Genomic DNA, 143,348 nt, shown 5'->3' with positions numbered 1-143,348 from the left:
CTCTCTCTATTGCTGAATGTGTCCGATTTCGGCAAGCATGCAGCCGCAGCTTTCATGATGCCGTATGTGTCATTTTGAAAGCGGCAGTTCAATTCGTGAAGTTGACAATCCAGCATTTGGTTCCACATTGCTCTCAAAACTTCATCAGAACGTACCTCGATTGATTTTCCCAAAGATGAATTCACAACTGAATCTTCCAGACAGCTTGGTCATTTTCGGTTTTGAGAAAAGGCTACATCCCAATTCTCAAGGCCACATTTCTCCATTAGTTCATCCGTTAACTTCCGCACCTGACTGAAGCTGTTTATTTCGTTGCTTCTTAAATCAGAGAAACTCTCTTTCAACCCCGCTATCACATCAGTGCAGTCAGTAATGGACAGAGTTGCGCTCTGCAATCCTTTAGCGGCAACGTCACTCATTTCAAACAATTTCCCAAAAGTTACTAATGAAAACAAGAACTTTTTCATTTGAATTTGTTGGAGAAGAGACTGAACCTCCATTTTTGTTTGTCCACCACAATCTTCAAATTCCTCTAACGCTTGAATAATTACATCATGAAGTATTAGTACTTTGCTCACCACACCAGACTTTCAACTCCAGAGAGTATCGACTGCCCGTTCATGCTCAAGGCACTGCTGCTTGGGACGTGGTTCTTTTTGAATCTCCAGAAACCAAGCGTGCCTGTAAGTCCCAGTCATAAAGGTGTGCAAGGACTTTGTGGTCTCAAACTCCATGGCAACATCTGCAGACGTTTTCGACACTATAGAAAGAACCAGGATAAGACAGTTTGAGGTACAATGGACATAAATTGCTCGCTGGAATTTGTGTTTCAAAATCATATGTAGTCCTCCTTTATTCACAGACATGACGGATGCCCCATCAAAACTGAAGCCAACACACAAATCGGGATCAAGTTCAAGCGTTTCCAAAACTTGAAATATTTTTTCTGAAATTCCATATGCGGACGTGTTCATTGTGTCCACAAATCCTACTGCTCGTTCTTTAATTACTCCACTGTGCAAGTATCTGACACACACTGCAATGAGCTCGTGTTTTGAAAAGTCTTTGCATTCATCCGCAATAATTGCATAGTAAGTGATCGGTGCCTCATGTAACTCCTGGCTGATTTTGCACAGAAGTAATGAAGCTGCAGCTTCTAAAAGTTCTTTTTGTATGTCAGGGCTCATCATAATAGTGTTTTTCAGAAGCATTTCAAGTCAGGGCTCATCATAATAGTGTTTTTCAGAAGCATTTCAAGTCAGGGCTCATCATAATAGTGTTTTTCAGAAGCATTTCAAGTCTACTTTGGATTTCTTCGTCATATTTACTGAGTAGTTTGAAAAGCTCCAGAAAGTTTCCTTTGTTTAAAGCTTCCTGATCCTCTCTGTGCCCATGTGAAGCTATTTGCTGTTTGGCACAGAACAGTACACTATCAAGCACCCCTTTAATATGCTCCCGATTTGTATCGATTAAGCACATATTCATTGCTTCTTTGTTTAACTGGTTAAGAATATTTCCATGGCCTGATAACTGACACTGTTTGTAGCTGACATATTTAGTGAATGCCATTGCATGTGCTTTACTAGTCTCATGTCTGGAGCAGGCCTGGTGCATATGCTTCCAATCACTAAATCCACTGTGACTGAACCAGTCTTCAGAACAAGTCACCAAAATGCCTACACATTTTACAAAACACTGCGTTTTTAGACACACTATATATTCCACCCACTGATGTTTCTCATACCAATGTGTCGCAACGCTTCGTTTTTTACCTCTGATAACAGAAGTGGGAAAAGACTGACGTTTCGGCTGAGTCGGTGGTTTGTTGATATTTGACAAATCGGAAGGCCATTTTGTAGTTTTAGTAGAAACAGCATTAGTTGCAGCTGTACTGGTCCCAGGCTCACTTTTAGTTTTACGGGTTACCGTTTCCTTTGCTGAATCAGATGAAGATGGAGAATTTGCAGATTTAGTGGAAAACGATGATACGTCGGTTGGTTTTGTGGATTCGCTTTCGGTCCGCCGTCTTTTTAAGAAATGAAAGAGACTAGTTTGTTTTGACATTTTGATTCTCTGGTTCAAGCATCACTTGCAGCTATACAGGGTAATAGAGCTGAATATTAAAACACTTTCTTTGAAGTACTTCCGGCAGATAAATTCCGGTCTCATACATCACTGTCAATCAAATATTTCTTGCCTATAGTTGGTTGTATAAGCAAAGATCCCACCCACACATTTCCTTACAGACATGGCTTTGTTTTTAATTGGCTCAAGTCTTTTCAAAAATTGCCTCTTTGCCCAATAGGATGCACCATTAAAAGAAATCCCGGTTGAACTTTGCATTTTTAATGCCATATTTTAGTAGGGGGCCCACCCAAGCCAACCTGTGCAGAATGTCAGCTGAATGTGCTTTTGGTAGATTGAAGGGATGCTGGTGTTGGTTACTCCCATGATTGGATCTCTCTGAGGAAAAATATCCCTATAGTTCCAGCTGCCCACTGTGTCCTATGTAATATCTGTGAGGCAAAGGGTTGCCGCTGGAGGTGAGGGCTATTAGAAGAGTTTAGCATGGAGCTATATGGCTGAGGGAGGCCTCGAAAGAGCTTTTTAACAGTGAGCCACAGTAATGCGGATTGTGCTCTACCTACCTGCCCCTGAAGTTTTGGGGCCTTTTAGGAATGACGTGGTGCTTTCTGTACATTTATGAAGATAACACTGTGTGTCTCTGACCCTATGAGTTCTGTCACACTGTACAATAACAAGTAATTGGGTGCTTTCAGTACCACTAGGCATTCTGCAGCATACGTTAAGAACATAAGAACGGCCATACTGGGCCAGACCAAAGGTCCATCAAGCTCAGTATCCTGTCCTCTGACAATGGACAACGGCAAGTGCCCCCAAAGGGAATGAACAGACAGGTTATCATCAAGTGAACCATCCCCTGTCACCCAATCCCAGCTTTTGGCAAACAGAGACTAGGGACACCATCCCTGCCCATCCTGGCTAATAGCCATTGATGGACCTATCTTCCATGAATCTATCTAGCTCCTTTTTGAACCCCGTTATAGTATTGGCCTTCACAACACCCTCTGGCAAGGAGTTCCAGAGGTTGACAGTGCGTTGTGTGAAAAATACTTTCTTGTGTTTGTTTTAAACCTGCTCCCTATTAATTTCATGTGGTTACCCCTTGGTTTTGTATTACGAGAAGGAGTAAATAACACTTCCTTATTTACTTTCTGTATACCACTCATGATTTTATAGACCTCTATCATATCCCCTCCTTAGTCGCCTCTTTTCCAAGCTGAAAAGTCCCAGTCTTATTAATCTCTCCTCATATCCCTAATCCATATCTCTAATCATTTTTGTTGCCCTTTTCTGAACCTTTTCCAATTCCAATATATCTTTTTTGAGATGGGGCGACCACATCTGCACGCAGTATTCAAGGTGTGGGCGTACGATGGATTTATATAGAGGCAATATGATATTTTCTGTCTTATTATCTATCCCTTTCTTGATGATTCCCAACATTCTGTTCACTTTTTTGACTGCCGCTGCACATTGAGTGGATGATTTTAGAGAACTATCCACAATGACTCCAAGATCTCTTTCTTGAGCGGTAACAGCTAATTTAGACCCCATCATTATATATGTATAGTTGGGATTATGTTTTCCAATGTGCATTACACAGATGCCTGGAAGCAAGGGATCAGTATTTTTAAAAACCATTCAGCAGAAAATGTAGGGCAGTTAGAACTTTATCATAACACTGCTCTTCCTCCTACGCCTTCTGTATACTGTGACAGACCCAGACCAGTGGGGTACAGGAGTCTGGTAGAGGGCAAATATACTGGTCACTGGATGAGTAGTTTTCTGTTCCCTGAGTGACCAGAGCAGGGGCTGCACCAGAGTAATCAGGAACCTGCTAGAACCAGTTAAGGCAAGCAGGCTAATTAGGACACCTGGAGCCAATTAGTCTGTATCCGCAAAAAGAACAGGAGTACTTGTGGCACCTTAGAGACTAACAAATTTATTAGAGCATAAGCTTTCGTGGACTACAGCCCACTTCTTCGGATGCATATCTCCTCAATATATGTTTGTATATATATATCCTCAATATATGTTCCACTCTATATGCATCCGAAGAAGTGGGCTGTAGTCCACGAAAGCTTATGCTCTAATAAATTTGTTAGTCTCTAAGGTGCCACAAGTACTCCTGTTCTTTTTGGGTTTTAAAAGGAGCTCACTTCAGTTTGTGGTAGGAGTGTGAGGAGCTGGGAGCAAGACGCGCAAGGAGCTGAGAGTGAGAGGGTGTGCTGCTGGAGGACTGAGGAGCACAAGCGTTATCAGACACCAGGAGGAAGGTCCTGTGGTGAGAATAAGGAAGGTGTTTGGAGGAGGCCCTGGGGAAGTAGCCCAGGGAGTTGTAGCTGTCATGCAGCAGTTACAGGAGGCACTATAGACAGCTGCAGTCCACAGGGCCCTGGGCCGGAACCCAGAGTAGAGGGCGGGCCTGGGTTCCCCCCAAACCTCCCAGTTGACCTGGACTGTGGGTTCTTCCAGAGGGGAAGGTCTCGGGGCTGTTCCCCAACCCACATGGTGAATCTCTGAGGCAGGAAAATCTGCCAATAAGCGCAGGACTCACCAAGATAGAGGAGGAACTTTGTCACAATATGTATAGTGATGCTACACTATTTTTGTAATGTTTGGTTTCTTACAAAAATGGCTGTTAGATAAACTGCTAAAAATATTATAAAATTTAGCCCAATAAAAGATTCATAGATTCATAGAGTCTAGGACTGGAAGGGACCTCGAGAGGTCATTGAGTCCAGTCCCCTGCCCTCATGGCAGGACCAAATACTGTCTAGACCATCCCTGATAGACATTTATCTAACCTACTCTTAAATATCTCCAGAGATGGAGATTCCACAACCCCCCTAGGCAATTTATTCCAGTGTTTAACCACCCTGACAGTTAGGAACTTTTTCCTAATGTCTAACCTAAACCTCCCTTGCTGCAGTTTAAGCCCATTGCTTCTTGTTCTATCCTTAGAGGCTAAGGTGAACAAGTTTTCTCCCTCCTCCTTATGACACCCTTTTAGATACCTGAAAACTGCTATCATGTCCCCTCTCAGTCTTCTCTTTTCCAAACTAAACAAACCCAATTCTTTCAGCCTTCCTTCATAGGTCATGTTCTCAAGACCTTTAATCATTCTTGTTGCTCTTCTCTGCACCCTCTCCAATTTCTCCACATCTTTCTTGAAATGCGGTGCCCAGAACTGGACACAATATTCCAGTTGAGGCCTAACCAGCGCAGAGTAGAGCAGAAGAATGACTTCTTGTGTCTTGCTCACAACACACCTGTTAATACATCCCAGAATCACGTTTGGTTTTTTGCAACAGCATCACACTGTTGACTCATATTTAGCTTGTGGTCAACTATAACCCCTAGATCCCTTTCTGCCATACTCCTTCCTAGACAGTCTCTTCCCATTCTGTATGTGTGAAACTGATTGTTCCTTCCTAAGTGGAGCACTTTGCATTTGTCTTTGTTAAACTTCATCCTGTTTACCTCGGACCATTTCTCCAATTTGTCCAGATCATTTTGAATTATGACCCTGTCCTCCAAAGCAGTTGCAATCCCTCCCAGTTTAGTATCATCTGCAAACTTAATAAGCGTACTTTCTATGCCAATATCTAAGTCGTTAATGAAGATATTGAACAGAGCCGGTCCCAAAACAGACCCCTGCGGAACCCAACTTGTTATGCCTTTCCAGCAGGATTGGGAACCATTAATAACAACTCTGATGGGGGGTTACTTTGTGGAACATTTTTTTTTAATTTGGAAAATATTTAATTTACACTCTGTTTAGTTTGATATATGAAGTATAATCATTACATAGGGTAGAGTATGCGGCCAGATCCCAAGATGCATTACACAGGGCTACTCTCTAGGCATGACCACTTGCTTCGTGCTTCTGTGGAGAAGTAGCTGAAGCCACATGCTATACTCAGGGTGGATTTGATTTAAATCACTAGTCAGGAAGACTCAATTTAATCATGGATTTCTACATAAAAGTGCATTCTTGTTGGTTGTTATAACTTTAATACATATCTTCACAAGTAGAGGAACTTCATTAAAATATTCCCAAACTGGGTCTCTTTTACAGCCTACTGCCATTATAGGTTTTCCCTTCTAGTGAGAGAGTGCTATGGTAGATCTCAAATCAATGAAGGCTACACTCCGAAAGACATCAAGACTTCTGGAATATGCTGCTCAAACAGTTTCACTTTTGTTTCTACTGCCTGTCCCTCCCTTCTCACATTTATCTCCATTCTTCTTCTCCTTGTCCAGATCTATTGCGCCCCCAACAGTCTTCTGTTCATTGAACTTTTTGAAACTTTGCACTTTTAGAGAGAGGTAAGGGATTGACTCTGTGTGCACAATTTTGAAGAGGGACAATAGGGTTGAGATGTGTTATTTCTCACTTCTATATATGTATTTATTTTAAAACATTTTGTAACAAGCATGTTATCTCTGGAGACACAAATCCACAGTTTGAGAACTGCAAAACTAAGTATCTCTGATGGAATCTTCTAGACTGAGCACGGAGTCCCATTGGGTAGATAGAAAGATTAACCTAGATAATCTATACAGAAGCCCCTGGAGCCCCATAAGATTGGGTAGGGTTACCATACGTCTGGATTTTCCCGGACATGTCCGGCTTTTTGGGCTCCAAATCCCCGTCTGGGGGGAAATCCCAAAAAGCCGGACATGTCCGGGAAAATCGGGACATGGGGGCTGGCGGTGCCGGGCCGGGGGCTCGGGGGCCGGCGGTCGGCTGGGCCGGGGGCTCGGGGGCCGGCGGTGCCGGGCCGGGGGCTCGGGGCCGGGGGCTCGGGAGCCGGCGGTCGGCGGGGCCGGGCCAGGGGCTCGGGGGCTCGGGGCCGGGGGCTCGGGAGCCGGCGGTCGGCGGGGCCGGGCCAGGGGCTCAGAAGCCGGCAGTCGGCCGGGCCAGGCCGGGGGCTCGGGGGCCGGCGGTGCCGGGCTGGGGGCTCGGGAGCCGGGCCAGCTGTCGGCGGGCTCGGCCGGGGGTGCTCAGCCAGAGGCCCGGGGGCCAGCGGTGCTGGGCGGGCCAGGGGGGGCTCGGCCGGGGGCCGGCAGTGCTGGGCGGGCTGACCCAGGCTGGAGACGCCGGGGGGGCCAGACTGGGCCACGTCTCCTCCCCCCACACCCCCCTTACCTGCTTCAGGCTTCCCGCAAATCAAATATTTGCGGGAAGCAGGGGAGGGGGCGGAGTTGGGGCGGGGACTTTGGGGAAGGGGCGGAGTTGGGGGCGGGGCTGGGGGCGGGGCCCCGTGGAGTGTCCTCCTTTTGGAAGCTTAAAATATGGTAACCCTAAGATTGGGTCCCTAATCCATGAACTATTAGAACTCCTTTACAAAACTTTTCTTAAACATTACATGAATATATTGTCTCATACTATAGAATTAGAATTTATAATCCGTATTCCATGATGAGATATCTTTGAGCTATAATGTAGCTTAATTAAAATTATCTTTAGATAAAATGTTTTTTTGAGGAAAAAAACTATCAAAAAAATCCGATTTAAATAAAAAAAAATCTGATTTTTTTTTTTTTTAAATCATTGCTTTTTATCCACCCTGGCTATACTTCATTGCTCGGGAGAGCAGATGGAAGGAATGTGTTGGGGTGGACAGTCAATGTCTTAAGGCCCAAACAGAGATGCCCCATGTGCTGTTCTTCCCAATCCACTGCCATAAAGGCAGATGGGAGACCACTCACTATATCACCATATTTCTTGGCAGGCAGACACAGGGCTGATGACTGGTAAAAAGCATCACACACATGATAAGTGTGCAGCACCTATCGCCTTCAAGCTGATTTTCAGTGGCACTCACACTGCCTGGGTCCTGGCCACCAGTCTGGGGGGCTCTGCATTTTAATTTAATTTTAAATGAAGCTTCTTAAACATTTTAAAAACCATATTTACTTTACATACAACAATAGTTTAGTTATATATTATAGACCTCTAGAAAAAGACCTTCTAAAAACATTAAAATGTATGACTGGCACGTGAAACCTTAAATCAGAGTGACTAAATGAAGACTCGGCACAGCACTTCTGAAAGGTTGCCGACCCCTGCTCTAATGCCTCGCACGAGAACGGATTTGGCTGAATCTCCAATGGGTGCCACCCCATCTGAGCATTCTGTGTGCAGGAGAGAGCCCAGTCATTCACCCGCAGTGTGAGCAGGGCCCGCGCTGCACAGAAATGAACACAGGAATTCTTATATTGGATTTCTTTAATTACTTTCTTAGTCGTTGATTCAGTGTAAGATTTCTAAGTTAGTTACTCCATTGTTCTCCTACTTTATGCTTAGTTCATCGCTCTCAGATGGCCTGATCATTGCAGCATTAACCCTCTTCACAGCTTCTTAAAAAAGAGAGAGAGAGAAAACAAAGCAATATTTTACAGCTGTTGGTGTTATGTTAAAAGGTAAAACGGGCAATTTTTTGAAGATTGCATGTAAGGGTACGTCTACACGGCAAACCAAAAACAAGGCAGCCAGTCTGAGCCTGAGTCAACTGACGTGGGCTCATGCAACAGGGCTAAAAATAGTAGTGTAGATGTTCCCACTTGGGCTGGTCTCAGAGTCCGGGCTCCAGACTGAGTGGGAACGCCTCGTCTGCTATTTTGAGCCCCGTAGCACAAGTCCCGCAGTTGACTCAGGCTCTGAGACTCGTTGCACAGTTTTGATTTGGTTTGGGGGGCTTATTTTTGCAGTGTAGACATACCTATTGATATCCGATATGCTTCATGGGTTTGCTCCTATCGGGGACTAGGCACTTCGGCTCTGTGACAGCTCTGTTGCAGCTGTGCTACTGTAGCATGTCTAGTGTCGACATAGGTAAGGCTTTGCAGCAGGATCAGGCCCTTCATTTAATCCCTGCTTCACCCAATCGCATCCTTTCATCTTTGTGTGGCTATTATTGTCTAAGTGAATGAAAATAGATTACCACAGAATAAACCGAATTAATTAGTCTGGAGTGACCCCCCCTGGAGGGCAAAAATTCATAGGGTTCTATGTTTTAAACAGGAGATGGTGGTTAAACCTTACCCAGCATTTTTCATTCTTTCTGTCCCCGGGCAGTAGCAGATGGAGTTTCCCAGTGCTAAATACTGATGCATTTTACATTCCTACTCAGCCTCAGGACGTTTTAGCTTGCCAAGTCCGAACTCAAACTGTGAATGCCGAGAGGACTGATGATAAATAGACATACTGAGCGGCAGACCTGATCGCTACACCTGCCTCAAAGGCACTCTGCCACAGAGGTCACACCTATGTGATTGTATAAACTATTCCATAGCCTGTGAGTGTCAACCCAGCGATGTGGGAGCTTGGATCAGAGAAGGCGAAGGGCCTGGTTCTGCTAGGTCTGCAAGGAAGGGCCTGATACTAAGCAAGTGATTGTGGTGCCATTAGCTTCACTGGGACTACTCATATGCTTAAAATCAGGCATGTGCATTAAGCACCTTCCTGAGTAGGGGTCTTAATGCTCAAATGTCCAAGCTAATGACAATTAGTATAAAAATACAGTTTTTAAAAGACCGCTGAGGGTCATTCTGTAGTTTATCAGTACTTACTGAGTACTGTACCTATGACATTCTATCTTACAGGACAATGTAACTCCTTCCTGTACTTACTGACCTACAAATGTTAAGGCATCGTGCAAAAGAATATTACATAGCTGACTCCTTTGGGGAGCTCACTCTGTGTGATAGCCTATCGTGTTTCTTCTTTGAATACAAGTGTCCAAAATTCCTGAGCTGTAAAGTTCATATTCCTTTCCACCAGCTGTCTCAGTGCTTGGGCTTCTTTCTTGGATTGTTCAAAGCTTGGTATCCACATCTCTTGCAGAGATGTCCAGCGTATGTTTGGAGAGGAGAACAAGAAAGCCTCAGGTTTCGGGCAACTCAGGTGGTTAACCTGTGCGTTCCATCTCCTGGGTGACAATCCCTGGCAATGGAGGAGAAACACAGGAAGGGTTTAATTAGACTCCAGGTCATGGATAGCTGCACTGATTAGTAGAAAGTATTCTACCCGCTCCCGAATTCTCTTTCTCAGTGAAAGAATATTTCACTGTTCCTTGCACCGTAGGAACACCCCTTTGTGAAGTTCATGCTCTGGACTGTATCCTGCCTGAGTGCTTTGATAGAATGGGCATAGCACATGCAGTGAAACCGAAAACTTCCCTACCCTGCCCTACAGGATGTACCTTAACAATGCCCTGGAGAGTGAAAGAGTAGGTTGGTCTCCCTGCCCATCCACATGAGGTGTTTGCAGTGATGTAGCCGTGTTGGGATATATGAGAGACAAGCCGGTTGGTCCTTTTATTGGACCAGCTTCTGTTGGTGGAAGAGAGATGCTTTCGAGCTTCCCAGAGCTTTTCTTCAGGACACTGTGTCAGCTCAAATGCTTGTCTCTTCCACCAACAGACGTTGGTCCAATAGAAGATATTACCACGTTGTCTCTCTCGTATCCATGAGAGTGGCAGTCATGGCACTGATTTTCGGAAGGGAGACATCTCTTCACTGGGAACGGGACTGAAACCAAATTAGTTTTCATATAGGCCACCAAAAAAAGGAATCCGATGGTAAAAGCTTCCAGATGAGACAGAATTGGGCTACACTGAACTGACAACCTAACTGCGAAGGGTTCCCTGTAGCTACCAATCCACTGAGTCATTTCAGCACCATATTCTAATCCCGGTTCTGGGGTCTGATCCTATGCTCATTGCAGTCATTCGCAAAGCTCCCACTGATTTCAATGGCTCAGGATCAGAGAATAATAGCCAGAAATTGATGATGTTCTCTTGACTTCGACAGAGCTGCGCTGATTTATACCAGCTAAGAGTCTGACTTTAAGAGTTTAGCAATTAATTGTTATCATTTCAATATATATATGCATTGTGTGATAGGAGCTATGAAGCAGGCACTGGTGAACTCAGCGGGCCTTTTGGTCCTGGAAGCCTCCTTGGTTAGGGAGACGTAGCAATGTGGGAACTAGGAGAATCTCAGCTTTCAGTTCTATAGTTACTCTCTCCTACACCTGCTTCCTACACTTGCATGGTTAAGCAAAAAAGAGGTTGTCTGACCAGAAATTTGCAGAGTAGGTTAAAGGCTCCATAGAACTGACAATCCTAGATAAGCTGAATGCTCAATAACTTGCATGGCAAAATTTTTACTCCCGTTTAACTAATGATCAACAGACAAGTAGCTGAAAACAACATGAGTATTCTTAGTCCCATTTTCCATAGGAGTACAGTTCATCTTCCTAAGAGTTTTCTGTTTCCCCTTGCTGGCTGATGAGAAAGCGCTACAGTTCAGACTGCCGCAGTAGAAAACAGCAGAGGAGATACAGAATTACAAGCCAGATTGTGTGATAATGTAAATGTAAGCAAAGTTCCTGATTTGGATAAACAGATGTAAAAATAATTCAATCCATATTGATAAATGACCCAGGGGAAAAAATTCAAAATAGATTTTGGGCACCTCCATTCTTGGTGCTTGAAATTGGACACCTAAACTGCTGTGGAATCTACAATCAGTGGCCACTTTTGAAAAGGTGGCTGCCCATCTTTACTGCATGATGATTGAGGCAGACATTAAATGAGTTTGTGGTTTTAGTTTAATTCCAGGTGTGCTGTGTCCCTATCAGAAAAATCCACCACAACTAGTAATCCCAGGAGAGAGGCCCAGGAGACAGAACTACTCTCTGACCCTAACAAGTGGCCCCTCATGTTTGTAACTGATGAACTTATGAGGCAGTGTTCTCTAATAAAGTGTATATCAGTCTGTGTATGTCAGCATGGCACCGGAGTTTTAGCCCTGCTGGAAGATCAGTCAGATTCTGTTTGCCAAAGCTAGCTATACTTCAAAGAAAACAACCCCAAACCCAATGAGAGTTGAGTACCTTTTCCTGCCTTCTGATGTTTTCCCACACCCTATTACACACCATGCACTCAAACACATCAATATAATTGTCCTGCGTGATATCCTGGACTCCCCATTTGCGTTCTTGGATAGCAGCGAGCAGTCGTTGATTGGAGATGGCCCCTTTCACTTTCCATTCTAGGTAGGCCTCGTACTCTTGATCATTTGTATCCAGTGCCTTGATGTAGTGCGCCAGCTCCCTGGGATGTGAAAATCTTGTTACAAGGATTGCACTCTTATTGCTAGGAAGCCAGTCTGTAATGCTGGGGGACCCATAGTACACTGGTACCACGCCCAACTTGAGGGGCCTCCAGAGCTTTTCAGTGATGTAATCCTCGCAAACTGCGTTTTCAAAAGCAAGAATGAATTTGTACTGAGCAAGTATTCTATAGAAGTTACCGTCGTCCATGGAGGCTGGGTTTTTGAGGTGCTGGGGAAGGTCTCTGTTATGCAAGCATTCACCATAGGCGTCCACCTGGATGTAGCTCATCAGCTCACGCACGTAGCTGTCCCGGTCTGAAGGAGGGTCGCAATCGGACTGCACATACACAAGCGGTGCAAGTCCTTTTCTCAAGCTATTCTTCTTTTGCAACGGAACCATGTATCTCAGAGACTTTATGACCTCTATGCCCTCCAGATACTGAGTAGTCAGCGGCAGATGGGAGTGGCGACTGAAGGTAGCTGTATGGTTGAACAAGGTGATGGTTGGTTTGTGGAAGAGCTTGTAGTTGTTTTTGGGCGACTCTTCATGGAAAAGGGCCCAGTCGTGATGGCGTTTACGAGGGAGGGGTAAGCTATCTATATTAAAGTCAGTACCTAGACAAACACAAATAATGTTACTAGCCATATCCTTAATATATTGAACTAGGAAAAAAAAATTTAAATCACTGTAAAAGGCCCTTGTAAATTACTTCAGGCCTAGCTGTGCCACTGTTACTCACAATGAATATGATTGTATGTGTAGTAAAGTTCTGTTGACTGCAAAAGGACTAGTCCTGTAGTAAGGTACTACTCACCATAAGTAAAGGTGGCACAACTGGCCTCTTAATATTTCCAGTAAACTCTGTAATGGAATAGCAGTGTTTTAGATTAGATACGCTGAAAAGGATTGTGTTAATTTTGCATTTTAGTGGACTTGTTGTTATCTTTAATTGTTGTAAGACACTTAGAAATAACAGGATTACTTTCTTCTGTGGAACGATGGGCCACAGAGTCGAAATAAAATTCCAGATACAATAGTCCTAATTATGAAACCAACAATTACAGCACAACAATAAACACTAGTGTGAGGATGTGGGTATCTGTACCACATGGTCTTGTATAACCAAGTTCTCAGATTATAGGCCTTGGAGCATACGAGTTACCATTAAGGTGAATCATGTGTGGTGGATCTGCAAAGCTGGGGACTTCAACTCCTATCCACCTCCTCCTCGCTGTACATCCCCTTCCCCTGGCCAGGTAAGGTCCTGAACAAGGATGTGGCAGGGCCCCGTTTGGGACTCAGAAGTGGGAGCCACTCAGTGGCAGGAAGCAGAAGAGACGCCTTGGGAACTGTTGACAGGGCCACAAATGGACAGGCTGTGACTGCTGGACATCATAGCGGGGTGCAGGTCTCTGTGGGGCTTTTGGAGGAGCAGCAGCAGCTGGGCAGGGAGCCAGTGCAATGAAGGACACTAACTGAGCCTGGCTTGGAAGCCTGCAGATGCTTATTTGCTTGAGTACAGACTGGACTGGAGAGGGCCCCCCAGGCACTAGGCCTGAAGCACCCTGCCTCTCAGTTGGACTGTCCACAGGGGCCCAAACAAGAACCACAATTGCTCACTTTGAACTGTATCTAAGCCTCTGTATCCAGGGTATCGGCAACCTTTCTCCTTTCCTGCCAGCCCTAGTAAAAACCTTTCCTTAGCCATGTGTCTGATTGGCTATTGGGTCCCACCAGGGCTAGCGCCTACAAGGCCTACCTGCTGAAGCACCTACTGTGCTTGCCTGCAAAATGTGGTACACCAGGCATGCTAGTGGCACCCCTATGGTTTGGGGTACACAGTAACCCCAATAATTACACATGCTTATTGGAGCTTGTGTCCATTTACCTTTAAAGTAACTGTACTTTCCCCAACCCCCAAGGATAAGAAAAAGTAGAAAGAACAGGAGTAGTTGTGGCACCTTAGAGACTAAATAAATTTGTTAAGGTGCCACAAGTACTCCTGTTCTTTTGCGGATACAGACTAACACGGCTGCTACTCTGAAAGAAAAAGTAAGACATTATTCCGAAAGCTTTAGTAACCAAATATCGAGGAGTTATCACAGATAAGAGAATTAATCCAGACAAATGGAAATTTGGGACAGATTCACTCAGACCACTCCAACAATGCAAAGTAGCCATAAACTTGGCCTTTCAACTGTCCCCTTCGACTGGATTTTTGGCTGCTTTGCATCACTAGAATGACCCAAAGCAGCCAGAGCATGGTGGTAAATCAGACGCTCTCGCTCCAGGACTTCTTGTGTGAAGTTCATTTGATAAGTCTGTGATTTGTGTTTTAGGATTAACTGCAAAGTGCTTAAAAAAATTATATTAGGACAACTCCTTATTGGTTGGGGACTACGGTATATATTTGATTGTAGTTTAAGTGCTAGCAGTTTGGAGATTATATTTTAATCATTATTCTCGATCGAGAGGCTCTGGCCATGAAACAACGTCCAGAGGTCATCAGGTGAAGCCAAAGTCTGACCATCTTTAGGAAACGCAGCAAGACCTGATTCTTTGAAAAAGACTTCCCATCATAAGAATGACACTCCCTTCAATCGAACCAGCTCCTACAGTGATAGGGGGCAGTATAAAATCCTAATACCAATAGTGCAAGAGCCATAAATGACAATGGATGGTATTCAGGGGAGCTAAAGCCTTCTGTATCCTCTTCTTTTTACATGTGATTCTGTGTGGTGACCATATGTTCCCACGATGAGGCATCATACTGCACATAGGAAAATGATCCTCGTTGTTTCTGTTTTCGCTGTGTTATTGCGATGTGAGCTGCTAGCATTGAATTATTAGAACAGTAGCTCATGAGGGCTATTTTATTTTTAAAACATGCTTTCAAGTGGTATTAGGAAGAGCTAAAGAGTAGAGGACAGTGAAATACCATAGACTTCTGAGTAACCTTGACTTCGCTGGCTTTTACATGTACACTTCCTCTTTGAGGAGGTGTCAAGAAAAACGGGACTATAAAGAGGATGTGAGAAAGCAGAGTGAGATGAGGGAATGGAAATGGGAGTGTAAAACTGACTAACTGAGAAGAGGAGAATTAGGCAAAGGGAAGCCTGTACTTGAGGTAAAAGCCCTGAAATGACTGATTCCAATAGCACACACTTAATCTTGGTCAAGCTGGTAGACAAAGAACTTTTAAGGATTAAAGAGATGATGACAGTACCTGCCACTGTGGGACAAAGAGGAATTCATAAGATTATGATGAGATGAAGGTGGAACAAGATGGAAAACGCTCATAATTATAGTCTCCAAAGTATTAATTAGGAAACCCGTAATACGTGGCAAAATGCAGAGGGGAATGGGGGATATGAAAAGGCTCTGCTCCTTTGAAGGCACCTTGCACACAGGGTCTCATCCCCCAGGGGTAGACAGGGCAGAACTCCCCTGGCTCTTAAGGTATGTCTACACTGCAGTCACCGGGTGCCATTTCAGCTCGTGTAGACATACCCGAGGTAGATTTCATCTAGCTAGCTCAGGTACCAGAGCAGTGAAGCTGCATGCCCAGCCTCTACTGAGCATGCACTGCCTGGCGTCTCAGCTCCAGTGCTCAAGCCAGCTGGATTAAAGCTAGTCTGGGTATGTCCACATCAGCTGCAATCCCACTCCATAACTGCCGTGTAGACGTACCCTTAGAATTCTCATGTCTGCGGCTTTGGTAGTGGGGACGCTACCCCCGCCAAGAGGTTCACTTCTAGCAGCCAGCGCCTTGGCTCCTGGCAGAACCTTCTGAGGGTTTGTCTCCACTGCAATCCGGGGTGTGACTGAAGCTAGAAGAGAGATACCTGAGCTAGCTTTACTTGCGCTAGTGTGGCTAAAAATAGCAATGTAAATGCAAAGCGCGAGTTTCAGCACATGTGGGACCCTACGTACATAGTCACATTACTAGCCCACGCTGGGGTCCATTCCTCCACAGCTATACCGCTGTTTTTGTCATTAAAGCTAGCCAGAATGGCTACCCTAGCTTCAATCACATCTCTGACTGCAGTGGAGACATACCCTTAGTTGGTTCCTAAATCCACAGGAAGCAGGAGCTCTCCCTGCAAATGTAAACGCGGTGATCCCAGTTTTTAAAAGGGAACTGCATGGAAACCCTCCCAAGGGCAGGAGTAAAATCCACTGTTGGGGCAACTCTCCACCTTTTGAACAGAATCCTGAGCTCTGAGGAGAGGAGTGGGCCTCTGTGACAGGTCAGCAGTGCCTCTTTCGAGACGTCACCCACACAGGATGCCTGGGAGAGTAAAGAGGGATGACTCGCCATAAACAAAAGCAAGTATTGCTAGTAAAGCAATTCCACCGAAAAGCACCTTCTTTCACTTTAAGGCACGAAATCTTCTGAATATCCACAGGCAAAAATTTCAGAGGCAGAGCAGGGACGCTCCTCCTTTGAGGATGCAATTCCCTGGCCGGTATCTAGAGCTGTGGTTCGCAACCTATTTACCATTGTGGGCCGCATCTGTATGGCCATGAGGATGTCACATGGGCCACAGCTCTGTGCTGACTGGGCTGCAAGCGGCCCGCAGGTTGAGATCTTGAGATACAAACACCCAGATTTCCACCCACAAGACAATGGCAGGTGTAAACTTCACAGTACTAAACTGCACCCTCCAAGAGATGGCTGCCCTTCTGAGAAGCTTATCCAGAATGTACAATAAAGGCAAGTTAATGCTAACATGAGAGCTTGCTTTATGCATTCCTTAACTTTCCTATGTTTAAATATGTGACAACCTTGCATTAACATAGGGTTTCTTTTCCGCATTTAATATAATAGGCGAGCTTGGAGTCTGGCTTGACTGGCCGTGATAGATCATTCCCTGCTATTTTAAAAACAAACCTTTTTGAATTTGCCTTTGCAAAAGGTTTCAAAATGTGCACTGTCGTCATGATTTAAAAAAAGGACTTGGAGGGTCTTTTTGCTAATATATTAATTCCAATTTAATTAAGTATATTTAATCATCTCCCCAAGCTTGGTCCAATGAGCCACTTGTATTTCTGTTAGAGCTGGGGGTGGCAAACAGAAGCACTGTCATAGGCCAGAAATATCACAGACTTTATAGTATACATGTGATGTAAGCTTTGGTTTCCTTTTATTTAAAATGGGTCAGTTTTTGATTCTTTTGCTAATTTTTTCTTCCCATTCATGCTTCAGCACAGCCTCCCTAATACACTAAACTGACCTACTTATCCTTTGGAATTTGGTGTAGTTTAGAGCTCTCCGAATGGAAGAGGTGGGAAGTTTGCAGTTAAATAAAGCTAACTGATTATCACAAGCCAGTTGTTTCCTGTGGTTCACATTTTGCAAAAAAAATAAAAAAAACAACCCAAAAACTACATGCGCCCCCCTGAGCTAATGAATCAAGGTACTGAACCCTGAAATAGTCTTCTAATATCAGATATTTTAGTTGACGGCAGCCTACAGTCAGAGAATAAAAAAATCTTCCTTGCACTAAATGCATAAAATGCAGTTTTTCTCTAAAAAGAAACTCTGTACAAATTGCAGCTTCTTAACTGATGCATTTTGAGTTATAGCTGCTTATATTAGTGACAAAAATGTTGTTTCTGCTTTTGACTGCAGAGCCAACACGGCTCAGAGAGAGAACTAGATTCTACTCTTTGGGCATCGTCAATGATAATTGTTTAGTGAGTTCCACTCACAGTCAACTCGCTACCCCTTTGGCATGGAAGGGAATGGCGTGGTATCACATAAGACAAATGGGCGAGGCTAGGAAAGAAACAACCTTGACTCTCAGATCTGGGGCTGAGTTTTCAGGACTGGCAGGGAGAAGAATGTCCATGTCACCTGTAAACCGAGCACATTTGATCTAGAAGTCAGCGAGAGACGATACACAAGTAATTCCACAACGCCATTTCACAGGATCACTTTTCAGAGTAGAACTGCACTTTAGGTGCAAGTGGAGATACTTGCCAGTGCACTTTGTCACCAGAGAGACTTTAACAACTTTTGCTGTGAAGGTTTACAGTTGCTCTGTACTTGATCTATAACAGAGAAATAGCAGGGGAATAACAGAGAAATAGTCACACATTGAAAATGACTCAATTCCTTACCATAGAAGAGGAAGGCTTTTGTCATGTGATTATGCTGGTAGGTCCTCTTGATAGTAAAGAAACAGACATCCTGTCCACACTGACCTAACCTCCCAGTCTCACCAGTCAGCGGGGACCACCAAAGCAGGATAGGGTATCTGTCCGCATCTAAAACTCTCCTGGTATTGCTGTAGAGTTCTTGTTTATTAAAAAACTGATATGCATGTTTCTGCTGCTCCTCCAGTTTTAATGAACCATCTTGTAAACTGGAGACTTTTATCTTCCTTTCAGACTTGCCCAGTTCAAGAACCACCTTTGGAGAAAAACACATACATCATAACTTGCATGGCCAGGGACACAGCGTTTGGCTAGCAGACGCTAATTTCCTTGTGGAAAGTTTGTCAGTGAAACGCAGCCATCTCTTGGGGAACGTTGGCAGCTGTTTACTAGCATTGAGCAGCAGTTCATGGCTGTTTTAGTATAGGAAGTGAAAAATACTATACCCGTTTGAAACTGTAAAGGGAATTTAAGTAGACAAAGTGAATTATTCAGCTTGAAGCTGGTGAGGGGCCCCAGTGGTTTATAATATACTTTCTGCTGTCTGTCTGGTAAAGACTTACAAAATGGAGGGTGGCCCATTTTTAAAACTAGCCCTGCCTGTTACAGGCGTGCTCTAGAAAAGGGAGGTGTCAGGAAACGGTGAAATTACAAGAGAAGAGGCAAGTAGATGGCGCTCAAGAATACACAAAATTGCCCCAGGGTTTTGTAGGATCACTAAACCCTTGTTCCGTTGCACTGTAAATGGTTCTTTGTGCACAGGGCGAAGGATGAGATTGCTTAATAGTTGGGGGCAAGGGGGAGGGTTACACTCTAATATCTATGATTATATAATTCAACTCCTGGCCAGACCAAATGAACCTGCTTAGCTTGTGAGAGCTATTGAGACTGCAGCCTAGAGGAGTCTGACTGCAAGCCAAGACTGACTTACATTAGCCATGGTTGCTGTCTATTAATAAAGGCCAGTCTGGTCTAAGCCAGCAGCAAATTAAGATACTGCCATGCTGGTTCAGCTGTGCCGGCTGCCATGGTGTGAGGCAGAACCACGTCCCACTGCTCTCCTCCCAGCTGCTCTGGGTGGAAGGAAGTGGGCACACAGCAGACTGAGAGAGATCCTGGAGGGCAGAGAGGAGGGTCTCAGACTTCAGGAGAAGAGGACCAGCAAAATGCAGGATGAAGAACAATTTTGGGGTGGGAAAGGGGAAATGAAGCCCCAGCTTTCTCCAGGGGAAGAGGAGGAACTGCCCTGAAGATACTGCAGGAGGAATGAGCCTGTTTTCTGCTGCCCAAAGATGCGCTAATTAAATATACTCTGCAATAGGTAAGATTATTTATATATCATGGGAAAAGATGAACATATTTATCTTTCATATCAGACTTTTTTGCTGGCCTGACGCTGTGCTTCCTACCACCATAAATGGCCATTGGGTCAGTACGGACTTGGAAGAAAGAGTCACCATCACCATTTGCGGCAGTGCCTAGGTTTCCCTGGTGGTCTACTGTCCCAGTACTTAACAGGTGGCCCCACCTATCTCATGGGAGATGACAAGCCCCGGGCTACTATGGAATGGCTGCAGGTCCAAACAGCCAGGATTTAGGAGTTTTGTGATACTATGCTTGAAGGTCAATGCATTGGAGGCAATGCTCCGGGAGACACCCAGCTCTGAGAACACTTTCTCAACTCTGTCAACTGTGTCAGGGCTTCCTGGCCCCAGTTTGAGGTCAGTAGCTGAGTCCAAACGTATTAATGATTTTAGACATCTTTAAACATGGATCAAAATGTCATTTCTCTGGAGGAGAAGGGCTACTGATGAATGCCTATAAATAATAATAATAAATTATTATTTAATTAAAAAATAATAATAAAAAAGTAGAAAGATCAGACTTTAAATGAATTGTGGCCTTTTGTCTTCATTTTTTATACAAGATGCCCTAATTATTAGTGTCATTGAAAGTTTTCTAAGCCCTTATTACCCACAGTGATTCTTTGCCCTTGGGTTTTGTCTTTTCTCCTTGTTTTGTAAGTAAGTTATTAATTCATTTATCTTTCCCCTCTAGCCCTGTGCTCTCAGTGAAGTACCCAACTAATAGAAATTATTTACACGGATTCTTCTGAAAGTGTTATTTATTAATGAAAATATTCAGGGCCTTTAATGGCATCTTTGTCCTGCCAGAATTGTGTACCAGTTGGAGTGCAACCACATACATCTCTTTTCCCTCCCTTCCCCGACTAGAACTCCTCAGCTACCCAATCTGAGGATTAACAGTACCTGGAGTGTAACAAGAAGAAAAAAGAAGGCCGTAAAGCAGAAGAAAGATGCCCAAAGTCTCTTCCTCCCAATTCTAATCATGCTGCGCTGCCGGGCACACAGAGTGCCAAGTGGTGGTCAAGGCCTGTTATCAGGGATACCAGCTCCTCCTGCAGCTTCAGTCATTCCTGCCGTGCCTTCCCATTCTGGCATTGTTTTTCTCAATGGCCACAGCTGCTCAGAAGGAGGCTCCATCAAGGACTGTATTCCAAGCTCAGTGTTTGGTTCAGTGTCTAGACAGGACTGTGTTCTTCTGTAGACATCAGACCAGCGTTTTGAACCAAAGATACCTTGGAGGTGGATGCACTAGCTACATCAAACACAGAGTGAAGGGGCAAATATTAGAAACCTATGTGCTGTAAACAAAAGTACAGTTAAAATTAGTACCAGGTGGAACATTGAGATGCACTTAGCTGATACCTTTACTACATACGTTTCAGATAGAAGCCAGGCCAGCTAAGCACACTAACAAACTAGACAGAGCCTGATTCTCCACTCATATGAACCTCATAGGCATTGACCTGTGTGCAAAATACCTGTAAAAACACCTATGTCACTGAGCGGAAGATTCTGATTTGCACTCACTGTACACAGGTGTAAATGACCAGAGCTTGACAATTTACCCAACATCTACGAGCCTGAGAACCAATAACAAGAGTGAGAAACACCTCTATCCGCCCCATCAGAAACCATTTCTTATTACTTGTCCTTGCTATCAAGACAGTGCCTAGAGACAGTCCCCTTGTGGACATCACCAGCTGGAGAGGATTAAAGCACCCACTAGGTTGCTCTACTCTGTGCCTGGCTGGCCTCAAACTGGCCCTAGAATCATGGAACTACGACTGGCTCCTTTGTGACTCCCCCTCTCAACGGTACCCCACGGAAGCGGGTTGCAGCAGCAGCAAATGTTGCCCAATGAGTTTGCCACCATGTTCTCCATCTGTGCAGCATAGGACTGAACTATTAGCATGCTGAGGTGGGAGGGTTTTACATGCCCTTTGCATAGTATAATTGGCTGCACACAATGGCGGGGGGGGGGGGGGGGTACGGGTGCTAGATCTCCTGCATGGTACCAGACTGAGCCAGAGGACATACATCTCTACCTTGGGATGAATGGGAAACTAGACGGTTTCAAAGCTCTTTGAGGCAAACTACATCAGGAGTTCAGCTGGGAGACCCTATCAACAGAAGTCTGTAGTGAAGATCAAGCCTTGGATATTTCATAGACTAAGATTAATATTTAAATGGTTCAATAATTTTATATTTGAGATATGAGACCAAAAGCAAAATGTCTTCAACCATATCTCTTTACAAGGGCCTCCCTCTGGAGTGCGCTAGACTTTTTGTACCTTTCTGCTTGTTAACAAAACACATTCAAATGAATTCCTCATTAATATTTTCATTGTGTACAACAGTTAATATTAATATAAAACATCCAAAACCACTACATTAAAAGCATATTCACATTACAAAGTTAAGCACTCAAAAGTTAGGAAATGCCAGAATTAAGGCTGCTTGTGCAAACTTAATTTAACCCCCTTACTTCCATGTATTTTATGAAACAGACTTTAATTACGTAATCACATACTATTTTTTCCACAGGACCCGGCCTCCTTCAGTGAATAGGTAGTTATTCAATAACTCTATTATCGTCATTCAATAGGTGGCCTTAAACCTTATTTACCACACACCATTCAAACCCAGCACTGAATACAGAATTATGAATTTCCACCCAAGTGGGGGGACTTTAACTACCTGATCAAGGCCTTTGACACAATGACTCGCTAGGGAAGAAAATAATTGCTGTTATTCACTTATTCCACAGTGGCCAGGATGATGGACTGTGCCGACTCATCAGATGCCTTTGTTGTCACCAACGGCACCAAACAAGGCTGCGTAATGGCTCCAGCCCACGCTTTTGTTTGCATTCCAGGACTTTGATGGAGGTGTACAGAGCCAGTTCAGATTGGATGGGGGCCTATTCAATCTACAGTGACTCAGGGCCCACACCAACAGGAGCAGTGCTAGGGGTGGCTTGCGGGGTTATAGTCACCCCAAAATTTGCCTTACCCCCTATAGCCACCCTTCCCCAATCAGGAAGGGCTCCCACCACCGGGCTGCTCATGCTTCCACAGGCTCTGCTCGCTCTCCCCTGCCATGCTGCTAGCACCACAGTTTTCAGTTCTCAAACTGGGGGGGCACAGAATGTATTCGGGATGGGGTGAGCTCTGAAGGCAGGGCAGAGAGCAGCGGCTGCTGGCCGGGCACCCGGCTCTGAAGGCAGCGCCGCCTAGCCACAGTGGAGCGGTAGAGGTGGCATGGTAAGACTGTCAGGTGGGTACCCTAACCACGGGGTTAAAAGTTATAAGGGTTTGTCATCACTGTGAACTTGCCTGAGGGACCCGATCCAGTAGGTGGCCCTGGTTTGTGAATCTCTCTGAGGCTTATATGGGAGCTAAGCACCCACACACCCACAAGGAGGCAGCAGTGCACACAGGACCGGCTCTAGGCACCAGCAAAGCAAGCACGCGCTTGGGGCAGCACAATTCCACGGGCGGTTTTCCTGCCATTTTTTTTTTTTTTTTTTTTTTTGCTTGGGCAGTTGCACTCTCGGACCTTGGGACGGCAAATTTTTTGCTTGGGGTGGCAAAAAACCTAGAGCCGGCCCTGAGCTCACATGCTCAGAGGCAGAAACGTAAGTGCCTAAGGAACTTTTCCTGCAAAAACTGTGGAGCTGAGCGAGGTTAGGCACCTATAGGATTTTAGCTGGAGTTGCTTGCATTGCATTGGTGCCCAAACCTGGGACGCGGATGCCTAACTCCTTTGGGGCATTCACACCTTTGTGCTTCGTCTCACGATAGGAAGATTGTCAAAAGAGCTGAGTTCCCATTTAGGTACCTAAATGAACCGGCCTTTTTTAAATGTGCTCAGTGCCTCTATTATCCTCAGTGGGAGTGCTGGCTGCCGAGTACTCCTGGAAATCTGGCACGGTGTTCCCTCGAGAAGGGAGGGGGAAAGCAGTGAAATACGCAATGCCAGGACTTCTAAAAATGGTTGCCTGAAGTTAGGCTCGTACGGGTGACTTGACGAGAGCTGGCAACACTGGATTTTTATTACATGCCTCGTGGATTTGACATTTATATTAAAACTGCAGCTCCTGATGTCACATGAATACATGCCAATCTCAGCTTCTGTTTCTAAAATCGTACATTTCAAATAATCTTTCTCGCTGCAGAGAAGAGTTTGAAAACATGAGTCCACTCTGAAAGCTGAGAAACCAGAAGACAAAGAACACAACATGTATTTTTTGTTTTTTTTAGGCCCGTCTCATGATTTCCGAATGCTCTGGGGTTGGCAATACTGCCGAGGCGCTCAGCACTTTTGAAAATCAAGCCACTTGTTCCAGGGCTGACTGCAGTGCTTGAAGTGCACAGGAAACAAAGTGCACAGATTCTACCCTCTGTTAGACTGGTGTAAATCCAGAATATCTACATCCAGAGCACAACAGAATTCAGTTCAGTGTCTTTAATACAATGCACCGTCTCTTTTCCTGCTTAGACCAAAACTAAGAATCTGATTGAGTAAAGAATTCCAGCCAGAAATGAGGCTAGCGGTGCTAATTTTGGAGGAGGGGGGTGACATTTCCTTTCTCCACAGAGTACTGCCATGTTGTGTCTGCCATCTGTGATGGTATTACAGGATCTTGTTCTGCCAGCATACTGAATCTGCAATGCCCAAAGTAAGTGCAGAACTTTCAAATAGTGGTAACAGTAAATATTTGTTTTATGGTAGCACCCCTAGTTGTTTTGAAAGCTTAGCTGGCCACCTATGACTATCAGGACTGTCCAATGAATTTCAAAATGGGTGGAGACGCTTGGGATTTGAGCCATGACTGGAATACATTACAAACTTTGAGTCTCCTTTGGAGCGAAACAGCCTCATTTAAATTCACACAAATGCATTTTGGAAACCTCGTCTATTCAAAATGCCAGATTTTACAGCCCAGCAATACACGGAGATTATTTGTTTTCCAACATCCAACTACATCTGTTTAAACAATCCAGTTCATAACAGCAATCAAAGGCTCTAGGGTTTGCTGACCCTGTTCTCCATCTCAGCCCTTTACGGGGTTGCAGGCAGCTCTTTGCATCTCTCTCAGCATCACTGCATCCTATGCTGTTAGATAACCAAGAAATCCACACCAGTGATGATTTTTTTTTCCTTACCTCAGGAAAACTGCTGCGCTCTTATGCCATTGTTGCTATGCGCTTTTTACTTTCAGTTTGTGCAGCTGTTCGAGATCAGGATAAAAACCTGGAGCTCAGATTATTTCTCTTAGCAAAATAAATATGCAGAGAATCCCTCTGAGAGGGGCCAGTTCCTGTTAATCCAGTTTCCAGAGTTTCACTAGTCCTATTGCAAAGCAGGGCCAGTCTTTTCTAGATCCCGAATGTTCTGCAAAGGAAAACTCAGGAGTCTAATAACATTAATTGTGCTATCATTTTTGTGAAGATTGCACTTCCTGGAAGTCCCGGACAAGGAGATCTCAGCAAAAATCTGTTCTCTTTGCTGACTTCTTTTTTTGATAACTGCAGTTATTTTAGCCAGTCCCAGTCTCCTAACAGGACTTAGATTCATGGTATTCTGCCACAGGAGGGTTGTTCAGTTGTAAAAAGAAATGCGTCATAAAAGTTTGGCGTGTGTGGTGAGCTCTGTGCTTCTCAGGCCAAGGGCAGGCTAAACTGGGCGAAGTCTGTGATCAGATGTGTCACTTGGAAATAAAGTTGACATGTCGAGTATAAAAATGGCAAGACCGATTCTCTCTTGCCTGGTGCATCTCTCTACTCCTGAGCAAAGGGAATGTAACGCAGGACCATTCCAAGCTGCGAGCACTCTGTGTAGGTGGAAGTGCTACACACAGGCAAAGAGAACTCAGGCTCTCGGGGACGAAGAAGCCTATGGAAGTTGCTTCCATTATTTGGATTAAAGATGTGCTTGTTTTTGAAAGCAGGTTACTTTGGCCTGAGTTGGGTTTCTTTTGTATAAATTAGAAAATCTCATGTTTTATGCCTGGAACATCAAAGGGGCAAGTGCATTGTGTTTGGGGGGGAATTAGAATGCCCTGCTCCCCCAGAATATAGGTGTCTTGTTCTGCACCTGATGGCTCAAGACGAGCCCAGCCTGTGTGTGATGTAATTAATCTTGTGGGGGAGCAGGGCCGGCTCTAGGCACCAGCAAAACAAGCTGGTGCTTGGGGCGGCACATTTTTAGGGGTGGCATGGCTGGTGCTAGAATGCCGCCCCTGCCGCCCCTAAAAATGTGCCACGGCCGCCCTAGCTCACCTCCACTGCTGGTGCCGCTCGCGCGCCATGGTGCGCAAAACAGCTGATTCGCTCACCACTGCTCGCCCTCCCTCCCAGGCTCTCAAACCTGGGAGGGAGGGCGAGATCCCGAGCGGCCGTGGCGCGCGAAACAGCTGATTCGCGCGTCGCTGCTCCCCCTCCCTCCCAGGTTTGAGAGCCTGGGAGGGAGGGAGGGAGGGGGAGACCCCGAGTGGCCACGGCGCGCGCGCCGCTTCTCCCCATCCCTCCCTCCCTCCTAAGCTTGAGAGCCTGGGGGGGAGGAGGCAGGGCTGGGGATTTGGGGAAAGGGCGGAGTTGAGGCGGGGCCGGGGGAGGGGGAAGAAAAAAACGGGGGGAGGGGAGCAGCCAAAATTGTTTTTGCTTGGGGAGGCAAAAATCCTAGAGCCGGCCCTGTGGGGGAGGGGGCTCAATGATGATGGGGAACTGAGAAACGGGTAGTAGTGGAAGGGCTATGGCAGAGGAGACTGGAATGGCAAAGCAGTTTAAAAGCGTGGAGAAGAGTTTGGGTGGGACTTCAGGGGGGCTGGTGGTGTTGGGGAGGTGGGAGGGATAGATGGGGAACGTGGATGGTTTGGGAAAGGAAGAAGGGGATGGAGAAAGGGGGGCAGGGAGGGAGACAGGATCACTAGAAGAAGGGAATGGAAGGGTATAAATGACAGCTTTCCCCAGCACAGGCATTTTTAAGGACTGGCTGTAGAACTGTATGAATAGACATGGACATTGTTGTAGTGCAGAGCATTGACTTAGGAAATCTAATGTTAATTGGATGGTGCATGCTCCCGACCCCACCTGGTTTTAGATAGAGCTTGTGGCGATATGGTCTAGCAAACAGTGCCAACATCATTTATAATGTTCCTGTCGGTCAACTACTGTGTGGCATAGAGCATGCAATAACCACAAGATAGATGTAGATTCTCAGATGGGGTCTAGTGACTAGAACACTGGACTAGGAGGCAGGAAGCCTATATTCTATTCCCAGCTCTGCCTCTGACCTGCTGTGTGGCCTTCGGCAATTCACTTCCCTTCTCTGTGCCTTTTTTTCCCCTTCTACCCTTTGTCTTATCTATTTTGACTGTATGCTCTCTGGGGCAGGGATTGTCTTGCTACATGTATGGGTAGTTCCTACCACAATGGAGCTCTGTCTTCTCTTGGAGCTTCAGGGTGCTGCTATTATGCACATAATAATTGCCACCAAACTACTGGGACATATTTTAGGAGTCTGAATAACATCAGCGCACCTCTCCGTTGTTTGTTCTCAGTCTGTGGTGCTACCTTCAGAACTTTAGCACGTGTCTGAAATATTTGATGTTTTTCTTAAGGGCCCAGCCCCTGGAGTCCTGTTATTAGCTGGAAATCTCAGCTTTCATGGTTTTTTAAGTAAGTTTCTAGCCTTCATGGTTGCAGAGACTGAAAATATGATCCGAGTGCACCCTAAATGGTCAGGAACCAGAAGACAAATAAAATGAACTCAAAAATCTCGTGATTTTTAAGTCTCTCGTGATTTTTGAATACGATGAGTAGTCAGGGTGCAGCAGACAGAATTAGAATTTAGGGGCTGATTCAAAGTCCACTGAAGTCAATGAAGGTCACATTGATTTCAAGGGCTTTAGATCAGGCCCTCATTCTGCAGCTAGATGGTCATGAGACGGTCAATGTTTTGCTTCTTAAATAACACCTCCCCATATTTCATAGTCTGACAACGTTCATTCTGGACCGAGTATCCCTTGTAGTTAATGCTGATAGCGATTTGGTGTCACACCATTATAGAGTCTGAAAAGAGAAAGTGGGTATGTGGGTGGTCCAGCTCTGCCATCCAGAGGAATTAAGCTGCTACTGCAGCCTCTCACCTGACCAGTTTGCACAAAATAAACATTTAGCAAGGATTGTATAGACAGGAGCAAATTATGCATTATATAAAACATGCTCAGCATCACAGGGGGTTAGTCCTGCCGAAAGCAGAATGATCAAGAAAGAATAAACATCATGGTTAGCGGCTGTATCCCTCAATTCCCAGTAAAAACCGGCAGTGGCAGATTCAAATTAATATGATAGATGAGGGTATAACTGAGTGGGAGGGGGTGATATTAAGAAAATGTGGTCCAAGCATCATGAAAAGCCTGACAACGTGGTGTATGAGGCTGTAGAATAATCTCCCCTGGGAAGTGGTGGAAACCCTTTTGCTTAGGACTTCTAAAACAGGAAACATACTGTCGGAAGCAATGGTATTGGCAGAGAGAGACTGGGTGATGTAATAATATTCTAATTTAATTTCTATGTCCACATCCATATTATCCTCCTTATATTTTTGGCTGCCTTTCCCTCAGTGTAGGATCTATTAATTTTATCTTCTTCACATCATTCGTTTTTAATCTTGAAATGTCCTTGCATGTGTCATCGTTCATAATCCCAAAGTGTCATCAGCCAGATCCGCAGCTGGTGTAAAGCACCATAGCTCAGGGTCTGGCCCAATAACATCAAAGTAAAACTATTTCCCCATGCTTATTCCCCTCCCCCCTCCCCAGTTCCTCATATCTTCTTGTCAATTGCTGGAAATGGGCCATTTTCATTACCACTACAAACAGTTCTTTTTCTCTTCTACTGATAATAGCCCACCTTAACTGATCACTCTCATTAGAGTGTGTATGGTAACACCCATTGTTTCATGTTCTCTGTGTATATATATATATATAACTTGGTACTGTATTTTCCACTGCATCCATCCGATGAAGTGGGCTGTAGCCCACGAAAGCTTATGCTCAAATACATTTGTTAGTCTCTAAGGTGCCACAAGTACTCCTGTTCTTTTTGCGGATACAGACTAACACGGCTGCTACGCTGAAACTTATTGTATGAGTCGATATCTCTATTTTTAGTTTGCTTTATATTTTCTTTATATTTCTCTGGTCAAGTTTTGTCTAAAAACCAAGAATTATTTTGCTTGTGCTCATTTCTCCCTGCCCAGCGTTTCTATGTGCTTTTGTATGCTTCCCCGTGGTTATGTGCCATTTCTCTTGACTGTGTCATGGAAATTGCATGATGGAAATTTTTCTCCATCCTTTGTATCGCTCTCTTCCAGCATATGTTACATTTTCTCTCTTGTTTTTCTGGAGTTCTTGTTTTATTATTTTATATGCTGCATTTTGTAACAATTATTTTAGCTATTTCGGGTTATCTGCTCTCCCATTTTGTATGCTGTTCTGTTTTCTTTGTGTGTCTATTCATAATCCGATAGTTCAGAACAGCCTTTCTTTACCTTACACTGGTTAGTCCCTTACTACATTATATTATTTGTATTTCAGTCATGCCTATAGGCACCTACTGAGATGAGCACTCCATTGTTCTATGCGCTGTACAAACCCAGTGTGAGAGAGAATCTATGGCCCAGAGCACTTGCAGTCTAAATAGACAAGACAGATGAAGAATGGGAGGGGAAACAAAGGCACAAAGAAGTAATCTGACCAAGGATGTGCATTAGTTCAGTGGCAGGCCTTGGAATGGAACCAAGGGCCCTGAGTCTCCATTGCGCTACGCCTTGTATTGTCATTTATAGCAGTGCAAAGTGAAGGAGCGTTTTACACCCACCTCACTTTGCACTGGTGTAAATGACCACACAAGGTGCATGGCAATGGAGAATCAGGCCCTGCAGTCCCTGGCTCCCAGTTTGGTACCCTATCCACCACACTATGCTTCGGCCTTCATATGGAATATACTTCAATGCATCTTCTCCCCAGTGCTCAAACATTTATCTCCCTTATGTAGGTTGAATTCACTATACAATAATATTTGGCATTTCTATAACACTTTTCACTTAGGGACTTCAAAACACTTTACACACATTAGAGTTCATCCTTTTAATCCCTTCTGAATGAAGTGTCCTACTCCACTGGTGCCGCAGCACAGACACACACAACCCTTGGCATGCTACGCACCCCAACAATTCACACACACTAGCCAGTGAAGACCACCAGTAAACAACCCCCAGACATCACAGCCCACCCCTGCCTGGACTACATTTAATGCCCAACACACCCACCTCCCCAGAACTCCACCCCACCATGCACCATAATCTGCCACCTAGTACCCCACCAATCCAGGGGCCTGGCTCCATCCCCACTATTAACATCACTGCTAAGCTGCTATGGAGCCTTGTTAGGAGGGACATGCTGCTGCTGGGAAGCTCCTAAGGCCTGGCTCCACCTCTGGAAATGATAGACTACAGGGGGTATGTGTGTGCTATACTGGCTGCCGTTGGGGTTTTGCTGTTGTTGGGGGTTACTTACTACCTCATCCCTGTCTTCCTGGCCCACTGAAACACTGCTGTCGTAATTACTTCCCTGACCAGGCTTCTGGTAGTGGGAGGGATTTTAAAAACACTTTCTCCTCAGGGAAAGCCACAATCTATCAACTTACATGCCCCCCATCACTGAAGTGGCCAGCAGTCACTAAGGAAGTTTTGCCATCACCACACCCCTGAGGCAGGGCAGTGTTATTATCCCCATGTTACAGATGGGGAACTGAGGCACAGACAGACTATGCAACTTTCCTAAAATCACACAAGAATTGAATGTGGGTCTCCACGTTGATCACAAGACCAGCATCCTTCCTCCCTAGGTAGTTGGGGCTCCCCTGCCATTGGGACACTGAGGAATGGCTTCTCTGAGACTGTATTGGAGGGCTGTTCCTCATGTATTTAATATGATTCTATTTCCTTTTCTGCATTGAAGCCTCTATTTTCTTGTGGTTGGTTACAAGAGCCCATGTTTTATATCTGCAAAAAGAACAGGAGTATTTGTGGCACCTTAGAGACTAACAAATTTATTAGAGCATAAGCTTTCGTGGACTACAGCCCACTTCTTCGGATGTAGTCCACGAAAGCTTATGTTCTAATAAATTTGTTAGTCTCTAAGGTGCCACAAGTACTCCTGTTCTTTTTGCAGATACAGACTAACACGGCTGCTACTCTGAAACCTGTCATGTTTTATATCTATATTATGTGGGCAATATTGGTTAGAAACCCAGGTAAGGTCAATCCTCAGAAGAGAGACCCTATTCAGTCCCCAAGAGAAACTATATCATTATAGGTGAGACAAGCCATTGACTTTAAGAGACCAGGCCTCAGTGTCTTGAGAATGTAAGAGAGCGCAACGAAGTTCCTGGTCTTGTACTTGCAGTACGTTATTCAGCCACTAGACGTTGCGGTGTGCTGTCTGGAATACGAGCTAGGAGGTGGTTCCTGGAGACCAAGCTGGGACTGGAGCTGCGTGGAAGCTTGTTCGTCTGTACGGGGCAGCCCCTTTCTTAGTAAACACCTGCGCTGTACGGAGGGCTACGATTCCACAGAGCGCGAGGGCGATATAGCCTGTTCTGCAGCCCTTCATACCGCTGGGAGCGGGTTCCAGGAGAATTCCTGTCGGGGGGAGGTGGGGGGCTCCCTGCTGACCTCATGGGCATGGCTACACTGCAATTCAAAACCTGGGCCTGGCCTCTGCCGGCTACCTGCGGCTCGGGGGGCTGCGGGGCTGCGCTGTGCCCGGGGGGCGCTGGGCTCCCGCCAGGGGCGAGCTCCCAGCCATCGAACAGCCCCGCAGCCAGGCCCTGGGGGGCTGCTGGGCGCAGGGGCGCTGTGCCCCGCCAGGCCTGGTGCCCCGGGGCTGTGAGCGCTGGGACAGGCCCAGCTGGAGCGAGCCCCGGGAGTCAGAGCCTGTGGCCCCGGCTGCACCTGTACCCCCGCCCCGGGAACCAGCCCGGCTACAGCCCCGCCGAGACTCTCTAGCCCCGGCCGCCTCTCTATGGTGTGCGGCGGGCGGGCAGCCGAGCCGCTCCGAGCTGTCCAGGGACCGGCTCCGCAGGGACGCAGCCGCCCAGTGCCCAAGCGGGACAGGCTCGAGCCCGCTGGAGGCTGGCCCCGCCCCCCGCTCTGTCTGGAGCCAATAGGCCGCGCGGGGGGGCGGGACCGGAAGGGCCGAGTCTCGTGGGCACCGCCGTAGGCCGCTGGAGGAGACTCTCTAGCTAGCCCCGCTCTCCTCTCTATGGTGTGCGGAGCTGTTCCCGGAAGCGTCCCTTCGCTCTCCCGGCTGGCGGCGATGGCGGAGGTGGAGGGCCCGGAGGCGCGGGACGGGGAGCCGGAGCTGGAGGACGGGGAGCCCCTGGAGCCGGGCGGCTACCTGCTGTACAGGTACCGGCCCCCCGCTCCCTTCCGCCAGGGATCGGAGCAGCCCCGCGGGGAGACCAACGCTGCGTGCCCGGGGGCAGAGACGCGTCTCCCGCCCGCCAGGGCCCGGGGGCTCCCCGCCGCAGCGTGGCGTCTCCGACGTGAGGGGCCGGGGGGTAGTGAGGGGATGTAGGGGTGGGAGGCAGTGGCGGGGGGCAGTGAGGAGGTGTAGGGGAGGGGGGCAGTGGGGGGGTGTAGGGGAGGGGGGCAGTGGGGGGGTGTAGGGGAGGGGGGCAGGGAGCAAGGAGGTGTAGGGCTGGGGAGTGAGGAGGTGTAGGGGCGGGGGGCAGTGAGGGTGTGATGGGGAGGGGGGTGAGGAGGTGTAGGGGAGCAGTAGGGGGGGTGTAGGGGAGGGGGTGAGGAGGTGTAGGGTGGGGGGGCGGGGGGATGTAGGGGAGGGGGCAGTGGGGGGATGTAGGGGAGGGGGTGAGGAGGTGTAGGGGAGGGGGGCAGTGGGGGGATGTAGGGGTGGGGAGTGAGGAGGTGTAGGGGCGGGGGGCAGTGAGGGTGTGATGGGGAGGGGGCGAGGAGGTGTAGGGGAGGGGGGCAGTGGGGGGGCGGGGGGATGTAGGGGAGGGGGGCGAGGAGGTGTAGGGGCGGGGGGCAGTGGGGGGGTGTAGGGGCGGGGCAAGGTGCTCACACCTCCTAGGCCGCTGGGTTGGGCTGGTGTGCCCGTGTCTCATTGCTGGGTGTCAGTGGAGACATCGTTCAAAATGGGGGCGGCCCAGCGCGGGGAGAGTCCCTATCAGAAAGGAAAGACACTGTAAGGGGGGGTGGGAGCAACAGAGCGCTTCCCAACTGGGACCTTGTTACATGTCACCAGATACGTATGCAAATGTACCTGCCAATGATTTGGGGTTCTGGGGTGGCTGGTAAAGTAACCCTCATTAGTCCAAACATTGAACTGTGTTGAGAGCACAGCATTTGAGTTTGTGCAATTTGTGGTCGAAACTAATGACAGAAATGAGCAAGGTCAATGGACCCGAAGAAGAGCTCTGTATAAGCTCCAAGTTTCACTCTCTCACCAACAGAAGTTGGTCAATAAAATATATTCCCTCACCCACCTTGCTTCTCCAAGATCAAGGAACATAGTTGCTCTCTAGGCTACATGACCAGCTAATATAACTTTTACCGTATCACTTACGTTTGTATCATGCAATTCTATGGCAAAGATAATGACCACCATGTAGAATGGTGCAACTGAAATACATGTGTTTTTTGGGGGTGGCTTTGGTAGTTTTTTCTAATAAAACATTGAAAAGAAAATGTAAATTTACAGGCACAGAAAAGAATGGGCTGACATCGAACCAGTACCTCAAAATGATGGGCCAAATCCTGTGGTTCAGATCATCTATAGTGAAAAATGTAAGGTTTTTTTGTTTGTTTGTTTGTTTTAAGATGTTAAGTATAATTAAACCTTGGTAAGGTGAGAACATCTGTGTAATATGTCAGTGGCACCACTGAAGCTAGACTTTAGTTTTCAATAATATGTTTTTGTGCTGGATGTCACTGCTAGTAACTATAAAAACATGAGTTGTCTTTACGGTTCCTGTAGTCATCTAGAAGTGAATTTTAAATGTTGGGAATTTAATATTAAAATAGTAAATACACCAGATAAAATTACCATGCACATTTGTTTTTTGAGAATTTATTTGTTGTAAACCAACTTGAGCCTAGAACAAAGCTTAGGTATTTCACTTTGTCATAATTACTGGGTATTGTTGAAACTAAAAAAACTGAAGTATGGAAATGGCCTTAATCCTGTCCGTTTTTAAAGGAACATTTCCATAAACTTGCATTTTTCTAGAGACTGGAGAATCTTGAGTTTCTCAAAGCTCCAAAGATAATGTTTGCCTGCTTTACAACCTTCACATCCTGGAGTGCCCACACTTTTAAAAACAAAAACAAAACCCTCCTGTGTCTTTTCAAATTTTCAGAAATGATCTTTTAAAAATTACAGAATGAAGTTTAAAAAGAATAAAGCAAGTATTAAAACTACTTGGTAGGCACCCACGTTCCAGGTAATGCAAGCAATTAGGATGGTGCGGCTAGGCCTAGAGGAAAATGCAGTAATGGATCTCAAGAATGTAGAGAAATAGCATGACTCCTAGTGCCCTCATGACTATTTTGGACAGAACTAGATGATCTGTTGAAAGATGTTTTAGGAGGTTTCTAGTCTGAGCGCTGGAAAGCATCCCACCAGAATGATTCTAGTGAATTGTGCTATTGGATCAGTATGCAGACTGTTAGGACCAAACACCTTTAGGGAATAGTATTTGACACACACAAAGTTGCATCAATGGGTTGCCAGTCTTAAATCCTCTATTCAGGATTTCTTCTAGTTGTTTTGGGTAATATGCTCTCCTCTATCCAGTCAGAGATGTCTATGATTACTTTCGGGCTGTTCTGCAGCGGGATGAAAGGAGTGAAAGAGCTTTTCAGCTAACGGGGGATGCCATTGAACTGAATGCTGCAAATTACACTGTGTGGTAAGTAATAGTCATTACCATTATCTGATTAGATTACCTGATTTCTCTTTCAACTGTCCTGGCAGTGTATTATTCAAAGTATGCCTGGCCTTGCTTGCTTTCTGGGAGGCTGAGGATTATTGGAAGCTGCAGCAAGCTCTTAAAGTAAGATTTTGATGCAGTATCGCTAATTCCTGGGAAATGCTATCTGATAGTCTAAACTTTCAAACAAGATGAGAACTAGCCATTAAAAACCACCACTGATTAAGGTGACATGACAAATCATATTGAAAGTGTCTCTCTGATGACACCTGTTCCTAGTGAAAAGATTGGAACCATTTCCTGCTTGTTTCAAAGGAAGTTCTTATAATATCTAAATATATTAGCTGCTAGTTTTTTTGTAGTAAATATTACTGTAGTAATTCTATAATCCCCTTTGTAATACCTGCCAGTTTAATTTTCAAGTAAATACTAAACTTGTAAGGCCTTCTGAATTCACAGAACTAGATTTCTAAACCAATAGGTACTGTCATAGAATATCAGAGTTGGAAGGGACCTCAGGAGGTCATCTAGTCCAACCCCCTGCTCAAAGCAGGGCCAATTCCCAACTAAATCATCCCAGCCAGTGATTTGTCAAGCCTGACCTTAAAAACCTCTAAGGATAGAGATTCCACCACCTCCCTAGGTAACCCATTCCAGTGCTTCACCACCCTCCTAGTGCAAAAGTTTTTCCTAATATGTCAAATACTTCCTTGTGTATTTTTCCTACTAATATGATTGCATTGATTTATACCAGTTATTTTGATATCAGGTAGACTATGTTCAGTGACATTGCAACAGGTGTGGGGTAGACAAGTCTTCAGTAGAAACTTAAAGTTGACAAGATCTTGGATATCAATATGTTTGTTTGTAACCTTACCTATTTTGGTTAATACCAACTACCCAATAATAAATACATCTTTCAGAATTAGTTGTGTTCTTAAAAATTGCTTTAATTCTTAAGGTACTTTTAACTGAATTTACTCCAGCTTTTTAAAAAAAAAAAAACCTCCTAAATGGTGTGTGTGTTTTATTTTTCTTTAGGCATTTCCGGAGAGTCCTCCTGCATTCATTGAAAAAGGACCTTAATGAGGAAATTAACTATATTACAGCTATCATTGAAGATCAGCCAAAGAATTACCAAGTCTGGTAAAATCTTTTTGATTTCTAGAGACAAACTGTCTTACCTTTGACCATCTCAGAAATGGACATGGCTGCCAGTTCTAAAAGTGTGGAGGTGAGGGTTCTCCCTTCCTCCTTGGATGGAGCCCATTTCAGAGGGGGTTAAACAGGACTGCCCCCAGGCAGAGGTCTCCATAACTCTCTACTCCAGTGCTATGAGTACTAAGTAATGTAGGTAGGCATGAGAAAAGCTTTAAAACTACCAAACTTATTCTGACACAACAAAAATTAAGCAATTACAAATGAAGAATTTTAGCTTTCAGCAGCTCTTGGGTGTTGCCTTTTTGTTGTAAAAATCCTCCCAAATGAAATACATAAAGAGGGATGACTGTGGTGTGTTTTTTTTTTTTTTTTTTTTTTTTTTTTTTTTTTTTTTTTTTTGAGAAATTATCAGTTTATAGGCCATTTTTCTCTGGGAAAGGCCATGGCTATGAATTCTAACAGGGAGTGGATGTATCTAGAAGTAGTGTATACAGAAATATGTCTGTCAAAGATACAGGTGGGTGATGTGATTGGAATAACAGAGACTTGGTGGGATAACTCACATGACTGGAGTACTGTCATGGATGGATATAAACTGTTCAGGAAGGACAGGCAGGGCAGAAAAGGGGGGGGAGTTGCATTGTATGTAAGAGAGGAGTATGACTGGTCAGAGCTCCGGTATGAAACTGCAAAAAAACCTGAGTCTCTGGATTAAGTTTAGAAGTGTGAGCAACAAGGGTGATATCGTGGTGGGAGTCTGCTATAGACCACCAGACCAGGGTGATGAGGTGGACAAGGCTTTCTTCTGGAAACTAGATCGCAGGCCCTGGTTCTCATGGGAAACTTTAATCACCCTGATATCTGCTGGGAGAGCCATACAGCGGTGCACAGACAATCCAGGAAGTTTTTGGGAAGTGTAGGGGACAATTTCCTGGTGCAAGTGCTGGAGGAACCAACTAGGGGCAGAGCTCTTCTAGACCTGCTGCTCACAAACTGGGAAGAATTAGTAGGGGAAGCAAAAGTGGATGGGAACCTGGGAGGCAGTGACCATGAGATGGTCGAGTTCAGGATCCTGACACAAGGAAGCAAAAAGAGCAGCAGAATACGGCCCTGGACTTCAGAAAAGCAGACTTTGACTCCCTCCAGGAACTGATGGGCAGGATTGCCTGGGGGGAATAACATGAGGGGGAAAGGAGTCCAGGAGAGCTGGCTGTATTTTAAAGAATCCTTATTGAGGTTGCAGGAAAAAAAATCCCGATGTGTAGAAAGAACAGTAAATATGGCAGGCGACCAGCTTGGCTTAACAGTGAAATCCATGCTGATCTTAAACGCAAAAAAGAAGCTTACAAGAAGTGGAAGATTGGACAAAATATTGCTCAGGCATGCAGGAGTGAAATCAAGAAGGCCAAATCACACATGGAGTTGCAGCTAGCAAGAGATGTTAAGAGTAACAAGAAGGGTTTCTTCAGGTATGTTAGCAATAAGAAGAAAGTCAAGGAAAGTGTGGGCCCCTTACTGAATGAGGGAGGCAACCTAGTGACAGAGGATGTGGAAAAAGCTAATGTACTCAATGATTTTTTTGCCTCTGTCTTCACAAACAAGGTCAGCTCCCAGACTGCTGCACTGGGCAGCACAGTATGGGAAGAAGGTGACCAGCCCTCTGTGGAGAAAGAAGTGGTTCGGTACTATTTAGAAAAACTGGACGAGCACAAGTCCATGGGGCCGGATGTGCTGCATCCAAGGGTGCTAAAGGAGTTGGCGGATGTGATTGCAGAGCCATTGGCCATTATCTTTGAAAACTCATGGCGATCGGGGGAGGTCCCCGATGACTGGAAAAAGGCTAATGTGCCCATCTTTAAAAAAGGGAAGGAGGAGGATCCGGGGAACTACAGTCCAGTCAGCCTCACCTCCGTCCCTGGAAAAATCATTGAGCAGGTCCTCAAGGAATCAATTCTGAAGCACTTAGAGGAGAGGAAAGTGATCAGGAACAGTCAGCATGGATTCACCAAGGGCAAGTCATGCCTGACTAACCTAATTGCCTTCTATGAGGAGATAACTGGCTCTGTGGATGTGGGGAAAGCAGGGGATGTTATTCCTTGACTTTAGCAAAGCTTTAGATACGGTCTCCCACAGTATTCTTGCCAGCAAGTTAAAGAAGTATGGGCTGGATGAATGGACTATAAAGGGGATAGAAAGCTGGCTAGATCGTCGGGCTAAACAGGTAGCGATCAATGGCTCCATGTCTAGTTGGCAGCCAGTTTCAAGCGGAGTGCCCCAAGGGTCGGTCCTGGAGCCGGTTTTGTTCAATATCTTCATTAATGATCTGGAGGATGGCGTGGACTGCACTCTCAGCAAGTTTGCAGATTACACTAAACTGGGAGGAAGTGGTAGATATGCTGGAGGGAAGGGATAGGATACAGAGGGACCTAGACAAATTAGAGGATTGGGCCAAAAGAAACCTGATGAGGTTCAACAAGGACAAGTGCAGAGTCCTGCACTTAGGACGGAAGAATCCCATTCACTGTTACAGACTAGGGACCGAATGGCTAGGAAGCAGTTCTGCAGAAAATGACGTAGGGGTTACAGTGGACGAGAAGCTGCATATGAGTCAACAGTGTGCCCTTGTTGCCAAGAAGGCTAATGGCATTTTGGGCTGTATAAGTAGGGGCCTTGCCAGCAGATCGAGGGACGTGATCATTCCCCTCTATTCGACATTGGTGAGGCCTCATCTGGAATACTGTGTCCAGTTTTGGGCCCCACACTACAAGAAGGATGTGGAAAAATTGGAAAGAGTCCAGTGGAGGGCAACAAAAATTATTAGGGGGCTGGAGCACATGACTTACGAGGAGAGGCTGAGGGAACTGGGATTGTTTAGTCTGCAGCAGAGAAGAATGAGGGGGGATTTGATAGCTGCTTTCAACTATCTGAAAGGGGGTTCCAAAGAGGATGGATCTAGACTGTTCTCAGTGGTAGCAGATGACAGAACAAGGAGTAATGGTCTCAAGTTGCAGTGGGGGAGGTTCAGGTTGAATATTAGGAAAAACTTTTTTACTAGGAGGGTTGTGAAGCACTGGAATGGGTTACAGAGGGAGGTGGTGGAATCTCCTTCCTTAGAGGTTTTTAAGGTCAGGCTTGACAAAGCCCTGGCTGGGATGATTTAGTTGGGAATTGGTCCTGCTTTGAACAGGGGGTTGGACTAGATGATCTCCTGAGGTCCCTTCCAACCCTGATATTCTATGATAAATTACATATCACAGCAGTTTCCAACCATGTAAAATAAACTTAGCTTACCACTACCTGGAAGCCTACAGAACCGTTATGTTGCTGGTCTGCAGATCTTCCAGTCTAGGACAGAGCCATTGTCAGCACATTGCAGAACAAACCAGGGGACAAGCTGGCTGACCGTCCCAGATGCTTTGAATGCTTCAGATACGCTGGCCTTCAGCTATTCTAGTCTCATGAGACTTTCTCTTCATCCAAGGTGAAAAGCACCAAACAGGGCAGGAGATTACCAGTATGCTTTATTCATGTTCATAGGGCCTTGAATTTAAATTCTGTTATTTTATTCTTAGTGGAAGTTTTGGATTAGAACAAAAAGAATGCCAGATTAACCCTTGGATTTTATACTAGAGGCTCATTTGGGCAAAATCTGCAAAACTCTGTGGAAAAATACAATAGTTTTTTCAATAGAAAGAGCTTCCACGTAATACTTTCCTGGACAGAGTGATTACTAAAATGGCTACTTTAATAGAGGGTGCGGGGGGGAAATGCAAGGAATCCACAGGCCTGAAGGGATCACTCTTTAGCTCACGAAAGACCAAACTGAGTTTTCTTGTTGGGTATTTCATACATTTGGGTGGACTGGCCAACTGCTCTGAGAAATATTGATATGAAGGTGAGTGAGGCCTGTTGTGTTCAGGGAATTGAGGACACGTCTTATTGCTGTAGGATGAATGTCTAAGGGCTGAGCCAGACCTATAGCCTTGATTTTATTTATAGGGCGTATCTGTGACGTATTCCAGTTTTATGCAGGGTGACCAAATTTTCAGTGTAGCATTGTGCAGATCTTCCCCAGATCCTAGGACTTTGTGGCATGGTAGAGTGCATGGGTAGGTAACCTATGGCACGAGTGCCGAAGGCGGCACGCCAGCTGATTTTCAGTGGCACTCACGCTGCCCGGTCCTGGCCACCGGTCTGGGGGGCTCTGCATTTTAATTTAATTTTAAATGAAGCTTCTTAAACATTTTGAAACCTTATTTACTTTACATACAACAATAGTTTAGTTATATATTATAGACTTATAGAAAGAGACCTTCTAAAAAGGTTAAAATGTATGACTGGCACAGGAAACCTTAAATTAGAGTGAATAGATGAAGACTCGGCACAGCACCTCTGAAAGGTTGCCAACCCCTGGTAGAGTGCTTCCTGGACATCTGTATCTGGACCAACTTAGGGGTATTTAGATTGAAGGCAAGTCTACGCTGCAGCGCTATATATTGACCCCCTTGAGCAATGTAAGTTATATCAACTTAGGCTGTAGTGTAGAGCTGTCCAAAGAGAGAGACTTTGTGGTGAGCCTTAGCCACAAGGAAAGAAGAGGGGAAAATACAGGTGAGGTGCCTGGGGCAGTGTTAAGACAAGGAACCCACTGCTCTTAGTTTTTTGTGCTTGAGTCTTGGAAAATCAACCATGAGTCTTTGCATTGAGCTTTGATGCAAATGAATCAAACTTTGGGACGCCCCATAGGACTACTAACATATGAGAACATGTTTGAGATCCTACACCACCTAGTAAGGTTGTCCAGGTTTAGTGATACTTTGATGTGAACCTCCTTGAGTGAGTAAAAGACGTTGCAGCTGAACCTACTGAAAAGGAAACATGTCATGTTTCTGGCGCCTCCCTTTTCACATGTGCTGTGGTCAAGGAGTTGTCTGGTATGAGGAGAAGATGGTTCTCTGACTGAGGAGTGGCCTCTGAGAAAGAGCAAAGGTAATTAGTGAATCCTGCTCCTCTGCCCAGGAAGACTTTGGGTGGAAGTGTCTGTGCTGAACGGAGAAAAAGCCAAGACTAGCTGGAGAGATGTGTGAAGGAAGACAACTAACCAGTCCCTTGGAGACAGGAGTTGAAACCCTTGGTCATTTTGTTTGCCCACTCTTTTCCTGAGATTTTCTGGTACTCTGTACCTTCTGCTTCCCTCCATTTGAGTAGTGTGGGAAGGAGAAGCTTGTATGCTGCTCGAATAGCATATTTGTTATGGAGGAAGTCCATCTGCCTATTCATTTTAGCCTCTGAAACTGACAGCTGATGAGGATTGGATAAATTAGGGTCTCACTGGCACCTCTGTCCCCAGATACAGAGGAGGACATGTTGCAGGAGCAAGCAGAACATTTGCAAGCTTTTGTGCTCTCATCTTTAGCTGGAGACTGACCACCAATATGAATACCTGAGCAAGCAGCAAGAAACTAATTGGGTGTCACCTCTGCCAACCCTGACCCAAAGGGTAGTTAAATGTTGCCATGAAGAGGCCTCTGAAAGCTAAATGCTGGCTCCCAAGAAAAGGAAAAACCATATTAGAGCTACGGAGTAATAGGAGTCTCTGAAATGTTCACTGCTTGACAGAGACCAAAGAACTGAATTGGATAATTCATGCTAGGGTGATCCTTGCTAATGTTATGACTGGCTCTGCTTTCTGACGTCATTTGAGAAACTTTGGTTTGAAACTAGTACTCGTGTCCTTGCTCTGGTTTCCCAGAAATGAAGTGGTGAGACGAATAAGACATTAGTAAAATGTTTACAATACTTTCTTTAGAAGTAGACTGTGGGCAGGTTTTCATGTGTACTGGAACATGCGGAATCTGAAAGCTTAGGAAGGCATTCTAAATTCAGTGACAAATGACAATGTAAAACAGACGGGGAAAATATTTAAAAAAAAATAAGTGATCGAGAGAACTTCGCAGTGTTCGTAGGGAAACAATGGTTAGGTTTTTTTGGCGGGGAGGGGTTCTATTAGAACGATGGGTCTAGCCGTGAAGATCACTTCTTGGCAATATGGCAAGTTTCTAAGTGTGATACTATCTCAAGTACGACCCATCTTGTGTACTCAAACTCAGTTCTATTTAAATTATTATACCTCCTGCGTGGCTTTTCTCACCCACTTCTCAAGCATGTCAAACACAGCAATTATCCTTCTTTAAGAGGTTGTATACCAATATGTAGATACATTTCTGGCATTTCCTTGTTGCAAGTTTACACTATAGCAATCCCTAGAAAAGCTAGGTGAAATGTTTCATGGTTCTTTTTAAAAGTACTACTCTGGTGATGGGTTGGTGTCTTGGTATTTTTTTGGTGGGTTTTTGTTCTGGTAAGTATTTTAATAAAGTCTAAAGTTGAAGCAAATCTTGGAAGGGAAGCTTTTTAAATTCTTGTACTTTGTCTTTAGGCACCACAGACGGGTGTTGGTCGAGTGGCTGAAGGATCCATCTCAAGAGCTTGAGTTTATAGCTGAAATTCTTAACCAGGATGCCAAGAATTACCACGCTTGGCAGCACAGACAGTGGGTTATTCAGGTATTGTATCCAGGTCTGCTGCTTTCTCTGGAGGGAGAATCCTCCCCAAATTGTAGAGGCTTGTTTCTTAAATTGAACTTTATCCGCTGACTTGTGTAGATGGAGTGAAAACAATTACGTGGGTGTCAACTCAGAATTCAGCTGTAAACTAACCTTTCAGCTAACCAGTTCAAAAATTTGCTGCTGGCTACTTGCCTTTGTGCCTTTTGTTACAGGAAGCACTAGTACAGGGGTCGGCAACCTACGGCAGCTTTGGCACGCGAGCCAATTTTTTGATGGCACGCGGCGCCGGCTGAGCCGCTCAGCCTGCCACCGCTCTGGGGTTCCCACTGCCGGCTCCTGCCAGCAGAGGTCCCACCGTCGGTGCAATTCAGCACCTGCTGCTGGCCTGGGGGAAGGAACCCCAGGTTGGCAGCGGGCTGAGACCCTGGCTGGCAGGAGCCAGTGGCCGAAACCCCAGATCTGGGGTGGGCTGAGCCGCTCAGCCCGCTGCGGCTCTGGGGTTCCCGCTGCTGGCCCCTTGCCAGCCAGGGTCCAGCCGCCAGTGCAACTCAGCACCCGCTGCCGGCCTGGGGGAAGGAACCCCAGGCTGGCAGCTGGCTGAGACCCCCGGCTGGCAGGAGCCGGCGGCCGAAACCGCTGAGCTGCTCGGCCCTCCGCCGCTCTGGGGTTCCCGCCGGTCCCACTCAGCACCCGCGGCTGGCAGCGGGCTGAGACCCCGGCTGGCAGGAGCTGGCGGCGGAAACCCCAGAGCAGCGGTGAGCTGAGCCGCTCAGTCACTGCTGTGGGGTTCCGGCTGCTGGCCCCTTGCCATCCAGCATCCCCATCTCCGCAGCCCCACTCGCCTTGCTTCCCGTTGGAGTTCCAGTGCAGGCCCCCTGCCAGACAGAGTCCAGGCCTCCGGCCCTGCTCAGCCCTACCAGCTGCCAGCTCCACTCACCTCAGCTGCTGATCTGGGGTTCCAGCCGCTGACCTGCTGCCAGCCGGGGTCTGGATCTCCAGCCTTGCTCAGCCTGCTTTCCGGCCTGACCGTAACCCTAACAGTAGTTTGGTTCTATATTATAGACTTAGAGACCTTCTAAAAAACGTTAAAATGTATTACCGGCACGCGAAGCCTTAAATTAGAGTGTATAGATGAAGACTCGGCACACCACTTCAGAAAGGTTGCCGACCCCTCCACTAGTAGCACCCTCTATATCCGCGTTTTTCAAAGGCGGCTACTAGCTGCTTTTCTTGTGGCCACAGCCTCCTGGGCTGTGATTGGGGGGAGGAGGGGCCAAGCAGCGGCCCCTCCCACTCCATGTTGCTCCTGGATGCATCGCCTTGGTGTTGTCTGCTGGGGCTGCAAGCAGGGGTGGGGCCCTGCCCCTCTCTGGACAGAGCTAGGGAACGAAGCTGGAGGAGCAGCAGCCAGTGAGTTTCCCAGCTTCCCTGGGGTGGTGGGGCAGCAGGCTGCGGTCACACAGCTTCAGACTCCATCCCCGTCTCCGGGCCACGAGGCTTTGGGCTCTGGCTACGGGGCTATAGGCTCTGGCCCCCCATTGTCTCCCCCCCGGACTGCCCCCAAATCTATTGCCCCTGGCCTCTATTGCCTATCCTGACACACACACACCCCATCCAGAGCTTAATTTGTCCCCAGGCTTGCCGGGGCTGATAGTCTTTTGTGAAAAGTGATACTTCTATGTTTAATATCACTTTTCACAAAAGACTTAGTATCCAGCAATAAATAAATTACACTGATTTGGACGTGTATATGTGCATATTTATTTGTTTTTCCTAAAGCTAACTAAGTATTTTAGGAAAAAATGTGAGAGCAGCCACCAGCAAGAGTTCATGGCCGCACTCCGAGGCCACAGAAAAATTTGTCCTGAGAACCCCTGCTCTATATAATGAGGGTTGCCTAACACTTCCCATTATACCTCCTGTTTTTCCCCAAAAATTTACTAATTTCACAATTTACTACATTGATTTCTTCAACTAGGTCTAATCAGAATGTGAGAAGTTAGGTTGGAATTCTTCAAAGGAAGAAGGAAGTAACTAGAATTTGTTAAAACGTTTAAATGCGTGGGTTTTTATTTTGTTTTTCTCTTCTCACCATTGTAGGAGTTCAAGTTGTGGGATAATGAACTGGAGTATGTAGACCAGCTTCTGAAAGAGGATGTGAGAAACAACTCTGTCTGGAACCAAAGATATTTTGTAATTTCCAACACCACTGGCTACAACGATCCTGCTGTTCTAGAGAGAGAAGTCCAGTTAGTAATACTGTGCACAATTACATTTGGTGCCCTCCATTTCTCGTAGGCAAAAGAAGTGAGGCATGTTCTTGAATGCTTCAGCTCCCCTTGACCTTTCCCTGTTAGGGTACAGAATAAAAGGTACAGTGCTGGCATTGGTAGAAGATTTAGAACAATAATCAGGAGCTCAAGCATCCATGCTCATGTTAGATCTATCAGATGCCTTTGATACCGTTGATAATGAGGTGATGACTTGTCTGCAAGCTACGTTTGGGTTGGAGAAGCTGATCTTGATGGCTCTCTTACTTGCTGAGCATTCTGAAAGGTTGATAGTGGCTAACTTCTTTTCCTCCCCCAGAGCACTCATGAAGGGTTCTATCTTGTGTCCCCGCTTGTTGAATGTATATCTAGGTCCATTGGGACGGTTAGTGTAGAGAAATGGATTGCGGTATCCTAAGTATGTGGATGACACTCCGCTTTGCCTCCATTTCCTCTGACCAGAGTAAAGCGGTCAATGGACGCACCTAGTGCTTGGTTGAGATCGGGGCATGAATGAGAACTAGGTGGCCAAGACTCAGGCGAGGTGATGTTGGTCATGAGAAGAAAGCAGAAAAATGTATGGTGATGTGTCTTTCTGTGTCTTGTTTGTTCAAGTTTGCAACCTAGGGGACTTGTTAGATTCTCAGCTGCCACTGGCTGATCAGAGACCAGCAATAGCCAGGATTGCTTTTGTGGGGGTCTAATGGGTAGCACCTGTTTCTTGATGCAGACCTTACTACTGCTTTCCATGCCTTTGTCACCTCCAGGTTACATTACTGCTGTGCAGTTTATACGGAACTATGTATTGAACCCATCTGGAAACAGAAGTTGGTGCAATATTTGGCAGCCTGCTAGTTTAAGCTAAATATCCTGTGCTGTGAGCATATTATGGCAGTGCTCCATGATCTGTGCTGGCTGCTTATTGATTTCGGGGTAGAATTTAAGGTATTGCTACTAACCTATAAAGCGCATTATTACCTAGGGCCCCATCTCCTTGAGAAAGTGCATCTCTCCCCATGCAGTACTGCCATGAGTATGATCAGCACGGATGCTTGGGCTGGAGCCCCCTGTATAAAGCAGTGAGTTTCTGGATATGAGGGCCCCTCAACTTTGGAATCTCTTCAGAAATAGCACTGGTGTAACTGAGGGCCTGCTTTGGTTTTCAGAAGTGTCTATTACTGAAGATGGTGCAAGAAGGAAAGCACCAGCTTGACTTTCAGATCCCAAGGGAGAAGACTGGGCTAACAATTATAAAAAAAAAAAAATGTTGTTTCTGCCTAAACTAAGCACATTGCAATAAGGAAATATTTGGGATAAAACCTGGATGTTTTAAAAAAACAAACTGATTGGTTTATTTTTTAAAAGAAAACAAATATTTGAAATTGACATCCTACATTAAGGGCTAGACTTAGTATAATCTCTTAAAATCAATTACATCAATTAAACAAAAAATTCAAGTAGAATATGTTTGCTGCTGAAGTTTTAAAGAAAGTCAGACCACTGAACTGAGAGAAGTTGCTGACTGAGCACTTGGCATCAGCGTTTGAGTCCTAAAGCAGCCTTTGGTAGAAATAGCTACTTCTGCTAGAGCACAGAGAATATTTTTTTTTCAGTTTGTTCAACTAGTTCAGCTTAATGACTAGCTCATTTGGAAAAGTGACTGGGTGTTGAAAAAGCAGGAAAGCTCTTCCAATCTATGAATAAAAACTAGGGGTGGGAGGAGGAGATGTACTAGTTCTAAAATCTTGAAGGACACAGTGACTAGAAACAATCAGTTTGATTGACCAACTACAGATAATACTTCCTTTGGTTAATAAATCAGTTCATTTTTAAATGCAAAACAAGTTTTGATAAACTTACTTTTTTATTATGTGTCTAGTACATTTAAGGTAATTACCCTATATACTCGATCATACGCTGCTTCGTGTTTAAGCCGACCCCCCCCCCCCCCCCCCCCAGACGGATAAGTAAAAATTGAAATTTTTTATAACCCGTTCATAAGCCAACCCTATAATTCAGGGGTCAGCAAACTTTGGCTCCTGGGCCATCAGGATAAGCCACTGGAGGGCCGAGATGGTTTGTTTACCTCGAGCGTCCGCTGGCACGGAAGTAAACCTAAGTAAACAAAGTGTCTCGGTGCACCAGCTGCTTACCCTGACGGGCCGGGACAGCAACTGGTGGGGAAATTTTTTGGGGGGGGAGAAGCTGGGAGTCAGGGGAGTAACCCCTGTGACCACCCCTAGCCCGGGACCCCCACACTCTCCCCATCTATCCCTTCCCACCTTATCTGGGAAGGGCCAGGGGAGGATGTCTCTGGCCTGGCTGGAGCGGCCACAGCGTGCTCCGGCGGGCCAGACTGGGCAGCACCACCGCAGCAAGTTCCAGCGGGCTGGGCCGGGCGGCTCGCCCACAGCCTGCTCTGGGGGCGGGGCCAAGCGGCACGGCTGCAGCTGCTTCGGAGGCTGGGGGGGAGAGCAGCGTGGCTAAAGCGGGGAGACTCTGGCCTTGCCTCTTCCCTTCTCCTCTGCTGGCTGTGCTGCCTCTCCTTGCTCCCTCCATTGGGGGGAGGGACTGTGTCCCACCTCCCCCTCTCTATACCTGTTCATAAGCTGACCCCCTTCCCTGGTGCTTCCCTTTTTTACTAAAAAATTCAGCTTAAGAACGAGTATATACGGTATATTTAATTAGTGGGAAAACCATTTTAAAAGAATTCCTATTGCCATCCAAATAGAGCTTGACACACATCATGAGTAAAAAATTAGTTTAGTAAATAAGAAGTTAGTCGTTCACCGTTTTCTAACATAAAAAAATAAAAATTTACCATATGAGTAAATGTATGTTAAGTTATACAATAGTGTAGCCTCCTGGTTAGCAAAAATAAATACCAAATTTAGTGCAAAGACTATAGTTAGTTGCAAATCCAATATTTTGTAATGGTTACCAACCAGTGAGAATCAAGCCCTCTTTAGGAAAATAAGTAAAAAAGTACAAATGCAAAACAAGATTAAAATTAAGGTTTCCTTCTTTCTGATTTAATTCATAATTAACATTGGTGATAGAAATCATTTTGATTTCAATCCGTTCACTCTGTGTGGAACGACCCAATGCCTCTTCAGAGCACAGCCTAAGCCCTTGAGGCAGTCCAATTAGGCGGTCATCAAGAGGGTTGAAAGACTTTAAATGAAAGCAATAAGAAAACCCCATTCATTTTTGTTTCCTCCCAGTATATAGTTCGTTCTTGAATGTTACGGAATCTGTACCACTTCTATGACTTGTGAGACTAGGCATTTCCAGATTAATTCTCCAGAGCTAGGGATTGGACACCTTCCTAGATCTATTTGTGAAGAATGACCCTGTGTTCAGAACTCAAATTGAGATAGGTTTAACCTGACTCTTACTCCAGAACCAGATTTGAAGGGTTAATCTTTCTAGATTTCAGCATAGACCTTCGCCTACCTGCTGTTGCCAAGATCTCTGATGGCAGCGGGAAGCTCTGTTCCTCTGCTAGTGACTGTAAAAAGGCTGCTCCAGAAGGGCAAGGCGGCTCAAATATTTTGAGATTGAAAACTGGCTGCAAACTGCTCGCTGCTATCACCCATTTCTGGAAATGAGTCTCACTGCTTGGGGATGTAGTGGAGAGAGAGGAATGTGAAGGCTTTTTGGTAGAGCTAGAAACATGACATTTTCTTTAATACTCTGCTTGGTGGGTGACCCTCCTGACTGTGCGCTTGGAGAAGCTGCCTCTGTGCTCCTTCTCTTCACTTTAACTCTGCCACTAGCCTGAGCTAGGAAGGAACAGCCCATGTCCTCATTGGCACCAGTGCTATATGCCTCCAGTGAGTTTGCACAGGTGCAACTGATTGGCCTTGTAAGTGGAGTTTTGCAAACAGGGCTGTGGATGCACACAAAGAAATGGAATCCAGCATCTGTGGATTCTGCAGTCCGAGCATGTGCACATGCCAAAACATCCGTGCTCTTAGTGCTGGAACTTTTTCCTTCCTTCTGCCTTCAGAGCCCATCGTTAGAGCATTTGGAGAGTAAATGTAGCTCCTCTTCCACGTACCATCAAATTGTGTATTATGTTATAGGCTTCTTATGTCGTACTGTGTGGGAGTTAGCCTCTCCTGAAATAAACTCCTACAAAATACTTGTAGGAATTCATATATTGTAAATTGAAGGCAAGCGCCTCCGGGCGCATAACCGCTCTCCTGCAGTGGCTTGCCGTGTCATAACAACTGCAGTTAAGTTGCATGGCAGTTGTGTTTTATGCCACCACCTCAGGTGAGCAGAAAAATGTCTGCTTTAGTCTGTACACCTCTATCCCGATATAACACGAATTCGAATATAACGCGGCAAAGCAGCGCTCCGGGGGGGGGGGGGGGGGGGGGCGCGGCTGCGCACTCCGGCAGATCAAAGCAAGTTCAGTATAACGCGGTTTCACCTATAACACGGTAAGATTTTTTGGCTCCCGAGGACAGCGTTCTATCCGGGCAGAGGTGTATTTTAAAAAGCCTGTGCAGAGGAGGGTTGAGAACAGTGAGATGGGGAGGAGGCTGCAAAGGAGATCTGAGTCTAGGTAAAGAAAACATGTTTCTCTTTTTGGCTCCTTGACCTCTGACAGAAGTGTAACCCGTGTTTTCCCTCACAGGTACACTCTAGAAATGATCAAGACAGTGCCACATAATGAGAGTGCATGGAACTATCTAAAAGGGTGAGACTTGTATTTCATCTCTGTGGGGTGAGGGCTTCTGATAAGGGGGCTTGTTGCAGGTTGGTGTCACTTGCAGGCCATTTCACTTTGCATGTTTCATGCCTAGACGTGTGAACAGCTCTGGGGGAACAACTGGAAAGCGGTGATCTAAATGAGCCTGAGGTTATACCCACATAAAGGGCTAATATAGTAACCTAATCTCCTGGCCCACTTTCCGCATAATTACTGATTGGGTAGCTTCGGCAGGGGGATCGTCAATACTTTTCACATTTGAAAGTGTGCAGGAGGTTGTTTCTATTTACTAGTTCCAAAAATAAGTCTTAAGTCCTTAAAATACCATATAAATGCCTTTATTCATGGAGTGCCGACCGTGTGCTCGCCCCTCTGCAGAAGATGGTGCTTTGTAAAGAAATGAAAAATCTTGGAAAGAGAAATGATCGCTCCTAGTTAGTTGGTTGACTGGAGTCAAGCGTGTCTCTTTTTGGGCCTCCTCTGAATGAGATGGGTGGCATAGTCAGCTTTCTGATTCTTTTTATTAGAGCATACTGACAGTGTCTCCAGAACCCCTGTTAAAGATGCTGCAAAGAGAAGCTGACTTTCCCCTGACCTTGAAGGGTTAGAGTTCCGCATTACATAGTGCCACCCTGCTCCTATCATCACACACCTACTTTCCACCTCTCCTTCCTAGCTGTGCTGACACTGAATTCAGTTTTTCAGATGGGGCTGGCGATAGGAAGGAGATGGGACTTCAGGGTCCCAACAACTTAAAATATGTACATAGTAGTAGAGGAAAGCAGTTTATAACCTTTTTGCTTTATCCTGCTCATCTCTCTGTGAGCCCCACTCACTAATGGAAGGATATGTGGCATAAAACCACCAAAAGTTGACTTTAAAAAGGGGGGAGGGAGGGGGCAAAACAATAGTATTGGGCTACACCAGCTATGCGCTAGGAGGTTGTTGGTTAAAGGCACCCTGCCTCATGTCTCCCTGTGCACTTGAGATGTTCATCAATAGCTTACCTCAGCAGTGGTTTTCCACCTGTGGGCCCTGGGGGGCTGCAGACTGTCTAAGATTTCCAAAGGGGTCCGCACCTCCATTTGAAATATTTTAGGGGTCCGCAAACGGAAAAAGGTTGAAAGCCACTGCTACAGCAATGCTGACTTGTTGCTATATTGAACTACATCTATTCCCCTCTGCCTCTTTTCTATTTATAGCTCCTATTAGATTAAAATCTTCAGATACATCTATCAAAGCCAAAACTTGCTTAATTCTTTGTCGAAGGTGCCAGCAGTACTTACTAATCTCTGTTTTAGGATTCTGCAGGATCATGGTCTTTCCAAATATCAAAATCTATTAGAGCAACTGCTGGATTTACAGCCAAGCCACAGTTCTCCCTATCTGATTGCCTTCCTTGTGGATATATATGAAGACATGCTAGAAAACCAATGTGACAACAAGGAAGAAACACTAAACAAAGCATTAGAGGTGAGTTGTGAGAGCTCACGTTTTCTACCTCAGGGAGTTTGTCTAGCTGAACCTATTGCCACACAAAGCAAAGACTGGGTTATTTTAATGGAAAAGCTCTCTTGTAAAATAGAGTTGTACATTAATTGCCCAGTTATTAGGAGATGATGACGGCATTAAGTAGTTGTTTCCATTACTGTTACTGTGCACCGTGGTTAATAAATTGTTACTGTGCAGTATCCATCTACTACTTCTCATTATACTGAAGAGAAATCCTCTTAGCCACTCAAAAGTTCAGGGATGTTGGTGAGTTGTTTTTTCCCTGCACTCAGAAGGCATTTGACTTCCATTAGCAGTGTCCTGTTGTTAATAATCATACAGTATATGAATCCTCGGCCTCTGACTATCAACCAGTCTGCATGCAAGAATTTTCACAGTAGCTTGCCAGCAACAGAGGCCACCTGTGCTTCACCGACAGAAGTGAAAAGCAGAAAGATCCCAAACGTTACATGCAAGCAAAGGAGGAAATGCCAATAAGTAAAGAGAATAAATGAGCTTTCAAATTGCTGAAAGAGCAGTTTTTTTGTTTTTTTGTTTTTTTAAAAACCTCAGTGTAAGTTCCTAACATGCTCTTACTTCCCTCTACCTAGTTTAGCAGAGGGCTCTTAGCCTCAAAATAACTGATATATGTATAGGGAGAATCCCTTAGCTTCCTGGTCCACAAGACTGGCAGAGCAGAACTCCACATGGCTCTTAAAGGGCTTTTTTTAAACCTCTGAGGGTAACAGTAATGGAATTTAGCATGAGGTAGATTGATGGCCCTGTCCTGCACGGTTCTTTTTTGAACCGTTATAGTCTCGGCCTTCACAACATCCTCTGGCAAAGAGTTCCATGGGTTGACTGTGCATTGTGTGAAGAAATACTTCCTTTTGTTTTTAAACTTGCTGCCTATTTTCATTTGGTGACCCCTTGTTCTTGTGTTATGAGATAACACTTCCTTATTTACTTTCTCCACACCAGTCATGATTTTATAGACCTCTATCATATCCCCCTTAGTCATCTCTTTTCCAAGCTGAAAAGTCCCAGTCTTATTAATTTCTTCTCATATGGAAGCCGTTCCATACCCCTAAAAATTTTTGTTGCCTTTTTCTAACCCTTTTCCAGTTCTAATGTATCTTTTTTGAGATGGGGCAACCAGATCTGCACATAGTATTCAAGATGTGGGCGTACCATGGATTTATACCATTCATCCTTCACAGTCCACCAGCACCACAATTTGCCTTGATGCCTTAAAATGTCATGCCTCTTAAGTGTCAGCACTGTTCTGCTCAGCATTGGCTCTTTAATATGTTGGGGGCCTAAAGTTGGTGGTACCGAGCTCTGGCTCACCAAACAAGGCGCAGTGTTCTGCTTAACATTTGAAGGGCAATATTTATACCCAGGGGATGGAGCAAAATATCCAGATGTCCTGTAAGGTGGTGAGGGGAAGATAGCAGGGTGCAAAGAAAGCTATTGAGAGTTAGCCTAGAACTGGAGAGTCACAGGAGACAAACTTCTAGGCAAGCAGCATTCAGGGAATCTCTTTGTGCTGCCCCCAGCGCCAGCTCCGCAGCTCCCATTGGCTGGGAGCTGCAGGGGCAGCACCTACAGGCATGTGCAATGTGCACTGCGCAGGGCGGCCTGGCCCCTCCACCTAGGTGCTGGACATGCCGGCCACCTCGGGGAGCAGAGCACAGAGCCAGGGCAGGCAGGGATCCTGCCTTAGCTCCGCTGCGCTGCTGACCAGGAGCTGCCCGAGATAAGCGCCTCTGGGCTGGAGCCTGCACCCTACCCCAGCCCGGAGCCCCCTCCTGCACCCAAACTCCCTCCCAGACCCTGCACCCCCTGTCCCAGCCCGGAGCCCCCTCCTGCACCCAAACTCCCACCCAGAGCCTGCACCCCGAACCTCCTGCCGCACCCCAACCTCCTGTCCCACCCCCAGCTAGAGCTGCACCCCAATCCCCTTCCCCAGCCCTGAGCCCCCTCCCATACTCCAACCCCCCCAAGCGCCCCACAAAATCTAATAGCCCCGGGCCCACAGGAGAGTTAATCTGGCCCTGTTGGCATCAACTATAGCGATAATTGATTTCCTTTTAGGAAGATGCATTTATCAGAAGTCTGTGGATACTAGTGCAAAACTTGTGGCTGAAAGGCCATGCTTTGCTCGCCGAAGAGAAGGCCGTGCTTAATGTGTGTTTGTTTAAGGGTTGTTAAGCTTTTGATTTAATATATTACAACTTTGTAACTTTTCCTTCTTTAGTTATGTGACATTCTGGCTAACGAAAAAGACACAATCCGAAAGGAATATTGGAAGTATATTGGAAGGTCCCTTCGGAACAAGCATAGCACAGGCACTGAACCAGACTTGCCGACAGATCAGCAGCAATAACTGCAAGTGGCAGAAGATGGTGTCAAGCTCTAAGATACTTATAAAGGAACTCCAAGTAGGGGGGGACAAGCCAGTATAAACTTAGATGTACTGTTCCCCTCTGCCTGAGTGTGATGTAACTATGTGCACTGCACAGGTGTTGCTTTTAACAGGAACTGAGTGTGAAGTGTTCAGTGTAACACAATCCCCTTTGGTTACCGCTGCTGCTGACAATAGCTATAGGTAGATCAAGTAATTAAGTCTAAAATTCATTTTAGAAGTATGCCAAATAAAGGACTTATTTCTTAATAGGAAATACATAAATGCTCGGTTTGCTATTTTTAAGGCACTGAATAAATTTCTCACACTCTAGCCTAATCCACTCCATGCCCTCCCCCCTTCCTAATGCAGAACTTATAAGATTCATTGCAGATAACTTGTATGTAATGGTTATAAAGCAACTTAATTTTAGTTGCTTTAAGCGGGGAATGCAATTGTTGCCATAGGCCAGAACAGCTCTGCAGCAGCAACACAATTGTGCTATTATTGTACCCAACTAATGCCAACAACCTGGTTTTGTAATAAAAGTGTAGAGATATTTCAAGTACTCGTATGTGTTTTTAGAACGTTTCTCTCTTCTATACACAATGTCTTGTAGCACCAAGACATTGCTTCCTGTCGTTAACCATCTCTTACCATAAATTAAAAGACAGGCCTAGGAGGTGTACACACTCCAGCACACGCATGCTTTTTAGGTATCAGTCCCTGGGTTAGGCGTTTTCAACTCCCATGTTGCTTTAATGTATCTTGTGCCTTGGAATATTCTGATCAGGACAGAACCGGGGAGCTTTCATCATACTTGACGTAAAAAGCAGCCTTGAGTTATTTGTATGGGATGGCGACAGTGGTGAGTACCTTGAACTTCTCAGAGAGCCAACCAAACCCTCTCAGTAGAACATTCAGACCCGTCTTTATTTCAAAATCAAAATGTCTGGGGGGTTTTTCCCCTCCAGCTTCACCCAACCTCAGCTTTGTGGCAAACGGAGGAGCAATTTTGCATCACATAGATCAAAACAAATGTAATCAACAGTGTAGCTCTTACCTTAACTAAATCTGGATGGGCTGAAGAAATGTTCTTGTTGGTGGCCTTCCTGCAGAAAAATACCCAGACCTGTTCCTCCTTTACCCTTCCTTCACACTTACATTTCACCCCTTTAAAACAACCACTCCCCTACAGTGCAACTAGAGTGCAGAACAGCTAAAGATTTGTGTATTTGTTTAGAGGGATCTAAAATCTGTCTTACTTTTCACTAATTGTTCTGTTTGCAATAGTAAAACAATGAGTTAACACCAGATGTATATCCGATGGAGGCCTTGTGTGGCATGAAATCAGTGAAACACATACTGTACCTCACAGATAGGCACAGGTATCCAAATAACGATTGCTATTTCTCCTGTAACTTAAACATGTTACATGCTAAAAATTGTTTACTTTATCTATATTATAGATGTGTTGAAGTTGCTGCCAGAGATAGACTGCATTGAAATTTACATTTGTGAGACAAAATTTGTTCTACGATTTTATTAAATTTATAGTCTCCAAATTTGAGAGTTCTTTAGGGGGCAATAAACTTACTTTTAAATTTTATTTTAAGAAATGCTTTTTAATGTGTTTTTCAACAGAGGGGAAAATAATTTTCATAGGAATCTGATAGGGTCCTTGAAATCAAATTATGAAAAATGATATCATCAGAGAGACTTTTATATGCAAGTATTTCCATCAAGCTTGATGTTCCATCAGAGATTTAAAACTTTTACCTTCTCCTAGCAGTTAAACCATTTCCAACGATAACTAAACTACAGCCTAAATGTGGAAAGTTACCTGGACATGAGTAAGTCCAGGGTCTTCAGGGCAAGTAGTATATTTGTCTTTATGAATTCAGGAAAACAAATATTTGCGTACGCATACATGAGCTATTGTCTAATGCAATCCTTGGCTGTATGAACAGCTGCATAGCACGGGTGAGCACAGAAGTGATATTATTTCTGTATGGTACTGATGAGCGCTCTCCTGGACTATTGTGTCCAGTTTTGATCACACTTCAAAGAGTGTTTTGAACAATTGGAGTGAGCTCAGAAAAGAGGTACACGAATGATTAAAGGTCTGGAAAACCTGCCTTAAAGTAAATAGACTGAAGTGCCTATCAAGGAGGAGGTAAGAGGTGACTGGATCAGCCAAGAACACTATCTATACAGAGTGCTCCAATTTGGCCTGTTGACACAGACACAGACAGACACACACACACAGTGTTCATGAAGGTGCTCTCAGTGATGGCATCCTACCTGAGACAGCTGGGAGTCAGTCAGTCTTTCCCTTCCTGGATGACTGGCTCCTTTTAATTTCATAAGGTAGACCGTAGTAAACAAAGCTCTGCACTTGTTCAAGGCACTGAGACTAACGCATCTTGAACTCCAGTTACTTCTTTTAAACTGGGTAAAACAATGTATTTTTCCCTAATCTTGTTCTCATAAACAGCTTAACAATTTTAACTGAAACTTAAAAAATCAGCCTGAAACAGATACCTGCCCTAGGTACACCTCTACCCCGATATAATGCTGTCCTCGGGAGCAAAAAATCGTACCGCGTTATATTGAACTTGCCTTGATCTGCTGGAGTGCGCAGCCCCGCCCCCCCCCCCCCCCCCGGAGCACTGCTTTACCGTGTTATATCAGGGTAGAGGTATAATTTCAACCCCAACAATTAGTTTGACGAAGTGATAAGCAACTAAAATAGGATCTTACCATCTGTGGGGTAACCTTTGCTATATATATTGCTACCCCCTCTGCCTATAATCAAATGAAACAGGAAACTGATCAGCCACTCAGGGCTTTTCTTCAGCAAGAAGTTTACCAGGAGCCTAATTATACTGGTATCACTTCCCATATGGTCACTCTTAGGCCTTGTCTATACTTGCAAGTTAGAGCGCATTAAGTCAGCCCTGGGCACCCTAACTCCTGAGGTGTCCACACTGGCAAGGCATGTAGAGCACCCAGACTCCGTGGCTGGAGCGCCCCTGGTAATCCACCTCCATGAGAGGCATAACGCTTGGTGCACCCTGGCTGGAGCACAGTGGTGCCAGTGTGGATGCCCTGGTCTATTAATGCGTTCTGATCAGCCTCCAGAAGTGTCCCACAATGCCTGTTCTAGCCACTCTGGTCATCACTTTGAACTCTACTGCCCAGCCCTCAAGTGACCAACTGTCAGACCCGCCCTTTAAATTCTCTGGGAATTTTGAAATTCCCCTTCCTGTTTGCTCAGCCAGGCATGGAGTGCTCTCAGCGCATCTTTCCAGGTGACCATTCCTCCACGCGCCTGGTGATCCCCAGTATGGAGCAATGGCGAGGGGCTGGACCTCATCAGTGTTTGGGGGAGGAAGCTGTCCAGTCCCAGCTGTGCTCCAGCCATAGGAATTACGATATCTTCAGGCAGATATCAAGGGCCATGATGGAAAGGGGCCAGGACCGGGACGCACAGCAGTGCAGGGCTAAAGTGAAGGAGCTGCGGAATGCCTACCGCAAAGCACTGGAGGCAAACCGCCGCTCCGGTTTCTACAAAGAGCTGGATACAATACTTGGGGGCGACCCCACCTCCACTCCGAAGAGCACCATGGACACTTCAGAGGCCGTGGCAGCCCAGAGTGCAAGGCAGAAGGAGGAAAGTGGGAGTGAGGGTGCGGAGGAGGAGGGGGGCCCAGAGCCAGAGGACAGCTCAGCATCCCTAGACGCATGTAGCCAGGAGCTGTTTTCAAGCCAGGAGGAAGGTAGCCAGTCGCAGCGGACGGTGCTTGGGGAAGAACAAACAGCAGAGGAGGTGCCCGGTAAGTGGCTTTTATTTTGGGCAGGTAGTTGTTTAGTGCGGGCTGTTGGAGCGAGGAAGATTGCAGAAAGAAAGGTTAGGGCTGCATTCATGCCTAGATGCAGAATAGGGCGTTGATGTGCTCTCTCCCATCGCGGTAATCGGCCTCAGCGATCTCATTGAAGGTCTCATCCAGAAGCTGGGCAATGCACTTGCACAGGTTCCTTGGCAGAGCCACTGTGCTCCTTGTCCCAGTCAGGCTAACATGTCCGCGCCACTGTGCCGTGAGAGGCGGGGGGACCATTGCTGCACACAGGCAAGTGGCATATGGGCCAGGGCAGAAGCTGCATTGTAGTAGAAGACCCTCCCTTGCTTCCCAGGTCACCCTCAGCTGCAAGATATCTTCCAGGACGAACTCATCCTGTGGAAAATGTGGGGACAGTGTTCAGTATTGAGGCCCCCTGCAGCTGTTGCTCTTCCCAAGGCACAGGACCCCAGAGGTCAGTACGGCTGTGAAACAATCAGTCCCCCTTGCCCCTGTGCTTACTCACCATTTTGGGGCTCCTGTGGGTTATGTGCGCTCACTTTGGGACCGGCACCTTCTGCTATTGTGTAGACTGTGCTTGTCTTTAAGTACAGCCGAATCATTGCTCTGTCTAGTGTGAACAATGCTGCCTCTGTTAAGTGTTGCATTTTGGCTTTACAGAAGCAACCTTGAGATCCCAGCCGTCCTTGTTATCAACGGCCGAAAGGCTGCAAAGCTCAGGAAGCGTCCGCGAAGAACCAAAGAGGACCTCCTGCATGAAGTCATACAGCAGTCCCTTACTGAAAATCAAAAGGTACAGGAGTGGTGGGAGACTGAAAGGAGGCTCCGCCAGCAGAATGCGGATCGCCGGCACCAAAGCACGGAGCAGCTCCTAAGCATTATGGAGCGCCAAGCGGACCCGATACAGGCGCTCATAGCACTGCAGATGGAGCAGATGCCCACTCCACCCTTTGCAGCCTTTGTCCCAAAACTTTCCCTTGTGCCCCCTGTCACTGCCAACCCACTTCCCCCAACATCCAGTTTCATACTGCCGTCAGCTGCCTCCAACACCTGTAGCTTCACCACCCAGCCCTGCAAACTACGACCCTTACCCACTGCACTCAACCCCCATCACCATGCATTTTAGCCAGCCAGGAAGGCTGAATATGATAACAGGACATACGCAAATCTGTGATTGTCCCATTCCACACCCCGCACCCTTCCCTCCTCCCACACAGCACAGATGTGTCATGCCCTTTCTGTTTCCCCAGCAGTTGTTTCTTTTCAATAAATGAATTTTTTGGCTTTAAAAAAATTCTTTATTGCATTAAGTAAAAGATACCGTAGCCCAGGAAAGCAACAGGCACAGCAAGTCAGTGCATCATACGTAGCAAACGCAGATTCCTAGTAGCACTGGAATGACTGTACTTCACTCCCGTGCAGGGCACCAAACATTACTGGTGGCTTTCAGCGTCCAATTGCTCCCTCAAGGCATCTCTAATCCTTACAGCCTTGCGCTGGGCCTCTCTAATAGCCCTGGTCTCTGGCTATTCAAATTCAGTCTCCAGGTTTTGAACCTTTGTGGTCCAGGCCTGAGTGAAGCGTTCACCCTTCCATTCACAAATGTTATGGAGGGTACAGCACGTGGCTATAACCATGGGGATGTTGTCATCGGCCAGGTCCAGCTTCCCATACAGACAGCGCCAGCAGCCCTTTAAATGGCCAAAAGCACATTCAACTGTCATTCTGCACCAACTCAGCCTGTTGTTGAACCACTCCTTGCTGCTGTCAAGGCTCCCTGTGTAGGGTTTCATGAGCCACGGCATTAAAGGGTAAGCTGGGTCTCCAAGGATCACAATGGACATTTCGACTTCCCCTATGGGATCTTCTGGTCTGGGAAGAAAGTCCCAGCTTGCAGCTTCCTGAACAGGCCAGTGTTCCGAAAGATGCGTGTGTCGTGCACCTTTCCGGGCCAGCCTGTGTTAATGTCAATGAACGGTGATCCACAAGCACCTGAAGAACCATAGAGAAATACCCGTTCCGATTTATGTATTCGGAGGCTAGATGGTCTGGTGCCAGAATTGGAATATGCATCCCATCTATCGCCCCTCCGCAGTTAGGGAAACCCATTTGTGCAAAGCCAGCCACAATGTCACGTACATTACCCAGAGTCACGGTTCTTCTGAGCAGGATGTGATTAATGGCCCTGCAGACTTGCATTGACACGAGTCCAATAGTTGACTTTCCCACTCCAAACTGGTTAGCGACTGATTGTCAGCTTCCAGATTGCAATAGTCACCCACTTCTCCACTGGCAGGGCAGCTCTCAATCTCGTGTCCTTGCGCCGCAGGGTGGGGGCGAGCTCAGCACATAGTCCCATGAAAGTGGCTTTTCTCATCCGAAAGATCTGCAGCCACTGCTTGTCATCCCAGACTTGCATGACGATGTGATCCCACCACTCGGTGCTTGTTTCCTGAGCCCAAAAGCGGCATTCCACAGTGCTGAGCATGTCCGTGAATGCCACAAGCAATCTCGCGTTGTCTGCGTTATGTGAGTTGACATCATCGTCGGACTCATCGCTGTCACTTTGTAGCATAAGGAATAACTCGACTGCAATTCGTGACATGCTGGTGAGACCCATCAGCATATTCCTCAGCACTTCGGGATCCAGTCCCACAGACCGAAAGGGAAGACAGAGCGCGCAGTACAAAAAACGTTGAAACAAATGTGGACGGAAGCACAGGGATTGCTGGGATGCGAAGCGATGCATCACGGTGCATTGGGACAGGACCCAGAATGCCTCGCACCTCCTGTCCCCTTCCCACAAGCCACAGCACCAGAATGGGAAGAGGTGCTCTGTGGGATAGCTGCCCATAATGCACCGCTCCCAATGCCGCTGCAAATGTGGCCACCCCACTGCGCTTGCAGCTGACAGTGTGAACACACGGCAGCGCTTTCCGTGCTGCATTGTCCGAGGGCTGGTTTAACTCACAGCGCTCTACATCTGCAAGTGTAGCCATGCCCTTATTCTAGAAAGAGTATCTTTTTCCAGTTTAGCTTATATTGGAGTCAGTGTCTACACCAGGAGTTATACCAGTATAAACTATAGAGGTATAATTATATTGGTAAAGTTCCCCTCTAGACAAGCAATGAGTGTTTGAGTGGGAAAAATCAATATAACATCTTCCTTTACTAGACCTGTTTTTCCCAAGGCAGGGGAGGACGAACAGGCAGTGCAAAGGTGCAGTGGTGACTACATATAGATGAGGATGAGTGTCCAGCCAAGTTAGTTGCTTTGCAGCAATGTGCAGAAAAAATGGGGTTAAAGAGATGTAGAATTTATTCTTTCTCATGACAGTGGTGATAAAATGGATTAGCAAATCATTTGTCCATTGTTAATGAACTGGTCAGATTCAAAATAGACATGGGAGCAGCTGCAACTGTTATGTTAGTCTACATATAAAAGTCTGTTATCAGTCTGAGGTAAACCCTCAAACTCCTGGATTGCTGGCGGGGCGTAGGACAGGGGAAGAAGGGGGAGGGAACGAACTGAAACATATGCCATGGAAATGCTGCTTTTCAGCATAGATTAATGGGAGTTCTGAGCACCCATCAACTTAAAATCAACAGGGGCTGATGGCCACGTGTGAAAATCAGGTCACTTATTTAGGAACCTAACAAGATCTTAAGGTCTCTTGTCATATGTTTAGATGTAAGCTCTATGGGGCAGGGACTGTCCTCTTCTTGTCTCCCTGATTGGGGCCTCCAGCTGCTACCGTAATACAAATCAAAACAATGCTGTTAAACTCCCATTCTTTAATCTTTGTCTCAATCCCAGATTTGTAAAGGTGATTAGGTGTTATGGCCCTCAGCATTGCAACACCAGACTGATTTAGGAGCCATATTGCACTTTTAAAAGGGATTTAAGAGTTTAAATTTCATCATAAATTGTAGGATTTAGACTCCCAAGTGCTTAAATCCCTTCTGACAATGAGATTAGGCTCCAAAGTTTCAACTATGACTGCAGCAGATTTTGAAATCTGGGCCATAGTGTTTAATTGCAATTTTCCTTGCTGAAAAATCTTTGGTATCATCTCTGCATTAATTGAAACCAGTGTGTGTGTGTGGGGGGGGGGGGGGAGCGGGGATTCATTGTTTAAAGTTCCCTGCCATATATTACAAAAACACTAGATAGCAGTGTGAAAAATCATCATTCCTTAATTCATGCCTGGGCAAATACAATATACGAAAGGCATTAGTTCATCTGGTCCCCATTCTAACCAACTGCTTTCACGCTTGCTAGCTAAATTGCAAAGAGCCGCTGCCTGTGAGTCAGTGCATACCTCAACATAACCTATATGCAAACTCCCTGGCAGGGTCTTTGTGTGTAGTAATCTTAGTTAGAAACTCACAATGTTAAGCAGAAGTGCTGTTTTTAAATAATTGATTAAAACTTTGATGCATATCCTGGCACTTCTGAAAATCCCAAAAGCCCCAGCACTTCCAAAAATTCCAAAACCACAAGTCCCTGACACTTCAGAAGATCCCCAAAGCCCTGGCACTTCTGAAAATTGCAAAAGCCCCAGCATCTCTAAAAATCTGATATATCTGGCACCTCCAAAAACCAAAAAAAGACCTGGTTCCTCTGAAAAATTGTGAACCCCTCAGCACCTCTGAAAATCCAGAAGCATCGGCACTTCCAAAACTTCCAGTACCTCCAAAAATCCCAAAAGCCCCTGTATCTCTGAAAAAGCCAAAAGTCCCAGCACCTCCAAAAATCCTGAAACCTCAAAAGCCATGGCACCTCTGAAAATCCTCAAACCCCCCAAAACCCCAGCACCTCCAAAAATCCCCAAACCACAAAAGCACCAGCACCTCTGAAAATCAAAAAAGCCCTCACTCCTCAGAAAATACCAAATTCCAAGGCGCCTCCCAAAATCCTGAAAATCCCCAAAGCCCTGGCAATTCTGAAAATCCCAAAAGCTCCAGCACCACCCAAAATCCCAAATCCTCAAAACGCACGAAACCTCTGAAAACCCCCAAAGTCCCAGCACCACTAAAAATCCCAGGTATCTCTGGAAATCCCAAAACACAAAAATCCCTGACACCGGTGAAAATTCTGAAAATCCCCACAAAACCAGCACCTTCAAAAATCCTTACAAATCCCAAAATACCCAATGTCTCTGAAAACCCCAAAATCTCCAACACATCTGAAAATCCCCAAATCCCCGGCACCTCCAAAAACACCCTAAACCCCAACACTTCAAAAAACCCCTAAAGCCCGAGCATATCCAAAAAAACGCAAAAGCCCCACACCTCCAAAAAACCCGAAAGCCCCGGAATCTGAGCAAATCCTGAAAATCCCAAAAGGCCCGGCACCTCAGGAAATCCCAAAAGCCTCATGTGATGGGGTGTTCACCCCACACAAGAGTGGAAGGGACTAATGGAGGTCTTGTGGACCTGCTACACCCCATCACAGAAAGGAGCAGTGGAGTGGAGGTGAGTCCTCCAAGCAGCCTAGTGAGTCTGTGCAGGAAGCAGCCAATTGGGGAAGAGGCTGCACGGAGCAGCCAATCAGGGCCCAACAGGCTAATACAAAAGAAGCTGCAGGGTTAGTAGCTGTGTATTTGGTAACTTGGTGGGTAAACCTCTTAGAAAAAGACAGTCATCTCACAATCAGAAGAAGTTCAGAAATATTAGGAAAGGATAAAGGCCTTAAAATTCCAAATAAAGAATTTGTGGTGTATTATTTGGTGGTTCTTTCTAGAATTTCTGTATTTTAATAGTAGACCTATAATAGATGATACAGAATGGATAGAAAACCCTTGGATCCTGTTTCTCTAGTGCCTTGCTGAAGGAGCTCCCACCTGGGTCACTCACAAACAGCCTTCCAGCATGCCAGCCACACCCTGAGTGTCTGTGTGTAACTGCAGCCTGCCAGCAACACACAGGTTACACTCTGGCTCTCACCAGCCTTGGTTATCAGTACAGGGTGACCCAACACACCCCCAGTCTTAGATTTTTCCATCCAGAAATGTATGTCCTGTACTGCCCAGCCCTCTCCCAGACAATACAAATTATATTGTCTGTTATTCCTTTAAGAGAATAATATGCACACAACTTGTCACCCCAAATGGAGTTACCCAGACACTTCAGTTTAAAAACACTGGATTAGAGGAAACAAGCTTACTAACTACAAAGAAAGATTTTAAGTGAGTAGAAGTAATGAGGCATAAAAGTCAGAAATGGTTACAAGAAAAATAAAGATAAAACATTTACTAATACCTAACTTAACAAACTATATCCGATTCAAGCAAAGTTTCTCCCCATATGTTCTCAGCAGTCTTACTGACCAAACCCTGTAGGCCAAGACCCCTTCCCCGGAGTCCAACAAATGCTTCCTTTGTCCCATCAGATGAAATGAATGCGATAGGCAGGAGATACAGAGGGGGGATCCTTGGGGTGTTTGCCCCTCCTTTTTATCGTTGCAATCCCCCTCTTGAAAACTTTTCCAGATGGGAACCTTCCTCCATGGCAGCGATTGAGCTTCCGCCGAAGACAGTGGCGGGACTTCGGCAGCAGCTCCTTCAGGACATTGCGGGGCCCTCTTAGGGGCGCGGGGCCTGATTCTGGGGAATCGGCTGAATCGCCCTACAGCCGACCCTGGTTTTGGAACATGTGTTACTAACACCATACAGGGGAAGTTGCCACACTGACTAACAAATTATGAGTTTTCCAATGATGCCTTAAAATACATGCCTTGTACAAAAATGAATACAATCATCTGTAGGGTGTGAACACGGGGGTCATTCTGTTACACCCTCAAAGCCCAGACACCTCCAAAAATCCAGAAACCCCAAACATCTGAGAAAATCATGAAACCTGAAATCCCCGGCACCTCTGAATTTTGAAACAACAAAAGCTTGTTGACATTCCAGCTTTGGCATACCTCTGGGCAGAGATGGGGGGAGGGAATGTAGGGTGGTGCCCCCAAACTCTATACCAGAGGTTTCAGGGGGGTCGGGGGTAAGCGGCAACACCAGGCAGCTCGAGCCAGTCCTGCATGGAGGGGCTGCTTGGGCCGACCAGCCCCATGCAGCAGGGCTTCAGGAGGAAGCACCACCTCCATCCCCTGACTCACTCATTGGGTGCACAGTAATTTAAGTACCACTAACCATCGGTAAATCCAGAAGTTAGACTTATACCGATGATTAACAATATTAATCTCCCCCCGCCTCCCAAATAGAGAAGTCAAACTATGCCTATGTTGAAGGGAGCCCTTTGGCACAGCACTGCTCTTCAGCCCCAACCATGGTGAGTATGGCCTGCCAGGGCCAAGGGGGGGATTTCAGTCCCTATGCCATGTGCATGTGTATAGGGCAATGCAGTACTGGCACTGTTTTCCACAGGTGGTGGTGATTTTAGCTATCTCACTCCTGAGGGTTACAAAGGCATAAAGAAGTCAGTTGCTACTGGCGTCCCAAAGCTGCCCCGGCCTCTAGGCCACTAGCCTATTTACTGCAATGGTTCCTGCTGAACTCACAGCAGAGTGGTGTGGGAAAATGTCCTACCATGGAGGACAAAATAAGGCAGCCATCCCTAGAAACCTTTGGGAGAGGATTACAGAGCATCTCCATGAAAGTTTCATCGAGATCTCTCAGCCCTCTGGACATAAACTGCTTTGCATGCCCCACTTCCCACCTAACCCAACAGGGGAATGAAAAGCAGATGCCAACTCTGTCTGTGTTTGTACCTCTACCTCTTCTTGAACGAGTAAAACAATGAAAGGTTGATACCTTTGTCTTGTTAGCTTGGGGTTGGGCTGGGTGCCATCTTTACATGTAAACATTGTAAGGAAAAATGCATTTACACACTTACCAGAGTTCCTTTCCCGTTCATCAGGTTTATCCGTGCCCACCTGGCAGGACTGGCTAGACTGGCAGAGTCTCAAACAGATCCTGGTTCTCAGCATAACTGGAGTCCCCTGCCATGTCTCCCTACTCCTCCTCCTCCACTTCTCATTATTCATGGCGGGGATCTCTGTCTTGGGCTCCTTCAAGATATGCACAATGGTCTGCGAGGTGCTGCCAAGTATGGCACGTGGCTTGTTATAGAAGCGGCATGTCTGCAGGACAGCCCCAGATCTATTGTGCTCCCTGGCCTTGTGGTATCCCCGGCGAAGTTCCTTCGCTTTCATGTGTCACTACTGCTGATCCCTGTTGTACCACTTTGCCTATGGCCCCTGTGTAAACTGCTTAGAGATGCCCTCGTTTCTACACTGTGTAACTGTGCTTACCAGTCTCTTCTCCCTCACAGGCCCAGGAGATCCAATACCTCCCATCTACTCCAGGCAGGAGCACATCTAGTATGAGTACCTCTGTGTGCGTGGAGCCACCATGTTTTGTTGGGAAGTTGCACACAACAAGGGAGAACTGCTAGGTTTGCTCGCTAATGAAAAAAAGACATTTAAAAAACACGCAGTGGGCTTAAGGGGGTGGACTTCTCTGGCCTGTGGGCAGTGTGAAATTTAAAATTGTGACCAGAGCAGTCATTGTTGCAGGGAATGCAGCATTCTAGGACAGCGTCTGGAGAACTGTTAGGGTTGACACAGGTCATGTATTGTCTACGCTCAGACTGCATTGACCTTGGTAGGTTGGCTGTAAATCTACACCGTTCGGGGAGGTGGAACCAGGCACTTACAGCGGCTGGAGACAAATTTGAGTGCAGATACACACACAGGTTGACACAAGACTCTACCTAACTTTGTAGTATAGATCAGGCCTTGGTGACTTAGGAGCACTGCAAACCCAAATTGAATAGTGTAGCCCGGTCGAAGCATTTCGGCTTTCTTGACTTGTGGATGTTCAATATAGCCAACGGTGGTGTTGGTTGCAAATATAGCACAGGTTAATTGCTGATCAGTTTTGGTTTTGTGCCGTTCTCATAGCAAGGCTGTTAATGAACCCCTGAACCTGTCTTTGGGGATCTTATGCTCCAAATGGGAAACCTCTTAGTACAGAAAGTCTCTGTGTAAAAGCTGACGTTCTACTGACAGTTAGAGCTGGCTCCCCTTTGATTTAGGAGAGGAGGTTGTAGTAGAGCATTCTGTGTGGGGCCCTCAGCTCTGGAACAGTCTTCCCCTCCTGGTTCAAAATAGTTCAAGTCTATTGACGGTCAGAGCAAGATACTTTTCTAGGTGATTTGCTGCTGGGGCCGCTTTGTGCGGTATCAGAGGTGCAGGTCAGAAAGAAATGTGGAGTTCTGTGAGCAACTTAATTTTGTTTTCATAATTTATGGCAGGGGCCTCTAGAGCCTTGTGCGGGCGCCTCTTTATTTGTTCTTCTTCATAGATTTATACAACTAGAAAACTAAAGGGGCTGTTTTGTACTTCTTTCCTTTAGCAATTTAAGAAACTAATGAACTAGCAACATGCAAATAATCAATTTAAATAAAACTATTGTAATATAAATGAAATTGTTTAAAATAATATTTAGCACTCTGCCTAAAATAGCCAAGATACTGCCATGAGGGCAGGAAAATGTTTTAACGGTATCTAACAACACTAAACCGAACTACTGGGATTAGAGAGTTTAAATTTCAGAATCTTCACCAGGGAATGGGGTGGACATCACTGAGACCTAGTTTACACTAGAAAATTAATTTGGTTTAAATACATCTGTTAGGGGTGTGAAAAATCCACACCCTTGAGCAGAGTAGTTAAATTGACCTAAGTCCCTGCGTAGAAAACGTTAGGTGTGGTTGCAGCATTTTAAGCATAGACGAGCCCTGAGTTCTGATGCAGGTGGTGAGAGGGAACTGAATGGTGGGTGGGGCTTCACTTTCCTTATGCCCCTGGGTGGGGTGTGAGGACAGCTCCACTGGACACTGCTGGCCAAAAGGTTCTCTGGACCCACACACGAGGTGGGTGTGTACGTATGTATATATGTATGTGTGTGTGTATATATATATATATATATATATATATATATATATATATATATATATATATATATATGTGTGTGTGTGTGTGTGTGTGTGTGTGTATGTGTGTGTGTATATATATACACACCATGAGTGGGATCCACATGACTAGTACTCAAAGAGGCAGGAAGGATTATTAATCCCCATTTTACAGATGAGGAATTGAGGCATAGAGAGATTAAATGATTTGCCTAAGGTCACCTAGTGAACCCGTGGCAGAGTCAAGAACTGAACCCAAATCTCCTGAGACTCAATGCAATGTCTCGGCCACAAGACTATGTAAGAGATACATAGAGAGCAGTTCTTCAGGTGGCCGATGGTTTACAAAATGTAGGACAAAACACCATTTGATGTAAAATTAACAGAAATGGGTCCTGGAATTCCGGTTTTGAAAGAACGTCCTCTTAGCCCTGAGCCATGAACTCTCATTAGTGTGTGTGTGTGTGTTAAGTTCTCACAATTTTCTGCAGGGTTCTGGCAAATTTTTGCCTTTGACAGGGGCCATCGTCTCCCATCATTTCAAAGAGCACTGAAGCCTGAGGCTGCCCTCAGTCAAAATGGCCACTATTTCCCTTCAGCTTCTGCATGTGACAGCGAGGCTGCCCCTAATAAAGATGGCCACCATTCTGTCCCTCTCTTCCTCCCCCCACCCCCCTTGTTTTCAGTGAGACTGAAGCTAAGCTACCTTTAGGGAGGATGGCCAGTAGGGTGACTGAGAATACAGAAGGGAGTCCAGGAGAATGAATAGGAGGAAGGGGGGCGGAGGGGATACGGCAGATTGATGGGCATTGCTGGATGATGTGGGGTGTAGGGGAAAAACTGAGGGGAGTTGTAGGGATATTCAGGGCAGGGAGTAAACAGAAGGAACAGGAGAATATGAGGAGGTTGACTGGGGTGCTAGGGAATGTAGGATACAGGAGGGAGACTGACCAAAAGTACAGGGGGACAGGAGCAAAGAAGGAGACTTTGAGGGAACATTTTGGGGCAGATGGCTATAGCTGTAGTGGGGGAGAATGTAGAGGGTGGGAGATAATCAGGAAAGGGCCAGAAGAGAGAGAGATACAGGACAGTGCTAAAATGGGGAGGCTTGCATTTCTGGTTGTATTTTTAAAAGTTGAATTGTATGTCAAAGTTTGAACATGAAATGATCATGCAAATTAAGGGTAAGTGCCTCCTTCTAAAGACAAAGTGATTATTATAGTTTAATTATTTGCAAGCCAATTATTTTTGGGGGTCTGAGTCGTGACTTTTTAATGTTTGGGGTTGGCAATATATATGTAATTTAGAAACATTTGAGATATTCAGATTAATGCACAGTGATACATGACCATGGAGGACAAGAAACAATTAAAAAACGGTTTTGTTTTTGGAGATGGCTGACAGAAAGATGTTGTGAGCAAAATGTGTCACAGTTCTGGCACCCCTTTCGCCTCCCCCCACCCCCCCGCCCCCAACACCACTATGGCTGGCCCTGTGTCCTTGACCAAGTGTAATTAAAAATTGGTTGGAATGAGTAATACAATTAATAACTGATTTAAAAAAAATCAACGTTGAGCATGCTCAGTAGTATTTGCTATTTTTTTTTAAAGCTAAGAAGAATGATTCCCCATCCTCTTTGTGCCATCACCGCATATTTCACTGCTCAAGAGTCAAGAAAGAAGACTGGCAGAGTAGGCACAAGGACACAGCTACTATCAGGCTGTTGCTTTACTGAGGTGGATTGTTTTGTGTGGATCAATGAGATGCACCATTATCCAAAAATAATGCCTTACTAGCAGGGAAAGAAGGACGTCAGATGTGAAAAAAACTGTGGGTCTCACAATTTGGGGGGGTTATTTTTAACTTCTCCAGCATTCTGCAAATTCTAACTTTTTTTTTTTTATTTAAAAAACAAAACAAAACTTTTCCGTTCCCGAGATTGGAAACCACCTCGGGGTAAAGGGATGTGTTGCTGTTAGTTTTCTGCAAAGCTGAGTTGTCTCCAAGTCCAAATCTGAACCCACCCTCCCTCCCCTTAACCAAAGGTCACTTTACTAAAAGTTTCAATGATTGAGGCCAGTATTAATCCCAGGCGTTTTCCTTTTCTCTGTAAAATGAAAGGCAAAAGCGCCGTTAATGTAACATGAAAGCTGCTCGGCGGCATTATTGTACAACAAAATATCACAACATGCCCCCGTTAAGGTTGCTGCGGCAACAGCCGATGTACTGGACGATGAACTGCTGCGAGCCCCATGGTTGAGAAACCCAAAGAGAATGGGCTTTTCCTAGGGGCAGCAGAGCCCAGGTAACAGGAGCCTCAACTCTCCCCCCTTTCTGGCTTTTTAAAGGTTAACTTCACATTGCATCAGCCCCGTGGCGGGGCTGGAAGAAAGAGCCCAGTTTCAGGCCGGGAGCCATGTGGGTCGGGGGGCTCCACCTGCACTTCCGGGGGTGCCACGGGGCGTCTCGGCCTTCCCGCGGGCCGGGGCTCTCCCATGGCGGGGCCGAACCATAATGGAAAGTACAAGGAGACCCCCGACCCTGTCCCGACCCCTCTCGCTCGGCTTCTCCGCCAGCGCCCGGCCTCACGCTGGGCTTCGTGCTTCTTTCTTCCCGGCCCCCGCCGGGCAGGGGCGGCTCTGCAGCGGGCGCCCCGGGTGGGTGCGGGCGGGCGGGGACCTTCTCCAGCCCGTGCCCCCGGGCTTGCGGCAGGAGCGGGCAGGGCCCGGCTCTGTGCCAGGGGAATGTGCCCCGGCTGGGGAGCTGCAGGAGCCGGGGGGGGGGGGGGGTCCCGTCTCGGGCGAGGCGGCTACACCCCGGCCGCCGCCCTGGGGCAGGGGCGGGAGCTGGAGCTGGCCCCGGGCGGGGAGCTCGGGCCGGGCCCCCTCCCCTCCCCGGCGGGGCGGTGCCGCGCTCCCGGCCCCCCTCGCTGCCGTGTATTTCCTCTTCCTCCCTGCATGCAGCAGCGGCGGCCGCCGGGCGGGGGGAGGGAGGGGGCTGGGCGGAGGAGGCGGCGGCGGCGGAGCTGTGGCCGGGAGCGGGAGCGGGAGCGGGAGGCGCCCAGACCCAGCCCGGGGACTTCAGCGGCCGCAGCGGAAGCGGGGGCCAGGGGAAGGAGGCGGGGGGCGGCGCTAGGAGCCGGCGGGGCCCGACGAGAGTCACCGTGTCACGGCGCCCGGGAAGCTGCTGGATCCGCCCCCTGGAGAGGCCGGGGCCGCCGCCGCCACCGACCCCCCCCTCCCCGCGCCCGCCGCCTCCTGCCCGCGCCGGGCTTAGCGCGCGGGGCCCAGGCCGAGCGGCGCCGAGCAGCCAGGGGAGCCCGGGACGGGCCTGGGCCGCCGCCTCTGAACTAGGATGTCCCGACATGAAGGTGAGGGCCGGGCCGGGGCCTCCGCCGGCCAGCGGGCTCGTCATGGCGGCGCCGTCGAGAGCGGGGGGCCGGCGGCGGAGGAGGTCCCGGGGCCGGGGCGGCGGCCGGGCAGCTTTGCAGTGTCATGGGGGAGGGGGCCGTGTCCGTTACGGGCAGGCCCCGGCCCCGCGGCCGCCGGCGGCTCCTGGCCCAGCCCAGGGCAGGCGGAGGGGCCTGCCGCGGCCTAGCGCGGTCCGGCCCGGCCGCCAGGCCCGGGGCTGGGTCCGTCCCCCCGCCCCTAAGCGGAGCGGCCTAGGGCCTGATGGGGCGAAACCTCCTTGGCCGGGGTTTGATCCTGCCTCGCTGTGCTGGGACGGGGCGGGGGCTGGCGCCGCCGGGCGGTGCGGGGCACAGGCTGGGCAGGGAGACGGGGCATTATTATGGGTGGGGGTGGCTGGCTGGGGGTGGGGAACCCGGGGGTGGGGGAGTGGGAGGGCGCAGATGGGGCTTGGGGGTGTAGGTAGGGGGTGGAGATGTGGGGGTGCGTGTTGGGGTCGGTAGGGCCCTGTGGGGGTGGTGAATGTGGGTGCAAGGTGTGTTGGGCTGTCAGGAATTGTGGGGCTGTGTATATGGTGTGGGGGTTTGTATGTAAAGGCAGGGGAAGGAGTCACACATGGCGTGTGCTGGGGAGGCCGAGCTGTTCATGCCTATGTCACAGGGGGAAGGGTCCAGGAGGAGGAGAGGGCATGTGCTGCATGTGGCTCAGAGGAGGGGAGCAATGTGTCAGGGCCGGGACTGTGTGGCGGCTTCTGTGAGGAGGCTGTAGGTGTGTTTTGGAGATGTTCGGAGAGTGTTTTCTTGTGAATGTGAGGGGTGGAAGATGAACAGGTTCATGCGTCTGTTTGGTGCAGGGAGAGGTCTTCATGTATTGTTCTGCATTGGGACTAGTGTTTGGGGGGATTGTTAGTAGTTGTGGTCTTGCTTTGGGATGAGTGGACATTTTGGCAACTTTGGAAGGATGTGAACTTTTAATGTTTTAATCTTTAATGTAGAAAAGGAGATGAATGCAAATGTGTTAACAAATCACTGCTAACATTTTGAAAGGTTAAGAAAAGTTATGTACGTAAGTAGAGAAAATGCTTTAGATAACATACTCTTGTTGCGCTGTATTCTTTATTGCTATAAGTGAAGTAAGAGGATAGTTAAGGATTAATCAAAAGCAGCAATGAGAAGGAAGGAGACAAGAACACAGAAGGCAAAGCAGGGAATGTATCTGGGAAGAAAAGAAAAATGTAATAGCGTGGATGTCTCTATGGAGAGGTTTTTTCTCACTTTGGCAAGTGAGAAAGTTGGGTTAGAATGTAAGATCTCCTTGTAATAAGAGATTTCATCCAGGTTATTGTTTCTTGAGGGGATAACCTCAGCACCTAACATGGCAAAAAGTTATCTCCTATCTCCCTTTGCTTAAAGAAGGATGATCTTTGTTTTCCCAGTGATATAGAAGTAATCTTTTTAAATTAGGCTGATCTCGGAAGATATACTGGAATAGAGGTGTCTACATCTAGTCTTGACAGACACAGGCAACGTGGTAGGAAAGTTCACAATTTGGGAAGTAATGTTATAGGCTTCCAGCCAGAGGGTAGGTAACTTTGATGCAGGACTAGATTATGTGGGATGGAGATTGGTGTCCACACCCCTCACTGTGCCTTAAGGTTTGCTAATTTAGCTGAGTAGTTTTACAGGAGTCCATTAGTACTGAAGAAGTGAGGTTTTTACCCAAGCTTATGCTCCCAATACTTCTGTTAGTCTTAAAGGTGCCACAGGACCCTCTGTTACTTTTTTCATTAGTACTGAGTTTTTTTTTTATTTTATTTTAAGAGGATGGATTGTTAAGCACTGGAACAAATTGCCTAGGGAGGTTGTGGAATCTCTGTCTTTTGAGGTTTTTAAGAACAAGTCAAACACCTGTCAGGAATGGTCTAGTTATTATGTGGTCCTGCAGGCAGGACTAGATGACCTCTCGAGGTCCCTTCCAATCCTACACTTCTATGATTCTATTATTGTTGCTGAACTTTTAGTCTGTCACACCAGACCCTAGCTCAGTCTCCTCATGTGATAGAATAAATTCCTCTTATCTTTCTCTGGATTTGGGTGGGTTTGTATAGAAGTAATTAAGCAAACAGCAAAATGAGGGTTAATCTCAGAGTTGCTTTGTGTATTGTATTTGTTGGAGGATATCTTCTGTAAATTGGTTCTCAAACTGTGGTGCATGCACTAGATGGTTGTATGCAGGTTTAAAGTATAGTATCAGGATAAGAACTCATAATTGCACTGAATAAAATTGCAAAGGTGGTATGCCAACTGCTTTTGAATTTTATTTGTTACACAGTAGATCTTAAAGTGAGAAATGTTGTAAATGTTTGTAATATTTGATAAAAAGGTATTTCACTCTTGGAGTTAGTATTTTACTGGGGGTCAGGAATTTTAGAAACAGAATTTTTATAAGCATGTCTCTTGTGGCGTATATTGTGAATTTCCTAAGCTGGAAAGAACATGTATGGAAGAACATGTTATTTTCAACGTGGGATTTTGGTGATGAGTATGGAGAATTATTTTAACTAAACAAGGTTAATATTTGGTTTGTACGGTTTTAAGAAAATCATAATGTTCCTTCTTTCAAGTTATACTGTGTTAGTTTTGAAAATGGAAACTCACCTTTTCCTATTAGGTTGCAGAGTATGTGAGGTTTGGTAACTTCACATTGTGGATGTATTCTTTCCAAAGTAAAACCAACAAGGTAAAACAGGGGTTCTCAACCTTTTTCTTTCTGAGGTCCCCCCCAACATGCTATAAAAACTTCACGGCCCACCAGTGTCACAACTGTTTTTCTGCATACAAAAGCCAGGGCCAGCATTAGGGCGTAGCAAGCCCGGCAATTGCCCAGGGTCCCATGCCACAGGGGTCCCTATACCACAGGGGTCCCCACAAAGCTAAGTTGCTCAGGCTTCGGCTTCAGCCCCAGGTGGCAGGGCTGGGAGCTCTGGGCTTCAGCCCTACACTGCAAGGCTTCAGCTTTCTTGCCCTGAGGCCCAGCAAGTCTAACACTGGCCCTGCTTTGCGGCCCCCCTGAAACCTGCTTGCGGCCCCCTAGAGGACCCTGGACTCCTGGTTGAGAACCGCTGAGATAGAAAATGCTGCTGCTGCAACTTGGTATGATACATTTTATAGGAACCTGGTTAGTCTTTTAGTCTTTCTATTGGTTGTCCCTTTATCCAGGACTTCACACAATGTATTCAAATTGTTTTATTATATGTATTATATAATATATATATTATATATATTGATAGTCCAAATTAGAAATTAGTTGTAAGATTGAAAATAGTGGATTTCTTTTTACTATATTACAGATTGAGACTTGGTTTCCATCGTAAGCCTGATGTGAGAGTACCACCCCCTCCAAAAGCCTCAAAAAATGTCATTCCCATTTCAGATCTTGCATGTGTGGTCTGTGGTCAGCAAACATTTTTGGTCCAAATTTGCGTTGAGTGAAAGAAGCTGTTTTTGAGTTATAAGACTCAGGATAAAACAACAACCCAGGCTTTAATCATGTTTCGAAAATTATATCTTTGCTGTTTTCTTTTCAGAATCATTTTGTACTAGAAATTTCAAATGAGATTTACTTGAGAGATCTTGGTGAAATCTAGAACACTAATTCTGAAATGGGGAAGGGCATGTTAGGGAACTAGATGCTGTAGAACATAGAATGTCAGAATGGTTCGCAGTACATTCATAAACAATGTAAATACATAAATCCCAGACACACCAACTTTGTTAAGGTTAAGGACATACCAGTAACTTAAAGGTAAACAAATACATTAAAAAAACCACACTTGTGTAGCTATTTTTTTTTAAAAACCACACTATTAGAAATTGAAGAAATGTTAAGATTAAACATATACACCTCTACCCCGATATAACGCGACCCGATATAACACGAATTCGGATATAACGAGGTAAAGCAGTGCTCTGGGAGGGTGGGGCTGCTCACTCCGGTGGATCAAAGCAAGTTCAATATAGCGCGGTTTCACCTATAACGCAGTAAGATTTTTTTGGCTCCCGAGGACAGCATTATATCTGTTATATCTACAGCGTAGAGGTGTATTTGAAAATGTCATAAGGCATAGGTGAATCATGACCAGAACAATCTTAACTGGTTTGGGACAACCAGAAACGTTGAGACAGTTAGGTGCTCAGTTTGGTAAGTGTGGTATAAAAGCATAAATAGATTTGATCTCTTCTGTTGGAGATAACAAGAACTGGAATGGTTTCCCTTTATTTGTACAATGGCTATGCCATACACAATCCACAAAAAGACTTTACAATTCCTGACTAGACAAATAGCACATTGGAGGCAAGAAATCTCAAGACCGAGCAGAGAATGACATGTGCCATCAATTATACAAATGTCATTAAACACAGAATTAATGTACCTTTGTATGCAAATCTCTGAGACCCAGATAAGGAATCTATAGCAATTTATATAAATAAGGCAAAGCTAGTGTGTTGAAGCATCAGTTTGCTAACAGAGACATGTATGCATGAAACCAATTGTAAAATCAGTACTTTGTGGTGCACATTTTCAATTCTTCGCTTACCTCTTCCTCAAATATAAGATTGTTATTCCACAAGTACATCTTCCCCAAATTTGCCATATAGCCTGCAAATTTCTTAAAACCTTTTTGTAGGAAAATTTTAAGAGATGAGGATAGTAGTTATAAAGCCTTTTCCAAATTTAATGGTAATACTTAGCTCTTAATTAGTGTTTTGATTTGTATGTCTCAAAACACTTGATATTGGTGGGTTAATGTTACTCAGTGAGAACAGGTTTAGGCCTATAATCAAAGTTAAGTGCAGTATCTAAAAATGGGTCAGCATTGTAGTTCAGGTAATGAGAATTGTGGTTGGGGCAGAGATAAGGTAGTGCTAAACCTAAATAATTAAAAATATGGAAACAGAATAAGTTGCTGTATAATAAAAATGTTTGCGTTCAGTGGAAAACTGAATCAGCTTTGGAAATATACGTTTGACAAATGCACTTGTCAATAATATTTTCATTGGCAGGTGGGCCTTACCCTTACCCTTACAGAATTTAAGCGTTTTTAAAAAAATCTACATTTCTGGCCCTTTTGGTGGCACAGAAAACTTCTCAATGTGAACCAGTGCAGTGTGGTCTTCCTGAATCTGCAGAAAGGGACTTAAAATAACAGAGGGCTGTGAGAAGACTTTCTTTCAGATCTGGGGTGAGAAACAAAGTATTGTCATGGATCAGAAGCTGGCGAGGAGACTTTTGTACTGGTGACCCCTTTCACAGAGCAAACCTCTGAGTGCGACCCACCCCTTATAAATTAAAGCCACTTTTTAATATATTTAACGCCATTATAAATGCTGAAAGCAAAGCAGGGTTTGGGGTGGAGGCTGACCGCTTGTGACCCCCCCATATAATAACCTTATGACCCCTGAGGGGCCCCAACCCCCAGTTTAAGAACCCCTGCATTAAATGGTCAATTTTCATGCTAGCAAAAGGTTAACAGCAGAGTGCCTCAATGTTTCCTACTAGGTCCAGTGTTGTTTAATGTACTTACGAATGATCAGGGAAGGAAGGAGTAGTGAGGAAGCAAAATTTTCAGGGGAGACAACATTATTTAGATGAGTTAAGAATGAAGCTGTCCCAGAAGAACTTCAGTGAGACCTAAAGAAGCTGATTGAATGAATAGCGTTATGGCAAATGAATTCAGTACCAATACATGAAAAGTAATACACAATGAAGGGGGAAAGTTAAGCTACTAACGCACCTTCCAAGGTTCTAAATTAGTTGTATCAACTCCGGAAAGGGACCTGGGCTTCATTGTAGATAGCTCAGGGAAGATGTTTGCTGTGTGGCTGTGGTCAAAAAAGCAAACGATGCACAATGAATGGGATGGAGAATAATATGGAAAATATTACACACAAACACACACAAATCATTACGGTAGCAAAGTCAGCACTCGGAAGTTAGGAACTGCCAGATTTCAAGTTGACTGTGCAAGCTTGTCATCTTCTTTGTGTGAATTAATTAAGATAGTCTTTCATTACATGATGACATCCTACTTTTTCCCCAGGACTCCTGCCTCATTGAATGCACTGGATAGATGGCACTCACTGAATGAGCAGCTAGCTAGTATTTTATCCTCATTCAGGGTGTGAAACCATACTTTATTTAGTGCACACCATCCAAACCCTGCTCTGAATGCAGATTCGTTTCCTCATTGGCTTTCTCTATGGCACTCATTACTAAAGTATCCGAGTTCTTCACGAACATTAATGAATTTATTTTCACAGCACCCATATGAGACGAGGTGGTGGTATTATCCCCATTTTACAGATAGTGTCTGAGGCACAAAAGTTATTATGTGAAGAGCAGTTGAAACGATTGGGATTGTTTACCTTAGGAGTGAGGTAAATAAGAGGGGGCATGAAAAAGTATGTAAAATGAATGGAATCGAGAAGGTAAATCAAGAGCTTTTGTTTTTCCTCTCTCATAAGATAAGAACAAGGGAAACATTCAATGAAATTAAAAAGTGGCCAATTCACAACTGATAAAAGGAAATACTTTATTCGCACAACATGTACTGAAACTATGGAACTCATTGCCCCTGGAGCCAAGAATTTAGCAAGATTCAGAAAGGGATTGGGCATTCTATATGGATAACAAAAGTATCCAGAATTATTATAATTATTTTTGAAGGGATATTAAGCCTCATATTTCAGGGTTTAAGCCAATCTCTAACTATTAGAGACCAAGATGAATCCTAATGTGGCAGCAGACTATCCCACCTCTGCCTACTGTGGAGTTCTTATGCCTTCCTCTGAAACATTGGGTGCTAGTCACTCTGGGACAGGATGCTGGATTGGGTGGACCTCTGGTCTGATGCAGCAATTTCTATGCTCTTGTGTAGATGTGGAGCTTGCCTGTGGCACCTGTGGATGGGATTACTACAGTGCCCTCCATTTGACAGTGCTATGGAAGACTGCTTAGAAATTTCAGTTGATGCAGAGCATGATGGCCTGCTCAATAGACTTATTGGCTTCAAACTTATTTTTAGGTGCAAATCAAGGTTTTGGTTTTGACCTGCTGTAGAAAGCTTTAAATCACTTGGTTTCTAGCTACTTCCTCAGTTGACTTCAGCTAGTGGTGATGTTCAGGCTGACAGCCTCCTAGTTTAAATGGCAAGGCATTATCACTGAAGTGCCTTTGAGTCCAGTAATATTTTGTATCACTTATATAGTACATCTGTAGATCTCAAAATTGCTTTTTAAGGGTGAGTGCACATTATTGTCCTCAATGGATAGATGAGAAGCTGAGGCGCAGAGAATGTGTTCATTTTGTTTATGCTCAATAGTGAGCCAAAATTTCTTGGGCCTTTCAGGGCACTCTGCAAAGCTCATCTAGTTTCTCAGGCTTTCTCTGAGGGACGTAGATAGAGTTGTTCTGGGGGGAAGAGTTCAGGTTGGGTGTATGGAGGGGTTTATGTTGATATGTCTTCCAGTTAAATTCTTTAGTTTGTATATTTTAAAAATTAAATTGTGCCTAGTCTGTATCTTGGCTAGGCATGTCGTAGAAACTCTCATTTGTCTCAATGTAGTAGTTTTTATGCCTTGTTCATCTCAATGTGGTGGTTTTTACTTCCTTATTCATCTTATTGGTATGGTTTTATGTGTCTGAATTGTTTCTCTCAAAACTGCTTTGTTTAGAACTTCCAGGAGACTTTGGACCTTTTCCTCTTCTCCATAAAACTTTCTCCCACTTTCTGAGCGCTGGTGGACAGCAGGGTAAATTTTTTATTATTTGCATTGTGGTGGTGCCTAGAGGTTGTAACGGATATTTGGGCCCCCGTTACAGTAATCACTGTACATATGCATAGTAAGACACATTCCCTGTCCAAAACAGCTTGCAGTGTAACCAGACAAGACAGACCAAGGATTGGAGAAAGGAAGTACTATTATTCCCACACCGTTTTATTTTTGTTTTAACAAATGGAGAATTGAGGCAAAGAGAAATTAAGTCACTTGCCTGAAGTCACACAAGGGAGTTGGTGACAGAGCTAGGAATTGAACCCAGATCTCTCAAGTCCCGGTGCAGTGCATTATAATCGCTAGTCCGTGCTTCCAATCTCCTTTTTCTAATTTCAGTTGTTACTTCATGCAAACTTACTTTACTATTAAGTATTTTAGATTTGGAATCTACTTTTAGTAATAACTTGGAGCTTCAAATTTTGGTCAAAATAGTGTTACGCGATTACGGTGATCAAAACTGAGTGCATTCACCATCCAAAAAAAACCACCCCAATAAAGAAGAGGGCGGGGACATGTAATTTCAGTAATTTGTCAGAGTGAGTGCATCCTACCAGTAATAAAGTAGATGACAATACTCGGTCTGGGTTGTCATTCCATTTTTTTTTTCTTACCTCAGGTCAGATTTGGTCCTCCCCCCATTATTTTCACCATTTCCTGATGCTTGAATTGTCTTTTGGGAAGGCAACATTCCTTGTCTTGAGTGACAAGAGGTGCTGTCTCTGGTCCGATAAATTGTCATCTTTTTCTTTGATCTCTTCTCTTGCCTCTTGTTTTCCCCAAATTGCCTTTGCCACTATCCCTTTTTCCCTTCCTCTCCTTTGCTGTGCTCCCACTCCCTCTCTTTCATCCCCACAAGTTCTTCTAAGATGGGGTTTTCAAAGGAGCCTAAGGGTTTTAGGCTCCTAAGTCCCGCTGAAATTCAATTGGGCCCCTTTGAATAGCTCTGCTAGAAGCACAACTAAACCTGGTGTACATTAGGAAATGTCACACAAAATGTTCCTAAGGTTCCCCTGTTTATAAAATGGTTTAAGTACTAGTATGGCCTAGAGAAAATGGTGTTAGTGTTGAAAAATGTCTTCTAGTTTGTGGGAATTATTTTGATGAAAACCATTTTCAGCAATAGATACACTTCCTAGCATAGACAAGGCCCCTGGGCCTCACCAATGTTAGCCTAATGAGAGTAACACAAATAACATTTTTGGCTAAGCCTCTGTTGACCAACTATCTTAGACTTTTTGCGTTTGAAAATTGAACGGGTGAGATAGATAGCACAAAAAGTTTAAAGTATGCCTGAGTAGTGTCCTGAACCATTTTAGTTTTGTCCCACATCTAGACTAGTGCTCTTCTAAAGAGTTTCAATTATAATCTTCTGTGGGTGCCTATCCCATATTTACCAGTACAGCTTCCAGAAGCAATGGGTTCTTGGAGATTTCAAAATCCATAGATGTATTGAGAGATAATAGTGGGAGGATTGTTGAACTGTTTGTGCTATTATGCCAGTAACTTCTGTCTGCACTGGCAAAGAAATGGCTCCGATAGAAACAGAATTCAGATTTGCTGGCTATTTTTGGGAAACTTAAAAAAAAAAAACCAAAACCTCCCACTGGTTTTAACACCTGTTCATCTGAATTGGAATTGAAACTGCTGGGAGCCCTAGTGTAGGCAAGGCATCAGTGGTTGGATCTGTTTCTGTCACCTTTTTAGTGAAATCTGCTGCAAAGCAATTCAGATTACTGCTATGGTTAAAAACAGGCCTGGCTGCTTGAGCCAGTCTACACTAGGGTTTCCAGCAGTTTTACCTCCAACTCAACAAAGCTGGTGTTAGAATTGTTGAGACTCTTTAATAAACTTTCCCAGTGTAGACAAGCCAGGCTAATCCAAACCCTATTTGGCACATGTCTACATTGTTTGAAGTACTTGTATGTGGATGCATGTGGTGTTTTACCAGCATGTTGGAGTAACAGTTGGTTTTTCAAGTGATAAATATCTCTAGTGTATGCAAGACTTTAATGAGAGGGGGGACAGACTTCTGCCTTATTGGAGACTGGCAGAAATCAGGCCTATAATTCACCAGTAGAGTTCTTCCAGTGGTACCTGTGGTGGAATCTACTGTAAACAGGGCACAGGTGTGTTATCGTCATGATGTAAAACCCTCTCTCCCCCATCTCCCACATGCTTATAAACAGGGTCAGTGAGCATTTATGTTGTTGTTTCCTATACCCCCAGTGCCATTCCCCTCCCTAAATGTAACCATGGATTGATTAGGGTAGGTATGGGATTCAGTATGCAGAGAAATATGGAAAGAAATTTTAAAGGAATTGTTAGAGGGTATAATTCAAACCAAAAATAAACTTTAAGATGTAAATGGGTATTGATGACTTAAGGACACTGAGGCTTTATAAAAGAAAACCTGAGAGCAGTAGCTATCAACCTTTCCAGACTACTGTATCTTTTGCAGGAGTCTAATTTGTCTTGTGTACCCCAAGTGTCACCTCACTTAAAACTACTTGCTTACAAATCAGACATAAAAATACAAAAATGTCAGTCACACTATTACTGAAAAATAGCTTACTTTCTCATTTTACCATGTAATTATTAAAATAAATCGATTGGAATATAAATAGCCTACTTATAGGCCTGGTCTACAGTCGGGGGGGGGGGGGGGAAGGGAAACCGATCTAAGATACGCATCTTCAGCTACGAGAATAGCGTAGCTGAAGTCGAAGTATTTTAGACTTAGAATCACTTACTTCGCGTCCTTGCGGTGCGGGATCGATGGCCACTGCTCCCCCGTCGACTTTGCTTCCGCCTCTTGCCGAGCTGGAGTTCAGCAGTCAACGGGAGAGCAATTGGGGATTGATTTATCGCGTCTATACTGCACACAATAAATTGATCCCCGCTAGATCGATTGCTACCCGCCGATCTGGCAGGTAGTGTAGACGTACCCTTAGTGTATAGTGTATCTAGAGCAGTATAAACAAGTCACTGGATGAAATTTTAGTTTGTACTGACTTCGCTAGTGCTTTTTATGTAGCCTGTTGTAAAATTAGACAAATATCTAGATGAGTTGATGTACCCCCTGGAAGACCTCTGCATACCCCCAGGGGTACACATAGCCCTGGTTGAGAACCACTGCTTTAGAGAGCCATGACATTCTCTGCTACATCTTAAATTTTTTGAAAAGTATGGAAATGCAATTATGATACCTCAAACAATCCTAACTTGGTCCCTGTCCACTGCCATTGTGGGCATTGTCTGTGCAAGATGAAAATACCTATGCTTATTTGATATCTCAAACACTATATATCTGGGTGATTTCAGTCACAAACTATCGCTTCTGCTATTGACTGTAACTGTCTCTTCCTCTGTTTTAAGAAGTTTGTAGTTGTAAACATCTTCAGTTAGTTCCCTTGTGGATTTAAGTTGCATGATGTATGTAGTTGAATTGCAAGCTGACTGGTCCCTGGTATAGGTCACTCACCAGGGCTTTGAGTATATTTTCCAGCGTCCTGCTCTCAGTTCTTTGGTATATGCAGCTTTAGGACAATCTGAGTGAAAACGCTTCTTGGTCTGCACCAGTGGATAGAGAAAGCAAAAGAATGAGTGCTCTGGGCTGCAAAATATACTCTTCCAGGTCTCTTGAGATGCGGGTAGCAAATTACCAAATTGTTATGACACAGTATCAATATGCCCTGTAGGATGCTGTTTCCCCCATCCTAGATGCCTTGCATGAGGAGCAGGAAAAGGCCGCTCAGGACTTTGTTGTATAGAGGATTGTTTGTAGCAAAGGATGCCCTTAGAGCATCTGATACTTCTGATGCTTGGGCCAGGCCAATAAGGATAGGCATTGTTATAAAACACCATTCCTGCATTCTAGACTGTCATCTGAAACTCTGTCAGAAGTAGAGGATTTGCCTTTTGAGGGACGCCTCTTTTCTTGAAGACTGAGTGAAACTGAAAGTTACCAGTGCCACTGTTTGCTCCTGGTGACTTACAGAGTCTGCTACAACACAAGAGAGTTTGCCTGTCCTGCTTTTAGGTATTATAGGTAGTTACCAAATACATCAGAGGTTCTCTTTCTATTATAGACCTCAAAACCAGCCTTGTCGTCCGTATCCCTCCAATAAGCAGGGATAATCCAAGCAGGGCCACTGGAGTTTTAGCTCAGGAGCTCATCAGTTTCTAGAGCTCAGATCTGATGGGATTATTGAGAATCCTGGGCAATGAGTCTTGTTAATATTGCACCTCTTCTACTACTGTGTCCCTTCCCTTTTCAAGTTTCATTTCTCAGCATTAAGGTGCCTGGTATCCAATTACTTAAGATCAGTGAGTGTTGAATATTGTTTGCAGTGGTTACATTCAATTTCACACCAAATCTCCTTCAAAACCCACTTCTTCATCCCTCTTCATGGATCCTTCTCACAAGATAGAGATTTTGGAGAAAGCTGAATCTCTCCTTAACAAAGGAGCTATATGGGATGGTGCCACAGGACCACCAGATCTTTCCTAAAAGATTTTGAAACCTGTTGGATGCCACCTGAGTTAACCTCATGTCACTTAACACTTAGAGATTATGGCTATAAGGGAGGTGTGGACCCTCACAGCTGCCTCAGTTTCTTCCAGCAAACCCAGGAGCCTTAGGAGGATTGCCAGGACTGTGAGGAAGTGGGGAAGGTGAGTGTGAATGTGCAGAAGCAGCACCCTAGCAGGGCCAAACATATATATTCTGTGCCAAAGTAGAAGTTAAAATCATGGAAGGCTAGAAGAGCCAAGTATGAGAGATGGGGTTTGGAAACCTTTTGTTGTGCTGTATGTAGATAGTGCTAAAAGTGCTGCACCATGACCCAGGCCACATTTGTACCTCATTTTTCTTGACCATTTAAGGCAGGATTACAACTGTTTGGGTAATCTATTGACACAGTTAGGATGCTGGTATGAGCTGCTGGGCTGTTTACTGTTGCGTTGCTCTGTGAAGAAATACTGGCAGCACAGTAAGGTGACAGGCCACCCTAGCACATGCATGGAGGATCCTGGGAAGAGAAGAATTTGGCTGTACCATCTCCTGCAGATATCAACTATTTGGAATGCCCGTTGGCATATGCAGGTTGGCGGTATGAGCTGATCAAATGTAGTCACATTGCCCACCAATTGTTGTTGTTCTGTCAAAAAGGATATTTTGTCTGACAAAATCTGATCCCATACATCAGTACTGCTTATTCTATAAACGTAGCTACATTTCTTGTCAAACCATCTGTGTGGATGTTGACTTTTTTCTTAGAAATGCAACTGTACCGGTTAATACGAGTATAATGATCCCATGCAGTATTGATGGAAGTACTTCATGATTGTTGCCCCCCCCCTTTTTTTCTTTAAACAAGCCAGTGTCTTGCTTGCTTTGCGCCAAGGTCAGTCCCATTATCAAGTGTTACTTAATTAAACTAACCCAACATTTTATTTTGGGCTCTCAGTCCATGTTGTCAATATATATTTCTTTGCTAATGTTATTAGGAGATCAGCATTGGCTCTTCTCTTTTGCACTGTTTGCTTGTGTGATGGGATGTACAAATCCCACACTGGACACTAAGGGATTAAGGAATTGCTCTGGGCCCAGGCAGCCCCACCCCACCACACCTGTAGCAAATGCACCAACTGGAGGAGGAGTTAAAAGGCAGGGGAGCAGGTCATTTGGTGTCTGCTCAGGGAAGAGAGCAGACCTGCAACCTGCAGCGCCAGGAGCAAAGAGCTGAGGAAAGGCAGAATCCCTCCCTAAACAACTGCCTAGTGGTCCCTCCCTGAGGTGAAGGGAGGACCTGCTGCAGAGACAGCCTGAGAGGGAAGCATTCTCCTCTCCCTTTCATACGAACTCTGGACGTGGTTAATCCCCCTTTATTTTTGTTCAAACTACCTGAGCAGGGGAAAGCCCTTGGCCTAAACTGGCCCAGGAGGCTGGGCCATACCGCCAGAGGAGGCAGTTCCTCCCCGAGAGAGAAAAGAGAGCGACCTCACTACACTCAGGTGCCAGAAGGTGCCTTTTGCTGAGCAGACATCCCTCACACTGCCTGAACCCAGACAGTGGCCTGGTCCCCACTAAGTCCCCAAATCGGACTAAGGTACGCAAATTCAGCTACGTTAATAATGTAGCTGAATTCGAAGTACCTTAGTCCGAACTTACCGCGGTCCAGACGCGGCAGGAAGTCTCCCCCCGTCGATGCCGCGTACTCCTCTCGGCGAGCTGGAGTACCGGCGCCGACTGTGAGCACTTCCGGGATCGATCCCAGAACATCGATGGCGTGCCGCCGGACCATCCGGTAAGTGAAGACTAGGCCAGTGACTTTCAGACAATTGCCGGGAGGTGGTAGGAAATGGCCCAGGGAGAATGGGCAGTCCTGGCTGTCAGAGCACTGACGGCTCTCAAAGGGCCCTGGGTGAGAGCCCGGTGGAGGGGCGGAGCCCGGGCTCCCCTACAACACCGTTTGCATGTCAGGGGCCTAAGCCCCGACCACTAGGCCATGCTCCCCTAACAACTACCCTGAGTGAGGACTGTCACAGCTTGCTTGTAAGATGTATAGATATGATAGTATTTCTATATACCAGTGGTGCGCAAACTTTTCCAGTCGCCATTACCCTCTTCCCCCAAAAGGAATCTGTCTGCCCCTCCCTCCCCCAATTACTGCACAGTCATGGCTTCCTCAGCAGTAGAGCTTGGGTTGAAGGCAGAGCTGGGAATGGAATTGAGGATGAGGAAGAGCTGGGGCTAGAGGCGGAGCTGGACTGTGGGGGAGAGGGAATGAGGGCAGAGCTGGGCTGGGGGCTGAATGGGGTTGGGGGAAGAGCGAGGCTGGGGGTGGAGCAGGGCTGAAAGCATCGTGCTCCCTTCTCACCCCCTATGGGGGCTGGTATGGGCCCTATAGTGACCCCCTCCGACAGTGGGGCGCACCCCCTGAGGGTGTGTGGAGGAACAGTTTGGGGACCATAGCTATATATGTTCCAGAGAGCTTTGTGAGTAAATGGCTCTTTTCCCCTAATGTGAATTACAGTTAATATCTTTCTCAATAAATAAAAGAAAAAATTCAGATTAAAGGATCCTATGAGTAGAAAAGGGGGAGTCCTGTTAGAAAATGTGTTTTGAGTGTCACGCTAATTTCCGCAGCTGTTCTGTCATCTTATTCAGATTAGTAGTTTGAATGGTATTGCACAAGACTCCTTCAGGTGTGCTGCTAAAATCCTCCGCTCCTCCAAACTTGCTCATTGAACTTCCTGGATTTGCCAATGAGGGTGTGATATTTTGTCTGATAGCTTTTCTCTTCAAAATGGATGTAGTATTTTTACTTTAGTTTTTTTCAATACAGTTGAATCTGGGATTCTCAATCTGATTTGTCAGGAAATGTAGTTATGTCGGATTATAGGCCATATAACGATCCTTGATCAAATGCAGAGGTTTATTTCAGTAAAGAGAGACTGTCAGTACTTTTTGGCTTATTAACTGTCTAAGAAGCATTTTAGAAGCTGGAAACTTCCTGACTGAGATAATTGAAGAAGGCCAAAATTATCAGAAATGTTCATTAATTTTGTGTGCCTTGTTTTTTGAGAGCCCAACTGGAGGATCTTCTGCCTGATTTTCAGCTACAGACCCACAGCTACAGTTAAGGAGCTGAACATTTCGGAATATTTGGCTGTAAATCGATAATAAAGAATCCTAGAATATCAGGGTTGGAAGGGACCTCAGAAGGTCACCTAGTCCAACCCCCTGCTCAGAGCAGGGCCAATCCCTAGACAGATTTTTGCCCCAGATCCCTAAATGGCCCCCTCAAGGATTGAACTCACAACCCTGGGTTTAGCAGGGCGATGCTCAAACCACTGAGCTATCCCTCCCCCCACAAGTGATTGTGCATCCCCTTCCTGGCACACCATAGGAAAATATAAATTAAATGTTGATAAATACTAATCAGAATTAGACACCTGTAGTGTGTGAATGTAGAACATTCATGTGAATTCACTTGGGAGTAAACAGATAAAATATTAAATACTTCTATAGGTGACAGTTAAGTAATATGGTGACATGGGTTGGTTCTTATGATAATGAGCAGCACAACATCAGCAGTTTAGTATCTAGATCTTTGGATCGGGCTCAATTAAACTGAAACGAGCCTTGGTTTTTCTTTTAAATGTCACCTGCTTTGTCACATAAAATAAGAACTGTATTTCCTGTAAATTACAAGTGGACACTGTATATCATTCAGCTGGAGTTCCTGTTGTGTAGTACCAATAAAATGCCATCTGCCTCAGCTGACAAACCATTCATAATTAGGGAGCTAGTGAAACGGTGGCGTGTTTCTAAGAACATTAAAAAAAAAAAAAAAGTATTAAATCTTGGTGATTTTCATTAATGGTTGTGAAGAGGCCCAGAGTGTGCTTTAGCCTGTTTAAAAGGAGGACTTTGTGCTTGGGATGTCATGCCCCTTGCTGGCCAGTCTGGCAGGTGCTATATTATGCACAGGTTCTGTGTCTTACACTGGCTAAATCCCTGAAACATGGCTGCTTTGAGATCCTTGGATGAAAACTGCTGTAGAAGTGCAGAGTTACTATGTTTTTATGATTGTTTTTGTTGTTACTGGATTCTGAGTTGCTTGCTGCTCCAGAGAAGAATGGTCGGGCCAGCTATTCAACTCTTCTCACTTCTGCTGCCCCAGTAGAAAGTCTTGAGTTAGAAGAATATGTAAGATTCAAGTGACCTTTAAAGAGGTTCACTTGTTATGCTGCATTACTCTGTCAGGTGGTTCTAGGGAGAGCAGCTACCATTGCTTTTGCCGTGTTGAGGCCTACTGCAGGAGTAAATTAGATGAGTATCTTCAGGCTGTGCTGTGGGGGGGAAAGAGAGAAAAAAGAGGAAACAGACTGAAAACAACTCAAGAAAAGAGACCCCATGATCTGCATTAGGAAAGAAAATCAGAGTTAAGCTGGGAAGATACCAAAATGAGAGGCGTCATAAGTAGGATTGGTAAAAAGTACACAGTGAATGAATTATTGGATTTTACTTGACAAATACTGTTTTTGTATTATTTAACCAACTCTGGAGCCAGTCATGGCTTTTGGCAAACACATTGTTGGATAAAATACATATGTAATTAATCTAATGGGTTTTAATATTTTTCTGCTGTTTGGCCAGCCCTAGTAGGTACACTGTCAGACGGCTTCCATTTAATTACACACAAAAATTCTGTTAAAAACATTAAGGTTGCAGAGCCAAGCACTCCAAAGTTAGGAAATGCCGGTATTAAGGTTGCCTGTACAAGCTTAATTTGTTTTCCTTCAGTGTCTGCATTATGCTACTGTCTTTAATTACATGATGACAGGTATCAGAGTAGCAGCCGTGTGTGTGTGTGTGTGTGTGTGTGTGTGTATATATCTCCTCAATATATGTTCCACTCTATATGCATCCGAAGAAGTGGGCCGTAGTCCACGAAAGCTTATGCTCTAATAAATGTGTTAGTCTCTAAGGTGCCACAAGTACTCCTGTTCTTTTAATTACATGATCACAGATAATTTTTTCCAAAGGACCCAAGTTTCTTTTAGTGCACAGGATGGATAGTGCTCACCTAGTGAGCAGCTATTCAGTATTTTTATTTTCTCATTGTTCAGTGTGTGCCCCAGGCCACAGCGCACTGTTCAAAACCTGCTCTGAAGACAGAATTATGAATTTCCTCATGGGCTTTTCTGTGGTGCTCATCACTATGGCATTTGATTGCTTCACAACAATAATGCATTTATTTTCACAACACCCCGTGAGGTGAGGGGGATGATGATATCTTCATTTTACAGATGGAGAACTGGGGCACAGAGATTATGGCCAAAAGTACCCACTAATTTTAGATGCTCAATTTGAGACAACCAGGAGCTGATTTTCAGAGTATTTAACATCATACAGCACTTCATTATACGTTCAAAGCACCGCTCCCATTGACTCCATTTGCAGCTGAGAGTACTCAGCACTTCTGCAAGTCAGACCCCAAGGTTGCAAGTCAGGCACCCAGAAAATGAGGAACATGAGTGACCGTTATGAAAAGTTTGGTTTTAAGTGACCTAGCAACACTGGCACTGATAAAATCCAAGAGCCTCCTTTCTCTTCCTGCAGTCCCAGGCCTCATTCCAACTTCTGCAACAAATGAAGCATGCGTTCTCCAAACACTCTCCTGTTCTCTGAAAATATCTTCTCAGTGTGCAGTGGCAGTCAAAAAAAGCTAACGATGGTAGGAACCATTAGGAAAGGGATAGATAATAAGACGGTAAATGTAATGCCACTGTGTAAATCCATGGTATTGAATACTGCATGCAGTTCTTGTTGCCCCATCTCAAAAATGATATATTAGAATTGGAAAAGATACAGAGAAGGGCTACAACAAGGATTAGGGGTCTAGAAGAGCTTCCATATGAGGAGAGATTAAAAAGACGGGGACTTTTCTGCTTGGAAAAGAGACAACTAAGGGGGGGATATGATAGAAGTCTGTAAAATCCATGAATGATATGGAGAAAGTGAATGGGGAAATGTTATTTACCTCTTCACATCATACGAACTAGGAGTCACCCGATTTAAATTAATAGGTAGCAGGTTTGAAACAAACAAAAGGAAGTACTTCTTCACACAGCACAGTGTCAGCTCTGTGGAACTCATTTCCAGGAGATGTTTTGAACGCCAAAAGTATAACTGGGTTCAAAAAAGAACTAGTTAAGTTCTTGGAGGATAGATTCATTAATGGCTATTTGCCAAAATAGTCAAGGATGCAACCCCATGCTCTGGTTGTTCCTAAGCCTCTTTCTGTCAGCTGCTGGGACTGTATGACAGGAAATGGATCACTCGATAATTGCCCCCTGTTCTGTTTGTTCCCTCTAAACGGTCTAGCATTGGCCGTTGTTGGAAGACCGTATACTGGGCTAGATAACAATACTGGGTCAGACCAATGGTCTGTCCTTATGTTCTCCTTTCCTACACAGCCCTGATTCATCCTCAGAGTGGGTCCATCCTGTGCTGCGGGGAGAGTCCTGTGTAAAAAATAGTCTTTAATTACATTGTCCTATTCTATCACATATGCATAAGGGGGCCGAATTAAGGTTGCACGGACGACCTTAATTCTGTTTTCTAACTTTTGGAGTGCTTGATTTTGCTAGAGCTTTTCAAAGAAAAGGTTACCAGAATTTTTTTTAACACTGTAAACCTATCTTTCTCTAGCCTAGTTCTCTGACATGGCTGAATTGCTTTGGCTACAATTAAAAAAAACAAAACAAAAACCACACCCTTCAGCCTGAGACAGACATCCAGCATGGGAAATTTCAGCCCAGTGGTTAACATTTGGTGATGTTATAAGCAAATAAAAACAGGGTCTTTTAAAGGGAAGTATCAGGGTAAATAGGTGCTACCAGCCATGCCTACAATATTCTCCAGAATGTAACATTTAAATGCAATACAGACTTGTGTTTTTTGCAGGGTTGTGGCTTTGAGGGGGCAAGCCCAGCACAGCTATTTTTTTCAAATTCTGGTTTGTAGGCTCACTCTGGGATAGTCAAAGGGGCCTGAGGGAGTTTGGTGGCCAACTCCTATTGCATTTCAAAGGGATTTGGCCACCCAACTTGCCTTTTGAAGCGCTCAGTCTTAGTTCTTAGGTTAGTAGATGTCAAGTAAACTTGTCCAGCACCACATATAACTCATGAAGTAAAGCTGGTGTAAATGACCATGTTCGTTCTAAAGAAGGGAATGCTGAGAGAGAGAAAGATGGTTCTACTCGTATGTAAAGGGATACTAGGAGGACAAGGATTCAATTACCCTCATTAGTTGATACAGACAGAGGAAGAGGTTTAAGTGGTGCTTCAGTTTTGTCCAGAAGACTAGCTCTTATAGCATTGTCAGTTATCAAACGTTAAAATAGTGAGGGTACCCACAATCATCACTGCTGCAATGTGCTATTAAAATTAAGGGGCTTGCTCACCCTGGACTCTGCCAAGAAAGCAGTATGTTAGTTTTTCCATAACCAGATCTTGCCTTCATTACACCTGACAGGCAAGGAAAGCTTTCTAGCTAAGTACTTCAGCCACAGGAGTCATGTCCATTATAAATGGTTTACAGGGATCAGTAGAGGATCTTTTCTTCGGTGGGTTTTTTTTTATAAATGGGCTCTTTGCATCCCCGAACATTGCTGAGTATCTACTATTTAATACCAGTTGAGACAGAGAGCAAGAAGTCCTATTGCAGTGGTCCCCAAACTGTGGGGCCTGCCCCCTAGGCAGGTGTGTAGGAATGTCCACGTGGGGGGAGGGCAGGGAAGGAACGCCACCCAGCCCTGCTCCCCCCCCAGCTCCACTCCGGCCCTCACTCCTGGCTGCAGCTTGGCTGCCAGTCCCCACTCTTGGCCCCTGGCTGCGGCTCTGCTCCCAAGTCCCAGCCTGGGGGAGCACGGACACATTCCATTACTGGTAAGGGAGGACATGAGAGGAAAAGTTTGGATATCACTGCCCTACTGAATCCATTCCATTTCCATTGTGAAGCTGTATGCTTTTTCCCCTTTATTTCACATTGTATATGATATGACAAGTAGCTCGTATGAGTTTTACAGTCCTGCCTTATTCTCATTCAGTATGATGTTTACACCATCACACTGAGAGGGATCTTTCAGAGTAGCAGCCGTGTTAGTCTGTATCCACAAAAAGAACAGGAGTACTTGTGGCAGCTTAGAGACTAACAAATTTATTTGAGCATAAAGCTTATGCTCAAATAAATTTGTTAGTCTCTAAGGTGCCACAAGTACTCCTGCTCCTTTTTAGCTGTGACCCCCAAACTTTGCTACTTCACCCAGATACAGAATTGCTGCATCTGGCTACTTGGAATCCTACCTAGGTTTTTAATTTTAGATAACGTAATTTGCCTCATGTAAGTCTGGAAGGTGCTGTTGGAGTCCTGGTAGCTTCTTTTTGGTTTTGTTTTTTTGGGAGTCATGTCCATTGAAACAGGCATGTCTTTTAATTTGGTTTTGTCGGGATGGATTACCTTGAGTATGCTATCTGCCTTCTCTTTTGAAACTGTTACTTTCCCTAATAAAATCGGTTAACTATCCCTAGTATTATAGTATACTTGGGACTAATTGTGATTTACCACACTTGTGTGATTGAAAAATCTGTCTTTACTCATTTACTGAAGAAGCATTTACTTAAAGGGATTTTGTATGTATCCCTCAGATTAGACATCTCACTGCTTCATGGGATTTGAAAGTGACTTCTGGTTATTCCTATTTTGGCCAGACAAGTAGGTGAAATTCAAACTCCCTTTGTCCTGCTTTGCAGTATTTCACAAAAATAAGACACTCCTGTTTAATCTAAGAGCTTGTTACCCAAATTGGTTTACAAATTTCATCTCCCATAGACTGTTGCCCTTCCAATCTTACACTTTGAGATCTCATAATTTGTTTGTTTGAGGCTTGGCTACAGAAGTTGAATGTGAAATAGGTCACATTTATCTGGGCAGGACTAAGCTTTTTCATAGATCATCCTGGTTGTTCATTGCATTTGGAGAGAACTCAAAGGGGGAGTCTGTTCCTTTAGAGACAGGCCAAGTGGCTATTTCTGTGTATCCAGAGTAGTTCTTCTTTATTCTCAGAGAGAACTTCAGGTCATTCTACAAGATGTGTGACAGCCTCAGCAGCTTGTCTCTGTTTAAAAAAAAAAAAAAAAAAATCAAAACCCAAATTTGGTAGGTAGTCAGGTGGCATTTGAGCCATACTTTTATCCAGCATTTTCTTCCTCTGTTGAAATCCGTTCAGATGCTCACTTCAGTCTCATCAATTAAATACTGCTTAGCTCTCCTGTTATGAGTGTTGCTTGTGTAGGTTAATTCCTAGTAGAAAGAATTCCATAAAAGAGGAAGGAATCTTACTTATGACTCATTTGACTTGGAGGAGAGTAACCTACAGTCACAAATGTGAAAGCGGCATTTTAAAAATACTTTAAGCCTCAGCATAGTTTTTCATCTAAAATATCTATGCTAAAATATTTGTGTAGTAATTTCTTGTGTAAAGTGTTTTCATGCATCAATAAGCAAAAACGTAATGTGAAAATATCGCGTTCTTTATACTGAAGGAGAGAACAATTTTTTTTGTCCATAAATGCTAGTATATGTGTTCTGATTTGTCTCATTAAAAAAATCTGTTTTATGTTAGTATTATTAATAGATATCAAGAAACCTTAACCTCTTATGAACTGAGAGGATTGCTAGTGTGGTAAAATATTAGCCAAAAAAAAGGGTTTAGGACTGCTGTTTAATCAATTAAAAGTACTATTTTAGCTTTTAGCACACTGCTGCCCTCTAGTGGAGCTATATTGTATTAAAAAAGACAGTCCTATTTCCATTGGATTGTCAAAAGGGCAGGGGTGGGAAATAAAGCAGAAAGGAGAGATGAGAGATAAGAATAGACTAGAGCAAATTCTGATTCTGAAAACAGTAACAAGAAGTTGAGACTAGGGTCTCTGAAGTTAAAAGAATCCAATTCAAAGATCCCAGCCTTAAGACTAAGAGGGTAATTGAGTTGAATTGTTTTCCTTTGCCTTTAAGCAGTGAGAATTGACTAGGAGGGTAGAGGTATGTGCTCATGAAGTGTCAGTATCATTCCAAACTGGAATGTAACTCTCTTTGGACCTGCTCTCATTGCACGTTCATATTTTGGTAATAATTTAATAGGACATAGTGATTTAAAAAAAACTTTATTCATTTTGCTCACCCCACCCAGTTGAAAGTGTAAAACATCTACAAATGCTCTCCTGTTAGTATAAATTTATAATATGCATTGAAAATACAGTTTTAAAATTGCTGTTTCAGCACTTTTCAGTTGCCTCACTGAAAGAGGCAAACTGTAACGCTATCAGGGGAATACAGTGGAGGAGTCTGGAGGACAATTTTCAGTTCAGGTGAAGATTCCTAAATGTATATTTAAAAAACACTGACATTAATGTTAGAGGGCTTGCTTTGCATTTACATCAAGCGCCCTTTGACACTGAGGCACCTGCCAAAAGCAGCGTAATCAGAATTGCTTTCAGAGTGTCTAGATTCTTGCCATACATGGTCTAGTGGTTCTCAACCTTTCCAGAGTACTGTACTCCTTTCAGGAGTCTGATTTGTCTTGTGTACCCGCAAGTTTCACCTCACTTAAAAACTACTTGCTTACAAAATCAGAAATAAAAATACAGAAGTGTCACAGCACACTATCACTGAAAAATAGCTAACTTTCTCATTTTTACATATAATTATAAATCAACTCGAATATAAATATTGTACTTACATTTCAGTGCATAGTATATAGAGCAGTATAAACTAGTCACTCTATAAAAAGAACAGGAGTACTTGTGGCACCTTAGAGACTAACCAATTTATTAGAGCATAAGCTTTCGTGCACTACAGCCCACTCCACGAAAGCTTATGCTCTAATAAATTGGTTAGTCAATAAGGTGCCACAAGTACTCCTGTTCTTTTTGCGGATACAGACTAACACAGCTGCTACTCTGAAACTAATCACTCTATGAAATTTTAGTTTGTACTGACTTCACTAGTGCTTATTATGTAGCCTGTTGCAAAACTAGGCAAATATCTAGATGAGTTGACGAACCCACGGGAAGACCTCTGCGCGTACCCCGGTTGAGAACCACTGGTCTACAGAATTGTCCCTCTTATTATCCTCTTTTATATTGGGGCCCTTCCCCATGCTCATTTTCTCTGTACATGTCAAACTTGTATTCTGAGAATTTGGTTGCAATGTTTAAAGTAAATGAGGAAAAGGATTGGACACAGGAGATAAGCTGACAGACCTGCTGTGCTCACTCTCCTGTCACGTTATCATTAAGATTTTTTAGATAGAGTGGTCTGGATGTAGTGTTGATTTCAGTATGCAGTATAAAAATCTGTTACTAGATTGTGGGGATTAAAAATTGAAAAAATCCAAGCAATTAAGCTGCTAGCACAACCAGGTTTTTGATCTCCAAAGGTTGACAAACTTTTCTTAAGACTTTCACAAGAAAGGGAATGTGGTTGCTGTGAGGGGGATAATAGTTTGCGGGAGGATCTGAGCAATATCGGTGGGTTGGGGGGGTGAGATTTTGGGTTGCTCTGTGGTAGGCTTTGACCAAGAATGGGAATAATCATAGAAGAGCCAAATCCAGGGCAAAGAGTTTTAAAAAATGGGAGCATAAAATGAGTCTCTAATTCAATATTTTGGAGCCTAAATAACCTGATTATCAAAAGTGCTGAGCACCTAGCAGGTTCTGCTGGTTTTAATGGGAGCTCTGGGTATTCAGCCCACTGGCCGCCGTTCGCTGCTCCAGGCCAATGGGGGCGGCGGGAAGTGGTGGCCAGCACATCCCTCAGCCCGCGCTGCTTCCCGCCGCCCCCATTGGCCTGGAGCGGCGAACCACAGCCAGTGGGAGCTGTGGTCGGCTGAACCTGTGGACGCGGCAGGTAAACAAACCGGTTCGGCCCGCCAGGGTGCTTACCCTGGCGGGCCGCATGCCAAAGGTTGCCAATCCCTGTGTTAGAAAAATGAGGAGATACTGACCTGGAGTGAAGTGAAGAAATGCTGGCATGCAGATTTGTGGAGAGACCTGTGTTTTGGATGATGTAATATTTACATAAGAATGGCCATATTGGGTCAGACCAAAGCTCCATCTAGCCTAGTATCCTGTCTCCCAGCAGTGACCAGTGCCAGGTGCTTCAGAGGGGATGAACTGAACAGGTGATCCATCCCCTGTCGTCCATGTTGTGTTCTGGACCTAGAATTGCAAGTAGTAGTGATGTGATAGAAGTCTTTAGAATTATTATTATTATTATTTATTTTTTGCAGCTTTAGTGTATACATTTTGTAGTTGTTGAAATTTATGAATGGATCATAAAAAGCTTTCGGACATGCTATTTGAAAATGTTGTGGTATATAAACATTTTTGAGTGCATACATGTGTATTTATTTAATATTTTAACAAAGCTTTAAAAAAAACAGAAGCTGTGTTTTCATTTATATTCTCAATTAAGGGTTGTGCCATTATTTTCCCAGAAAGAATACCCAGTGGGTTTTTTTTTTTTTTTATTTGAACTTCTGTGTCATTCTGAAATGTTTGTGAAGAAAACAGTTTTTGACACTAGAAAGTTTATTTTCCCACTTAAATCTGTGAATGAGGACTCTAAAGAGTTAAAAAGGCTGTGATAACTTAAAGGTTCTTATTATGACCTAAGAAAGTGACAGAACTGTCTAAAAGCCTACAAGGGAAGGGTAATGGGTGGAATCATTTGGTGATTGGAGAGAGGTGCATGTCTGGTGGGTGGAATAAACTGTCATTGAATGTTGCAGAAAGAGGAGCGAATGAAATTATGAACTGTTGGAGGGACTGGGCTTAAAATTTAGAGGCATGGGCAGAGCAATTGATGATGTGGTTCTCTCTAAAGTTGGCTATCTTCTATATTTTTCACTCTTCACTGTATTGAACTCGGAAGGTGGTGGCTTATCTTTCTAACTGTACTAAGGGCTGGTCTACACTAGGGAGGGGGAATCGATCTAAGATACGCAACTTCAGCTACGAGAATAGCGTAGTTGAAGTCAATGTATCTTAGATCGACTTACCTCCTGTCCTCGCAGCGTGGGATCGATGGTCGCGGCTCTCCCGTCGATTCCGCTTCCACCTCTCGCGCTGGTAGAGTTCTGGAGTTGACGGGGAGTGTGTTCAGGGATCGATTTATCGCGTCTAGATGAGACGCAATAAATCGATCCCCGATAGATTGATTGCTACCCGCCGATTCATGCTACCCATCTTATTGTTAAAGGTACTGATAGTAATGCCAGAGGTTGGTTAGTGTTCAGTGATCATCAAACATCAGGATGTGAATTTATCTGACTGCATGTACCTGAAGTTGAAGGAAGTGGTAGGAAGCAAGCAATTGAGTGAACTGAAGTAATGAAAACAGATGATTCTTCACAATCATTATGTAAACATTATCAAAAGTTAAATAGCAATAGTGAAGGGATTCTTGCTTGTCTCAAAAAGTGCAGGAAATAAGTTTCTTCAGCTCCTTCAAGATCAAATGTACTACTGAATGGGATTTCCTCTATTGAAGGGGAAAATCAAAATATTCATGAGTTTGATACTGTAAGTGAGACATTGATACCATCATCTTCATTGAAATATAGATATGATGAAACGCTTAAACACTGTTCCAGGCCATGAGCAATTTAAAGAAATGACTGAAGCACTTTCCCATGGATATACTCTTCCAGGCAGATTTAAATTCACAAGTCCACTAGTAGAATGTGGCAAGTGAAGAAATGAAGGAAAGATTAAAGGAAGAACTAAAAGAATCACTATTCATGCTATTGCACAATGTCAAACAAATGACCAGATAATGGCTACAAGTATCCATACAGGGGGAAATCCATTCCTATTCAGTCCTATTGATTCTGAGTCTAAAAAGAAAACCACAGAATGCTGTTTAAGTTGTTGAAGACATCACTTGAGAGAAAAGTCTGACAACGAGATCTTTGCCATTTGCTTAGACAATGAAAATAAAATAAGAGCTTTTGAAGTGCTGTTGCACTAAAATTCCGATGTATGGATGTTGAGTATGCTATTGAAACCTGATTGAGCATGGAGTAACACCTAACAGCGCTCTAAAACAGACTGGAAATTCAACCATTCTTCAGCAGGCACCATCATTGTTATGGATAATATGAATGGTTCTCCCAGCTTTCCCAATGACTCCTGGTAGAATTCCCGGGAAGTTGGCGTCTGCACTTGCAGCCGACTGTGAAAAGCATGTACAAATTTGCACTGAGCATGAAAAGGACTTTGATCAACATATGGCACACATTTACACTAGTTCCTTTCTATAGAATCCTGTAATTTACAAAAGCAATTGAAGGAAATTTAGAGATTTGACAGATTATAAGCAGATGACACTCCTTTTGCAGTCTGTGACTTTATCTAATTAACAACAAAGAATTGAAACCACATGGACAACATCACAAAATGCTTGGGAGAAGCTATGAAACCTTTCCATGACACAGCCAGCATGACTAATCCTAAATACAAATGTAGAGCTCAGAATAAGGAAGAAACTGAAAAGTGGCTGATGAAACATAATCCTGTTTTTTTTTTCCCTTCTTTCCTAGTATTTTGAAATAGGAGATCTAGATGGCTACTGCAGATATGTTTTGTGAGGATGATTTTGTCAAACTGTTGCATCAAAAAAATGAAAAATTGTGGAAGTAAAATCACAGAAGACAGAGTGATTTAATTCAGGATTTTGTCAATTTTTAAAAGACCTACATTCTGGACTAGCTACATCATCACTTGACTGTAATTTTTAGCATCTTCAGATTGTTTTAGTCAAAGCTTCATTACAGGCAGTGTTCTGAAAAAAAAAAAAAATTACTAAAATTGTGTCCGTATTTAAAAGCACATACAAAAGATTGTACAGTATAACCTCAGTTACAAACACCTCAGGAATGGAGGTTGTTCGTAACTCTGAAATGTTCATAACTGAACAAAACGTTATGGTGGTTCTCGCAAGTTAACAACTGAACTTTGACTTAATACAGCTTTGAAACTTTACTATGCAGAAGAGAAATGCTGCTTTCCCTTTATTTTTTAGTAGTCTACGTTTAACACAGTACAGTACTATACAGTAACTCCTCACTTAACGTTGCAGTTATGTTCCTGAAAAATGCAACTGCCTGGTTGTGTACGAGCGGTTCCAGATGAGGTGTGTGGTTGACTGGTCAGTTCGTAACTCTGAGGTTCTACTGCTGGGGTTGGCAACCTCTGGCAAGCGGCTCGCCAGGGTAAGCACCCTGGCGGGCCGGGCCAGTTTGTTTACCTGCCATGTCAGCAGGTTCGGCAGATCGCGGCTCCCACTGGCCGCGGTTCGCCGTCCCAGGCCAATGGGGGCTGCGGGAAGCGGCGCGGGCTGAGGGATGTGCTGGCCGTGGCTTTCCGCCACCCCCATTGGCCTGGGACAGCGAACTCTGGCCAGTGGGAGCTGTGATCAGCCGAACCTGCTGACGCGGCAGGTAAACAAACTGGCCCGGCCCACTCGGGTGCTTACGCTGGCGAGCCGCGTGCCAGAGGTTGCCGACCCCTGTACTATAATCTTAACTAGTTAGTAAACTCGTGATTTGATTGTGTTCTTGTGCTTCACTTGCAGAATTCAGGCTTTTCATTTTGGACGGTATGTGCCTCTTTATTTTGAGGAGTAAATATGCTTAGTCTTATAATACGTTTTATTTGCATAAAACCTTCCTGGTTTTGTTTTGTTTTCTTGTGTGCCTTCTTCAGGTGGAGGAAAAATAGCGACAAGCCTGCTTTCCTTCAAAACAAAGTGCAATTACCACTGTTTATGAGCAATTTTTTTTGTTTACAGGTGTCAGCTGCGATGCATGTTTAAAAGGAAATTTTCGAGGTCGCAGATACAAGTGTTTAATTTGCTACGATTACGATCTGTGCGCATCTTGTTATGAAAGTGGTGCAACGACAACAAGGCATACAACTGACCATCCAATGCAGTGCATACTAACAAGGGTAGATTTTGGTAAGTGATATCTCATTGAAATTGTGGTTTTTATTTAGAAGTATATCTAAGCATAGTATGTATTGTCATTTTCTGATTTATCAACATGGTGTTTTGAGTAGCATCATTGAAAAACTAGTCTACAGAATTTAGCTTTTTCTTTTAAAAACATTCTATCGAGGCTTGTTTTTGGTGGCAGCATGTGAAACTTATTTCTTTAGAAAGTCTTTATTTCTGCTTTCTCTTCATTTGACTCTTAGGTTATCTGATCAGATATTTGAATACATCTGTTAAGGACATCTATCAGTATAAAACAAACTTAATTTTATGACAAGTTATACTAAATGGAAAAGTTAATACTCTGCTGTAAAGTGTCACTGGCTAGAAGTAATGTAGTGACAAAGATGAGATGGGGAGGGCTGTCAAATTTGGTTGTTGCTCTGAGGTTGTTAACACATAAGTGGCAATGCTAGGTTGCTGCCGAATACTGGAAAATTAGCAGCAAGTCCTTTTGCTTGGAATACAGTTGAGTACAACCATTCTAATTAAGAACAAAACCATTAAATATAAAGATTGGCTTCTGTTCCTTTGTTTCACAATCTGGATTCCATAGCACCGTATTTGTAATGCTACGGGTATGGCTAAGGAGGTCCTTTCATGTTCTTTGGATTAACTTCTTCAGGCTTGTTCTAAAACTTTAGTGTAAACTTTGTATAATTTGATGAAATTCCACTTGGCTGTTATCCATTATCTAAACATGAAAAGTGCTTTTCAAACTTTACATGAATTTTCAGCTGCTTTTCTTGAGCCTGGAAAACTCAAATGGATTGGAAGTAAAACTCCCGAGTAGTGTGATGTTTGAAAAATTACAATTAGATAATAAAGTTATGCACAAGTCGAGTTGTATTGCACGTGTGCAGTACGCTACTTTCCTTATAGATGCAGTGCTCACAGAGAACAGATAGCTATGCTGTGTATACAAATATAAATTTGCTTCTTCAGGACTTGGCCAGAAGTAATGTGGTGAGGCTAGAAGTAATTCCACTCCCATCACAACATCAGTTCTCTATGTAGCTTGAAGATTCCATTACAGTGGTCCAAGAAAGTGACATCCCTTAGCATCCGAAGTTTGAAATTAAAGTGTTTAACAATGAACATGCTCTCAAATCCTATGGCATCTTATAACTTCCATATTTTTCTTTTATCCCTAATTGTGTTATTATTTAGTTTCCATTTTCTAATGGAAGGGAAAATTAAATACACAACAATACATTAATTCAATGGTATGGTTGACCTTTTATAAACATAATTTAGATATAACTATATATATAACTATATAACTATATAACTATAACTATATATATATATATATATATATATATATATATATATATATATATATATAACTATATATATATATATATAATATAAAAATAAAAACAGAATTTCAGCAGCAGCCAGTACTCTGGTACGCTTCACATATAGATTAAAATGTTAATGTGAGCCTGATGTAAATTTTGGTCTGACTGTTTTTGTGCAACAACGCTGAGTTACAGTTAGCGTGGGTCCCCCAAGTTCAAATTTCCTGATCATTATATCTGAGGTTTTAGCAATTTATGCAAACTATTTTTTGTATGAACTTTATTTTAAATAAATAAATAGATCTGGACTTTTTTTTATGTAAGCCTTTAAAGTTCATTTTGCCCCCCTAAAATTGGAATGGCTTCTTTGGAAGTCCCTCTGATAAGCAACCACATTTCTAGGTTAGTGTACTCTGTTAGTTTATTTAACCCTCTACCAGGAATCCAGGTAGGAGGAGGGCTGGAATCTGTTGTAGGCAGAAACTCTACAGTGAAGCAGAGAAAGGCACAGATCAGAGTAGCTTTTGGGATATCTCTGTTTTCTTTTTTCTTAGTTTCTTGTTCACAATTAACAAAAAGCAAGTTTCTGTGATTATTTACCATTGTCGTATGATTTGGGGTCAGAAGATGACTCTTTTAGAACCAATATGAATAAGAAAAGAACATACTAAAGTTCAGCCCGTGGCAAGATTTTTGATTCGATTAAACCCACAGAACAGCCTGAATGGAAGAAGCACATCACTGGATTTTGAATCACGACAAAGCTTGTTGTCAGACAATACAAGTACAGGTCATCTCGTTAATTTGTGGATTAGAGAGTGAAACAAAGTATTTAAAAGTCCTTTGCTTTCACTTAGGAGGGATTGAGGAAGAACAATGATGACATGCTTAAAATGTTTAAGCCTGACATTCCAAAAAGCAACGTTATGTGTGAAAACATGATTTTTACCGAAGTGCAGACGCTTAGAGTGTGGAAACCTTTATAAGGCTTCCTATATAACCAAGGAAAGCATATCACTTTGGTATCAGGAAAGACCCTAGGAGATCGTCTAGGTTTGGGGATTTTAAACAAGGAACTTTGAGAAGAATTACAGTTCATGGAACTGGAACATGATGAACATAACTCTGGAACAGGTGATGCAGCTGGCACAACAATCTGAACTAACTAATCACCCAGCAAGAAGGTAGCGGAAGCATGGTGAAAGTAGGAAAGAAAACACTCCCATGGGGAGAAAGTTCAGCAACATTTAAAAAAAAAAAAAGAAGAAGCGCCTTAGGGGCACTGAGTTCTGCCACATTTCTGTCTGCAAATGCAGCGACGTCGAAAACATGAGAAGTGAATGTCTTTGTAGCCTGTGGAAGAACGTGCAGGAAATGGAAGAATAAAGGATGCTGGGGAAAATGTCTGTTGAAGTAAAGGTTACAGGGTGGTAGCCCAGCAATAGACTGATGCCTGTTTCCTGGGATCTGTGTGCAGGGATATTTGAACACAGTTGTTTTAAAAAATAAAAAAATCGTCACTTATTGTGACCAGGGTCCTAGTGGGGGCCAGCTATTGTCACTCAATTAAGGTGAACTGCAAAGAATGGGGCAGACAATCCCCAAAAAGCTGGTAGATATTCCAATACTTCGATTTCCCAAGCCAACACAAAACAGCTTCTTTATTACCTTACTGGTTTCTCAGAAGTCCAGACAACACAGTTCCCTGAAAGTGATCCAGCTTCCAGCCTCCATCCAGGTACCTAAGTCAAATATGATGATTTCTGAAAAACTTACTTCATCATCATCCTCATCCTCATATAAAAGAAAATGTTCTACCAATCCCAGAGGATAGGACACATTACCTACTAGCATAACTGGGACCTCAGTCTTGTGACTCAAACTTCCCCTGATGAAGCCTAAGCAGATCTGAGATGACAGAATCAGGGCCCAAGGATCTTTTATACAATTCATGTCTTTTGACAAGGTGGAGTTCCTAAGGTTGACTTTGAAGGAGGTCCATCACCGGTACTTAGCTATAGAATTAACATAAGGGAATTTGCTTGTTCCTCCACCATTCACAGATTATTTGCTATACATTTCAAAGAGATAGATAAATAATAATAAATAAATAAATAATGGCGATATCCCATCTCCTAGAACTGGAAGGGACCTTGAAAGGTCATCGAGTCCAGCCCCCTGCCTTCACTAGCAGGACCAAGTACTGATTTTGCCCAGATCCTCAAGTGGCTCCCTCAAGGATTGAACTCACAACCCTGGGTTTAGCAGGCCAATACTCAAACTACTGAGCTATCCCTCCCCCCCAATACAGCAATATCCCATGTTTACAATTCATTTAAATGGTAGGATGTTCTTTTGACCTCTGAATTATCAGAATACAGCATAGACAGAGACTGTTGATTACATTGTCGACCCTACTCATACATATGTAAATAAACAAAACCACAAACATTATCTCCCCATGTGTCATTTCAGGGTTATTTATTTTGCAGGGTGTTTAACCCTTTCTAGCCATGCGTCACACCCCCAACATGAGACTGGTGTGGAAGGGAGAAATTAAAACTCCTGGATTAAAGCTGCTTAAGGACCTTCCAACACTGATATGAGCTGTGTTTACATTGAATTCTTTGTAAGGACAAATTATTAAGGCATGCTTTGGCCCCAGCCAAATACTTAGGGTATTCACCCATGGAAGCTCATGTTCCAATATGTCTATAAGGTGCCACAGAACACTTTGCTGCTTTTACATACTTTGTGAAACACTTTAGTGATTCCAGGGTTTGGTCTGTGTGTTAACTTAACATAGCCATTAATTTTTTTTCAAAGACCACTTACTCTGGCATTCAGGCATGAAGGCTGTGAGGTGTTGTACCTCAGTTTCCCTTTTTTCCACAGCAGTCAAGCTTGTAGTGGTTTTTCTGCTGTGTACAGTTTCAAAGTTAGATACAGGCACTAACTGTGAAATATCAGTATCGCCAGGCCTTTTAACATAGTGTGTTGTCATGTAATGAAACAGTATAACCATGAAGGCTTTTACAACATAATGAGTTCTTATGTCTGACTCCCAACATGTTCAAGGTTTTTTCCAAAAAAACATGCACATCGTTCATTTACAGTTCTTGGTATCAGCACCATAGTCACAACAGTTAACATTAGCATTAATATTAACATCACATTTATTACAAGTGTACATTCACAATCATTTTTGTTATGCCATGCCTTTGGCTCAATACCATTGGGGGTTTTGGCATTTTATGGTTAACCTGTGGCTTTCGTTAGCACGATGAACTTTTTCCCTTTCTCCCTGTTCTGCAGGGTCAAAATCTGAGCTCTTTTGCTTAACGGAATTCATTGGCTGGCTGGGTATTTCCTTTTTGCAAACAGCTACAGGCAAGTCTTCCTCTCCCACCCCCCACCCCCAGTCAGTCAGGTAATTTGCATCAACGCAGACACTAACTTGTTGACTAGTTTTCAGATCCTCCAGCTTTACCAATTCCAAGGCTGGACTCTGCCTTAAAGAGATACCATCCATTTTCACTAGCATGTTAGACACAAGGTTATTTTGTCCTTCCCTTACCAACCTCTGCTTCCACATGGAATCCAATGTCAAGTCCACTAAGAGACTACAAGACATATCCAAAATATCTAGAGATGAGAGTTTGCCTGCTCTCTCCTGCATCCTTGTGGGTTCAGTCATAAGGCTGTTCTGCTCTGTGAAACCAGTAACCCGATCTTTCCTCAGTACCTGAATCACAGACTGCTTATTTAAAGAATCAACATGGAGACATTCATGTTCCAACAACATTGTCTCCCCAACAAGCTGGTTAAGCTTATAGTGCTGTTTAAGCTCCCGAACAAGTTTTATTTCATCTGAAATCTTTTCAAAGCTCTCCACACTGGCTCTTTCTGAAGCAAGGCTAGTGGATTCATACACATTTGAAAGACTTTGCCCATTAGGCACCAACACACTTTCCTCAGATGAGAGACTGTTTACTATCACCAATGGCCCATTAAGAGTCAATGGAAACAATTCCTTTTCACAGACTTTAAAGACTTCAAGAAATTCCATTTCTTTTGCAATATTATGCACTGCAGCAGATTTTTTTTCTGAGCTTTATTCATGTCCAGAACTGGCTTTGGCACAACAGACAAATCACCAAACTCCTTCTGAGTTTCACTTACATCCAGAATCACCTCTGGCCCATCAGGAGGATTTTTACACAACCCCCTTTCAGGTAAACTGCTAGACTTCATAGTCTATAGATTAGAAGCATTTTCTTCCTTGTTACAAGTTTCCACAGTCAGCAGGTAACATAGTCAAATCACCTTCATGCTTTCCTTGTGGCCTGGCTATATCAGACAAGGTTGTCATATCTTTACCCATCAACACACTAGCAACAGGCAAAATAGAACCACCAGAATCGCTTGGTCTCTGGGAGCTATTTATGACATCAACTGGATGCAACCTGATTACGTCATTATTCCTAGTAGATACAAATTTAGGACCACTTCCTTCCTGAGCTTCAGTTGTATCCAGAGCCAGTTCTGGGTCAATAGATGCATTTTCAACCATCATAGGCTGACAGGCTTCTTCTTTCTGCTCTACAGACAGAAAAGAGCTGGAGAAACATTCCCCGTTAACAGACCAACAGCTTGGGCTATCATTTCCCTTGTCCCAGCACACACGGCTGTTCATGGAGTATTGCTTGGAAAGTGGTACGGCTTCCTTAACAGGCAAGTTGCCACTCCCAACAGATAAGCTGCTATTCTGCCAGATAGTCTCATTACACTGAGCTGCTTTAACCAAATAATTTCTACCTTTTTCAGGCTTACTTTCACAAACGTTACTTGCCCTCACTTCATCCCACCAAGGCTATACCCCTTCCTTCCTCAGGGCTTTAACCTGATCACCAACTTTAATTTGCTCTAGAGAAACCTCTTCCTGAGCCTTATCTAATGCCAGGTTCACTTCTGAGATACCAGATAGACTCTCCAAAATTTCTTCCGCATATGCACTGCTTCTTTGCACGGATAAACAACTATCTTTCTCACAGAAACATTTGGAGAAACCCTCCATAAGCAAATCCTTGCCCCTAATAGATACAGGTTCAGGATTACTACTTTCCTGTGACTGGTTAACCTGACAGAACAAAGCTTTAATATCATCCTCAATCAAAAGATCCTTAGGCAATAACTTTCTTACACCAGCTATGACTTCGTGTTTAACACGATTCCGTTCAAGGTGGATTCTGGCTAAAGGCACATGCACAGTAAACTCATAGAGGATTACAATATTCACTCTCTTATTTGGTAAGTAATCTTCCTCTTTGACAAGATCTGCTTTAACAAGAGTGATGTTAGAAGCTGTAATTTGCTCTAAACTGCTTTTACCATTGATATTTACATTCTCTGCACAAATTATGGGGTTACCTTCACCTGAACTCGCAGTAAAAGCATTTACGTAAAAGGTGGCAGTGTTGGGGTATATTTGGTTACACACCGACAACTGCTTACAGTCAAACAACATACCAACATTGTTACAAACTGGATAGATTCTATCCCCATCTTTGCAGTTGAGAGGAGCTGGCTTTTCAGGATGATACAGTTCCAGTTGTTCCTTTATTCTTTTGAGTTGAAGCTTAAGTCTGTCCACTTTTGCCTTAGCTTCTAGTTCCTGCAATCAAATATATGCCATTCTTTGTTCATGTTCAAAACACAGGCGTTCTCTTTCCATATCAGTTATTTTTGGCTTTTCCTGCAATCAAAGATATGCCATTCTTTGTTCATGTTCAAACTGCTGCTGGTTTCTCACTGCAAGCATTTTCACTGGGTCTGCTTCCTTATCACTGGCCATTAACAGATTTTTTTATTCAGTTCCTGCTCTGGGACCTTTTGCTTAAAAAACAACCCCCTCTGTGAGCACAATTCTTCTGGGCTTTTTCTGTCAGGATCCACTCACTGTAACCGATTTTCAACCCTTAAACTCTCCAATATCAAAATAATTTTTTTGACAAGCCTGTGGTTCTGATCCAAAAACCCAATTGACCTGTGGTAATGTGTATCCAAGCACGACTACGCCACTGTGACCGGGGTCCTAGTGGAGGCCAGCTGTGGTCATTCAATTAGGGTGAACTGCAAAGAATGGGGCAGACAATCCCAAAAAAGGTGGTGGATATTCCAATATTCAGATTTACCAAGCCAACACAAAACAGCTTCTTTCTTACCTTACTGGTTACTCTGAAGTCCAAACAACACAGTTCCCTGAAAGTGATCCAGCCTCAGGCCTCCATCCAGGTACCTAAGTCAAATATGATGATTTCTGAAAATCTTATTTCATCATATAAAAGAAAAGGTTCTACAAATCCCAAAGGATAGAACACATTACCTAGCAGGTTAATGAATGTATTAGATCTTACCCAAATACACACTACAGCCAATTCTTATTAACGAAACTAAAATGTATTAAAAAACAAAACGGAGTATGGTTAAAAGATCAATATACATACAGACATTAATCAATTCAATTCATTGAGTTGCATATTCGTAGCAGAGATGGTGAGCTTTGTAGTTGCAAAGAGTTCTTTCAGAAATAGTTCATAGGTTATAGTCCAATGTTGAAATATCCTATGTCTTTTGACAAGGTGGAGTTCAAAAGGTAATTGGGATGGCTTTGATGGAGTTCCATCACCGGTACTTAGCTATAGAATTAACATAAGGGAATTTGCTTGTTCCTCCACCATTCACAGATTATTTGCTATACATTTCAAAGAGAGATTAATACAGTGATATCCCATATTTACAATTCATTTAAATGCTAGGATGTTCTTTTGACCTCTGAATTATCAGAATACAGCATAGACAGACTGATTACATTGTCGACCCTACTCATACATATGTAAATAAACAAAAACACAAACATTATCTCCCCATGTGTCATTTGAGGGTTATTTATTTTGCAGGATGTATGCATCACACTTATGTCTTAGAATCAATTTTGAATTTAAAGGCAGGAATTCCAGCCCCTAATTGGAAGGCCCAAGCTGATTCTCATAAGCCCATGGAGGCAGATAAGGTGTCTGGGTCAGCACAAAGCTCTGTACTACCTACAGGGCAAGTAGTATTTGACAGCTTTTGTCTTGAATGGAGCCAACCCAGGTAACTTCGTAGACTCAGTCACAGCTATCGAGATAGGACTCAAAACACCGACACAAAATTGGGATGGTGTTGGCCAGAAATGGCCATCTTTAAAGTAGAACCACTGCAGATTCTGTAGGAAAAAGATAGTTCTGCATTATATGCTCATCATTAAAGCCGTGCAAATCCACTGGTACCCGCTTTATATCCGTGGATCATTTCTGCGGTTACCAGTGCGGATACAAAAAATTTCTGTGAGGAACCACGGTGTGGATCCTCCATCTGGACCTGGGGGACAAGGACTGGGGGTTGCTCGGGCCCCCCACCCAGGGCAGATGGAGGGTCTGCCGCGGCTTCCCACAGCTGCCAGCACAGTTCTCCCCAACCAGGCTCCAGAGGGGGCGGGGTACCTCGGAGCCTCAGTCCAGCCACTTGTGTAGAGCCCTCCAAATCCGTGGATATCCACAGATAATTTTTGCAAATCGCGGATCGGATGCGGATACACATTTGTATATCCACGCAGGGCTCTACTCATTGTAGCCTGGAGGATGCCCAACCCAGTGCTTCTCAAAGTGAAGGAAGAAATGGGTGGGATGGAGAAAAGTAGCAGAATGGTGTATTGTGCTTGTTCGGAAAAAATGGCTAGGTCCATATCTGATAAGCCTAAAGTTGCTCAATGAAGCAGTTATGAGAGAGTTTTATTCTTCATGGAGAGCAGTCTCCAAATGAACTAGTTCAGCAATGTTATTTCTTTAGATGAAGTTAATGGTTCGGGCAAGTCTCACTACACCCCGACAGTGTCAAGTTGACAAACCATTCAGCATCACAAGTGAACCTTAAATTCTTCGAAGGAAAAAGAATAAGGTTCTGCCATTCTTTGAGGGGCACCATTTTAGTTTAACTAGGTTAAACCAAGATTTTAAGGTAGTTGAGGCTGCTGGGCTAAATAAAGTGCATATCACAACAAACCAAACTCTAATTCTTTGGGATATGAGATTAATAAAGAGGGGTAAAGGCAGATCCTGAAAAAGTCAGAGCCAGAGTTAAAGTGCTACTACATATAAATCTTGATGTGATTCTTCAGTCTGATAACATTTTGGAGCAAATTCATGCCTAACCTGACCTCAAAAGACCAACTTAAAACACACTCTGTGGATTTGGAAAAAAAGCATAGGAACCCATTTTTATGGATTAAAGAATCTACTGCCCACATTCCCTGGGGTGGCATTTCATTATGTTTCAAATCTATAGCCATTTTAGCAGATGCCAGCAGCAGTAGTCTGAGTAGGGTAATACCTGGATTACATGGTTATGACTTGTATACTGTTCAGATGACTTTCAGACAGACAAGTTACACCCAAACAGAGCTTATATAGTAGTAATACCTCATTTGGTGAGCATATAGTAGTAATACCTCGCTCTTATAGAGTACTTTTCATCCATAGATCTGAAAGCGCTTTACAAAGGAGAAAAGTACTATACCTATTTTACAGATGGGGAAACTGAAGCTCAGAAATAAAGTGATTTGACCAAGATCTCCCAACCACCAGTGGCAGAGCTGGAAAATAAAACCCAAGTCTACTGAGTTCCCGTCCAGTGTTCTAGTCTTAGGCCACGCTGCCAAGTGAGACGTTCACAAGGTCTTGCACAACTTCAAACTTTTGCCAGACAAGCCATACATATCATTAATGAAAAATAAAGACATGGATACAGTGCTCTTGGAGGTCAGGGATTGCTCATACATAAGAGATCAATGTAGTGCAGAATATACACCTGATACCTTTATGGAGGAGCCCTATTGATCATCCAGATTCTCCAGAGACTCAGGATGATATAAGAACAGGAGTACTTGTGGCGCCTTAGAGACTAACCAATTTATTAGAGCATAAGCTTTCGTGGACTACAGCCCACTTCTTCGGATGCATATAGAGTGGAACATATATTGAGGAGATATATATATACACACACATACAGAGAGCATGAACAGGTGGGAGTTGTCTTACCAACTCTGAGAGGCCAATTAAGTAAGAGAAAAAAAACTTCTGAAATGATAATTCTGAAGTTTTTTTTCTCTTACTTAATTGGCCTCTCAGAGTTGGTAAGACAACTCCCACCTGTTTATGCTCTCTGTATGTGTGTATATATATCTCCTCAATATTTATTCCACTCTGTATGCATCCGAAGAAGTGGGCTGTAGTCCACGAAAGCTTATGCTCTAATAAATTGGTTAGTCTCTAAGGTGCCACAAGTACTCCTGTTCTTTTTGCGGATACAGACTAACACGGCTTCTACTCTGAAACCTATCAGGATGATATAGAAGCCCACATGAGAGGCATCAGAACTGAATAAGATACGCACTAGTGCTGATTCACTATGTTCAAGTTGATAAGGTCTGGTTGTCCCTTCTACTGTTCAGAGGTCCCACGGGCAACCTGGAACTTCTTTTCAGTGAGAGGGGAACTCTCTGAAGCAGAAGATCTGATCACCTATGGCAATTGTATTGTATTGTAGTTCTTCAGTTCTTACAGGATGACACTGGTAAGGAAGCTTGATGGACGCCAGAGCCTTAAAATGCCGAGAGTGAGTCCAGCCATCTATGTGCTGGCCCAGCATAGGGCAAGGACTTGAAACAGAAGGTGGAATCACATAGATCTTGAAAAAAGACCAGAAAGATACAGTTAAAAGAATCTCTTATTTCCTGAGAGGTCTCGGAAGAGAATAACACTAGACCTGGGTAAAGGAGGAGGATGTGTATGTCTGGTAGTCATTAGCTATTTTTTAGATGGTAGAAATTCTGCTTACTAGATCTTACAGGTCATAGAGTAAGTTACAAGTCAGATTTCCTCATTTTGGCATTCCAGAAGAGAGAATCGCTGACCATCAGGGGCTTGTCTACGCTTGAAATGCTTCAACAGCACAGCTGTAGTGTTTCAGTGTAGACACGGTCTGTGCCAAGGGAGGGGTATTCCATCGACTAGCTGCCAGCTCTTGGGGAGATGAAAGAATTCTTCTGTCAACTTAGCTCTATCTACACTGGGGTTTAGGTCAGCTTAACTATGTTGCTCAGGAGTGTGAATTTTTCACACCCCTGAGTGACGTAGCTGGGTTGACCTAACTTTTTAGCCACCATTTACTAGCTCTGAATTCCAGGCCTTCAGGCTTCATTGTGATTTCAAGCATGTTAATTCCACCCAGCCCCCACCCCATCTAAATCCAAGGGAATGGACTTGCGGAGAGAGAGGTATAAATTCTTAATAGAATTCTACAACAAGAAGCTCCCTCATTAACTGTGCTGAGCTGTAGGGTAACTGTCACATCAATCACCAGAGTAAGCTCAGCTCGGATGCTTATGGGGCAACAGATCCAAACAATCCTGCCAACCTTTGAGACAAACGTTTCTGCTAAGTGTCTCTGCTTAAAGAATGTGATGCTTAGGCCATGTCTATATGTGCAGCGCTGCAGCTATACCGATACAGCTATGCCCATGCAACGCGTCTAGTGCTGTTGGCATAATAAAACCACCTCCGGGAGCAGCAGAAGCTATGTCAGTGGGAGAAGGTATCCTGCCGACATAGCACTGTGCACATTTATGTTTTTTCACACCCTTGAGTGACATAAATTATGCCAACATAGGCTGTAGTGTAGACAAAGTGTTAGAGATACAAAACTCTAAGAAGTCTCAGGCTTCAGTGACTGGATTTCCGCCTGAAGCTTACCCAAACTAAAACCAGAAGGACAGAAATTGATAAAAATACTGAACAATACTAGCTGTTGCTAATGGACATAACTGTACCCAGAGATCCTCCTACATGAATGAAATTGATAGGTGATCAGTATAGAAGAAAGTGGCAACATTTTCAACTGGTTCCAAATCTAGTTGTTGGCATATGACTCTAGTAGCAGTGGTACTTGTACCAGAGCTTTAGTAACAGGATTATCTCCTTTCAAGAACAGTCCTAAACAAGTTGAATAAGAGTCTGTTCCTTTTGGGATTTGATTATTCATATTAATCAACTGGACAAGTCCTTCTCAAGCCACAAGATTAGATTTGGATGTGTGGTGAATCTTTATTGCTAAATATTTTTTTTACAGATGGTTCTCACCCACAAATATAGTGAGGAGTAAAGATATAAGGGCATGTATGTTTCTTCTTTAGGTCTGTAAGAGGAAGCCAGGCAGAAGGGCTGGGAAGGTTTTAGCCAAAAGCTCTGCAGTGGAGTAGGAAGTGTGTCTTTACGGATAACACTGCCTTATTCTAATAAAGCTCCTTAATATAAGTGTTAGAAGAAAGTTACTTTTTGATCTTTTGGGTCAAATGTCAATGTAATAATCTGACAACCAACCTCATACTGTTATCTGTTCAGTGGCAGAATTTTAATTTACATGCGCGTTTCTTTGCAACACTCAGAAAAATAACTAAGTAAAAAGAAAATAAAATGTAAATTTCCCCCTATGTCCTTTGGGTCAGTCCAGACAAAGTATTATGTTGTTGTCTTACCGGTAGATGAAGGCAAGAAAATGTCACACTGTTTGTTTGTTTGTTTTACATTCGTCCATTATAGCAAGACTGGTTTTGTCTGAGCAATCCTAGGGTGTGTCTATATAGCAACTAGACACGGTCGGTCTATGTTGGCCCATGCCAGCCAACTCGGGCTCAGGGCTTGGGCTGCGGGGCTGTTTCACTGCAGTGTGGACTTCCGGCCTTGGGCTGGGGCCTGGGCTCTGGGACCCTCCCACCTCCCAGGGGAGCGCTGAGATTCACGTAGGGGCTGCATTAGACAGTCTTGAAGATGAGGATCGGAAGCTTGGATTTGATGGCATTTGTGCTGAATCTCCTCTTTTATCTCAATACTGTCCCCCCGTTTATGTCAGAACATGGGGTGCTATTGCTGGAGTTTTCACTCTGTGGACACAGCTGTGGCATGCAGGGGAGATTTTGATTTTTCCTAACCTCAGATAGGTCCAGATACCCAGGTCTGAGTTAGCTCAACTGAAAAGCTGGGAATTGTCACTCAGTTCCCTCCCTCTTGTTTTTAAATACTTTGATTTTGAAATTTGTTTTATGGATGGCAGCTGTAACAAGCAAGAATTTCTTATATACTTATTTTTTCCACTTACATCTTGCTACTTCTGGGAGGAGTTTTGTGTGGACTTCCTTTTTTCTACTACTTTGTCCTTCTGATTAATTTACTGTTCATGTTTTTGTGTAATTATTTGTAGCAAGATCTGTGTATGCAGTGTTACTATTTGGGAAGTTTCTGGAACTGGATTGCTAAACTGGAAACAGCCCTTCTAGATGGGTCTGACATAAAATTTGTTTGTGTAGGAGGGAGGAAAGGGATTCAGTTAGATGGATATTTATCCACTGTCTGGGAAGACCTACCAAAAATTAGAAGTAATCAAACTAGCATGTAAGGAAACAATTGTTAATGCCGTTGATTTGAGCTTGTTTGATGGCATTTCACAGTTCCTGTAGGACTCCACAATATTTTGCATGTGTCCGTGCTGAAGCGCTGAACTTTAAATGACATCACAGTACTCTGTGAACCCATGAACTCAGTACAGTGAAAGCAATAGGACTAGTTAAGGAGGAAGAAGATTACATTTGGATTTTTCTGAAATTTTTTGAAAATTTGGAATCTGTCCCTTTGTTTACCTCTTATGTCTAAAATCTTTATGTAGTTTCCTAGATGTGCAAAATTATTAGGACCAAAAAAGAGAACTCTGGTTTACTCTTTTACATCACTGCTCTGCAGAATCCTGTTGTTGGAGGAGTTTCATGTCTAACTGTAAAGCCACTAACCATTTATAAGCAGTAATCCGAATCCCTTGGGCTCCACATTCTGAACACTAAGGGTATAATTACCTCCTCTGCAGCCTGAATTCCTCTTTAGCCACCTAGTTGAGTAGTCATAGAGCCAAGCTAACCATACATAGTTAGCAAAAATAATTGTAAATAACGTACACATAATAGAGGTAGCTTTAGTATTAACTCAAAACATTTAGTTTAATTTTTGTAGTTTTTCCACTATTTATGTCAACTTTTTGTTATTTATGGAGTCACCTTGAACTTTACTCAAAATGGTGGCGATATTTCTCTAGTCCTGCAAAGTTCCACAATGCAGATGAGCATGCAGAGTCCTGCCCTTAGGATGGAAGAATTCCATGCACTGCAACAGACTAGGGACCAAGTGGCTAGGCAGCAGTTCTGCAGAAAAGGACCTAGGGGTTACTGTGGACGAGAAGCTGGATATGAGTCAACAGCGTGCCCTTGTTGCCAAGGAGGCTAACAGCATTTTGGGCTGTATAAGTAGAAGCATTGCCAGCAGATCAAGGGACATGATCATTCCCCTCTATTTGGCATTGGTGAGGCCTCATCTGGAGTACTGTGTCCAGTTTTGGGTCCCACACTACAAGAAGGATGTGGAAAAATTGGAAAGAGTCTAGCGGAGGGCAACAAAAATTATTAGGGGGCTGGAGCACATGATTTATGAGGGAACTGGGATTATTTAGTCTGCAGAAGAGAAGAATGAGGGGGGATTTGATAGCTGCTTTCAACTACCTGAAAACGGGTTCCAAAGAAGATGGAGCTAGACTGTTCTCAGTGGTAGCAGATGACTGAACAAGGAGTAATGGTCTCAAATTGCAGTGGAGGAGGTTTAGGTTGGATATTAGGAAAAACTGTTTCACTAGGAGGGTGGTGAAGCACTGGAGTGGGTTCCCTAGGGAGGTGGTGGAATCTCCTTCCTTAAAGGTTTTTAAGGTCAGGCTTGACAAAGCCCTGGCTGGGATGATTTAGTTGGGGTTGGTCCTGCTTTGAGCAGGGGGTTGGACTAGATGACCTCCTGAGGTCCCTTCCAACCCTGATATTCTGATTCTCTAAAAACTTTCAAATGTTTTCAGAGTGCCCAGAGCCTTAAGAAAGGCTCAGGGCTTTCATTCCTAGTGTTTTCTTATTCCAAAAGGAAACTCTGTGGCCTGTTCTGCATCTCTGAATATTGAACAGATTACTTCTGTTTCTGGGCACCATAATCCCTGCTTTCATCTCTCACAATGGATTTGGTGAACTTAACCTTCAAAACGCCTACTTCCACATCTCAGAAAGGTTAAAGCACACATACCTCAGGTTTGTGGAAGGCAGCAGCCGCTACCAGACAGAGGTACTAACTTTTGGGTTAGAAGCAGCTATGTACTTCGCTGTGGTTGTGTCTCATCAGCATTATCAGGGCCTGCAGGTGGAGAGAGATCCTATGATAGTTCCCCTTGTTCCCCATTCTAACCTTCATAGGCTTCACCCTAGATTTCACCAGGCTCTAGCTTGGTTGCTATGAGACAGGTTCCAAGTTCTCTTCTTGTCGATGGGTTTAGCCAGATGCAGGGTAGAAGTGAAGTTTTATTTGACACCTAGGCCTGATGGCAGTCTGCATGTTTGTGACTCTTTCAGAGATGGTTGAATCTGGTGGACCAACCAAATAGTCACAGTTTGGGTGTGACAGCATTTCCTCTCCAGCAAGGATAAGTCTCTGTAGTGTATGCTAGCAGTGAATGTTCTGAAAAGGATCTCTTTCTCTTAGCCTCCTACTTAGAGCCCTATGGGAACAGTGTCATGAATTAGAAAAAGACTTTTTGGCAAACAATCCGACTTTTGTTCTGTAATATGTTGCTTCCACAGAGCAATGCTGACCTTCCGTCTTTACCTCTCCTTAGTAACTATCTGCAAATAAGACTTCATGAAGCAGTCTTGAAATATTGGGCTCTAGGGTATGCAAACTCCCTATAGCTGCTAATTATTGTTCAAAAATGGTTCAGTGGCTGTGGGGTTAGGGGTGTGATTCCTGCAGTGAGGCTCTGTGCATGTGCTAATTTGGAGAACAAGAGTTCCTATTGATAACATCTTTTGAATTATTCTAAACCAGCGCTCTGACTAGCCCCATATCCTATCTGACAGAGACCACTACAGGAAGTTTCAGAAGATGCAAGAAACTCTGTATGTGCCCACAGGGAAGTTCCTTCCTAACCCCCATCGTTTTGAGGTTGGCTTATGTCCTGGAGCATGAAGATTTATATTTTTTCCAAAACTTGTTCAGTTTTTCAATCCTTTATTATTTAGAACTGTATATTCTGTATCCATATAAATGTCCAATCATTTTTTGACTATCAGCAAGCCCAAGGAGGAAGAATGGTGGGAAAGAGTTGAATCTCCGTGCTCAGAAAAAATACCTCTTTTAAGCCTGCAAGTAAATAACAAGTTTTATTTGTTTTGTAGTCATCGTAGTGAAGAAAGGGCGAGTTGATTTTTTTTTTTTTTTAGTAGAGGTGGTTAAATTTTCATGGCAGGTTTGCAAGGGTGCATTTTAATGTAGCTGTTTGTTCAGGAGTCGAACTATATAAATTCTACAGGTGTAGGTGCTTGAAAAGGAAACTAGAACATAGCAGCTTTCAAGTGTTATTTGCTTTGGTAAATAGACCAAGTGTGAGCTTTGTCTGGACTAGGCTTTTTCTCTCTGCAATTTCCCATTGTTGCTAATGTGGGTTCATTCCCAACAGTGGTAGAAGGAGTGCCATTGTAGACAACACACATTTAAATACTGTTTTGTGTAGATTTGCAGTGACCAAGGTAACCTCCTGGAGATCTGCCTACCCCAACATTTCTACTATAATGAACTTATATCAGGGGAAATGATTTGGGTGTGAAGGTGGGGGGGACAAATTAGGGTAGAAAGTGGCACATGAGGCACTTGCAGTTAGTGGATGCTAAAGTTGTATTTGATAGCATGAAATTCGCATAATCCATTTATTTCTTTGAGTGTTTAATTCGTTGAACATCTTTATAAATATCAATGTCTCCTTATGTTTTCAGACATATAACCAAATGCCTGAGTTAAAATGTCACTTGACCAAAGGACTAGTTTAAGGGAGTCGACTGTACCATACATATTTTAACTCCAGTGTATCTAGTAATGCTTCTTCATGAGTGAAGTCTACCCACTGCTTTTCTTTTCCAGATTTGTACTATGGTGGAGAAGCTTTCTCTGTAGAGCAGCCACAATCTTTTACTTGTCCTTATTGTGGAAAAATGGGTTATACGGAAACATCTCTTCAAGAACATGTTACTTCCGAGCATGCAGAAACATCAACAGAAGTGGTAAGCAGAATCACGATTGCTTTTGAATTATGGTGAAAACATGAGAAATTAAAGCTCTACTATGTCATTCATTTTAGTTTGTGTATCTGTTCTAAAAATGATGAGTGGGTGGGTACACAAACACTTGAGAGATTAGAATGTTTGTCATATTTTAAAAACAATTGGAGTGAAGTGTTCTTGTAAGTGATTTTACTAAGTCACATATATGCAACATGATTGAGTCACCATTGCTGTTGGAGCCTTACCTGTTGCATTACCTGACTTTTTTTATTTTATTTAAACCAGCCAGCTTTAATGTTGCATTAACATAGTTTTGAGTGTTTAATTTCTACATCACTTATTTCTTTCTAAATATGAAAGGGGCAGAGAAAAAGTCCTTTAAAAATAATGTTAATATTTGTATTATTTTAGTTAAAGTTCTAAAGTTGAGGAGAATTGGGTAATTGAGCAGTGAGCAACTTTTGCTGATGTTGTATTGGTTGGATACAGTTTTCTATCAAATTTACATTATGCCACCTGTATCTTCGCAATAGAAAAGATGAACTTAACTCTTTAAAATGAAAGCTTAGAAATTGCTGAATATTGTCCAATGCAGAAGAACTCAGGAGAGAGCCTAATATCATGGAATTCACTTTTTGTGCCCACAATTCTCATTCCTAATGTTGACTGCTTTTGGGGGGGAAGCAGGGGGGAGTTCTTGATGCGTATTATGGGACATTTAGAACCTGCTTTATGCTAATTGTCCCAACAGCACTTCTCTCAGCCCAGCCACCAAATCACCACACTGTCCATATTCTGTAGACTGGAGTAACTGTATGGTTTTTATTCTGTGGAAGTGGGCAAGGATTTGCACCCGACTTGTAACAGCCTATTTTAAACTACTTTTTCTCTTTTCAATGAATCTGGCATTGTTTGTAGAAATACTTCAAAAAGTTGTTCAGTTAATACTTATTAAAAGTTATCCGACACGTTCTTCTGGTTGTTAAAATGGATAGCACAATTCCATGGAAGGGACCTCAGTAGGTCATCTAGTGCAATCCCTGCACTCGAGACCATTCCTGACAGGTATTTGTCTAACCTGTTCTTTTCCAGTGTCAAGTCAGTATGGCACATTTTGGATTTCTAACTCCAGAATCATCTAGGGCGTTATCACAACATCCTTTCTTTTCTGAAAGTCCAGGCATTACCAGAAAAAGGTTATACCACCTAATGACTGCTCTTGAGATTGCTATATATATGCACAGAGTCTTAAAGTGCTTCATTTGTACAAAGATAGGGCTAATGGGTAACCCACTACACTGTTTTAAAAAAACAAACCTGCAGCAGCGAGTCTCGAAGCCCAGGTCACCTGACTCAGACTCGTGGTAGGGGACTGAAAATAGCAGTGTAGATGTTTCTATGCAAGCTGGAGCCCAGACTCTGAGACCCACCCTCCTTGTTGGTTTTCAGAGCCAAGACTTCAGCCCAAGTGGGAACATCTACACTGCTAATTTTAGCCCTGTAGTGTGAGCCATGTGAGCCTAGGTCAGTTGACCTGGGCTCTGAGACTTGCTGCTGAGGTTGTGTGGGGCTGTTTTTTTCCCCCTTCCCAGTGTAGATGTAGCCAGTGTGGCCTTCCCATCAAGGAAGGGTAGCTGCGTCCTGCTGAGGAACTTAGGATTTGACTATCGCTTGTTCAGTGGTCCATAACATTAAAATGCTATGGTATCTTGGTCCTGTAAGGTGGGTTTTGCTTTCTCTCTATTATTGATCACTCGATTTCCTTATGATTTCAATAGTAGTAATCAGTTCACAGCAGCTAGGGGCTGGTCTGTACTACAGAGTTAGGTCGGCTTAACTACGTTGCTCAGGACTGTGAAGCCCTGGTGTATACACTGCTAGGTCAAGGGAAGAATTCTATGATCAACCTAGCTACCTCTCAGAGAGGTGGATTTACTACTAACCGCTGCAACTGTGCCAGTCTAGCATTTCTAGTGTAGGCCTACTCTGTGGTATTCAACTGCGCATTATACAATAAGAGTTGTAGATATTTCTGTCTCTGAAACTTTTTCTGAACATGGGAAATAGCCCTCTTTACTATGTCTAAGAAGGCTTGGATCTGTTCAAGAACAGTTTGCAATCTGTCTTTGATGCCTTATAAATGCTTTGTTCTTGACCTTTATTGTGATGGTCTGAAACTAATGACTATACACCTCAGCTATTTAGGAACGGATGAGCTCTAGATTACTTTTGTCTTAGAAAAGTCCACAGCTCTTCACTGCCTGATTTAAACAAAAATACCTACTAGACAATTTCTGCAACACAGTTCTTAAGCTATTCTAGATTCTCCCAGGAATCAAACAGTTCATGTATGGATGATTTTTATGCTTCAGGAATATGTGGGACATTGAGTGAATGCATTTGTTGCTCAGTTTTATCTTTGTATGCTATTGGTTGATATAAAAATATGAAAGCTTGAAACGGATTGCATCAGACCTAATGTATGATAGGGAAATGACTCATCATTTCAGATTTCTTTCTCTCTTCTGACTCCTTTATTTTATTTTTTCACATTTCAAAGAAGAATGTAACACATGGATTTGAGAGTTAGAATGAGGGTGTTGATTCTGTTTAGACCTAGGCCTGGTCTACACTATGAGTTTAGGTTGAATTTAGCAGCATTAAATCGAATTAACCCGCACCCGTCCACACAATGAAGCCATTTACTTCGACATAAAGGGCTCTTAAAATCGATTTCTGTACTCCTCCCCGATGAGGGGAGTAGCGCCGAAATCGACATTGCCATTTCGAATTAGGCTTAGTGTGGCCGCAATTCGACGGTATTGGCCTCCAGGAGCTATCCCACAGTGCACCATTGTGACCGCTCTGGACAGCAATCTGAACTCGGATGCACTGGCCAGGTAGACAGGAAAAGCCCCGCGAACTTTTGAATTTCATTTCCTGTTTGCCCAGCGTGGAGCGCTGATCAGCACAGGTGACCATGCAGAGCTCATCAGCACAGCCAGAATCAAAAAAGAGCTCCAGCATGGACCGTAAGGGAGGTACTGGATCTGATCTCTGTATGGGGAGATGAATCTGTTCTATCAGAACTCCGTTCCAAAAGACGAAATGCCAAAACATTTGGAAAAAATCTCCAAGGCCATGATGGACAGAGGCCACAACAGGGACTCAACACAGTGCTGCATGAAACTTAAGGAGCTGAGACAAGCGTACCAGAAAGCCAAAGAATCAAATGGACGCTCACGGAGGGACTGACGACTGTAGCTATCCCACAGTTCCCGCACTCTCCGAAAACCATTTGAATTCTGGGTTGAGCTCCCAATGCCTGAAGGGTCAAAAACATTGTCGCGGGTGGTTCAGGGTATATGTCATCAGCCCCTCCACCATGAAACCTCGGTGAGGTCGGTCGGGGTGCCTGGGCAGACATGGGTGCTCCTGGCTGGCCTTGGTGAGGTTGGTCGGGGGCGCCTGGACAAAAATGGGAATGACTCCAGGTCATTCTCTTCTTTAAGTTTTGTGTAATGGAGATTCAGTCCTGCCTGGAATATCATGCCAGCTGGAGGCTTCTGCCTCAGGCTGCTCTCCCAGTCGGCAGCACCACGCGGTCGCACCTACCCCTTGCTCCCAGGGCTCACAATCAGATACTTAAACCTCTACATTTTGCTGCAAATAAAAAAGTAAAGCTGCCGTTTAGAACTGTCCCCCAACATGCATATCCTGGGACATTTTGTATTTTACCAGTGTCAACCGAAGGCCCACACACAAATGGAGATTCAGTCCTGCCTTTGCTTCTATCCTAGTGCTCATCACAGATTCCCATTTTCAGCTATAGGCTGAGCAAGTGCAGAATGGTGGTTCGCTCTACTTCGCTGTAAGCCAACCGCCCTCCCCTCCCCCCTTTGATCTCTGCTTGCAGAGGCAATAAAGTCAGTGTTGTTTCAAATTCATGCATTCTTTATTACTTCATCACACAAAAGGGGGGATAACTGCCAAGGTAGCCCGGGAGGGGTGGGGGAGGAGGGAAGCAATGGGTGAGGTTGTTGTAGGGGCACCCCCTAGAATGGCATGCAGCTCATCATTTCTGCGGGATGTCTGGGGCTCTGACCCGGAGCGGCCGTTTGTCTCTCTGGTTCTTTAGTAGGCTTGCCTGATATCCTAGGCAGGACTGACTCTCCATTAGACAAAACTTAAAGAAGAGAATGACCTGGGGAGTCATTCCCATTTTTGTCCAGGTGCCCTCAACCGACCTCACCGAGGCCAGCCAGGAACACCCATGACAGCAGCAGATGGTACAGTATGACTGGTAACAGTCTTTGCCAACTTGTAAAGCAGCAGACGGCTCAGTATGGCTGGTAACCGTCTTTGCCAACTTGCAAAGGCAAAGGGTTGCTGCTCTGTAGCGCTGCAGTACCGCGTCTGTCAGCAGCATCCAATAGACATACGGTGACAGTGAAAAAAGGTTGAATGGGCTCCATGGTTGCCGTGCTATGGCGTCTGCCCGGGCAATCCAGGGAAAAGGGCGCGAAATGATTGTCTGCCGTTGCTTTCACGAAGGGAGGATTGACTGACGACATTTACCCATAACCAGCCGTGACAAATTTTTGGCCCCATCAGGCATTGGGAGCTCAACCCATAATTCCAATGGGCGGGGGAGACTGCGGGAACTATGGGATAGCTCTGGGATAGCTACCCACAGTGCAACACTCCAGAAGTCGACGGTAGCCTCGGTACATGGATGCACACTGCCAAATGAATGTGCTTAGTGTGGCCGCATGCACTCGACTTTATACAATCTGCCAAAAATCGAATTCTGTAAAATCGGAGTAATCCCACAGTGTAGACATACCCATAGACACTGGTATCAAGTGCGGGTGCACATCACTTTCTTCTTCCTGCTTCTCCCTCACCCCCCCCCCCCCTCCGGGCTGGTCTCTTTTAGATAATTTCAGGTTTTACTTTAATTGCTACATTTAAATACAGTGATTGCAATAAAACCCCTAAATTTAGATGCGTTTTTGTCATTGGTGTGGTGATGTAATTCTGATTCATGCCACTTGATGTCAGTGAAACTTTGTAGATACAGACTGTTGTGTGATTCTGAGTTTCTCCAATTGGCACATTTTGGTCTGCAGCTGTGTTTAAAAATGTCTTTTTTCATTTGCACTTGAGGCCAAAGTTCGTAGTATTGAGCACCTGCCTCTCTGTTAATTTTCGTGGGAGTTGTGGTGCTCCACCTGTCTGAAAAGGGAACCCTGGTTCTTTATTTGCAGATCAGTCTCCAGTATTTTTATATCCATATCTTTGTTCCTAGCTTGTGGTGTTGAAGGATATTTTCATCCATAGTACTTTATTCATAGCACCCATGCACATTTGCATGATGTGTTAGTAAAGAGCTGAATTTAGCCTTGGTTATAAAGTCTCTTAATTGTAGGTAGATATAAAACTGTTTGTTTCAATATTGTAGTGTTGCTGAAGTTAAGCAAAGAATATAAGCACATGACTGAGGAGAAAATCATTCAGGTTTATAACGGCTTTGAGCCATGTTTTGAAACAATTGTCCTTGCTTAGATACTGACATTAAGCAAGTACTTACAGTAGGAGTGGTAATCAAAATATGCTTGTATATATAAAAGCTTTCTGACTTTCAGCCAGATTTGCAGGGCTAATTGGATTGTTTTTACCTGTATCTGGTAATTCTTCTTTTAGGCAGCAGGTTAAAGAACTCAGTTCAACAGAATAAATCTGATCCTATTCAAACATTGCCATGTCAATGTGTATGACTGGCTAGAATTGAAATTTTTGCCTTTCCTTATATGTAGTGATTACATAGTTGGAAGATTCCAGTTCAGAAAGGCAACACCCCCCCCCCAATTTCTTTGGACATTTGTAGTATTGTAATAATTGGTAGTATTACCCCTTGATATTTGAACTTAGTAGCGAGGCTGGCTGGAAAACAAGAATTCTGTTTCATGAAAAATGTTCAGAGTTTCAGAATTTGTTTTCATTCCAATGTGGAACAAAATCAACATCTTTCAAGTTGCTTCCTTTCTTGTCCCTCCCTCCCCTCCCCCCGAAAAAAAAAATGACCCACCTGCCCCAACTGGAATAGCCAATGGTTAGAGTGCTCACCAGGGATGTGAGAGACCTAGGTTCAAGTCCCCTTCTCTGCCTGATTCAGAGCAAGGACATGAACCTGGATCTTCCACATCTCAGGTGAGTGCCCAAAGCACCAGGCTATTAGCTATTCCGGGCTCTCTCTCTCTCACCAAAAATTCCATCCTGGATCTGCCCAACAAGACCTTTGGCAAAGCTGATGCATTTTGATGAATCAGCATTTTCTGACCCCCACCCCCAAAAAAAATTATTGAAAAATTCTTGACCTGTTCTGTTTATTATGTGCTCAGTGTACTTGAAAAATTGCTGTCCAGAGCGGTCACAATGGTGCACTGTGAGATAGATCCCGGAGGTCAATACCATCGAATTGTGGCCACACTACCCTAATTCAAAATGGCAATATCGATTTTGGCGCTACTCCGCTCGTCGGGGAGGAGTACAGAAATCGATTTTAAGAGCCCTTTATTTCGAAATAAATGGCTTCGTTGTGTGGACGGGTGCAGGGTTAATTCGATTTAACGCTGCTAAATTAGAATTAAACTCATAGACCAAGCCCAAGGCACAAAAGGAGATCAAACTAGCTAGAGACATAAAGGGTAACAAGAAAACATTCTATGAATACATTAGAAGCAAGAGGAAGACCAAGGACAGGATAGGCCCATTACTCAATGAGGTGGGGGAAGACAATAACAGAAAATGTGGAAATGGCAGAGGTGCTTAATGACTTCTTTGTTTCGGTTTTCACCAAGAAGGTTGGCGCTGATTGGACACCTAACATAGTAAATGCCAGTGAAAATGAGGTAGAATCAGAGGCTAAAATAAGTAAATTGTGTCAAATCAACCTGATAGCTCTCTTTGACAGGGTAACAAGCCTTGTGGATGGGGGGAAGCGGTAGACGTGGTATATCTGGACTTTAGTAAGGCTTTTGATACTGTCTCACATGACCTTCTCATAAACAAACTAGGGAAATGCAACCTAGATGGAGCTACTATAAGGTGGGTGCAAAACTGGTTGGAAAAACGTTCCCAGAGAGTAGTTATCAGTGGTTCACAGTCATGTTGGAAGGACATAACGAGTGGGGTCCCGTAGGGATCAGTTCTGGGTCCGGTTCTGTTCAATATCTTCATCAATGATTTCGGGGTTGCAAGTGCTTTGGAGGATAGGATTAAAGTCAAAATATCTGGACAAACGGTAGAAATGGTCTGAAGTAAATAGGATGAAATTCAATAAGGACAAATGCAGAGTACTCCTCCACTTAGGAAGGAACAATCAGTTGCACACATACAAAATGGGAAATGACTGCCTAAGAAGGAGTACTGCGAAAAGGGATCTCGGGGTCATAGTGGATCACAAGTTAAGTATGAGTCAACAGTGTAACACGTTACCAAACGTGTGCCTCTGGCTTTCAAGAGCAAACGTACATTCTGGGATGTATTAGCAGGAGTGTTGTAAGCAAGACATGAGAAAAAAATAGTTGGGGATTGGTCCTGCTTTGAGCAGGGGGTTGGACTAGATGACCTCCTGAGGTCCCTTCCAACCCTGATATTCTATGATTCTAAGTAATTCTTCCACTCTACTCCACGCTGATTAGGTCTCAACTGGAGTATTGTGTCCAGTTCTGGGCGCCACATTTCAGGAAAGAGGTGGACAAATTGGAGAAAGTCCAGAGAAGAGCAACAAAAATTATAAAAGGTCTAGAAAACATGATCTATGAGGGAAGATTGAAAAAATTGGGTTTGTTTAGTCTGGAGAAGAGAAGACTGAGAGGGGACATAAGTTTTCAAATACATAAAAGGTTGTTACAAGGAGGAGGGAGAAAAATTATTATTGTTAACTTCTGAGGATAGGACAAGAAGCAATGGGCTTAAATTGCAGCAAGGGAGGTTTAGGTTGGACATTAAGAAAAACGTCCTAATTGTCAGGGTGGTTAAGCACTGGAATAAATTGCCTAGGGAGGTTGTGGAATCTCCATCATTGGAGATTTTTAAGAGCAGGTTAGACAAACACCTGTCAGGGATGGTTTAGTTATTACTTAGTCCTGCCATGAGTGCAGGGGACTGGACTAGATGACCTCTCGAGGTCCCTTCCAGTCCTATGATTCATATTGAGAGCTATAAACCACGTGTCTTTCTCCAGGGATGGGATTATTGAAGTGTGACCATGCAAAATCTCATCTTGCAAATAAAGTGGTTGAGATTGTGGAGATCAAGGATAGGTCTCTACCTTCCCATCTTCTTGAGGACTAGGACGTATGTAGAGTAAAAACCTTTCCCTTGGGGTTGAAGATGTACGTGCTCCATTGCGCATTGCTGGAAGAGTTCCAGGGGATTCCTGCTCTTTAGCTATCCTGTTATCCTGCCCTCCACCCCACCTTCATTACTTCACTGCTACGGTGGAAAAAAATTTGGGACGGGGGAGGGGAGGAGTCTAGAGTAGATAGTTTGAAGATCCTTGGACTCTCTAAATGTTGTTATGGGAGGCAGCCTGTTCAGATGCTATCCAACAGTGATATGTTACAAATACAAATATTCCCTTTTGGAGTAGTTTTATTCTCACTCTTCCTATAAAATGAATGGGAGAGAGTGCCTCTGGCTTTCAAGAGCAAAGAATGAACAAGATGATGTCGCCATGTTTGGTGCATGTCAGCTGTTAGCAACGTGTAAACAAACCCTCTCTATCTGCATAGAAATTAGCATATGAAAACAAATTGTAAAACCAGAGAGTTACAAATCTGATTTGAAAATAAATTTCACGTTGGGTTTCTTGGGTGTTACTAAAAACATGACTTAGGCTAGTCTACGCTGGCAATGCTAAAATGTGACTTTAATGTGACTTAAAGAAGAACAGGAGGACTTGTGGCACCTTAGAGACTAACAAATTTATTAGAGCATAAGCTTTCGTGGACTACAGCCCACTTCTTCGGATGCAATATGCATCCGAAGAAGTGGGCTGTAGTCCACGAAAGCTTATGCTCTAATAAATTTGTTAGTCTCTAAGGTGCCACAAGTCCTCCTGTTCTTCTTTTTGCGGATACAGACTAACACGGCTGCTACTCTGAAACCTTTTAATGTGACTTGTTAGTCACGGCAGAGCTCTGGGAGAGAACTCTCCCAGTGTTCTAAAAAACCCACCTCCACGAGGGGCGTAGCTCCCAGCGCTGGGGCACTGTTTACACTGGCACGTTACAGCACTGAAACTTGCTGTGCTCAGTGGGGTGTTTTTTCACACCCCTGAGCGAGAAAGTTGCAGAGCTGTAAAGTGCCAGTGTAGACAAGCCCTAAGAGGGGAACACAATGTTGTTGGGTTTTTTATTTATTTATTTTATTTATTTTTACACTAGTTAAGCTAATAGTGCTTCTTGAACACTCTTTTTTTTTAACTACTTTTTACCTGTGGCTACACATATGCAGCATTAGAATTTGTTTATTAAAGCATAATAGTTTCTTATTGTTAAGAGATCAGCCAAGAATGATGAATGCGTGTTGCTGTTTTGTGAAGTTGTTAAACTCGTTTTTCTGACTTTGTCATTTCAGATTTGTCCAATATGTGCAGCGTTACCTGGAGGGGATCCTAATCATGTCACAGATGACTTTGCAGCACATCTTACACTGGAACACAGAGCTCCTAGAGACTTAATATCCTTTCTCAAGTCAAGTAAAAAGGCGGGATTGTATTGCATATAATATTAACTACTTGTTTTGATTTTACAAGCAAGTTGTGGCATTTTCATTCCACTAGCCTCTCAGAACTGCCGCTTAATTTAGTTGTTGGAAAACCAGGATATGAAAGAGCTACAGTAGAATTAAATGTACTACCAATAAAAATACAAAGTTGCTAGTGTTTTTGAAAACCAACACATAGATGCAAATAAAATTGCCTGCTGACAGTATCGGTCTAAAGCCGCGGTTTTCAACCTTTTTTCATTTGCGGAGCCCTAAAACATTTCAAATGGAGGTGCAGACCCCTTTGGAAATCTTAGACATAGTCTGTGGACCCCCAGGGTCAGCGGACCCCAGGTTGAAAACCACTGGTCTAAAGCAGTAATATAAATGCACCAGTACATTGCAAATAATTACACACCAAACATGAGGAATCAGTTTATACCATAAACAATTTTTTGAGGGGTTGAGAGGTGGCTGTGGGTTGATTTTGATAAGTGACTTTTTTTTTAAATTTTACTTCAGCTATATATTGCCATTTTTAATGGGATACTTTCATGCTTTTTGATGGCATTTTTATGATAATTAGAGAAGTTAACAGGAGATTCCTTGTAACTTTGGGCTGATTTTTCATTAGCTTGGGTATAGATTGTAGGGATTTATCCTGTTTTTCTGCTGACTGAAGAGCTAAAGCGGCTCTCATAGAATCTCAGGGGTAGAAGGGACCTCAGCAGGTCATCTAGTCCAACCCCCTGGTCAAAGCAGGACCAATCCCTAGACAGATTTTTACCCCATTTCCCTTAATGGCCCCCTCAAGGATTGAACTCACAACCCCGGGTTTAGCAGGCCAATGCTCAAACCACTGAGCTATCCCTCTCCGCCTTCTCAATACGTACTGCTCTGTAGAAACATATTTCTGTTTATTTTCTTTTGCGTCAATTAATGTGATACTTTTGTTCTAATTTAATTTTTTTGCTGGGCAACTTCCTACAGCATATTGAGAGTTCATTGTAATTACTCTAGACAGTGAAATACACATAGAATAGTTGCTGGTAATAGGATTAAAGCATTTATAATTGTCATAAAATGTTTCTATATCTCTAAAAGAAATTTTAATAATCATGTTTTAATTGAAAGAGTGAATTTACGTCACTTATCCATTTTTTCCGGTTAGGTATTCTTTCAAAAAACCATCAAAAGTTTCTCATTCTGGAGGAGAGTAGATAGTGTTTGAGGTAATAGTTGCAATTCTATTGTGATTTTATTTGATTGCCTTTAGTGTTAGCATTTAAATGGTCCCAATTACACATTGAAGTTAACTTCTTATTGTGGTGAATGAGGTGTTGAATTAGAATGTACACCTTTGGTATTCTTCTTGCCCTCCCCCCAGGTGTCTTCCCCCCAAGCTGTTCTAAGGAGTATTTGAGGCTGCCTCACATATTGATGAAACTGGTCGCTAATTTTCAATTAAAGAGCTTTTATTACCAGCAGTGAAGAAGAGCCAGAAAAATCAGAGCTAGCTTTTAAGATAGTAAGTTAAGGTTGCAGTGCTAACCTTTACAAAATGAATATTTTGGTTTCTAAACTAGGCATAGTCCATATCTGATATGGAGGGTGTTAGACATTAAGAAAATTAAAGATGGAAGCTCACACTGCCTTATGATGCACTTACAAACACAACAGCTTGGGGAGCATTGTGCAGGCTTACTGGAGCCATTGGGTTCCCTTTCCTTATTGCTCAGTAACTAAGGGCTTGGGGGAGAGGGTCACTGAGAAGAAACATCTATTTCTTCAAGCAGTCAGCAGTGGAAAAGAGGGAGGAGAGCTATTAAAACACTGCTGTGTGATGTCCTGATATTATTTTGCTGCACTTGTATCTAAGCATGAGCTCTTAACACATGTGGACTCTGGGAGAGTTAAGATCCAGATCTGAGCTTTAGAGTATTATCAGTTTACATCTAAGACTAATTCCCAAAATATTGTGCCTTTTGTCACCAAAAAGTAAGCGTGTGAAATCCATGGCTCCTGTTGGCACTCGGAATCCCTTAGTGGACACCTACATCATTTGGAAGATCTTTAGTATAGGGCTGTGATTAAAATAGACTAGGAAGCCTTTGTATGTAGTGGTGTTATAGCTGTGTTGGTCCCAGGATATTAGAGACACAAGGTGTGTGAGGTAATATCTTTTATTGGCTACAGGCTCTGGTTGCATAATTAAGATTGAGTTGTTTTATACTTGACAAAGAAGTTGAATACCTGTCTGAAGAATACAGTGTGTCATCCCCAAGCCCATTCTGCTGGTAAAGCTCTCGCGTTTAACACTCTATCAAACAATTTGATATTTTCTTAACTGTTTGGTTACGATGAGTCCAGCGGTGTTCGGCATGTGCGTAGAATGTTTCACCCAGGCCGGGGTTTGGGAGGCCCTCGCGCACGTAGATCAAACATGCACTTTACTAGCAGTTCCACTGGTGGGCTTTCATCTTCGCAGAGTTCATATTCTCCAAGCAATAGGGAAGCTATGGATCCTATAGCTGGTAAGAGTCATAATTCCTTATTTTCCCTTTAGAGTTTCTCTCCACATGTAGTGACCAAATCCAAGAGAATGGTTGCTCTGCTAGTCCATATTTTGTGTGTGTGTGTGTGTGTGTGTGCGCGCGCGCGCGCACTAGGACCTTCTCTCCCTTCCCCCAAATGAGAAGATTTTATTGATAGCAATGTGCCTTCTTCCAAGGTAACGTTGAAAGTTAAAAACAGATTGTCATGTGAGGTGATGCTTCCAAATCTGAGTCTTAAAAAGAAATTTACTAAAAGTTCAGTAACAAGCCCCTGGTTGAGTTGTATAGAAGGATTGAACCCAGGATCTCTGAATCTAAAAACTCTGGTCCTTTAAATTCCAAAGGTCTCTGGTCCAGTCCCCTCAGACAGCCTACCTGCAGGCATTGTTACATATTTTAAAAGTGAACAGTGTTTTCAAAATCCATTATCTACCTCAATGCTTCTAATTTGTATTTGTCACGTGTATAGAATTACTCATGGGGAAGATTAGGTACTGTATCTGAATCCTTACTCCACACAAAAATGCTATACTTCAGCGTTAATCAAGATTAAATGAGCTACATTTTGATATTATTGATAAACATTACAAAATGTCGTCTGTTTGCATTCAGACTGAATGGCAGACTTGATAATTTTAAAATAAATTTTCAAAGATTACTAAAATAGCCTGTTGTAATTGTAAGCATTTGGGGCAGCTTCTGGTCAAGTTCAGAAGAGTTTGGGGAGAGGAAAATTTCTTACTTTCAAGTTCCAAATAGACGTTTGTGGATTTTTAGAATGTACATGGATACCCTTTTAAGTATTATTGTTCCACTTTTATGATTCTGGGGGGGCGGGGAGGGAACTTGTCTATAATGAGATTGTGACATACCAGGGTACAATCCAGACTAATGAGCAGCTGTGTCACCCCTGCCCTGCAGCCTTGGGTGCCTTGCAATGCCTTGCTGATGGAGCTCCCACCTGGGCCACTAACAAACAGTGGTCCAGCATGCAAGCCACACCCTGAGTGTCTGTGTGTACCTGCAGCCTGCCAGCCACACAGCGGTTACACTCTGACTCTTACCAGCCTTGGTTATCATTACGGGGTGACCCCAACACACCCCAGTCTTACATTTCCCCTCCAGAAATGTACGTCCTGTACTGCCCAGCCTTCTCCTGGACAATACAGTAAAGTAAGATGGAAGAAAATTATGACCTGTTATATGAAAGGGCAGTAGAAGTTACTTTAAAAAAAAAACAAAAAACCTGTAATGCAATTATTCTGTCTCAAGAATTAAGGGCTTTGTTTATTTTTGTAGCCCACATTTCCATAGCAAAATGGGTACATTTAAAAATAGCAATGTTAAAATTACGTGAATCGAGTCCAGGTTTTAATTACTTGGAGCCACCCTCATGAGTTTGGAGTGTCCCCTTGTTTCAATCAGTGCAAAGTGGCGAGCATGCCACTTGCTTCCAACTTCCAAAACCTTTCCGGGACTAATACAAAGGTATAAACATTTCAGAGGGATAATTGTTTGCAAAAGACAAAATTTCCCTCCTCCCTCCCCAAACAAAACACAACAAACTAACGCTTCCTACAAGCTTTTTGAATGCACATAGGTTCTATCATAACATATGGGCAGTATTTTTTTTTTACACTGTTTATTTTTGAAAATACCTTTTTTGTACAGACAAAACTCACCAGAGTTCCCACTCGGATCCCCCTGAAACTGAACAATTCCGTATTAGCCCTGTCCAAAGCCAGACATGTCTTTATCTAGACAGGTCTTTACTACCCTTGTAGCAGTAGGCATCTTTATTAGGCCAGTATGAGGGAAGTCATACTAACACCTGCCAGGCAAACGTAAGTATATTATTTATCTGAATTCAGGGAAAACGAGTTTACTGTCTATCTTGTGACCCCAACAGAACTTACACAATGTATGGTATGGTAGAAATCTATGTTTTGAATTGAATATTCCCCAAAACTAACTCACAGAAGTGTCAGAAGTGTCATTTTTCTTTTCTACAGCACAGCTTCCCTCGTGTCTAGCATGGAGATAGTGTGCGGGTGGGAGAGGGGGAGTGAGGGGGAGAGCACCTATGAACTTAAGCCAAAATTGAAATGGTTGCTGAGGCAACAGCCATTTTGCCTAGAAGATAACACTTTAGGGAACTGGCAACTGAAGATACCACCTTGTAGTCAGTCCATAATCTCTAGGAAATGCCCTTTCTTTTTATTGTTCAAACGATTACTAAGATGAAGAAATGCTCAGTCTGAAAAGAAATGAATAGTCTAAATGATGCTTTGAGCTTGGGGAATGGAATGTGTCTTAAGTGTTTTGTAAAGCACTGTGCGCCCATATGGCAGTCTGTGAGATAAGTAATGAAAAAGTATTTTAGAAAGAAATAAGAGATGGGGATATTGATGCACAGGAAATACTTGTGCTCTCATTTGTTAGTGTTAATTTAAGCAAGTTTCACAGTAGTACGTTTCTCCTCTTTGCAGAGCTTTTATCTCAGTTATCAGGCGTGAGGCGTTCTGCAGGAGGACAGCTCAATTCCTCTGGCCCTTCCGCTTCTCAGTTACAGCAGTTGCAGATGCAACTGCAGTTAGAACGACAACACGCACAGGCAGCACGACAACAACTGGAGACAGCACGCAATGCAACCAGACGCACCAATACAAGCAGTGTCACCACCACTATTACACAATCTACAGCAACAACCAACACATCTAACACAGAAAATAGTCAGCAGGCTATCCAGAACTCCCAGTTTCTTCTTACAAGGTAACTCATTCTAAAAACGTAATCCAATTACTTTTATTACATGCACTATCCCTATTCTTGACCCTGATTTGACAAGGTGCTTAAGCCCGTAGCTAACTTTAAGCCCATAAATTGTCACATTAAGTTCAGTGGGACTACTCATATGCTTAAAGTTAAACACATGCTTAAGTGCCATGCCTAGTCGGGGTACTTAATTGCAGCTTAATATCCCATATCCCCTCAATCTCCAATGCCCAACAAAATTTGTTTAGCCAATAGGCGATCATGCACAATGCATATGGTAGTGTTCAGCAGATCTGCAGGTGCCACAGAGTTCTGAATTGTAGACACTCGAAATCTTGGCAAAATGATTTTGCACTTTGATTTAGTGCTAGTAATGGATGAGCATCAGTAGGGCAGTAGTTATATTTATTCTATTAAACATGCAAGTGCTTGGTCTGAAAACGGTGTTTTTCATATAGCCTGTAAAACTGCACTGCATTATACACCATCTGTTCCACCCAAAAAGTTAGAATGAGGTTAAATAAATAAATAAATATAGTATAAGAGTAATTAATTTAGTTCAGTTTGTTTGTAATTGAGATCAGCTGTTTTCCATGGTAGTTAATCACTTAGTACAAAATGAGAACACTGGTTGCAGAAACGCAAGCCATAATGAATGGCTTTTAACTGCTGTTGCTGCATCCATGTTGTCAGGAGTAAAGATGAGACTAAAATGAAAAGCCAACCTAGGAACTAAAGTCAAACAGATGTTGCTTGCAATCAGCTTCCAGCTTTTGCAGACTGCCCTGCAGAGAGCCCTCCTGCAGCTCCTGGAAGCTACTGTCCCAAGAAGTTGCCAGTATCCAGTTAGCTTCCGTGCTGGGTGTAGGTGAGAGGCATTCTCTCACATAACCTTGTTGCCTTTTCCCCACACAATTGTGGGGTAGTTAAAGGTTTGTGTAGTCATAAGGTTTACAACCATTTTTACCACTTACAAATTCATTTTCTGCTGACTTTGTAGAGGAATTAATTCTGACAGTTGTCCTAGACACCGCAGTGCTCAAAGCATAGCTGTGGAATTTTTGACTGGATCCCCACATTATAAATGCAAACAGAAAATTTTTGTTTCATCTCATTTTAAACACCAGTGTTTGTCCACTTGCTGTATCCATGTTAACACTGTTCACTGCTTCTCGAGTTCTCTAGCATCAGTTTGAGAGGCATAAAGGGATGTTACTTTATAGATCATTTCCTGTTGATTGTGCTTGTTTACATTACTCCTTCCAGGAAAATAAGAGTATTTCCAATTATATCAGCCTGTTTGTTTGAACTCTAATGTAGAGAAAGAGAACCTGGAAGTTAACATTAAATGGTATTTAACAGGAAATGAATGTTTCATCCTAAACTGGAGGTTGAATAGAGTTTCTTCTTCGAATGCTTGCTCATGTCCATTCCATTCTAGGTGTGTGCGTGCCCACATGCGCGGCCGTTGGAGATTTTTGCCGTAGCGGTATCCGTAGGCTCAGCTGTGATGCCCTCTTGAGTGCTGCGTCCATGCGTCAGTATATTAGGCACCTACACCCTCTCAGTTCCTTCTGACCACCCGTGGTGGTTAATTAGAACACCTCTTCCCCTTGCCTCGCGAGGGCTAGCGGTTCTTCTACTTCAGTCTTCGAGCCTTAAGGGTTTTAAGCCCTGCTCTGACTGTAACAGATCTATGCCTGTTAGTGACCTCCATAGCAGCTGCCTCAAATGCTTGGGGGAATGACCTGTGAAGAAGTGTCGCATCTGTAAGAACTTTCGTCCCAGAACTCGGAAAGAGCAAGACATCCGTTTGAGGGCCCTCCTCATGGAGGCTGCTCTCTGCCTGGCGTCCGAGCCTTCCCAGCCAGACTCTGCCCCGAGCACCTCAGCCTCAGTGTGCAGCGCACCCCCGGCACCAGGCTCTGCCTGTCACTGCTCCCTGGTACCGCCTAAGAAGAGGTCGAAGAAGAGTGACTCCCCTGCACCAAGAAAGAAGGGCAAAGGACCCAGTTCGTGCCAACAGCCCACACTGGAGCCACATAGGACCTCTCCACCCCCCCCAGTGGGGCCTCCTAGCCCCCTGAGGGATCCTCCACTGACTCCAGGGAGCAGTAAGGGACCCAGACTGGTGGCAGTGCCAAAGCCTTCCCAGGCTCTCCCGGCGCGCAGAGAGCAGAGGCCTCTACCAGCACTGCCGACATCGTGTGTGCTGCAGGTCATGGCAAAGGCTCCTGGTGAGGGCACGCCAGTCGTAAAGACCCCCCCAGAGGGCGGGTGAATGATGCTGGTCTCATCTTCATCCCCAGATAAGGTGGTGGCTGGCCCCTCCCGCACGAGCCCGCCAGACGATTTCAAAAAACATCAGGCCCTGCTTCATATGGTGGCTACGAATTTGGGATTGGAAGTGGAGGAGATGGCCGAACAGGCAGACACCTTTCAGTTCCGGCTCTCTTGGGGAGGTACAACTTCAATTTATGGGACTCCCTCCGTAAGTTCAAGGACTCACTGCCCCAGGAATCAGCCCAGGAATTTGGGGCCCTGGTGGAGAAGGATACGACGGTTGCATGGTGCTCCTTCCAGAGGGCGTGGGACGCGGCTGATGTGGTAGCTAGTGTGGTCGCGGTGGCCATGAGGCGTAGTTCCTCAACTGTATTCTTCCCTACCGTTCGGCCTGATTGCGAGTCACCTCGGACCGTTGAGTGCTAGAGATTGTATCTAAGGGCTACACCCTGCAATTCTCGGACACATGGACCCACACACACACACACGGGGACACACCCCTTCAGGGACCCTTCTGACAATCAGCTCCTTATTCAGGAGGTCGAGAACCTCATGCAGCTGGGGGCAGTGAAGGAGGTACCCTGGGACATGAGGGGAAAAGGGTTCCACTCCCGTTATTTCCTAATCCTGAAAGTGAAAGGGGGTCTAAGACCCATTCTGGACCTGAAGCACCTCAACAAGTCTCTCAAAAAGTTGAAGATCCACATGGTCTCCCTGGCCTCCATCATCCCCTCCCTGGATCCGGGAGACTGGTACGCCACCCTCGATCTGAGGAATGCTTATTTCCATATCTCCATCTTCCAAGGTAGCAGACGATTCCTCCGTTTTGTGGTGGGCGGGTGCCATTTCCAGTCACGGCATTGTCCTTTGGTCTCTCATCTGCCCCAAGGGTGTTTACAAAAGGTATGGCACCAGTGGCCACTTACCTCAGGCGTGGAGAACTTCAGGTCTATCTATATCTCGACAATTGGCGCATCAAAGGCGGATCTTGGGATCAGGTGCAAAGAAGCCTTGATCTTGTTTGTTCCACCTGTCGCGACCTGGGCCTGTTGATAAACAAAAAGAAATCGACCTTCAGGCCAGTGCGACGAATAGAACCAATGAACTCATTGGCGCGGTTCTCAACTCCACACGAGCCAGAGCCTTCTTTCTGGTGGCGCGTTTCCAGGCCATATCAGACCTGATCTCCCATGTGAAAAACTGCCTGCTCACCACTGCTCCCACCTGCCTGCGGTTGTTAGGTCACATGGTCGCATATACGTACGTGGACCAGCATGCCCGGCTCTATCTCCAGCCACTGCAGGCGTGGTTGGCGTTGGTCTACATGCCCAACAGACACAATCTAGACTGGGTGATCAGGGTACTGGCTCACATCCAATCATCTTTAGATTGGTGGCTGAGCCCCAAATTGGTGTTGGAGGGAGTTCCCTTCGCAGCCCTGTCCACATCGCAGACCCTGGTTTCTGATGCGTTGGACCTGGGCTGGGGAGTCCACCTGGGCGAACTCAGCATGTAAGGCCACTGGTCGTGGGATGATCTGTCCCTCCACATAAACGTCAGGGAGCTCAAAGCGCTTCGCCTGGTCTGCCAGGCTTTCCTGCCCCACATGAAGGGCAATGTGGTGCAGGTCCCGACAGACAATACCACAGCGATGTATTAAATCAATGGCCAGGGCCAGGTCATCAGCCCTTTGCCACGATGCTCTCTGCCTTTGGGACTTCTGTGTGCGACATACTGTCCATCTAGTTGCTGCATATCTGCCTGGGGCCAAGAACATGGTAGCAGATCACCTCAGTAGGACCTTCTCATCTTGCCATGAGTGGTCGCTCCACCCGGAGTGGTCGGTGTGATCTTCCGGAGGTGGGGGACTCCCCAGGTGGATCTGTTCAGGCCTTTCTGCTCCCGAGGTTGTGGGGGGGTCTGATGTACGCCTTCCCACCGGTGCTGCTAATCCACAAGGTCCTTATGAAGATCAAACAGGACAAGACGAAGATGATCCTGATAGCTCCTGCGTTGCCTCAGCAGCACTAGTTGGGCACGCTGACGGACCTTTTGCTAGCCACTCCGCTGCAGCTGCCTCTCTGGCCGCATCTGCTGTCCCAGAACCACGGCCATCTTCTACATCCGAACCTGATGGTGCTGCACTTGACAGCGTAGCTTCTGCATGGCTAAATGTTGGAAGAACTGGAATACTTGGTCCAGGTCCAACAGGTCCTGTGGGTAGCAGAAAGCCATCCACCAGAGCGACCTACCTGGCCAAGTGGAAGAGGTTCACGGGCTGGACGTTGGACTGGGGTATCCAGGCTGAGCAGGGCTCGCTGCAGGCTATCCTGGATTATCTTCTGCACTTCAAGCTCCAGGGGTTGTTCCTATCATCGATCAAAGTCCATTTGGCCGCTATTTTGGCCTTCCACCCTCCGGCTCCAGGGCAGGTCGGTCTTCGCTCATGACATGACAGTCCATTTTTTTTTGAAAGGTCTGGAGCATCTCTACCCGCATGTCAGGGATCCCATCCCACCCTAGGACTTGAATCTTGTGCTGTTGCAGCTCATGGGTCCTCCCTTTGAGCCTCTAGCTTCTTGCTCCCTTCTCCTCCTCTTCTGAAAAGTTTCTTTCCTGGTTGCAATAATGTCTGCCCGTAGGGTCTCTGAGATCAGGGCGCTTACTTCAGAGCCATCCTATACGGTGTTCTAAAAGGACAAAGTCCAGCAGTGGCCTCATTCAGCGTTTCTGCCCAAGGTAGTTTCACAGTTTCATACTGGCCAAGACGTATACTTACCTGTCTTCTTTCCAAAGCCTCATGAATCGGAAGAGGAGCGCAAATCGCACGCCCTGGACGTCAGGAGAGCGCTTGCCTTCTACATCGACGGACCAAGACGTTTCGTAAGTCAACGCAGTTGTTCATTGCAGTGGCAGACAGGATGAAAGGTCACCCAGTGTCTGCGCAGAAGTTTTCATCCTGGATCACAGCCTGCATCTGTTACTGCTATGACCTGGCAAAGGTGCCTCCACCAGCGACTGAGACTGCCGACTTGATTAGGGTGCAGGCTTCGTTGGCAGCCTTCTTGGCCCAGGTGCCAATTCGCCAATTCAGGATATCTGCAGGGCTGCTACCTGGTCGTCTGTCCACATGTTTACGTCTCATTATGCGCTCACCCAGCAAGCCTGAGACAGTGCTCGCTTTGTGAACTCTGAGCCCGTGACCAGGGATACTGCTTGTGAGTCTCCTAGAATGGAATCAACATGAGCAAGCACTCGAAGAAAAAACGGTTACCTACCTTTCGTAACTGTTGTTCTTCGAGATGTGTTGCTCCATTACCCGCCCTCCCGCCCCTCTGTTGGCGTTGTCGGTAAGAAGGAACTGAGAGGGCATTGGGTCGGCGGCGCTGGATATACCGCAGCATGAGTGCGGCCCTCCGACAACGACGCACGTGGGCGCGCGTGCACCTAGAATGGAATGGACATGAGCAACACATCTCGAGGAACAACAGTTACGAAAGTAGGTAACCGGGTTTTCATGTACATTAGATATTTTATTACATTTTAGGTGAGAATAGAAGAAAAATGCAGTAAACAAAGATGTCATTAATAAATACTACTGCTTTAGAAAACATTAAACTCCAGGGTGGTTCTGTAAAAAAGGCCCATCATCTTTGTGTGATTCCAGCTCTCTTGGGATGCTTGAGGCATTGTAATATACAGGCCTTCTGGATTTTAAAGTTCCTATTACTTTTTTCATCTTTTGGCTTCCAAATTGATACATTCTCCTCTGCAGCATTTCCTCAGCTTCTGTATGGCAGAAACTTGAAGTTTATATCAAATAATGTATTGCTGTCGTGCTGAGTTTTACCTAAGTTACCAAAAAATCTGACCTCTAGAGATCAAATGTATGTGACATAAATTAAAATATTTTTGATTATTTCTAAGGGCTGGTATTTACAGACTTTACAGTTAGGCTTTCAGAGAGTATGTAGAATAGAATTTTTTACATTTAGTAGTGCAAGTTGTCATGTTGTTTGCATTCAGAATTTAATTTCTCCACTTTATCAATCCAATCTGTGCAGACTGTTGTGACTTGAAACAGAAGGTTTTTGAAATGTCTATTTTAGTTGGATCAGGTATGTCAGTCATTGTCAGATCTGTCCGCCTCCAAAGCAGGATAGCAATACACATGCTGGTTCCCAAGGTGTGGTCACGAGCACCTTCTAGTGTGTGTCAGTCCAGCAGATGAGAGCATTCTTGCTGTGTAATAATGTCTTCAGCCCAGTGGTTTTTATCAACTGCCTGTCTTGTCTCTCCCTTCACTGTTGTGCAGGTTGAATGATCCTAAGATGTCAGAAGCAGAGCGTCAGTCAATGGAAAGCGAACGGGCAGACCGTAGCCTATTTGTTCAAGAGCTTCTACTGTCCACTTTGATGCGGGAAGAAAGTTCCTCCTCAGATGAGGATGAGAGGGGGGAAATTGCCGATTTTGGTGCTATGGGCTGTGTAGATATTATGCCTTTAGATGTTGCTTTAGAAAACCTAAATTTAAAAGAGAGTAATAAAGGAAACGAGCCTCCTCCACCTCCTCTTTGATGACATCCCACTTCGCAGACAATGTCCTCTGTGCTGTATTTGCCAATGAAAGTGGACAACTACTATCTTGGGTTTGTTTTGGTGATTGTAATTTCAGGTCTGTCACTCTTGTTACATTGTGTACATTCAAAAGGAAGAGAGAAAAGATATATATGATAATCATTTCCACTTAACTAATTTTTACTTCTAGCAGGTAAATGTAGGTTGCAGTGCAGAGGAGAAACCTCTGTGTTCTGTACCTTGACATGCAAAAGGCTCTCCTAATACTCCACGTTCAAACTGAAGAGGAAAAAATGAAAAATCTCTAATGAAGCTGCTGTGTGTATTTATGAATATTAATGAATAAAAACTGCTTGGATGGTTTACCTTAACTACTGCATGAGGTTTTTTGCAGCGTGCATGAGTTTTAGTGACCTTGTCATTTAAAAAATTAAATACAAGGAGTGAAACTATAAAAACCCAAAGCTTTTCCCATTATTCAAAGGTTACATGACAAAAAGGTTGTGTTCACTAGCAGTTTGTAGCCATGAAGTAGCTTTTGAATAATATGTGACTGAATCACCTATTTCTATGTGCTTCAGCACATAAAGCAAGCTCTGCAGTGGGACAGATTGTTGTTTCCAGGGTTTGGCATTTTGCTATATGTGACTATTATGTTGTCATATTAGTCATCACGTCCATGTGGAGTTCAGCTTCTCTTTTATGCATCTGTAGGAGACACAACAGTAATGCCACTGCTGGAATCTACTGCAAAGGGCTTTTGTGTGCCCTCAAATCAAATCTTGTTCAACTTTGTTTAAAGTTTTTCTTTTTTGTGGTTGTTAAAATTTTTCAACTGTTAAACATGTTTTATTCAGGTGTAGATGATTCATTTATTCACTGTCTTTAAAAAAAAAAAAAAAAAAAAAAAAAAAAGTTAACCTGGATTATGTTGTCTTAGTTTTAAAAGCCTTCACGGTCTCAATCATATTTTTGAGTTATTTATGTATTTGCTTCATAGTTTGCAGAGACTTGTCAGTATCAGGAGAGCTTGAGGATTTGACTTCCCAGACTTTGTCAATATATTACAACTGAATTCTTAATGCTAACTTTAGCACCTTTTATTTATTATTTCTCTTTGATTATTTTTTTCTGGCATAAAAAAAAAAAGTAAAGAGCCTTTTAATTGAATCATGCCACCTACATGCCTATACTATTAATCCTATATGTAAAAAAATGTACAGTGTTTTTTGTGCATAGACTTTCATAATAGCCCCAATGCAAAGACAGCAGGGGTTTGTTTTTTTTGGAATGTAAAGTTAGACTATAAAGACAAAAGTGCACACAGCTTCTGATAAATTTAAAATAGGCTTATACTATAATCATGTCTCTTTCCAGTTCTCTAACCTCGCCCGCTTTCTCTTTCTCTTCCATTCCTGCAGCATTACAAGCATTTTAGAATAAAATTACAGACTTGAACACCAGCTGGTGTTCTCAACAGAACTGTGACGTGTATACTAATCTAAAATAACAAAAAAACCACCCCACAGTTTGAAGTTTCAGTTTCATTCTCATTTTCTTAATCCTCAGATTCCAAGTATTTCCAGCCAGTACAGTACAACTTTGTTTTCGTTCAGTCTCTGCAACAGAAAATGTTTTAAGGGAAATTTTACACCAGTCCTCTGGTTCTACTAGGAGTTACCCCCGGGAGGGATTTTTTTTATTGATTGTTGAGGATTTTCAGAACCAATTTTCAAGCTGTAGTCTTTTCAAACACATCTTCTGCACATTACAATAAGACACACCGTTCAATAAAGCATTTTCAAGACTGTTGTTCAGTTGATTTTCTTTGGTGTTGGTGCATTATCCTGACAGTTTGACTCTGATTTCATAGAATATCAGGGTTGGAAGGGACCTCAGGCGGTCATCTAGTCCAACCCCCTGCTCAAAGCAGGACCAACCCCAACTAAATCATCCCAGCCAGGGCTTTGTCAAGCCGGGCCTTAAAAACCTCTAAGGAAGGAGATTCCACCATCTCCCTAGGTAACCCATTCCAGTGCTTCACCACCCTCCTAGTGAAATAGTGTTTCCTAGTAGCCAACCTAGACCTCCCCCACTGCAACTTGAGACCATTGCTTCTTGTTCTGTCATCTGCCACCACTGAAAACAACCTAGCTCCATCCTCTTCGCACTGGACCAAAAAATAGCTGCAAACTGTCTACAAGGTCAGTTCAACTATCCAACACGGCTTATATAAGACCAAAAAAAACCACTTTAAAACTGTGCAATTGTTTCCACAGTGCATGTACAAGTGAAATTCTTAAGGATGTAATTTTGCTTCACTTACCAGAAAAGCCAGTGTATAAAACCAAAGAGGCATTTCTTCATGAATACTGAACATTATTTAGAATCTGTATAAGGCTGGTTTGTTGAGGACACTTATGTTACATGATTTGCAAACTTCACTCCACTTCTCCTGCAAGGGCTGGTGCCACAAGTGTCTGTTTCATATGAAAGTCTGATACCTTCTGGTTTATATTTAACATTAAACTTTGTAGACGTTGTATATTTAAACTCTTCAATGTCCCAGCTATTTCAGATTTTTTAGCTATATGTAACATAAGCAAACACACTGTTTCATAATGAAGCTTAAAAGAAATCCTGCCTAAAGAGTACTTGTAAGATGGATGAAGAGTATCCTATAAATACTAGTTAAAATATTTTTTCCCTATAAATGGTGATTGTGCAGGAGTGGCAGCTTTTAGGGGGGGAAAAGGTCAGTGTCCGGGCTTAAAACAGTTATAAAAGTTGTATTCATAAGAAAATATTCTTCTCATTAAAACTAAAAGCTTTCCAGAGTTTTGTATTCTGGGATATTTCAAAAATATTTATGATTAAATCAGTGCTTTATGTTAAAGATGCCCCAGCATGGAATGAAAACAGCCCTTGAAGATTTTCTGAGGGGAAAGGGGTGAGGTCAGAGGAAAAGACAGACATCTCGGGAATCTCTTCAGGTAGTGGGAAGGGCTGGGTCACCTAAAGTTGAACATTCAATTTGTATATAAGGAGTCCCATGGAAGTCAGTGGGCAGCTTGTATGTGTAAAGTAAATTCCCACTTCCTGGGGGGAAAAAACCCCTAATAGTTGGGTGACTTGTGGGCATCTGGAAGAGGGGGAGTATAAAGGGGGTTATCTTATGGCCCGAATGGTGAGCTGGCAGAATGACTGGCCGGCCCCCTGGCAGTAGCCTGTTTTCTCTCTTAAGGTCAGAGCAGAATATCAGTGCTGTGCGTATGGGGTGTGGAGGTCTGGCTCCATTGCCCTTTTGTGGAAGTGAACAGGCACAGGTCCTTGCATGCGCCCTCTCTTCTGGGAAGAGTCTCACTGTAAGGCCAGAGTCCTCTGTGTGTGGAGTTAAAAGTGAGGCTGACTGAAGCGTGTAAAACACTCGGTGATCAGTAAGATACACAAGTGATCACATCGGGGGGCGGGGGCAGTAGGGCTTACCACTAGGCCTATTTTACATTATATACAGGAGACAAAGGGATATGCAAACTCTTGTTCACTGGGGACAGGGGACACGTCCCACAGAGTGTTCTAGGTGGATGCATTTCCCTTAATACAAATGTGACTCGAACTACGTTTGAAACTAACTAGATTCAATCAAGCTTTTTCATCTGTTTTTCTCAGAAATACATCATAATGAAAACATTTTAATTTAATCTGTTGGCCATCACTAAATTGACTTTCTGGTCCTATCACTTTTTTCACCAAGCCCTTGGGACGTTTCAGTTGTATTAACCTTTAAAACAGTGACATTTTACCAGGAGCTGAGGGAGAATCTCCTTGCATAAAATGGCGAGTGTATTTCCTGGGGTTTATACAGCCATGGCTTTAGTATATTGAGGACAGCAGGGATGACCTTTTAGCCCCCTTCCTGAATTTAGCAGTGGCTTCTCTTTATGACATCTTGTCACCATTCCATCAATTAATGCTGCAAATATTACAGCCTAAGGCCTGGTCCCTACTAACTCCCCACTTCGGACTAAGGTACGCAAATTCAGCTACGTTAATAACGTAGCTGAATTCGAAGTACCTTAGTCCAAACTTACCGCGGGTCCAGATGCGGCAGGGAGGCTCCCCCGTCGATGCTGCGTACTCCTTTCGCCAAGCTGGAGTACCGGCGTCGACGGCGAGCACTTCCGGGATCGATTTATCACGTCTAAACCAGACGCGATAAATCGATCCCAGAACATCGATTGCCTGCCGCCGGCCCCTCCGGTAAGTGTAGACGTACCCTAAGAGCTAAAGCTGGCTGAAAGGATGGAGGTTTGTATCAACCTTCGCAGGGACCAAGCTCCAGGCTGCCACACAAGTGCGATCTTGCATAACTTCAGAGGGTGGCCGAGATTGGCCCGTATGGCTACGCTATCAAGTTCTCTTTATCCTCCCACCAGGGCTTTCATCACTTCCCTGCTCTAAGCGGCCCATTAAAAGAAAGAGTAGGCCATGAAACGGTAGAGTAAGTTCCTACCCACAAATGACCAGCTCAGAAAAACACCAATGATCCTAACATGACCTAAAACATGTTAACTCATTTCCCTGAGGACTTTTTCTGAAAGGAGGTTTTGCTCATAGCCATCCTACAGGAGTTTCTGACTTGGTTCCCAGCTATTGTAATGCATATTACTATACATCTGATCCACCCCCGGAAAGTTTCTTTACTACTTTTCTCTGGACCCTTATTGAC

General features: G+C 44.2%; 4 protein-coding genes across 11 annotated transcripts; 3 read left to right on the top strand and 1 right to left on the bottom strand.

Annotated features, from left to right (window-relative positions):
• Window positions 1–7,988: 7,988 nt before the first annotated feature.
• Window positions 7,989–25,714, bottom strand: FUT10 (fucosyltransferase 10). 5 transcript variants are annotated; one of them, XR_010588729.1, is made up of 6 exons: window positions 24,915–25,714; window positions 20,650–21,044; window positions 18,344–18,635; window positions 11,996–12,831; window positions 9,731–10,039; window positions 7,989–8,454 (listed from the first exon to the last, which is right to left on the bottom strand). XR_010588729.1 is itself a non-coding variant. In XM_024109276.3 (5 exons), the coding sequence occupies exons 2-5, from the start codon at window positions 20,728–20,730 to the stop codon at window positions 9,806–9,808; spliced, it is 1,443 nt and encodes a 480-aa protein (XP_023965044.1). In that variant the 5' UTR covers window positions 20,731–21,044; window positions 24,915–25,713; the 3' UTR covers window positions 7,989–9,805. The 5 variants fall into 5 exon arrangements, 2 of the variants coding, with proteins under 2 accessions (XP_023965044.1, XP_023965045.1); XR_006176612.2 differs by having other exon boundaries at window positions 20,650–20,998; XR_006176613.2 differs by having other exon boundaries at window positions 7,989–8,451; window positions 20,650–20,998.
• A 6,283-nt stretch (window positions 25,715–31,997) lies between these two features.
• FNTA (farnesyltransferase, CAAX box, subunit alpha) lies at window positions 31,998–53,961 on the top strand. 2 transcript variants are annotated; one of them, XM_005278877.5, is made up of 9 exons: window positions 31,998–32,226; window positions 33,542–33,627; window positions 34,637–34,751; window positions 35,814–35,918; window positions 42,373–42,499; window positions 44,603–44,751; window positions 49,421–49,483; window positions 50,797–50,968; window positions 53,247–53,961. In XM_005278877.5, the coding sequence occupies exons 1-9, from the start codon at window positions 32,081–32,083 to the stop codon at window positions 53,373–53,375; spliced, it is 1,092 nt and encodes a 363-aa protein (XP_005278934.2). In that variant the 5' UTR covers window positions 31,998–32,080; the 3' UTR covers window positions 53,376–53,961. The 2 variants fall into 2 exon arrangements, with proteins under 2 accessions (XP_005278934.2, XP_042715089.2); XM_042859155.2 differs by lacking the exon at window positions 50,797–50,968.
• A 2,176-nt stretch (window positions 53,962–56,137) lies between these two features.
• Window positions 56,138–58,550, top strand: LOC122174573 (zinc finger and SCAN domain-containing protein 29-like). 2 transcript variants are annotated; one of them, XM_042859129.2, is made up of 2 exons: window positions 56,138–57,232; window positions 57,917–58,550. In XM_042859129.2, the coding sequence occupies exons 1-2, from the start codon at window positions 56,680–56,682 to the stop codon at window positions 58,129–58,131; spliced, it is 768 nt and encodes a 255-aa protein (XP_042715063.2). In that variant the 5' UTR covers window positions 56,138–56,679; the 3' UTR covers window positions 58,132–58,550. The 2 variants fall into 2 exon arrangements, 1 of the variants encoding a protein (XP_042715063.2); XR_010588731.1 differs by lacking the exon at window positions 56,138–57,232 and adding an exon at window positions 57,600–57,710 and having other exon boundaries at window positions 57,917–58,048.
• A 10,833-nt stretch (window positions 58,551–69,383) lies between these two features.
• Window positions 69,384–140,431, top strand: KCMF1 (potassium channel modulatory factor 1). Of its 2 annotated transcripts, none has more exons than XM_065549822.1 (7): window positions 69,384–69,500; window positions 98,866–99,033; window positions 116,513–116,652; window positions 126,301–126,402; window positions 128,789–128,963; window positions 131,474–131,756; window positions 138,358–140,431. In XM_065549822.1, the coding sequence occupies exons 2-7, from the start codon at window positions 99,003–99,005 to the stop codon at window positions 138,617–138,619; spliced, it is 993 nt and encodes a 330-aa protein (XP_065405894.1). In that variant the 5' UTR covers window positions 69,384–69,500; window positions 98,866–99,002; the 3' UTR covers window positions 138,620–140,431. The 2 variants fall into 2 exon arrangements, with proteins under 2 accessions (XP_065405894.1, XP_005278935.1); XM_005278878.4 differs by lacking the exon at window positions 69,384–69,500 and adding an exon at window positions 70,148–70,565.
• The last annotated feature ends 2,917 nt before the right edge of the window (window positions 140,432–143,348 follow it).

Source organism: Chrysemys picta, chromosome 6, assembly GCF_011386835.1.
Source record: "Chrysemys picta bellii isolate R12L10 chromosome 6, ASM1138683v2, whole genome shotgun sequence".
Taxonomy (NCBI): domain Eukaryota; kingdom Metazoa; phylum Chordata; order Testudines; family Emydidae; genus Chrysemys; species Chrysemys picta.
Note: the sequence above shows the minus strand (reverse complement) of the source record. Positions and strands in the feature narration are given on the sequence as shown.

Excerpts from the sequence above, each read along its gene's own strand:
- FUT10 (XM_024109276.3), bottom strand. The coding sequence starts at position 20,730 with ATGATTAGAATTGGGAGGAAGAGACTTTGGGCATCTTTCTTCTGCTTT. Across the intron at positions 12,832-18,343 it reads AAAAGCCTTCCTCTTCTATG|GTACTGACTTTAATATAGAT; the intron begins GTAAGGAATTGA and ends GTGTTTGTCTAG. Across the intron at positions 10,040-11,995 it reads ACATCAGAAGGCAGGAAAAG|GGATTGTCACCCAGGAGATG; the intron begins GTACTCAACTCT and ends CTCCATTGCCAG.
- FNTA (XM_005278877.5), top strand. The coding sequence starts at position 32,081 with ATGGTGTGCGGAGCTGTTCCCGGAAGCGTCCCTTCGCTCTCCCGGCTG. Across the intron at positions 34,752-35,813 it reads GCTGCAAATTACACTGTGTG|GCATTTCCGGAGAGTCCTCC; the intron begins GTAAGTAATAGT and ends ATTTTTCTTTAG. Across the intron at positions 49,484-50,796 it reads GCATGGAACTATCTAAAAGG|GATTCTGCAGGATCATGGTC; the intron begins GTGAGACTTGTA and ends TCTCTGTTTTAG.
- LOC122174573 (XM_042859129.2), top strand. The coding sequence starts at position 56,680 with ATGGAGTGCTCTCAGCGCATCTTTCCAGGTGACCATTCCTCCACGCGC. Across the intron at positions 57,233-57,916 it reads AACAGCAGAGGAGGTGCCCG|AAGCAACCTTGAGATCCCAG; the intron begins GTAAGTGGCTTT and ends TTGGCTTTACAG.
- KCMF1 (XM_005278878.4), top strand. Across the intron at positions 116,653-126,300 it reads CAGAAACATCAACAGAAGTG|ATTTGTCCAATATGTGCAGC; the intron begins GTAAGCAGAATC and ends TTGTCATTTCAG. Across the intron at positions 131,757-138,357 it reads TCCCAGTTTCTTCTTACAAG|GTTGAATGATCCTAAGATGT; the intron begins GTAACTCATTCT and ends ACTGTTGTGCAG.